The sequence below is a fragment of the Pan troglodytes genome, chromosome 6 (genome assembly GCF_028858775.2).
Source record: "Pan troglodytes isolate AG18354 chromosome 6, NHGRI_mPanTro3-v2.0_pri, whole genome shotgun sequence".
NCBI classification, from domain to species: domain Eukaryota; kingdom Metazoa; phylum Chordata; class Mammalia; order Primates; family Hominidae; genus Pan; species Pan troglodytes.
Window position 1 is genome coordinate 710,388 of NC_072404.2, and position 144,179 is coordinate 854,566.

Genomic DNA, 144,179 nt, shown 5'->3' on the forward strand with positions numbered 1-144,179 from the left:
ATGGAAATACCAACACCGTTATCTGTATAAACATGGAAATATCTACACCGTTATCTCTAAAAACATGAAAATATTTACACCACCATCTATATAAACATGGAAATATTTACAAGGAAATATAAACAAGGAAATACCTACAGCGCTATCTCTATAAACATGGAAATATCAACACCACAATCTCTACAAACATGGAAATATCTACACCGCCATCTATACAATCATGAAAATATCTACACCGCCATCTCCATAAACATGGAACTACCTACACCGCCATCTGTATAAACATGGAAATATCTACACCACTATCTGTATAAAGATAGAAATATCTACACCGCTATCTCTATAAACATGGAAATATCTACACAGCCATCATTATAAACATGGAAATATCTACACTGCTATCTCTATAAACATGGAAATACCTACACCGATATCTGTATAAACATGGAAATATCTACATCGCTATCTGTATAAACAGGGAAATATCTCCACTGCTATCTGTATAAACATGGAAATATCTACACCGCTATCTGTATAAACATGGAAATATCTACACCGCTATCTGTATAAACATGGAAATATCTACACCGCTATCTGTATAAACATGGAAATATCTACAATGCTATCTGTGTAAACATGGAAATATCTACACAGCTATCTGTGTAAACTTGGAAATATCTACAAAGTTATCTGTGTAAAAATGGAAATATCTACACGGCAATCTATGCAAAGAGGGAAATATCTACACCGCTATCTCTGAAAACATGGAAATATCTACACCGCTATCTGTATAAACATGGAAATATCTACACCGCTATCTTTATAAACAAGGAAATATCTACACCGCCATCTGTAGAAACATGGAAATATCTACACCGCCATCTGTATAAATATGGAAATACCTACACCGCTATCTGTAGAAATATGGAAATATCTACAGCGCTATCTCTATAAACATGGAAATAACAACACAGCTTTCTCTATAAACATGGAAATATCTACACCACAATCTCTATAAACATGGAATTATCTACACCGCCATCTCTATAAACATGAAAATATCTACACCGCCATCTTCAGAAACATTGCTGTATCTACACCGCCATCTGTATAAACATGGAAATATCTGCACCACTATCTGTATAAAAATGGAAAAATCTTCACTGCCATCTGTATAAAGATGGAAATATCCACACCGCTATCTCTATAAACATGAAAATAGTTACACCACCATCTCTATAAGCATGGAAATATTTACACCGTTATCTCTATAAACATATCCACACTGACATATGTATAAACATGGAAATAACTTCACAGTCATCTGTATAAACATGGAAATATCTACACTACCATGTGCATAAACATGGAAATATCTACACGGAAAGCTGCATAAACATGGAAATATCTAGACAGTCATCTCTATAAACATGGAAATATCTATACCGCTATCTGTATAAAGATGGAAATATCTACACCACTATCTGTAAAACGTGGAAATATCTACACCGCTCTCTGTATAAACCTGGAAATATCTACACCGATATCTGTATATACAAGGAAATATCTACACCGCCATCTGTATAAACATGGAAATACCTACACCGCTATCTGTAGAAATATGCAAATATCCACACCGTTATCTCTATAAACATGAAAATACTTTCACCACCATCTCTTTAAGCATGGAATATTTACAACGTTATCTCTATAAACATAGAAATAACTACACAGCCATCCCTATAAACATGGAAATATCTACACCGCCATCTGCATAAACATGGAAATATCTACAGAGACCTCTGTATAAACATGGAAATATCTACACTGCCATTTGTATAAACTTGGAAATATCTACACTGACATCTGTAGAAAGATGGAAATGTCTACAAAGTGATCTGTATAAAGATGGGAATTTCAACAACGCTACCTGTATAAACATGGAAATATCTACACCGCTATCTGTATCAACATGGAAATAACTACACCGCAATCTGTATAAACATGGAAATATCTACAATGCTATCTCTGTAAACATGGAAATATCTACACAGCTATCTGTGTAAACTTGGAAATATCTACACCGCAATCTGTGTAAATTTGGCAATAATTACACCGCAATCTGTGCAAAGATGGAAATATCTACACCGCTATCTCTGTAAACATGGAAATATCTACACCGCTATCTGTATAAACATGGAAATATCTACACTGCCATCTGTACACACATGGAAATATCTCCACAGCCATCTGTATAAACATGGAAATATCTACAACGCTATCTCTATAAACATGGAAATTTCTACACCGCTATCTGTATAAACATGGAAATATCTACATCGCTGTCTGTATAAACAGGGAAATATCTCCACAGCTATCTGTATAAACATGGAAATATCTACACGGAAAGCTGCATAAACATGGAAATATCTAGACAGTCATCTCTATAAACATGGAAATATCTATACCGCTATCTGTATAAACATGGAAATACCCACACCGCTATCTGTATAAACATGGAAATAGCTACACCGCTATCTGTATAAACATGGAAATGTCTGCACCGCTATCTTTATAAACATGGAAATATCTGCAACTCTATCTGTGTAAACATAGAAATATGTACACGGCTATTGGTGTAAACATGGAAATAACTGCACCGCTATCTGTATAAAGATGGAAATATCTACACCACTATCTATAAAACGTGGAAATATCTACACCGCTCTCTGTATAAACCTGGAAATATCAACACCGATATCTGTATAAACAAGGAAATATCTACACCGCCATCTGTATAAACATGGAAATGCCTACACCGCTATCTGTATAAATTTGGAAATATCCACACCGCTATCTCTATAAACATGGAAATACCTACACCGATTTCTCTATAAACATGGAAATATCTACACTGCAATCTCTATACACATGGAAATATCTACACCGCCATCTCTATAAACATGAAAATATCTACACCTCCATCTTCAGAAACATGGATGTATCTACACCGCCATCTGTATAAACATGGAAATATCTACACCACTATCTGTATAAACATGGAAATATCTTCACTGCCATCTGTATAAACATGGAAATATCTACACCGCCATCTGTATAAAGATGGAAATATCTACACCGCAATTTGTATAAATATGTAAATACCTACACCGCTAACTCTATAGACATGTAAATATCTACACCGCTTTCTGTATAAACATGGAAATAACTACACTGCCATCTGTATAAAGATGGAAATATCTACACCGTGAGCTGTATAAACATGGAAATATCTACACCGCTATCTGTATAAACATGGAAATACCAACTCCGTTATCTGTATAAACATGGAAATATCTACACCGTTATCTCTATAAACATGAAATTACTTACACCACCATCTCTATAAGCATGGAAATATTTACACCGTTATCTCTGTAAACATAGAAATGACTACACCGCTATCCCTATAAACTTGGAAATATCTACACCGCCATCTGCATAAACATGGAAATATCTACCGAGTCTTCTGTATAAACATGGAAATATCTACAGTGCCATCTGTATAAACTTGGAAATATCTACACTGACATCTGTAGAAAGATGGAAATGTCTACAAAGCGATCTGTATAAACATGGGAATTTCTACACTGCTACCTGTATAAACATGGAAATATCTACACCGCTATCTGTATCAACATGGAAATAACTACACCGCAATCTGTATAAACATGGAAATATCTAGAATGCTATCTCTGTAAACATGGAAATATCTACACAGCTATCTGTGTAAATTTGGAAATATCTACACCGCAATCTGTGTAAATTTGGCAATAATTACACCGCAATCTGTGCAAAGATGGAAATATCAACACCGCTATCTCTGTAAACATGGAAATATCTACACCGCTATCTGTATAAACATGGAAATATCTACACTGCCCTCTGTACACACATGGAAATATCTCCACAGCCATCTGTATAAACATGGAAATATCTACACCGCTATCTCTATAAACATTGAAATATCTACACCGCTATCTGTATAATCATGGAAATATCTACATCACTATCTGTATAAACAGGGAAATATCTCCACCGCTATCTGTATAAACATGGAAATATCTACATGGAAAGCTGCATAAACATGGAAATATCTAGACAGTCATCTCTATAAACATGGAAATATCTATACCGCTATCTGTATAAACATGGAAATACCCACACCGCTATCTGTATAAATATGGAAATAGCCACACCGCTATCTGTATAAACATGGTAATGTCTGCACCGCTATCTTTATAAACATGGAAATACCTGCAACTCTATCTGTGTAAACATAGAAATATCTACACGGCTATTTGTGTAACATGGAAATATCTACACCGCTACCTGTATAAAAATGGAAATATCTACACCGCTATCTTTAAAAACTTGGAAATATCTACACCGCTATCTGTATAAACATGGAAATATCTACACCGCCATCTTTAAAAACATGGAAATATCTACACACTCATCTGTATAAACATGGAAATATCTACACCATCATCTGTATAAACATGGACATATCTACACTGCCAGGAGCTCAAGAGCAGCCTGGGCAATACAGCAAGGCCTCATCTCTACAAAAAAATTAGAAATATTAGCTGGCCATGGTCGTGTGCACCTGTAGTCCCAGCTTCTTGGGAGGCTTAGGTGGGAGGATCCACGGAGCCCAGGATTTTAAGGCTGCAGTGAGCTTGGATAACGACTGCACTCCAACCTCGATGACAGAACAACAACCTCTTTCAAAAAAGAAAAAAGAAAAAAAAACCTAAAAACTAAAAACTTTATGTAGTTTGCTAGTAACTAAACAGCAAATTAATTGTAACATGCTTACATATCAACGATGTCTTTCTTCTTTGATCATAAACCTGCTCACTAAGAAGCTGCTGAAGTCCATGGTAGTGACAGGTACATGTCTACATCCTTGTCCTGACCTGCATCTTCTTTGATTGTCCCCATCTGTGTCTCCGACTGGCACTGCTGAACCGTCTTGCTACCTGATCAATGTTGTACTGAACCGGACTGCTAACTGATCAATGTTGTCAAGCTCACTGCACAAAGCTGTTCTTACAAGGTAGATTTCTACCTGGAATAGCCATACTTACACTGTTTATATTCCTTACTCCTGACCCATCCAACGCAGCACAAGTTCTATTTATTGCCATAGAAACATAGGTCATTTGGAAACACCTCCTTCATTTCTATGGAATGTTCAAACATTTCTGACATTTTGGACTCTGTTCTAGCCTCTTGTTAAATATATCCAGAAAAGAGACAAAGCTTTATGGGGGGGCTGTATGCACACATATGCTATAGAATAAGCTATCTAAATGCTTAGAAATTCTTTCCATCTGTCACCGCACCTTAATAGGTACACAGAAATTAAGTATGTGTATATCTGTCTGTATAGATACGTATAAATATATATCCCCAAAACAAAAACTCATTCTCTTACTTATACATAGGTAGAATATAGGTGAATATACATATACATTTATAGGTAGAACAAAGAAACCCTCAGACTCTTTAGGGCCATGTGTTTTCTCTGAGTAATTGTCACAATTAATTAAAATACATGTGTATGCCTTTTTAGATAAATTTCATCAGACCAGTTTCTGTCTGGTTGGAAAATAATAACTGCCTATTTGCTAAGTGCCCCTGCCCCCATACTATGTTCCAGTGAACTAAAGACCTCTGGCAATCATATATTTACAACTCAGCAAGATTAAACAATTTATTGTTATTTATGACATCCAAGCTGTATCTTCTGTATTATATTCCACATTAGCATCTATCACCTTACATTTGGGAGATCCTGTCCAAAAAATGATTATGCCTCCTAACCAAACATTCAGCAGGGCTGCAGGAACAGGCCCCCTGAACAAACATCCTGCCAAAGTACTTTAAAGCACCGTGAGCTGCCACAGCTGTGCATTTTCAGATGACTCAGCAGATTAGCGTGGAGTCTCTTAGCCTCTGCTTGGTCTGTTCCTTTCAGTGATCTCTCACATGGCCCAGTCCATTCGGTTTGAAAATCCTCATGAAATGAGCAGATTATGATCTGGCTTCAGCAGAGGGCCATGGGGTGGGCATGGAGGGGAGAGGGTTTGCTCTTAACACAGCCTGAGCCTCAGAAAGGTTTCAGATGGAAAAGCATGGCACTGACTCAGCTCATGCTTAACAGGAAATAATGCACAGACCACACCAAAAAAGCCCTTTATGTTGTGTGAAAGTCTATGCCGGAGCAGCTGCTGCCACCTCATGTACTGTGATAGAGTGTGCATGTGTGTGTTTGTGTGTGCATGAGTGTGAGTATGCACACAAATGTGTGCTGGGAGGGGGAGGAGATCACACCTTCCACAGTCGCCACCTCAGCCTTAGCTAGCAGCGTGGAGAATTGCCAAAAGTCAACAGGAAGCTGCACCAAAGCAACTGTGATCACCACATCAGCAGGCGCTTTCTGGTTAGTAAAGCTACTGGGACTGAAAAACACACACAATCTCGTCCTTCTTTTATTTTAATCAGAGCAAAATATTTTTATAATAACTGTGTTCTATGAATAAATAATTCATAATGCTGTAACCCATTATCACATTCAATCCTCCCAACAACCCTAGAAGATATGTAGACAAGTATTATTACTTTCCCTATTTTTATAAATGAGGAAATAAACCCCAGGAGGCTAGGCGACTTCCCCACGGTCATAGAAGTTGCAAACAGTAGTATCATGATTCAAATCCAAAGCTTCTCCTTTTGTCTTTATCATTTTAATTTTGAAGGTAATGCATATGCATGTATGATCTTTTAAATCCAGAGATGTATATGGAATAGATAGGAAAAGGGACTCTCCTTCCCCATTATACACCCCCTCCACCCAAGCTATATACACTGTTGACTAGAGTATGTCCTTTCAATCCTATTTTCTATGCCTACATTATATACAGAAAAGCAGGATTACGTTACACACAATATTCCAGTCATTGCTGTTTTTCACCAACAAGCTATCATTCACATCTTTTTCATACTACATATAAATTTATATCCTTTATTTTAGTGGTGTATATTGTGCAGTTGTGTCATAAATTATGTACCTGTTCTCTGTTGAACATATAGATTTTTTCTGAGTTTTTCCTTAGCAAAATGCTGCAGTGAGTACCCTTGTACACAGATGTTTGTACATTTGTTCTAGAAAAATCTACAGTAAAGATTCTTAGATTAAGAGATTCCCAGGTTATTAGAAAACTACTCTATTAATTTAGATAGATACTTCCAAATTGCCTGACCAAAAAGTTATGTCAATTTAACTTCTATGAACAGTATACAAACATGACAATTTTCCATCACCTACACCAACTCTGGGTAATTTCATCTTTTTTACAAGTTGATGGATTGTTTTAATTTATATTTCTCTGGTTATTAATAAGGTTGGCCACCTGTTCATGTCTTATTATTGATGATATTTGTATTGAATTGTTTGAATTTTCTTGATTTCAAAAAACGTTTTACATGTCATAGATATTAAATATTTGTTGTAAAACTCTCCTTCCAGTATTGTGTATGTGTTTGGTCAAGTAGAATAAACTCTCGTCCTCTGATTTCAGATTCCTTTCTCTTTCCATTAGAAATCCCTAAATGTAAAACTACATATTGATAGCTAAAAACCAGGATGTTTACTAGAGAAAAAGAATACAAAGGCAATAATTAAATATTATATTTATACAAAATACCTACTAGTACAAACTTAAAAAGAGAAAGTAAAAGTCAAATGCTTCTACGACTTCAGACTAAGAAAAAGAACTTTTGAGGTTGAATGTTCCTGAAATTTTTCTTTTCATACAACTACGGACATGACTTCAAAAGTTGATGTGACTAAAAAATGTAAGATATGAAAGATATTTGAAGACTCAGAGAAGGTGGATTTTCATTTTAACAAGTCACATATATATTCTAGATATCCTCTTATTCGTAACTAAGAGAGTCAAATCAGATGAAAGAATCTAAAAATTTCCCTTTGACTGTGTTAAGTAGAAGTAGTAGAGGCATATTGGCCAAATCTTGAGTGTTTGCAAATTGACTCTTAAGGCTATAGGCTGGCACAGGTCATTGAAGCCCTAGCTTTTTATCTTTAATTTTAAAATCCCCAAACAATTTATACTAATTTTTCTTGTCCATTATTTCCAAATAATCTTGTTTAAAGGTTATTACAGTGCTTGCTCATGTTACTGTTGTCTAACAGAAGGGTATCCGGGGCCTTAAAACTGAGAGGGTTAGGATTAATGATTCCAATACCTATGCTTGGACATCTCCAAAAGTGGGTTCCAACTTCTTGTCCTCAAGTCTGTATAGAAACTAGCAAACTTCCAGAGTTCACAAAAGGCTCAAAGAGAACAGATGTTTTATAGAAAATTCTTAGAGCAAGTTTCACGCATAATGTTGCTGATGCGTGTCTGCCTTTTCAATAAACATCACTATGCTTTATCACAAGATTTAATAAAGCAGCTTAGTTAAAAATGCCATCTGGGTCTCTGGACACATTAAACAAAGCTTAAAATAACCACCCCAGCAACTGGGAGGACCCAGCTGTTCTCATAATCTGTCCCACTCCTTTTACTTCCCCATAAAAAGAGTGAATGAAGACCACAGACTAAAAGCATCCAGAAGGAACTGACACAAACAGGGAGATAGATGGAGCCAAGGGCTCCTGTAAGTTTGCTATTGCTCACATAATAGATTTGCTGATTCCACAACCTGCGGATGGTGATTAAGAACGGGAAGCAGAAAGAGGGAAGAGAGAATCATAGAAGGGCTCATTCAAGTTTTCTAATGTATCACAAACCTGTCCTCCCTAATGTCTGGATCATAGCAGCCCATTCCATTCACCTATTCTCTAGTGAACTCCAATAGAAAATACAAAGCCATCACCACCCAGTTCTTTCTCCCTTCTAGAGATGAGATATTAGCCACCCAATCCCAGATTCTCAGATCCATTCCAGGAAAGAAGCCCTAGGTATTGAAGCACAGCTTTCCCTCCCTCCCTTCTTTCTTCCACCCCAAGATTTGTTCCCCAGATAGTTCTAGTAAATGCAAAACCAAGTATATTCTCATTCTTTAGAGCAACCAGCTTTTCATGGCCAACTGGAATCAAACACAACCTGCACAAACATCTATCTGGAGGACACTCCCAAGGCTCCTACTGAGCCAGCCTTCTGCATACCACTGCATTTCAGCTTCCTACTTCACAAGACACTGAGACATTCTTGAATTCTGCAAGGTGCACGGTGTGTTAATATCTTGGCTGCTCATCATGTGGCCAATAAAGGGCATGACTAGTCAACAAATAAATTTTCTCTTGGCTAAAACTTGCAACAAAACTGTAAGCTGTTTACCAAGGGGCCCACTACAGGTTATATTCAATATATACAGTCAAATCCTAACTATCTGAGATATATTCAGTTGACCATACACCTTTATATTTCAGTAAAAGGTCTTCACATTTCCCAGTGCTATCGATGTTACAAAGTGCTTTCATATGCAGTGCTTCATCTGATTTCCAGGATAATTAAATGATCCTGTCATACCTGATTTTTAGATGAGGAAACAAGTGGTTTCTGGGTATTTCAAGAGGCTAACGCATCTGCCCTCCAACTTGTATGTGAAAACCAAAAACAAAATTCCAAGGCCCTTCAACCATCTGAATGGACTTTGACTCTTTTGGTCAATATATGGCAGAGCTAGGAAAAGAAGGTGAGTCTTCCAGCTGCTGATACAGGGTTTTTTCTGCCATACTCCATTACCTCCAAGGCTAAAGTCAAAAGAGGGTGTGGTTATCACATGAAAAAATCTGGTTTGGATTTCCCAAATGTGTATGTAGTATTTGGGGATTTACCTTAATTTAACCTACAGTTCTTTTGGGTTGTAACAGTCTGACTCCATTTTTGAAAACAAAACAAAATCGATTTTAAATGCTGAATTATAGATCTTTGCTGTCCAGTATGGTAGCTACTAACCACTTATGGTTATTTGCATTTCTATTTTAATTAATTAAAATTCAGTAAAATGCAAAATTCAGTTCTTCAGTTGCTCTAGCCACATTTCAAGTGTTACAGTAGTCACATATGGCTAGTGGCTGGGACAATGCAGATTATAGAACAGTTCCATCATCAAAGAAACTTCTATTGAACAGTGCTATTATATAATGTCATCTCCAGAGAAAGAAGACTTTAGAAAAAGTCAGAAACGGCCGGGTGCAGTGGCTCACACGTGTAATCCCAGCACTTTGGGAGGCCAAGGCAGGCAGATCCCTTGAGGTCAGGAGTTCAAGACCAGCCTGGCCAACATGGTGAAACCCCGTCTCTAGTAAAAATACAAAAAATTAGCTAGGCGTGGTGGTGCATGCCTGTAACCACAGCTACTCAGGAGGCTGAGTTGGGAGAATCACTGCAACCCAGGAGACAGAAGTTGTAGTGAGCCAAGATTGTGCCACTGCACTCTAGCCTGGGTGACAGAGCAAGACTCCATCTCAAAAAAAAGAAAAAAAAGAAAAAGAAAAAGAAAAAGTCAGAAACATCTTGAGGCAGGCATAGTGCTGTCATCTGTCCAATATTGAAGATGATTTAAGAATAAGAAGAGAACAAAGAAGAGAAAAGGAAGTTGCCTTAAGTGTACCTACCCAGAAAAGGACAAGGGCATTCCTGTAGTCATTGTGTTGTATTTTAGCTCTTAAACTTTTTAAGAGATTAGAATAATTTGACACATAGAAGATCTAAACCACTGAAGAGGCTCTGAAGCAGATAAAAGTAGAAAGAAAATAAAAAACTAATTAGTTACAAACTAAGCTTAACCACAATTCGTTTAAACGATACTATTTACTCTTCACATGATTGGTTTTTCTTTTGCTTTATAGTATGACATAGTTTATATCTTTAAAGGGGAATTAAAATATTTCTGGGAATTTTTAAAAGTAAGTTCACACAGCCACATAAAAACTACAGAAACAGATAAAACCTATCTTCTCATTTATTCCCTAATCCATTCAAATTAAATCTAAAAATCCAAGCAGCCACAGTGATATTCAAAAAAGCAAAAGTGAGACAAAACAAAATTCATTTGTCACCTGTGGAGGTAGTTAGCTCACCTAATCTTCACTCCAAACACCAGTAATTTTTAAAAGACAGAAATAAACATATGTTCTGCCTTCCCGGAAGGAACTATGTTTCAGGGTAGCCAAATAACCCAGTTGTGAAGAAAATGGTCTGCTTATAGAAAAATGCCAGCTAAAACATGTAGATAGAATTAGAGAATTAGAAATTCACCATTTTGAAACCGCTAATGAAATAATCAACTCAAGCAAGGATCATTAATAAATGCTAAAACAATCAAGTAACTATTGATACAGAATATAACTGAATATACACATGGTACAAAGTTCACGTCACAGACTACTGGCTTGACCCAAGGGGGAATATAGCAGAGGAGATAGGCAGTGATCACCCTAACCTTGCGATCATCTCACCATCACTAATGATGGGATGTGAATACACATTATTGCCTATGAAATAGTCTTTAAAAAAAGAAGTTGAACCTGAATCTAACTAAACCTTGCAATGGGCTGAACGTGTATGTCTTCCCAAAATTAATATGTTGACATCCTAACCCCAAAGGTGCTGGTATTAAAAGGTGGGGCCTTTAGGGGGTCATTAGATCATAAGGACAGAGGCTTCATGATTGGAATTAGTGCCCTTATAAAAGAGGCCCCAGAGAGCTAGCTAGTCTCTCCCACTATGTGAGGGCCCAGCAAGAAGGCCAATCTATGAACCAGAAAGTTGGTCCTAACCAGATATCAAAACCACATGCTCCTTGATTTTAAACTTGCTAGCCTCTAGGACTGTGAGAAATAAATTTCTGTTCTTTATAAGTCATCCAGTTTTTGGTATTTTGTTATAGCAGGCCTAAAAGCCTTTAGAACTAACTTCCAGTTAACCAGGAAAAAACAGAGTGAAAAGTTAAATGACACCATAAAAAGCAACCAGAAAATTCCAGAAGGGGAAATATTCTACAGGACAACTGACTAGTTTTTCAACAAGTCAATTTCACTAAATAAATACATAAACAAAGAGTATGGGTATTTTCCAGGTTAAAAAAGTCTTGAGCTAAATAATCAAATGCAATGTGTGTCCCTTGATTAGAAGAAACTAATTTGAACAAACCAGCCACAAAAGATATTTCAGGGAGACCAAGCTGGAAGGATCACTTGAGGCCAGGAGTTTGAGACCAGCCTGGGCAACGTAGTAAGACCTCCATCTCTACAAAGCAATAAATTAGCTGGGCATGGTGGTGTGCACCTCTAGTCCTAGCTACTCAGGAAGCTGAGGCAGGAAGATCACTTGAGCCCAGGAGTTTGAGGCTGCAATGAGCTATGATTGTTTCACTGCACTTCAGGCTGTGTGAAAGAGCAAGACTTTGTCTCAAAAAATAAAAGGACATTTCATAATAATTGAGGAAATCTGAATGTGGACTGGGTAATAAATGATATAAAAAAGCCATTTTTTATTTTGTTTGAAAAGATGATTTTGTAACTATACAGGAAAATGTTCTTATTTTTTTAGAAATCTGTACTAAAGAATTTAGGGGTAAAATATCATTTTCTTTAATATACTTTCAAACACAAGCAAAAAATAGTCATCACACAAATATAGCAAAATGTTTACAATCTATGTTCTATGCTTGCCTGTGAGTGCCATTAATCTCATCTCTCTGCTTTTCTGAAAGTTTGAAAATTTCAAAGTTTTATAATAAATTTTTTTACATCCCATAATTTTATAATATTTTTTTTAAAGTTTGAAGCAAATCAACAACTATAGCTTCAAAAATATCCTGACCCACAATAAACATTGAACAGGGTATATTTCTCCCATTTCCTAAAAAAGTTGGCCCAGGAAGGAGTATGAGAGCTGCCATAGCTCTCCCAAGGCTCATTATTCTCCATCACTCCATGGGAAATCCCAAAATAAATTTATAAAAAAGTTGTTTAAATTTATAATGTTTTTGATTCTATAATAATTTTATAATAAAATAATTGTAAAATGTTTTTGATTTTATAATTTATAAAAATTTGTATACATGTTTATGTTTGAAATGTCTATTTCAAACTTTATGAGATATTAAAATATAAGTAATATAGTTCATCATTTTAGAAATGCCATGCTTTTCTTCTCCAGCAATTACATAATCAAAGAGTAACTGTAGTTTTTCCTAGAACATTGCTTTGTAGGCTGGGCATGGTGGTTCATGACACTTTAGGAGGCCAAGGCAGGCAGATCTCTTGAGATCAGGAGTTTGAGACTAGACTGGGCAACAGAGAAACCCTATGAGTAGTAAAAACACAAAAATCAGCTGTGCGTAGTGGCGTGCACCTATAGCCCCAGCTACTCAGGAGGCTGAGGTGGGAGGATCACCTGAATCTGGAGAGGTCAAGGCTACAGTGAGCCAAGACTGTACCATTGCACTCCAGCCTGGGCAACAAAGTGAGACCCTGTGTCAAAAAAAAAATGAAATTTAATTGAAAAAAAGAAAATTGCTTTGTAAAATTAATTTTTCAATCAAAACCAAGATTTTTCAGATATAGAGAATGTAGCCCACTGGTCAGATTTGTCAGTTCAAAGAGAATAAATTCTAGTTTCCTATTTTTCTAGCCTGCTTATGATTATCCAATAGGATATCAAAAAAGACCAAAGCCTTTGGGATCCATGTTCAGTATTCCTGAGTCTAACTCAGGATGCCAAATCAGGAGACAAGCACATTCTCATCAATTTTCAATCATTCGAGACCAATTTTGCTTATAATTATCCAGTTCTTTTAAACCACCTTTCTCCTGAAGCCAGCCTTATGGCTATTCACTTCACTTTAGCGTAAGCCCCTAAGAAGGTGAACAAAATGAGGAAACGATTGGTTAAAGTTGGCATTTGAAATTCTGAAACATGTCCACCATTCCCTTCACCCATGCCCGCCCCTCTTAGAAGTAGTACTTTCAGATTATTTAAGAGTCGATGCTTCTATGTGGATTTTGTCATCTGTCCTTTATAACAGCTAGTAGGTTTAATTTGACTCTATTTTCAGCATATATTGACCTATGCTAATTATCTGTTAAAATAAATTCCACTCTTAGAGTTAATAAAGTGTGTGTGTCATGGAAGACCCATTGAAGTAAGAAGCTGAGGAGCCCTTATGGTAAAGTGGGACAAGAAATAATAAGACATAATAATTTTCCCATGCAAATCAACAACCGTAGCTTCAAAAATATCTTGACCCACAACAAGTATTGGACAGGCCATGTTTCTCTCACTCCCTAAAAAATTGGCTCGGGAAGGAGTATGAGAGCTCCCATAGCTCTCCCAAGGCTCATCATTCTCCATCACTCCACAGGAACAGCCTGTCAGAGAAGAGTGAAAGACCATTTGTCAACCTCTCTTCAACTCCCTGATTCTAGCCAAACTTCATCAATCTCAAGTGAGGAGCCAGAGAGAAATCAAACCCCATATATCCAGCATCATTGTCTACTGGAGTCAAAAATCACAATTCCACTACCCACCCCAACACCATTGGCCCTGTTTCTCCCAATTGCTTTTTATTGTGTTTTTAAAAAAATCCTCTTTCCCCATCCCTGCAACACCGAGAAGGAGGAATTATAGTAGATAAATATGAAGCATGGAGATCCTTTAAAAATGTTTTTAATAATAAATGAGAAAATGAAAAGGAGAGGGTTGGGAAGGAAGGAGGGAATTCAAATGCCAGGGAATTGTGCAGTTTCGCTTTTAAAGATGTTAACACTCATTTATACATCTGCAAGACACTCCCCTTAAAGACAAGTTCTATGAGTGTGGGTCTGGTTGCATGAATAAGGATAAAATTACTTTTTTAGACGATGTTTCCCACATATCATTCAGAGACCCCTGAAGTTAGATATCCCTCTTGTAGATGTCCTTGAGATGCTGCTGGATCTGGGAAAGAGGAAACTCGGATACGGGTCTATGCCAAAAGGTGCTTCTAGTTATAGGACAGAGAGGAAAGGGGCAGAGGGAGAAAAACCCGAAGTCTGAGAATCTGGATTGCAGAAGACTACCGAGGTCGTGGGAGAAGGGAGAGAAAACAAGGATGAAAAGCGAAAGGGGAAGAGGCATGAAATGTTGTCAAATGTCAAAAGGCATTTGGAGAGAAGTTGGGAATTGCATTAAGAAAACCACTGCAAATCTCGTTTCAGACCATTTAGAGATATGCCCCCTGGGAACTGCGAGCTCAGGCTGTTTAGCATCAAACAAATGGATCCACTCCATCCCTACCCTAATTAAATAAATCATTCAGTAATTCCACTGGGTTAAAGAACCAAAATATTAAAAACCTTCAGGGCCTACTCTTGCCAAATATGTCAGGGATCGTGTGTGTGTGTGTGTGTGTGTGTGTGTGTGTGTTCTGAGACACCACTACTGTTAAATAGGCAGAGCTAAGACTTAGGGGACTGGCAGATTATTGCAAAAAGGGCACGGGGCAGAGGGACTATGTTGTGAACCTGGGAAAGAAGTTTGTGTGGGGACTGTGGGCAGTGAACGCGTTGGGAACAATATGGAAAACTGGGAGCTGCCTTGGAATCTACAGGGCCGGGTAAGAGAATGTCCGAAAGAAAAATGAGCAGGTGCGGGATGTGTGCAGAGTCAGAGAAGAGTCCAGGGCGCCCGGAGTGGCTCCAGGAACGACGGACACCCCTCAAGGCTTTTGGGGGCGGTGGGTACTAATAGAACCCAGTGTCCGGGGTGCGCCGGGGAGGCTGCAAGCACGGTGGGAGTGGGGCGCTGGAGGGTGAGGACGTGGGAGTGAGGAAGCAAAGCCTGGGCCGGGCAGGGGCCTCCCAGCTGGGCCTGGAGGCAGCAGGGGGACAAGGACTAGGAGAGGGCATGGCAGCAGCGCGGCGGGAAGCGAGGGGCATCTGGACACTCACCCCGTTGGCCGCGGCCATCTGCCCCACGATCTCGATGGCCGTCCTGCTAAAGTACCTGCCGTCGCTGCCCACCACCGTGGTGCAGCCCCGACGGTCGCGCAGGTCAATGGACTATAGCACGCTCTGGATGAATTTGGGCAGGTAGTTGCGCTGGCCCTCGAAGAGGGCGGTAGGTGGCCGCAGAACCCCGCCGCCGGCCCGCCGCGAGTCCTCGTAGGGCACGGTGGGCACTGTCAGCACCGGGATGGGGCTCCCCTCCGTGGTGCCTCCTGGCCGGTCCTGCTGTGGCTCCCGGGGCCGGAGGGAATCTGCAGCCTGCCGGGGGCCTCCACCAGCCTGGCCGCGTGCCGGGACTCCGCCTCGTGCCCGGGCCCCCTCTCCGGCAGGTCAGCACCCTGCGCCCTACGCCCGCCCGCCTGGGGACCGCCCGCCCCTCCTCTCCACGCGGCCGCTCGCTGACTCCCTCGGCGGAGATTGCTTCTGCCTTCCTGTAAAGTTTTCTCCCGCCCACCTTCTCCGCTGCCAGACCGCCCGAGGTGTCCTCAGTTTCTCCCCAAGTTGGACTCACTTTCGGGGTGTCCCAAAAGCCTGATTCCAGGGCCTGTTAGCCCGACCCCGGTGACGCCTGCACCCACGCCTGGCCCCAGCCTTCACGCGCGATCGCCGCCCTCCGGGGCACACCCTCCGCCAGAAAACAGCCGGCGGGCGGCGACACTTTGGGCAGAGTCCGGGTTCCTCTCCGGCGCCAGGCCCGTCTCCCTGTCTCCCTGGGAGTGCGCAGCCTACACGCACCAGTTTCTCTTTAGAACAAGCATGGAGAGGGATTTTGGAGGGGGCTGAAACCTTTTGCCATCAGCGAACAGCCTCAGCCAAAAATAACCCTGGAAAGGCGAGCTAAGAATGGTTATCTCCTGCCAGCGCTGAAATCAGAGGCTTGGTGCTGCGTGTGGGGTGTGTGTGTGTGTGTATGTGTGTGTGTACCCTCCCACCCCGACCATTTGTTGAAGGGAATCACCACTGTCAGACTTCAATCCAACAGGACCCACTCGAGCCATCCACACTTTCCCCAGCCTCCTCCAAAACAGCACACTTTCCGGTATGGACAATTCTTTTTTTTTTTTTTTTTCACTTGTTTGTTTGTTTTGGTGGTTGCAACAGCAGCAACACAGACGACACATATTTCCCTTTTCTTCTCGCCCTTCTCACCCTCCCTACCCAGCTCCTGCCTTAGAAACAGGTTTGGACTACACTGTATCTGTCCACACTGCCTGAACTCTTCCCTGAATTAATCGTTTTCAATAGGAGGGGGCTAAATCCCTTATTAATGCCCTACCAGGAGTGAATGAATAAAGCCAAGTTAAAGGGGAAGTGGGTACCACATACTGTGCTAGGTTCCTTTGCATGTATCCTTTCATTCTGCTGGAGCTAAAGATGTTCTGCCTCCTCTCCATAAAACGCACCCAAACTCCAAAACCAGGAAATTCTCCATAGAAAATAGGAGTGAAGAGAGAAAAGACTAACAGGATAAACCCCAAAGCAGGAAGAAAGTTTTGTCTCCCATTTCGCTCAAGGAATTTTTGGACCCACCAAGGCTACTGTCCTGAAAGATCCTGCTGCTTCTCCTTCCCCAAATATTGTCCACTTCCTGAGAGTAAGGCTGACTTGCCACAGGCTTATAAAGTGTTTGGTCACAGTAAGACAACTGTGAGTAATAACACACATTGTATACTCTTTTGCAATTGATAAAAGGCTTTGCATCTGTTTTTTCTTTGGAGGCTGAAGAAAAGAAGAATGGTATTCACGCAGTTCCCATTTTACAGATGAAAACAAGAGGACTTTTTCTGTGAAGTCAGGAAAGTGGTTACAGTGGTACTTTCCGCCTGTCCAAATTATGTATTGCCCCTCCCCTTTCTATTAATAACATTGAACTGTGATGGGAGAACCACTGAAGCTGTCAGTTGAAACCTGCTGGGACTTTTTAGCCATTCTCTTCAACATAAAGAATGGGTGTTTTTGGAGGGGGTGAGAGGAATGGGGAAATGTTGTCAAAGAGTACAATGTTTTAGTTGAGACAGGAAGAATACATTTTGTTGAGATCTACAGCACAGCATGGTGACTGTAGTTAACAATGAAGTATTGTGTATTTCAAAATTGCTAAGACAATAAATTTCAAATGTTCTCACCACAAAAAAGATAGGTTTTGAAGTGATGAATCTATTAATTCTCTGGATTTAATTATTCCACAATGTATACATATATCATAACTTCACATTATACCTCCGTAAATACATACAATTTTAATTTGTCAATTAACATTTTTTAAAAGAATAGTGTGGCCAGTTGGGGAGGTAGTTTTTTTTTTTTTTTTCCTCTAGTCTCTACTCAGTCTCCAAGATCCCATTCCCCATAAAGTTCCTGTCACCCAGGTGGAGTGCAGTGGCACAATCATGGCTCACTGCACCCTCTCCCTCTTGGGCTCAAGCGATCCTCCCGCCTACAGGTACATGCCACCACGCCCAGCTAATTTTTGTAGTTTTTGTAGACATGGGGTTTCACCATGTTGCCTAGGCTGGTCTCGAACTCCTCAGCTCAATCAATCTGCCCACTTTAGCCTCCCATAGTGCTGGGATTCCAGGTGGGAGCCACCAAGCCCAACCCATAAAGTTCCTAACTTTTTCTCTCCCTGGGAGTGCACAGCCTACACACACCAGTTTCTCTTTAGAACATACTTAAGAGTCTTGGCTTAGCATCCAACAGACAGAACTTTAACACTTCTACGGATCTGTGCACCTGTCTATGGTGTGGGGTTTTTAAGATCTCTTTCTAATGACACTTTATTTTGCAAAGCAGGACAGTTTCATTCCCAGAAGAGCAGGTATGGTAAATCCTTTGTTCCAGTAACGAAGACAATGATCCAAACCCTAAGCCTCAGAGAAGCCCAGAAACCCTCCAGGCCTCCATTTCTCTGCTCCTAGCACCTGCCTCTCTCTTGACATCAACATCATTCTCCCCTCTCACAGCCCAGCTCCTTCCACAGACCCAGGGATTAGGCACCAGCACCTCAGACTAGATTTTAGAGAATTACCATTCAAGAGGCAATCCTCTTCCCTTGGTTCCAATTTCAAGGTTCTCAAAGACTTGAACAGGGCTAGTTTGAGGCAATGTGCCCCATCGCATAGCCAGAAAGAACCTTACAGTGAAAAGGAAAACAATTCTTCCAAAGTAAGGGGGTGCTGATCCCAGAGGGAGGACAGATGGGCAACCAAACAGTAACCGGGCCACCACATGCTTCACACTCACTGATCAAGGATTTCTAAAACCACTTTTCTTTTCTCTGAATTTACATAGGACTTTGTATCACTCATAAAGGAATGTCTTATAGGCTAATAACACCTTTCTATTCATGCTTATACTTAACATTTAGGCTAGGATAATTTCCTAACCTCAGTGTCCTCACTATAAGATGGGAATTATTATAATCCCTACTTCATAAATTGTTGGGAGGATTAAAATACTTAGTAAAGTGCCTGACTAATAGAAAGGCATTCAATAAATGTTAGCTATTCATGGTGTCATCATCATTATATTTACCATTATTACTAATCTCCTGTATTGCAAGAATTACAGTTTATATTTTTGTAGACCATCACTGTAGCTAAAGGGTCTTTGGGCCATAGGTGATATTCCATAAAGGTTGGTTAAATTGATCTGTGGTTTTTGACTCTGGAAACTCAGAACTCCCTCAAAATGTACAAAACAGATTTACCTGCTAAATAAATCTCTTCAAAGCTGACCCCAGGTTTAATTGAATTAATTCCAATGAATTTGTCACAATGATGGAGAAAGGAAACTTAGAGGGCCCCACAGTTGTTTGCTGGTAAAATGAGAAGTTTGGATTAGATCAATGTTTCCCAAAATATTTTCCTCAGAATGTTAGTGCCCCTCGAATCCTGCACAAAGCAAGAGTTTCATGACCAAGTAGCTTTTAAAACTCCTGTACACTCTACTCCCATTCTTCACAATGCACACTTTCATATTAAAAGTTCTGAGAGGTCCTCAACAGAAGACATCACTTAACTTTTTTTTTTTTTTAAGACAGATTCTCACTCTGTCACCCAGGCTGGAGTACAGTGGCCACCACTCCTGGCCTAAAATTTTTTTAACCTGGTGCTTCCCAATCTAAACTCACAGGGACCAGTTTTCTTAATGAAAGAGAATCAGACTAGCTTGTAACCATAGCTGGTGACACTCCCCTGCCCCATTCCTTGTATGTCCTCAGTGGACTAGGTCAGGAATAAATAAATTTTCCTGATTCTCAAGGGCTGGTCACTCCTTTGCACTGAGCTCAAAGCTTCTCTGTAGCATGGGTCACAATGAATGGTAGCCCTGATAGCCTAGAGTAGCCTTTCAGCCTTCTCTGAGCCTCTAAAGACTGAGGATGCTTTGTATGAAATGGAGCAACTGATATACCCTTGCTTCCCCTGGGGACTCTCTTGCTCTCAAAAAGGAATCAGCCATCATCTCCATCTAGAGAATATACTATCTGACTCAGCTTGACCAGCCTGTCCCAAAATGAGAATCTGGGTAAAATAAGCATTGAAACACTTCATTCCTTGTAGATTCACAAAACATATTAGCATATTAAAGACTATGAAGTTCTGCAGGGAAAAAAAAACCTATTTAACTTTAATCCAACATTGCCAAGTTTTATTTGACCATGGAAGATTTTTCCAAAACACTTACAAACAGATCAAGGACATTAATCTTTCATGAAACACTAGATCCCCAGGGTCCTCTCCAGCTACATCATTCTGTGATTTTCTTTTTTATTTATGATGCATTAAAAGATTAATCTCTATCAGACTTCCATTTAGAAATTCACCAGAATGTGCAAAGGCAGCAGGTAAAATTGCTGAAGGGTATTATAAAAATACCCTCCAGTGATTTTTGAAACTTAAACTGAAATATTTATATAACTATATATTTCAGTTTGTATATTATATATATATGTATATACACACATATATATGTGTGTATATATATTGGTGTATGTATATCTATATCTATGTATATATGGCATTATATCCATTTTACAGATGCAGAAACTGAGCTTTAGAGGGGGTGAGCAATTGGTCCAAAGCCACACAGCACACAGGTAGTCATTGATAAAAGTAAAAACAAGAGTTGAAGCCTGAGGTGTAAGGACACAGAGACAAGTACACAAATGTTTACAAGTTACACATATGACACGTGCCTTTAACATGAATTTCTTGAACATTCATTTAGAGGCCTTACAATGAAGACATCAGAGTGGCAGCAAGTTCTGTTGGAATCAGGGGAGCGTGTTCTTCTATAATCCCCTGGCTAACAGGAAAGCACACTGATTTGGCCCATGGTAGTTATACACTCCCATTGAGTCAGGGGCCACTTCTACGCACACAGGAGGTGCTAAAAATATGCTGTTGACTCATTGCCTCTAAGAGCAGAAGAAATGCCAAAAGTATAGGACAAGAGGCAGAAAAGCACACGGAAAAATGTCGTAGGGCAGTCCTCTGAGGAAGTGTTAGATCCCTTTGAAATCTGTCCAAACACTTTCTTGTGCTGGGGAAAGTCAATTACATATTTCAAGCAACCCCACATATCATACGAGTATCTTGTACGTGTTTGTGTACTCGTGTCTGTGAACTTACATCTCAGACTTCAACTTCTCGCTCCCCACCCTTATCAATGACTGCCTGCATGGCCTTGGGCAAGTTGCTTTCCCTCTTCAAAGCTCAGTTTCTGCATCTATAAAATGGACATAATGCTACCTACCTCATGGGGTTAGTGATCACATTTAAGGAGCTAATATGTGGAAATTGCTTACACAGTACCTATCACATAATAAGGGTTTAATAAGTGTTTGATGTAATTGTTTTGATTATTACTACTATTACTAAAATAATAATTACTACAATAATAATGATTCTTATTCTCTATATTAGTATTATCTTTGAAAATGGGCATGGATTATGTCTATGTAACACTTTTGGCACAATATCTAGCATTATATCACACACAAATTAGAGAATTCATGTTATTAAGGATGAAAAAATATTTTTACTGACCCTTCAATTCTTCGTAAGTAACTGCAAAAGAAGCCATTATCCCAACACATGAAATAAAAAAGAAAATTCAGTTCCTCTGGAGTTTGTTTTTGGAGGTAGCCACAGGATACCTAATTTTTTTTTCTTTCCAGAGAGACCGAGGGGCTCACTAGGTTGACCAGGCTGGTCTTGAACTCCTGGTCTCAAGCCATCCTCCCACCTCAGCCTCCCAAAGTGCTGGGATTACATGCATGAGCCACCACATCCAGCCTACCTAAAATATTGAATGCTGTTAATAAATCTCCTGAGGCCAGCATAAGAAGGTGATGGGCAAAACTAATGCAGGTATGTTTTTCTGGCTTTTTCATGTATTGGGCCAAACTTTGAAAAGCACTTACTATTAATGGCTAACTTGCAAAATTTGTGATTTATTAAAAGCAGATTTTAATTGTTTTACCTAAAAATAATAGGCCTCTGATCTGCCAAAGATGAAGATTTAATTTCTAGGTGTTCCCCACAATACCTAGAAACATCAGTGGAATCGATTATTAAACACTTTAGAACTATTCTCATCAAAGTTCTTTAATATATAATACAGCAAAAGAAAAGTTTCTTTTCTAAAGGCTTCTCTATACTTTTTTTAATAGTTGAATTTCATTTCTGAAGGCTCCTAAAAAGAATAGAATTTAGATCTTTATTAAAGAGGAAATATATTTTCCATGTTTAATTTAAATGACATTCCATCAGTCATTTGCAATTTTAGCCTACACAGAATTTTTTTTTTTTGGTAGTTTTTATGTTTGGCTTTAGGAGGGGATTCCCAATAATCTCTATATAAATATTTCTCATCTCTATATAAATATTTTAACATTTCAATGTAAATTAGTTTTTTAAAACTATTTTATCCATAAAAATAATGAATTTGCATGGCTGAGGGTGAAATAATATGTTACCAGGACCCCTCAGTTTTGGGGGTTGTGAGTAGATCCCATCTTCATGTTCCTCCAGCCCAGCCCAAGCCTGGCTCAGGGCCTCCTCCCCCATTTGCCAGGAACCACCATCCCCAGGGATTCTATGTGCCCTGCCTGACCAGTGTTCTCCATCAGAGTTTACCAATCTTTTGTTCATTCCCTCAGAGCACAGCTAAGCAAGAGTACACTAATTTGAAAATTAACTCAAGCAAATAGAGGAACAATATCCCCAACACATTGCATTTTAACATAGGGTTTCCTGGACACACTGTTTCAACCCAAGAGTTGGGCTAATAGTAGGAGTTCCATCTGCTAAAATACGGCTGTCAGCTTCAGAGGGAAATTCATGAACGTCTTCGTAGTTTGTTTTTACGTTTCACTTGGCACTGTTTCTAAAATTTCCTCTGAAGCCAAAAAATAAGTTATTTCCCAGCACACTGGGCACTTTTCATTTATCATTGGATTGATTTTTGTAACTTGCAGTAGGAGCTGAAATCGACCAGGGGGTTCTTATCCAACAGACAGCAGCAAAACTCTTTGTGTATCTGCGTTCCTTTCAACAAGCGTGACTTCCTCAATGGCATCATTCGTCAGCATAACACAGAGCTCAGCAATAACGTTTCTTCACTAACCCTACCAGGTATCCAACATAGGATGTTACTTCCTTTCACTGTTTTCCGACTCCTGGCAGATATTAATCATTGGGATTTGGGAACAAGGCAATAGAATTTCTGAGAATGCTTGGGAATTCCCAAATTCATATGATTTTCATAACACTTCACTTACAAGTTTTTGAAAAATAATAAATGACTATAATAACAAGCAAATAGTCGTTTTTTTCTGTAACAGGATTATATGAAAAGTTTTAGTAGTCTTCTGTTTTAAAGAGATATGATAATAAATGATGATTTCTTATTATTAGGAGCCAACATATTGTAACAAGATTATAAAATCCAATAGCATTAATAGAGAAAACATTAAAAAGAAATGAATGTTATCACAAAATAAATGCTAAAGAAAAGTCCTTTAAAGATTGAAAGGTAACACCACAAATACTTAATGCTTTAATCGTTGTTTACATGAAATTGTTATACAAGGCATCAATCATCCCCTCCAATACCATTTAAATAACATAACATTCTGATCTCCTGGAAGATGAATAGCACTAGAAAGAAGCAACTGTCAAAATTGCCGATTTAAGGGTATATTTTGTTTCTAAAACTTGGCATTTCTTAGAAAACCTCTCATAGGATTTGTAAAACATATACTATGCCTAGGAACACATTAATATTTATTTGCAGAAATGGTTCACTGTTAGCAGTGGACAAGGCCATGAACACACACTTGTAACACAGCAACAGATACAAGAAAGTCTGACTGAGGCTCCTTTACTGCTCCTGTCCTGTTCACCTTAACTTTCATCTCCACATGTCAGTGCTTCCTCATCTTGCTTGACTTGAAGTCAGTGCATTTCTTCAAGCCAGTAAGTTCTCTATACTGACTATTAAGCTGTAATTTTCACAGGAAAATTAGAATGTTCCTTCCCATTTTCCTAATTTCTCAACTGATTTTTCTGAGAATTCAGAATCCATAAATATTGAAATGCCAGGAGAGAATTTCCAAATGGAAATGCTGTTCCCTTCGTCCATTTTCAGAAGAAACCGTAGGATAGTGTTATCCTTCTCTTCTCCAATTTTTTTTTCCCTGCAAACTTATGGTTATCACCTCTTTAAGTGAGTAGCTCACAATTTTGCCTCCCCTGCAAATGGTCCCAAAACAGTGAAGTGGGTCCTCTTTAGCTGTGTCTTTAGTACATAATCCTGCATTTCTGACCATATGCAGGGAGTGTGACCCAGGGAAGGATCCCTGACTCAATGGGATTTCTCTTGCTGTCTCTAGAATTTGAACACCGGAACCCAGACGTACAGAGGCTGGGAGCCATCGTGGTGTGCTATATTGATGACGGCAGCAGTGGGTGGTGTGGGGGCAGTTAATTGACAGCTACCTGTTGCTGACATCCCAGGAACTGCCTGAACCTCCTCTTTCCCAGTCATAAGATATCTAAGATTCTGCAGTATTCTTCATTAAATCCTAGCATGGTTTAAGCTAGCCAGAATTAGGTTCTGTTGCTTTCAATCAACAGAACCTTAGCTAATACATTGTTATTTCCTGGTCTTTGTTCCTTTAATTTTCCAGGAAAAGAAGGGAAAATGGCTTACTTGTTTTAAAAAGAGACAAGGGACAACATACCATTTATGCAAAATTTAGAAGCACTCAAAGGAAACTCTGGAAAGTTCCTGAGACATATATATGTAGGATCAGCATAAAACTTGAACAGTGTATCTAGATCATGGTTGCCATGGTTGCCTTGACACAATGAACATCTGTATCAAGATCATATTTTCTTGGTGGGACAGAGAGAAGCACAAGGCGGGACTCACATTTACAGTAATCCTTGTTTTCCAGGGACCATACAACCCAGTTTGTCCAGAGCTGTTCATCTTAAGTTTGTTATCCCACCATAATTATAAATAGAACCTCCTTTTTCTCTCAAGAATATCCCACTTTGGATGATAATTTCTGTGACTACCCATTAAGAATATTTAATAACTATAGAAAACTGCTTCTCTATATTTTTTGTATGTTTGAAACATTTTATAACAGAAATATCTTTAAAGTTATCACCTACACAGAATATAGCTGCCAAATGCTCCTACTCTGCTATTCTAACCATGAATCCCTCTGGGGCCCCTTCCTCCTACGGCGCTTGTAAGGATGAAATGAAATAAGCTCTATGAAGTGCCCAACAGTGACCAACACTGAATAAAATACAGCCACCATAGGAGGCCTTCCCTTATGTTCACCAAACTCCTGATAAGTTATTCGGTGATGTTTTAATCTTAATATTTTATGTAGATTATACATTCATCTGATTCAAAATGCAAAAGGTACAAAAGCGTATACAGTTAAAAGTTTCCCAACCCACTACCATTTATCTCCCTGGAGGCAACTGTTTCCAGATTTTTGAATATCCTTAAAGAATATCATATGTATGGAAAAGAAAGATTATATATTTATATGCATCTGTGTATGCATTTTCCTATGAGAGGCTCACAAAGTCTCCTTGAAGAGATATCATTATTACAAATACCCCTCAATTTACAATGGGTTTATATTCCAATAAACTTATGAAAATATTGTAAGCTGAAAATGCATTTAATACACTTAACCTACTAAACATCATAGCTTAGCTCGGCCTACCTTAAACACTCACATTAACCTACAGTTAGGCAAAATCATCTAACAGAAAGCCCATTTTATAATAAAGTGGGCTTTGAATATCTCATGTAATATAATGAATACTGTACTAAAAGTGGAAAACAGAATGGTTGTATGAGTACTCAAAGTACAGCTTCTGCTGAATGTGTATTGCTTTCAAACTATCTTCAAGTTGAAAAATCATAAGTCAAAATATTCTAAGTCAGGGATTGTTTGTACTTCTACTTTACATGATGAAATTGAGCCTTGAAAAGATTAAGTGACTCGCCCAAGGTCACACTGGCAGTTAAATAGTGAAACTTGGATCCAAATTGTTCAGTCACTACATGTATTGTCTTGAAATTTGAAAAAGAGGAAGAGGAATTAAACTACTAAATTGAAGGACTATTTTAGGCATAGAAGAAGCAGATGCCTTCATGTCCAAGTGATTGTGAAAAGCCCACTTGCCCCAAAATATGTCTCCTGGTCATATGAAATTCCACCATTTCAGATTTTTACCTGGGGATTTAGAGTAATCTGCTGTTTTCCTAGAGCTCCCCTAAAATAGAAATAGAAAATTTTGGAAGGCTAAATATATGCTAACATTGGAAAACTCATTTTCTCCCCTTCGTAAGGCAAGGTACTGAAGGAGGGGGCCCTACGGGCCGTGCAGGGACATCCTGGAGGCATGGGGAGAAGAAACTGAAAGGCAAGTTTGTATGGAACAAAGAATACCGATCTCAGGATTCTCCCTTGAACCTGCCCTAACTTTGTTCAAATAGACTTAGCCACTGACCTGCTGTCAAAAGACCACAGCCAATCTGACTTGTTTTCAATATAATGATGAATATTGATTTGGTCCCTTCATCCAACATTCTCAGCTGGATCTTTTTTGACCAAGGATATACATTACTAGGTGAGTACAGGCAGTTAATTCTTCCACACGGGACTTCGGAGTTTCTGAGTTAACCAGAATCACCCACCTTAACATCTGCCAGTTTATACCCCAAGTCCTGACCAGTGCCCCCTACCTGCTATGCCTCATGTTTTCAATAGAGCATAAAATCAGAAATGAAAGATGAAACATCATAGCCAATATCACAGAAATACAAAGGATCCTAAGAAACTGCTAGCTATAATTACACACTAACTAATTGGATCATCTAGAAGAAATGGATAAATTCCCAGACACATAAAACCTACCAAGATTGACTCATGAAGAAATTTAAAAATCTGAACAGACTAATAGCAAGCAAGGAGGTTGAATCCGTGAGAAAATGTCTCCGATCAATGAAAAACCCAAAACCAGATGGCTTCCCAGATAAATTCTACCAAATATTTTAAGAAGAACTAATACCAGTCCTTCTCAAACTCTTCCAAAAAGCTGAAGTGGAGGGAATACTTCCAAACTCATCTTACAGGGCCAGCATTACCCTGATTCCAAAGCCAGACAAGAACACTACAAGAAAGGAAAATGACAGGCCAATATCCTTGATCTACATAGATGCAAAAATCGTCAACAAAATCCTAGCAAACCAAATTCAATAGCACATTGAAAGAATCATTCACCATGATCATGTCATGGTTCAACATAAGCAAATCAATACATATAATATACCATATTAGAAAAATAAAGGATAGAAACTATATGGCCATCACAATAGATATAGAAAAAGTTTTTGACAAAATTCGAAACCCTTTCATGGTGAAAAAAAAAACACCCAACAGATCACGTACTGAGGGACTGTATCCCAACAAAATAAAGGCCATATATGACAAACCCATAGCTAACACCATGATCAATGGTGAAAAGTTGAAACTTTTCCTCTACCATCAGGAACAAGACAAGGATGCCCACAGACACCACTTCTCAGGGTAATTAGGCAAAAGAAAGAAATAAAAGGCATCCTAATAGGAAAGGAAGAAGTGAAACTGTCTCTACTGACGGCATGATCTTGTTATATATAGAAAACCCTACAAACTTCACTAAAAAAAGGTTAGAACTCAACACAAAGAAGGGAACAATAGACACTGGGGGACTCCAAAGGTGGGAGGGAAGGATGGTGGGAGCAAGGGTTGAAAAACTACCTATCGATTACTATGCTCACTGCTTGGGTGGTGGGATCATTAGAAGCCCAAACCTCAGCACCATGCAATATACCTGTTTAAGAAACCTGTACATCTACCCTCCTGACTCTAAAATGAAACATACAATATTTAAAAAACAAAAACAAATAAATAAAATTTGAAAACTGTTAGAACTGAACTGATAGGTGAAATCAGTAAAGTTGTAGGATACAAAATCAACAGATAGAGCCTTGAACACAGCAACATCCAGCTGTCTGACACGAAAGTCTCAGGGGCAATAAAACCTCTATATGAACTCAGAAACAATGAGCTAAGTTGTGTTTATGTCTGAAAGGATGTTAAGAACTTCATTCATGTTACATCAGAGCCAACAGAAAGAACCAACAGGAAACCTGTACCCAACAAACAGAAATGACAAGATGAAGGGAAAGCAGAGGTAAGGGCTTACCTTAGAAAGGGCAAGTGATTAGCTCAATATGCAATACAATGTTTGCTCCTGAGCCAAAAATTTGTACAATAATTTGGACATTACTTGCACAACCAGAAAAAAAAGCCACTCATTAGGAAAATGTGTTTCTGTAGAAGTCTTAGGACTCAGCTATCTATAATAACATGAAAAGACAATATTTTCATCCAAAATGAGTATTTTTGTTTGTCTTGGCTTGTTATTCTAACGTCAACAGCCTCTAAATAAACTGTTGAAGTACATGATATAACCACCTCTTTCTCCATCTTTCCCATTGCTCCCATAGGGTTTCAGTTGTGCAATTTCACCATTAGCAAAGCTTTTTGCTGAAATCTGGCTTTTCAAAGGGAGAGTATCCAGAAACAGAAGATGCTGATCTGGGAGGCTCTTCCTAATAGAACTGCTGCTTCAGTTTAACTTGAAAAAGCCCACACCCAGTTCCTAATGACAAACATCTGAACACCGGGTCTTCCACTGAGCAAGACCATGCTATGCCTCCTGCTCGCTCTGTTCTATAAGCAACCCACAGATTGCTCCCTGTGAAGAGGAGCCTGCAAGGGGAGCAGCATTCCACCAGACCCTGATTTAGCAAGATATTTCCATATCATTCCCACAACCAGCTGGAAGTCCTCCACTGCTCTTGTGTAAAAATCTAACTCATCTCACTGAATTTCCTGATTTAAAAGTCTAATTCATTTCACCAAAAGTGTGACAGAAGGAAACCAAGTACACCATCTCTCTCTTACCAAACCAAAGCTATTGCATGTGCATTCTGGGGGGAAAACATGGTCCAAATATGTTATGGAGGGGGTGCCAGCCCAGTGTCATCCTCTTACTATTGCCATAGGATCTTGGCTGATGGCATCAGAGGAAAAACAAGTTTATCGATTACTTTCAACCATTAAGCTCACTCCTCCATGAAAAATATGTCACAAGTCCAATGTCTCTTATTAAAATAAGCACTGCAAAATATAAAGGAGTCACAGTTTTAAAATGGGACACACGTTCTCTAAGCGGTGAACCACGTTACAGGTGCACTGTTTACAATGTATAAAGTCCCCTGGAGCCAGGGTTAGGAAGCGCATCTGTTCTTTGATGTTCTGGGATGAAGGAGAAAGGAAAATGTGCTGCCAGAAGTGAGTGGGAAGGAGCCCATGAGATAAAGGAAGTAAATCCATTTGCTGATTGCAATAATAATGGTAATACACGAAGCTATACATACATACATACATACATACATACATACATACATACATACATGCAAACTTTCACATTTTTTTAAAAAAAGAACTTAAGGCTTCAACTCATGTAATCAGCCCTTATGAACTCTCCTGATTAGCTGCAAGGAAAATCTTCCTTTCTCCTCTTTCTTGCACAATCCTGGGCTCCCTTTTAACTTTTTTTTTTTTTTAACTTATAAACGAACAGCTCATATTCTGAAGTTTGTAGTCCCCTCCCGCCCCCTCTCTCTCTATACGGCTCATTTACATTGGCAGCTGTCGTGCTGCTGGGCATCCTCAAACCCACAAGTTTCCCTTTAATGTTTGAGCAGACAAACATGATCATGCACTAGGCATCACTGTGCCACTCAAAATGCTTTTTTGTTTTTTTTTATTGCATCTGAGAGAAATCTCAAGGTTGCAAACCTTGAGTCAGAATTGTCTCCATGTGTCTCAGTGGGAAGAGTATCGTGTGAAGGAACAAGTTGATTCTACTAATCAAAAGGAATTTTTTTTGATATCAGGTCATCCTCCGAATGAATTTATATTACCGAGTGGAGGGTCACATGAAGAAAATGGTCAAACAGCACCACCTAGAGCAAGAGCTGAGAAGTGCAGCGGAGCCGGGCTGTGTCAGGAAAGAAAAGCAAGCTGGGGCCTGGCTCAGCGCTCTCCCCTCTGCTCCTGTCTGCATGGAAAGATTAGGATGACAGTGGCAGGAAGCCTGTGCACCTAGTATGCATCACTTGAAGGGAACACACAGATTCCAGTAAACAGTTGGAAGGAAATGTTAATACCAGGCTCTGCTAAACAATATCAAATGAGTCCTAGATGAGGCAAGCGACTTTCATCAAAGTTTCCTGATACCTGAAAAGACAGCCCAGGGGATGCTGCGCTACATGTGGTGTATGTAAATTAAGCGGGTTTTTTTCCCCTTTGTAATCAAGGCTCATACACAAACAAAATCACACTTTAGAAACGGCCTATTTCAACTTGTAACTAGCTTGCTTTCAGGGGCTCCAGGTCAAAATGAAATAGAGCACAAAGACGCTTTCTCCTTAGGGATCATACACAAATTCACTCTGTCCGTTTCTTTCCCACATGGAGCAACAAAGCCATCAGACATCTCCATCCACACATCGGGTCCTTCCTGATTAAAGTGAGATAAATCACAGCCCTCTCTCTCCAGATGGCAGGCGACAAGAGGGGGATGCTTGCCTCAAGAAGTCCTCCCCATCCCTCTGCATTCATGCAAGCCCGAGCGGAGAGATGCAAGAAATTACGGATGCATTTTAATTCCCCAGACCCTGCAATTAAAAATGGAAATTTTTTGGCCACGCCTGTTGGCTCATGCCTGTAATCCCAGCACTTTCAGAGGCCGAGGTCGGCAGATCACCTGGGGTCAGGAGTTCGAGACCAGCCTGGCCAACATGGTGAAACCCTGTCTCTACTAAAAATACAAAAATTAGCTAGGAATGGTGGTGGGCGCCTGTAGTCCCAGCTACTCGGGAGGATGAGGCAGGAGAATCACTTGAACCCGGGAGGCAAAGTTTGCAGTGAGCCAAGATCGCACCACTGCACTCCACTCTGGGTGACAAAGCAAGACTTCATCTCAAAAAATGTTTTTAAAAAATGGAAGTGTTGTTCTTTCATTTGTAAATGTGTTTTGGTAAAAGAGGGGCAGTTTAAGCAACCGTTTCTATTGTCTACATTGTTAAAATTCATCCGACATGGACTCTTGACTCTGTTTTGCCTGGGCAGACCCAATTCAAGCATTTACAACAGCTATAACCTCCTCAAATCAAAAAGAGGAATCAGCATTATTGCTAAGTTCAAATAAGGTCTTGTTTTATTTCATTTTTATTTTTGAATGCAGCCATTCCTCCATGTGCTGTCATCAGGTAAGATTGTCAGTCCTGATTAGGTAAAGGTATTATTACAAAATGCAATTCTTAAAAATTCAGTGTCTAACTACACTTTTAATAAGCCTTTCCCCCTCCCCTATGTATTCTCCCTTAGACACCCCTTCTCAAATTTAAAATCACAGAAACTAAAATATGATGCCTAAAGAGAGCCTAGCGACTGCCCAGTCCTCTAATTTGATGAGTGGGAGTACTGAAGCCCAGAGGAGGTCAAGTAATTTGTTCCCAATGTCTTAGATAAGAAGAAAATGACCAGCTGGGAAATCCCACTCATGTCAAGGCAGAGGCACAGGGCCACAGACTGTGGTTGAATTGTGCCACACTCCTACATCCTTCTTTAGGAATCACAGAACATTCCTGTGTTGAGTCGGAGTCACTGACTTCGTTTTCAGGCTGATTGAGTTCTGTCCTTACAGGCTGCGACAAGAAGTTTTGGTATTATGCTACACCAAGACCATTTATCTAGTTCAAGAAATGCACAGTCCTTAGAGCCCAGCAACTTTCCCCATGTCCAGTAAATGTAGCTTCTCCATTAGAAGCTGTCAGAATGGAGCCTTCTGGCTCATCTTGATTTTGATTTGTGCAAGAATGAATGGTTGTGCTAAGACAGCTTTTCTAGCTGATAGAGAGCGAAACTTTTTTCTCATAATCTATAAAAAAATTAAATTAGAACTTTTTTCTCATAATCTGTGAAAAAATATTAAATTAAATCTGGCTCGTCTTGATTTTGATTTGTGCAAGAATGAATGGTTGTGCTAAGACAGCTTTCCTAGCTGATAGTGAGCAAAACTTTTTTCTCATAATCTATAAAAAAATATTAAATTAGAAGCATAGAGTTTATTTCATGACTATTATCTTCCTGCAATTTTCTTGTGGGCATAAATGATTTGTTTTTATCCTGCCTGCCCCCCAATCCCTTTTCCAAGAGACTAAAAGAGTATCTAGTGCAAAGTGGAGACTCAAATATTTTTTAATAAACAGTGATCCCAGCCACCCAGTGCATGTTGCCAAATGCCAACCCCATAAATAATCAAACACATCATCTCATTCAGCCAATCAAAATCAAGTGCTACCTATTTTTTTAAGTTTTCATAGCCCTTGGGCATCTGCTTTCTCAGCATTTCCCAAACTTGAGTCATTCTCATCCTGCCTTCCTAATTTTGATCTGTCAATTACCTCTACTATTATTTATTTCATATATTTTTAAATAGACCCACTTTTGAAACTTAAATACACGCCTTTTAAAAGGAAGCTTTCTTACTCCTATACATCAAAAGCCATTATTACTTGTTCTAAGTACTCATAACAAGATGGTCACAACTATTAAAATTTACTAATGTGCATCCACATACTCTCTAAATTCATGGAGCATCTGCACACACTTTAAGAAACAATTCTGCATTACTCACTCAATTTTCTTGACATCCTTCTGAGGCAGGACAAACCTTGGGCCCAAAGAATTGAGGTAGGAGTCCAACCAAGTTGCCAGCCACATAAAGGCAAACCTTGGCTCGGAAGTCAGGACTACCAGCCCCTAGGTTATGGTTCATGCTCTTTCCTCTGCTCTCCAGAACCTCCTATCTCCAAGTGTAGTTAGCAGCCCAGATGCAGCAGCATCCTCTAGAGACTTGTTAAAAATGCAGAAGCTCAGGCTCCACCCCAGGCCTATGCAGACTGAATCTGCATTTTAACAAGGTCCAGGTAATTCACGTGCACATTAAGTTTGAAAAGGCCTGGTCTAGATCAGCGGTTCTCTAACTTAGCAGCACATTAGAACCATCTGTAGAGACTTTAAAAATACCAGTGCCTGGGCTTCACCTCCCAGAGAATCTGACTTAAGTGTCTGGGGTTTGCCCTGAGTCTAGGTATTTTTAAAAACTCCTCAGCTTATACAAAGCTGGCAGGGCCGGGCACAGTGGCTCATGCCTATAATCCCAGCAGTTCGTGAGGCCAAAGTGGGCAGATTGCTTGAGTCCAGGAGTCTGAGATTAGCCTGGGCTAAAACCCCATCCCTACAAAAAAAAAAAAAAATACAAAAAGTAGTTGGGCATGGTGGTGGCACATACCTGTAGTCCCGGCTACTCAGGAGGCTGAGTCCTCACTTCAACCCAGGAGGTCACGGTCTGGTCAACAGAGCAAGACCCTGTATCAAAACAAACAAACAAGCAAACAAAAAATGCTAGCAGCTTACCAGCTAGGGAGGCCTGTAGAGCCAAGTTTTCCAAATGGGGCTTCATTAGTTGTTCCAGAACTTTAGCTGCATCAAAACCACCTGGATGGCTTGTTCAGCTACAGAGGGTCTGGCCATGCCCCTAGAGTTTCCAGCTGAGGGTCTGGAATGAGGCCCGATGATTTGCATTTCTAACAATCTCCAGGTGATGCTGATGCTGTGGGTCCAGGGACCACATTTTGAGAATCTATGCTAAATGAATCGGAGAAGACCAAAGCTCAAACTTATTCCAAGAACTTTTCAAGGCCCACCTGCAAGTTGTAGTGGAAGTAAGCATCTAAGGGTGCAAAAAAGTTTCACTGTAGACTAAGGCCTTTTACCTGAGCTCTCAAATGTTCACATTTCTCTTATCAACCTAAATAACAAACAGAGAGAGGCTCTCCACAAGAAAAAGATATTCGTTTGGAAACAGAGCCTTGCAATAGAAACAGGCAAGCCAGAGTAAACTATATGCATATTCACGGAGGTAAAGGAAGACAAAAGAAACAATGAGGAAGATTATATGATCATTTGGAAATGATTATCCTTGGCTACAAAGATCAATAACAAAGGTGATGCCAGGCCCAGGTTGGACAGGCAGTTGTTGGGCAAATATCCTTCAGAAGCATTGTTGTGTGCAAAGTTGCAATGGGCTTTGTGCAAGATTGTGTTTTTTGCAGTCTTCTGTGATAAGTTTTTGTTATCAGGCATACAAGCCCAAGAATCCTTTATTGCATGGCCTTCCCTGGCTCTATTTGTCAGGGTTTTGGTTAGGGGAGGGGTATTTTTAACACTCTCAATGTAAAAAATGCCATAAGGTAGGTACCCCAGTTGCTTGTTTCGTCTTCATAAAATAACTTTTCCACCGGAACAAAGTCTACACATAAATTGTAAAAATACCCTGGCATGCAGTCCCTGGAAAAGTCTGGAGTCATTCTCGGGGTTCCCACCCAGGTGGGCAAGCGTAGCCACCACAGATAAACACAAAGTAGGGGTCCCCGCTGGGGTTCAGCGGCAGGCAGTGGCCCTGGTTCTGATATTGGCTGAAAACACAGCTCCTCTTTGTCACCCTCAGGACATTTCAGCTATTTCCTAGATAATAATCTCACTTCACCCTGCACAAAACAGGCACATGATCATGTCACTCTGACCTGGTTTGAGTCCAAGGAGAATTTTGTTTTTAAAATAATTTAGGTTAGTAGTTAAAATATGAACTTTGGGCCAGGAGTGTTGGCCCATGCCTATAATCCCAGCACTTCATGAGGCCAAAGTGGGCAGATTGCTTGAGTCCAGGAGTTTGAGACTAGCCTGGGCTAAAACCACATCCCTACAAAAAAAAAATACAAAAAGTAGTTGGGCATGGTGGTGGCACATACCTGTAGTCCCGGCTACTCAGGAGGCTGAGTCCTCGCTTGAACCCAGGAGGTCACGGTCTGGTCAACAGAGCAAGACCCTGTATCAAAACAAAGAAACAAACAAACAAAAAATGCTAGCAGCTTACCAGCTAGGGAGGCCTGTAGAGGCAAGTTTTCCAAATGGGGCTACATTAGTTGTTCCAAAACTTTAGCTGCATCAAAACCACCTGGATGGCTTGTTCAGCTACAGAGGGTCTGGCCATGCCCCTAGAGTTTCCAGCTGAGGGTCTGGAATGAGGCCCGATGACTTGCATTTCTAACAATCTCCAGGTGATGCTGATGCTGTGGGTCCAGGGACCACATTTTGAGAATCTATGCTAAATGAATCGGAGAAGACCAAAGCTCAAACTTATTCCAAGAACTTTTCAAGGCCCACCTGCAAGTTGTAGTGGAAGTAAGCATCTAAGGGTGCAAAAAAGTTTCACTGTAGACTAAGGCCTTTTACCTGAGCTCTCAAATGTTCACATTTCTCTTATCAACCTAAATAACAAACAGAGAGAGGCTCTCCACAAGAAAAAGATATTCGTTTGGAAACAGAGCCTTGCAATAGAAACAGGCAAGCCAGAGTAAACTATATGCATATTCACGGAGGTAAAGGAAGACAAAAGAAAAAATGAGGAAGATTATATGATCATTTGGAAATGACTATCATTGGCTACAAAGATCAATAACAAAGGTGATGCCAGGCACAGGTTGGACAGGCAGTTGTTGGGCAAATATCCTTCAAAAGCATTGTTGTGTGCAAAGTTGCAATGGGCTTTGTGCAAGATTGTGTTTTTTGCAGTCTTCTGTGATAAGTTTTTGTTATCAGGCATACAAGCCCAAGAATCCTTTATTGCATGGCCTTTCCTGACTCAATAAGTCAGGGTTTTGGTTAGGATAGGGGTATTTTAAACACTCTCAATGTAAAAAATGACATAAGGTAGGTACCCCAATGACTTGTTTGGTCTTCATAAAATAGCTTTTCATAAAATCTCTGTAAACGTGGAAATATCTACACCGCTATCTCTGTAAATGTGTAAACATTTACAACGCTATCTGTATAAACATGGAACTATTTACACCGCCGTCTCTATAAACATGGAAATATCTACACCGCTATCTCTATAAACATGGAACTATTTACACCGCCGTCTCTATAAACATGGAAATATCTACACCGCTATCTCTATAAACATGGAAATATCTACACCGCTATCTCTATAAACATGGAAATAACTACACCGCTATCTGTATAAACATGGAAATATCTACACCGCTATCTGTATAAACCTGGAAATATCTGCTCTGCTATCTCTATAAATATTGAATTACCTACAACGCTGTCTCTATAAACATGGAAATGCCTACACCGCTATCTTTATAAACATGGAAATATCTACATGGCTATCTCTATAAACATGGAAATATCTACATCGCCAACTGTATAAACATGGAAATACCTACACAGTCATCTGTATAAACATGGAAACGTCTACACCACTATCTGTATAAACATGGAAATATCTACACTGCCATCTGTATAAACATGGAAATATCTTCACCGCTATCTGTATAAACATGGAAATATCTACACAGCTATCTGTATAAACATAGAAATAGCGACACCGCTATCTGTATAAACATGGAAATAGCTACACCGCCATCTGTAAAAACATGAAGATATCTACACAGTCATCTGTATAAACATGGAAATATCTACACCTCCATCTTTATAAACATGGAAATATCTACACTGCCATCTGTATACACATGGAAATATCTACACAGCCATCTGTATAAACATGGAAATATATACACCGCTATCTATATAAACATGGAAATATCTACACCGCTAACTGTATAAACATGGAAATATCTCCACCGCTATCTGTATAAACATGGAAATATCTACACCGCTATGTGTATTAACATGGGAATATCTTCATCGCTATCTGAATGAACATGGAAATATCCCCAGCGCTATCTCTATAAACATGGAAATATCTACACAGCTATCTTTGTAAACATGGAAATATCTACACCGCTACCTGTATAAACATGGTAATACCAACAACACTATCTGTGTAAACATGTGAATATCTTCACAGTTATCTGTGTAAACATGGAAATATGTACACCTCTATCGGTGTAAAGATGGAAATATCTTCACCGCTGTATGCGCAAATATGGAAATATCTACACCGCTATCTCTGTAAACATGGAAATATCTACACCGCTATCTGTATAAGCATGGAAATATCTACACTGCTCTCTGTATAAACATGGAAATACCTAAACCGCTACATGCATAAACATGGAATTATCTACATCGCTATCTCTAAAAACATAGAAATATCTTAAACGCCATCTCTATAAACATGGAAATATCTACATCACCATCAGCATAAACATCGAAATAACTACACCGCCATCTGTATAAACGTGGAAATATCTACACCGCCGTCTCTATAAACATAGAAACATCTACACTGTCATCTGTAGAAAGATGGAAATATCTGCACCGAGATCTTCATAAACATGGAAATATCTACACCTCTACCTGTATAAACATGGAAATATCTACACCACTATCTGAAGAAACATGGAAATATCTACACTGCCATCTGTATAACCATGGAAATATCTGCACTGCCATCTGTATAAACATGGAAATACCTACACAGTCATCTGTATAAACATGGAAAAATCTACACCACTATCTGTATACACATGGAAACGTCTACACCGCCATCGGTATAAACATGGAAATATCTACACAGCCATCTGTATAAACATGGAAATATTTACTCAGCCATCTCTATAAACATGGAAATATCGACACAGCTATCTGTATAAACATCGAAATAGCCACACCGCTATCTGCATAAACATGGAAATATCTACACTGCCATCTGTATACACATGGAAATATCTACACAACCATCTGTATAAACATGGAAATATCTACACCGCTATCTCCATAAACATGGAAATACCCACACCGCTAGCTGTATAAACATGGAAATATCTACATGGATATCTCTATAAACATGGAAATATCTACACCGCCATCTGTATAAACAAGGAAATAACTACACAGTCTATTACATAAACATGGAAATATCTACACCACTATCTGTATATACCTGGAAATATCTACAATGCCGTCTGTATAAACATGGAAATATCTACACAGCTGTCTCCATAAACATGGAAATATCTACACTGCTATCTGTATAAACATGGAAATATCTGCACTTCCATCTGTATAAACATGGAAATATCTACACTGCAATCTGTATAGACATGGAAATATCTACACAGATATCTGTATAAGCATGGAAAAATCTACACCGCTATTTCTATAAACATGTAATTAGCTACACTGCAATCTGTATAAACATGGAAATATCTACACCGTTCTCTGTATAAACATGGAAATATCTACACCGCTATCTGTATAAACATGGAAATATCTACACCGCTATCTTTATAAACATGGAAATATCTACACAGCTATCGGTATAAACATGGACATATCTACAACAATATCTGTGTAAACATGGAAATATCTACACAGTCATCTGTATAAACATGGAAATATCTACACCACCATCACTATAACTATGGAAATATCTACACTGCCATCGGTATACACATGGAAATATCTACACAGCCATCTGTATAAACATAGAAATATCTACACCGCAATCTCTATAAACATGGAAATATCTACACCGCAATCTCTATAAACATGAAAATATCTATAACACCATCTCCAGAAACATGGAACTATCTACACCGCCATCTGTATAAACATGGAAATATCAATACCACTATCTGTATAAACATGGAAATATCTACACTGCCATGTGTATAAAGATGGAAGTATCTACACCGCGAGCTGTATAAACATGGAAATATCTACACCGCTAACTGTATAAACATGGAAACAACAACACCGCTAACTGTATGAACATGGAAATATCTACACCGCTATCTGTATAAACATGGAAATATCTACACTGTTATCTCTATAAACATGGATATATTTACACTGCCATCTGTATAAACATGCAAATATCTACACAGTCACCTGTGAAAGCATGGAAATATCTACACCACCATCTCTATACAGATGGAAATATCTACACTTCCATCTGCATACACATGGAAATATCTACACAGCCATCTGTAAAAACATGGAAATATCTACACTGCTATCTCTATAAACATGGAAATACCTACAGCGCTATCCCTATAAACATGGAAATATCTGCACCTCAATCTCTATAAACATGGAAATATCTACACCACCATGTCTATAAACATGAAAATATCTACACCGCCATCTCCAGAAACATGGAACTATCTACACCGCCATCTGTATAAACATGGAAATATTGACACCACTATCTGTATATACATGGAAATATCTACACTGCCATGTGTATAAAGATGGAAATATCTACAACACAAGGTGTGTAAACAAGGAAATATCTACACCGCTATCTGTATAAACATGGAAATACCAACACCGTTATCTGTATAAACATTGAAATATCTACACCGCTATATGTATAAAGATGGAAATATCTACAACGCTATGTGTGTAAACATGGAAATATCTACACAGCTATCTGTGTAAACTTGGAAATATCTACACAGCTATCTGTTCAAAGATGGAAATATCTACACCGCTATCTCTGTAAACATGGAAATATCTACACCTCTATCTGTATAAACATGGAAATATCTACACCGCTGTCTGTATAAACATGGAAATACCAACACCGTTATCTGTATAAACATGGAAATATCTACACCGCTATCTGCATAAATACGGAAATAACTTCACCACTATCTCTATAAACATGGAAATACCTACACCGCCATCTTTATACACATGGAAATATCTACACAGCTATCTCTATAAACATAGAAATATCTACATGGCCATCTCTATAAACATGGAAATATCTACACCGCCATCAGCATAAACATGGAAATAACTACACCGCCATCTATATAAAGATGGAAATATCTACACCGCGAGCTGTATAAACTTGGAAATATCTACACCGTTATCTGTATAAACATGGAAATATCAACACCGCTATCTGTATAAACATGGGAATATCTACAATGCTATCTGTGTAAACATGGAAATACCAACACAGCTATCCGTGTAAACCCGGAAATATCTACACAGCTATCTGTGTAAAGATGGAAATATCCTCACCGCAATCTGTGGAAAGATGGAAATATCTACAGCGCTATCTGCATAAACATATATATATCCACACCACTATCTATATAACATGGAAATATCTACACCGCAATCTGTATAAACGTGGAAGTATCTACACTGCTATCTGTATAAATATGGAAATACCTACACCACTATGTGTATAAACATGGAATTATCTAAACCGCTATCTCTATAAACATAGAAATATGTAAAACGCCATCTCTATAAACATGGAAATATCTACACCGCCATCAGCATAAACATGGAAATAACTACACCGCCATCTGTATAAACATGAAAATATCTTCACCACCAACTCTATAAACATAGAAACATCTACACTGTCATCTGTAGAAAGATGGAAATATCTACACAGAGATCTGCATAAACATGGAAATATCTACACCTCTGCCTGTTTAAACTTGGAAATATCTACACCACTATCTGTATAAACATGGAAATATCTACACTGCCATCTGTATAAACATGGAAATATCTGCACAGCTGTCTCCATAAACATGGAAAAATTTACACTGCTATCTGCATAAATATGGAAATATCTGCACTGCCATCTGTATAAACATGGAAATATCTACACTGCCATCTGTATACACATGGAAATACCTACATAGCTATCTGTATAAGCATGGAAATATCTACACCGCTATCTCTATAAACACGGAATTAGCTACACCGCAATCTGTATAAACATGGAAATTTCTACACCTTTCTCTGAATAAACATGGAAATATCTACACCGCTATCTGTATAAACACGGAAATATCTACACCGCTATCTTTATAAACATGGAAATATCTTCACCGATTTCTGGATGAACATGGAAATACCTACAACAATATCTGCGTAAACATGGAAATATCTACACAGCTATCTGTGTAGACATGGAAATATGTACAACGCTATCTGTGTATAGATGCATATATGTACACCCCAATCTGTGCAAATATCAAAATATCTACACCGCTATCTCTGTAAACATGGAAATATCTACCCCATTATCTGCATAAACATGGAAATATCTACACCGCTATCTGTATAAACATGGATATATCTACACCACGATCTGTATAAACATGGAAATGTCTACACCGCTATCTGTATAAAAATGGAAATATCTACACCGCTACCTGTATAAATATGGAAATATCTACATCGCTATCTGTATAAACACGGAAATATCTACACCGATATCTGCATAAACATGAAAATATCTACACCGCTGTCTGTATAAAGATGGAAATATCTCCATCGCTGTCTGTATAAACATGGAAATATCTCCATCGCTATCTCTATAAACATGGAAATATGTACACCGCTATCTTCATAAACATGGAAATATTTACACCTCTGTCTGTATAAACATGGAAATATCTACAACAATATCTGTGTAAACATGGAAATATATACACAGCTATCTGTGTAAACATGGAAATATTCACAGCGCTGCCTGTGAAAAGATGGAAATATCTACACCACAATCTGTGCAAATATGGAAAAATGTACAACGCTATCTCTGTAAACATGGAAATATCCACACTGCTTTATGTATAAACGTGGAAATATCTACACCGCTATCTGTATAAACATGGAAACATCTACACCCCTATCTCTATAAACATGGAAATGTTTACAACGCTATCTGTATAAACATGGAAATATCTACATGGCTATCTCTATAAACATGGAAATATCTGTACCGTCATCTGTATAAACATGGAAATACCTACACAGTCATCTGTATAAACATGGAAATATCTACACCACTATCTGTATAAACATGGAAATATCTACACAGCATCTGTATAAACATGCAAATAGCCACACCGCTATGTGTATAAATGTGGAAATATCTACACCGCCATCTGAATAAACATGGAAATTCATACACCGCTATCTTTATAAATATGGAAATATCTACACCGCTATCTCTATAAACATGGAAATATCTACACAGCTATCTGTATAAAAATGGAAAGATCTACATCGCTATCTGTATAAACATGGAGGTATCTGCACCGATATCTGTATAAACATGGAAATATCTACACCGCAACCTGAATAATCATGGAGCTATCTACACCACTATCTGCATAAACATGGAAATATCTACACCGCAATCTGTATAAACATGGAAATATCTCCATCGCTATCTGTATAAACATGGAAATACCTACACCGCTATCTCTATAAACATGGAAATATCTACACCGCCATCTCTATAAACATGAAAATATCTACACCACCATCTCCATAAACATGGAACTATCTACACCACCATTTGTGTAAACATGGAAATAACGACACCGATATCTGTATTCACATGGAAATATCTACACTGCCATCTGTATAACGATGGAAATATCTACATCGTGAGCTGAATAAACATGGAAATGTCTACAACGCTATCTCTATAAACATGGATATACCAACACCGCTATCTGTATAAACATGGAAATATCAACTCCGCTATCTGTATAAACATGGAAATACCAACACAGCTACATGTATAAACATGGAAATATCGACACCGCTATCTGTATGAACATGGAAATATCTACACCACTATACTCATAAACATGGAAATACCTACAACGCCATCTCTATAAACATGGAATTTTCTACACTACTATGTCTATAAACATAGAAATATCTACAACGCCATCTCTACAAACATGGAAATATCTACAACGCTATCTGTATAAACGTGGAAATATCTACAACGCTATCTGTATAAACTTGGAAATACCTACACCACGATCTAAATAAACATGGAAATATCTACACCACTATCTGTATAAACATGGAAATATCTACACCGATATCTCTATAAACATGGAAATGTCTACACCGCTATCTGGATAAACTTGGAAATACCTAAACCGCTCTCTCAATAAACGTGGAGATATCTACAATGCTATCTGTGTAAACATGGAAATATATAAACCACTATCTCTATAAACATGGAAACATATACAAGGCTATCTGTGTAAACATGGAAATATCTACAACGCTATCTGTATAAACATGGAAATACCTACACCGCTATCTGTATAAACATGGAAATATCTACAAAACCATCTGTATAAACTTGGAAATATCTACATCGTTATCTCTATAAACATAGAAATATCTATACCGCTATCTCCATAAACATGGAAATACCTACACCACTATCTCTATAAACATGGAAATATCTACACCGCCATCTCTATAAACATGAAAATATCTACACTGCCATCTCCATAATCATGGAACTATCTACACCACCATCTGTATATACATGGAAATATCTACACCACCATCAGTATAAACAAGGAAATACCTACACCGTGAGCTGTAGAAACATGGAAATATCTGCACTGCTATCTCTATAAACATGAAAATACCTACACCGACGTCTGTATAAAAATGGAAATACATACACAGTCATCTGTATAAACATGGAAATATCTACACTGCCAAGTGTATAAACACGCAATATCAACACTGCTTCTGTAAAAACATGGAAATATCTACACTGCTATCTTTATAAATATGGAAATATGTACAGCACTCTCTTTATAAAGATAGAAATATCTACATCGCTATCTGTATAAACCTGGAAACATCTACACAGCTATTTGTATAAATATGGAAATATTTACAACGCTATCTCTATAAACATGGAAATATCTACACCGCTATCTCTACAAACATGGAAATATCTACACCGCTATCTGAATAAACATGCAAATTTCTACACCACTCTCTGTATAAATATGTAAATATCTACACCGCTATCTCTATAAACATGGAAATATCTACACTGCTATCTTTATAAACATGTAAATATCTACACCGCTATCTCAATAAACGTGGAAATATCTACACTGCCGTCTGTATAAACAAGGAAATACCCACACAGCCATCCCTATAAACATGGAAATATCTACACCGCTATCTCTATAAACATGGAAATACCCACACCGCTATCTGTATGAACATGGAAATATCTACGTCGCTATTTCTATAAACATGGAAATATCTACACCGCCAATTCTCTAAACCTGAAAATATCTGCACTGCCATCTCCAAAAACATGGAACTAACTACACAGCCATCTGAGTAAACAAGGAAATATCTTCACTGCCATCTGTATAAACATGGAAATATCTACAAAGCATTCTGTATAAACATGGAAATATCTACACCGCTATCTGTGTAAAATGGAAATATCTAAACCGCAATCTGTGCAAAGATGGAAATATTTACACCGATATCTCTGTAAACATGGAAATATCTACACAGCTATCTATATAAATATGGAAATATTTACACTGCTATCTCTATAAACATGGAAATATCTACACCTCTCTCTCTATAAATATGGAAAATCTACAATAGTATCTCTGTAAACATGTAAGTATCTACACAGCTATCTGTGTAAACTTGGAAATATCTACACCGCTGTCTGTGTAAAGATGGAAATATCTACACTGACATCTGTGCAAAGATGGAAATATCTACACCGCTATCTCTGTAAACATGGAAATATCTACACCGCTTTCTGTATAAACATGGAAATATCTACACCGCTATCTCTAAAACCATGGAAATATCTACACCACCATCTGTATAAACATGGAAATATCTACAACGAGATCTGTATAAATATGGAAATATCTAAACCGTTATTTCTATAAATATGGAAAAATCTACACCACTATCTCTATAAACATGGAAATATCTACACCACCATCTCTATAAACATGGAAATATATACACTGCCATCTGTATACATATGGAAATATCTACACAGCCATCTCTATAAGCATGGAAATAGCTACACTGCTATCTCTATAAACCTGGGAATACCTACAGAGCTATCTCTATAAACATGGAAATATCTACACCACCATCTCTATAAACAAGAAAATATCTGCACCGCCATCTCCATAATCATGGAAATAACTACACCACCATCTGTATAAAGGTGGAAATATCTACACCGCTTTCTGTATAAACATGGAAACATCTACACGGCCATCTGTATAAAGATGGAAATATCTATACCGCGAGCTGTATAAACATGGAAATATCTAAAACGCTATCTGTATAAAAATAGAAATACCAACTCCGCTATCTGTAAAACGGGGCAATATCTACACCGCTGTCTGTATAAACATAGAAATATCTACACTACTATCTCTATAAACATGGAAATACCTACAGCGCCATCTCTATAAAAATGGAAATATCTCCACCGCTATCTGTATAAACATGGAAACATCTCCACCGCTATGTGTATAAACATGGAAGTGTCTACACCGCTATCTGTATAAACATGGAAATAACTACAACGCTATCTGTGTAAACATGGAAATATCTACACAGCTATCTGTGTAAACATGGAAATATCAACTCCGCTATCTATATAAACATGGAAATACCTACACCGCTGTCAGTGTAAAGATGGAAACATCTACACCACGATCTGTATAAACATTGATATATCTACACCGCTATCTGTATAAACATGGAAACATCTACACCGCTATCTGTATAAACATGGAAATATCTCCACCGCTATCTGTATAAATATGGAAATATCTACACTGCTATCTCTATAAACATGGAAATGTCTACACCGCTATCTGTAGAAACATGGAAATAACTACATGGCTATTTCTATAAATATGGAAATAACTAAACCGCCTTCTGTATAAACATGGAAATACGTACACAGTCATCTGTATAAACAGAAATATCCACACCACTATCTGTATAAAGACGGAAATATCTACACTGCCATCTGTATAAACATGGAAATATCTACACAGCCATCTCTATAAAAATGGAAATATCTACATCGCTATCTGTATAAACATGGAAATAGCTAAACCGCTATCTGTATAAACATGGAAATATCTACACCGCCATCTGTAAAAATATGGAAATATCTACACAGTCATCTGTAGAAACATGGAAATATCTACACCGCCATCTGTACAAACATGGAAATATCTCCACCGCTATCTGTATAACCATGGAAATATCTACACCGCTATCTGTATAAACATGGAAATATCTACACTGCTATCTGCATAGATATGGAAATATCTACACCGCCATCTGTATAAACATGGAAATATCTACACCGCTATCTGTATAAACATGGAAATATCTACACCGCTATCTGTAAAAACATGGAAATATCTACACTGCCATCTGTATAAACATGGAAATAGCCACACCGTTATGTTTTATAAACATGGAAATATCTACACCACCATCTGCATAAACGTGGAAATATCTACACGGCTATCTGTATAAATATGGAAATATCTACACCGCTACCTCTATAAACATGGAAATATCTACACAGCTATCTGTATAAAGATGGATATATCTACAGCGCTGTCTCTATAAACATGGAAATATCTACACCGCCATCTGTATAAACATGGAAACATGTACACAGTCATCTGTATAAACATGGAAATAACTACAACGCTGTCTTTATCAACATGGAAATATATACACCGCTATCCGTACAAACATGGAAATATCTACACCGCTATCTGTGTAAATATGGAAATATCCACACCGCTATCCCTATAAACATGGAAATGTCTACACCGCTATCTGTATAAACATGGAAATATCTACATGGCTATCTCTATAAACATGGAAATATCAACACCGCTATCTGCATAAACACGGAAATACCTACACCGCTATCTGCATAAACATGGAAATATCTACATCGTTATCTGTACAAACATGGCAATATCTCCACCGCTATCTCTATGAACATGGAAATATCTCCACCGCTATCTCAATAAACTTGGAAATATCTGCACTGCTATCTTTATAAACATGGAAATATCTACTCCACTATCTGTATAAACATGGATATACCTACACTGCCATCTGAATAAACATGGTAATAGCCACACCGCTATCTGTAAAAACATGGAAATATCTACACCACCATCTGAATAAACATACAAATGTCTACACCGCTATCTTTATAAATATGGAAATATCTTCACCGCTATCTCTGTAAACATGGAAATATCTACACCGCTACCTGTATAAACATGGAAATGTCTACACCGCTATCTCTATAAACATGGAAATATCTACACTGCCATCTGTATACACATGGAAATTTCTACACAGCCATCAGTATAAAGAAGAAAACATCTACACCGCTATCCCTATAAACATGGAAATGTCTACACCGCTATCTGTATAAACATGGAAATATCTACATGGCTATCTCTATAAACATGGAAATATCAACACCGATATCTGCATAAACACGGAAATATCTACACCACTATCTCTATAAACATGGAAATATCTACACCGCTATCTGCATATACTTGAAAATATCTACACCACCGTCTCTATAAACATTGAAATATCTCCACCGCTCTCTGTATAAACATGGAAATATCTACACCGCTATCTGTATAAACATGGAAATATCTACACCGCTATCTGTATAAACATGGAAATATCAACACCGCTATCTGTATAAACATGCAAATATCTACAGGGCTATCTGTATAAACATGGAAATATCTCCACCGCAATCTGTATAAAGATGGAAATATATACACTGCTATCTTTATAAACATGGAAATATCCACACCGCAATCTCTATAAAATATCTACACAGCTTTCTGTGTAAACATGGAAATATGTTCACCGCAATCTGTGTGAGGATGGAAATATCTACACCGCAATCTGTGCAAATATGGAAATATCTACACCTCTATCTCTGTAAACATGGAAATATCTACACCACTATCTGTATAAACATGGAAATATCTACTCCGCTATCTGTATAAATATGGAAATATCTACACCGCTATCTCTATAAACATGGAAATGTCTACACCGCCTTCTGTATAAACATGAAAATATCTACAATGCCATCTGTATAAACACGGAAATAACTACACCGCTATCTCTATAAACATGCAAATATGTACACTGCCATCTGTATATACATGGAAATAGCTACACAGTCATCTGTATAAACATGGAAACATCTACACCACTATCTGTATAAACGTGGAAATATCTCCACTGCCATCTGTAAACATGGAAATATCTACACAGCCTTCTCTATAAACATGGAAATATCTACAATGCTACCTCTATAAACATGGAAATAGCCACACCGCTATCTGCATAAACATGGAAATATCTACACTGCCATCTGTATACACATGGAAATATCTACACAGTCATCTGTATAAAGATGGAAATATCTACACCGTTATCTGTATAAACATGGAAATATCTACACCGCTATCTGTATAAAGGTGGAAATATCTACACCGCAATCTGTGGAAATATGGAAATATCTACACATCTATCTCTGTAAATATGGAAATATCTACTCCGCTATCTATATAAGCATGGAAAAATCTACACCGCTGTCTGTATAAACGTGGAAATATCTACATCATGATCTGTATAAACATGGATATATCTACACCGCTATCTGTATAAAAACGGAAACATCTACACCGCTATCTTTATAAAAATGAAAATATCTACACCGCTATCTGTATAAATATGGAAATATATACACCGCTATCTGTATAAACATGGAAATGTCTACACCGCTATCTGTATAAACATGGAAATATCTACATGGCTTTTTCTATAAATGTGGAAATATCTACACCGCCATCTGTATAAACATGGAAGTAGCTTCAGAGTCATCTGTATAAACATAGAAATATCCACACCACTATCTGTATAAACACGGAAATATCTACACTGCCATCTGTATAAACATTGAAATATATACAGAGCCATCTCTATAAACATAGAAACACCTACATTGCTATCTGAATAAACATGGAAATAGCTAAACCGCTATCTGTATAAACATGGAAATATCTACACCGCCATCTGTAAAAATATGGAAATATCTACACAGTCATTTGTAGAAACATGGAAATATCTACACCGCCATCTGTATACACATGGGAATATCTCCAACGCTATCTGTATAAACATGGAAATATCTACACCGCTATCTGTATAAACATGGAAATATCTACACCGCTATTTGTATAGACATGGCAATAACTACACCGCAATGTGTACAAACATGGAAATATCTACACTGCTATCTGTATACACATGGAAATATCTACACCGCTATCTGTATAAACATGGAAATATCTACAATGCCATCTGTATAAACATGGAAATATCCACACGGCTATCTGTATAAATATGGAAATAACTACACCGCCATCTGAATAAACATGGAAATATCTACACGGCTATCTGTATAAATATGGAAATATCTACACCGCAACCTCTATAAACATGGAAATATCTACACAGCCATCTGCATAAACATGGATATATCTACACCGCTATCTCTATAAACATGGAAATGTGTACACCGCCATCTGTGTAAACATGGAAATATGTACACAGTCATCTGTATAAACATGGAAATAACTACACCGCTATCTGTATAAACATGGAAATACCTACACCGCTATCCGTATAAACATGGAAATATCTACAACGCTATCTGTATATATATGGAAATATCCACACCGCTATCCCTATAAACATGGAAATGTCTACACCGCTATCTGTGTAAACATGGAAATATCTACACCGCCATCTGAATAAACATACAAATATCTACACCACTATCTCTATAAATATGGAAGTATCTACACCGCTATCTCTGTAAACACGGAAATAACTACACCGCTACCTGTATAAACATGGAAATATCTACACCACTATCTCTATGAACATGGAAATATCTACACCGCTATCTGCATATACTTGAAAATATCTACACCACAATATAAACATTGAAATATCTCCACCGCTATCTATATAAACATGGAAATATCTACACAGCTCTCTGTATACACATGGAAATATCTACACCACTATCTGTATAAACATGGAAATATCTACACCGCTATATGTATAAACATGCAAATATCTACAACGCTATCTGTATAAACATGGAAATGTCTCCACTGCTATCTGTATAAATATGGAAATATCTACACTGCTATCTTTATAAACATGGAAATATCTACACCGCAATCTCTATAAACATGGAAATACCTACAACACTATCTGTGTAAAAAAGGAAATATCTACCCAGCTGTCTGTGTAAACATGGAAATATGTACACCGCAATCTGTGTGAGGATGAAAATATCTACACCGCAATCTGTGCAAATATGGAAATATCTACACCTCTATCTCTGTAAACATGGATAAATCTACACCACAATCTGTATAAATATGGAAATATCTACACCACTATCTCTATAAACATGGAAATATCTACTCCGCTATCTGTATAAATATGGAAATATGTACTCCACGATCTCTGTAAACATGAAAATATTTACATCGCCATCTCCATAAACATGGAACAATCTACACCGCTATCTGTATAAACATGGAAATATCAACACAGCTATCTGTATAAACATGGAAATATCAAAACTGATATCTGTATAAACATGGAAATATCTAAACCGCTATTTGTATAAACATGGAAATATCTACACTGGCATCTCTATAAGGATGGAAATATCTACACCGCGAGCTGTATAAACATGGAAATATCTACAACGCTAGTTGTATAAACATGGAAATACCAACACCGCTATCTGTATAAACATGGAAATATCTATACTGTTATCTGTATAAACATGGAAATATCTACACACCTATCACTATAAACATGGAAATACCTACACCGCCATCTCTATACACATAGAAATATCTACACTGTGATCTCTATAAACATAGAAATATCTACACCGCCATCTCTATAAACATGGAAATATCTACACCGCCATCTGTATGAACATGGAAATATCTACACCACTATCTGTATAAACATGGAAATATCTACACTGTCATCTGTATAAACATGGAAATATTTACACTGCCATCTGTGGAAAGATGGAAATATCTACAACACGATCTGTATAAATATGAAAATATCTACACCGCTATCTGTGTAAAGATGGAAATATCTACACCGCAATCAGTGCAAAGATGGAAATATCTACACCGATATCTCTGTAAACATGGAAATACCAACACCGTTATCTGTATAAACATGGAAATATCTACACCGCTATCTGTATAAATATGGAAATATCTACACCGCCATTTCTGTAAACATACAAATATGTACACAGTCATATATATAGACATGGAAATGCCTACAGAGCCATCGGTATAAACATGTATGTATCTACACAGCTATCTCTATAAACATGGAAATATCTATACCGTGATCTGTATAAACATGGAAATATCTACACCGCCATCTGCATGTCCATGGAAATATCTACACCGCTATCTGTATAAACATGGAAATAACTACACCGCTATTTGTATAAACATGGAAATAACTACATCACTATTTGTATAAACAAGGAAATATCTACACCGTGATCTGTATATACATGGAAATATCTACAACGCTATTTGTATAAACAAGGAAATATCTACACCGCTATCTGTATAAGCATGTTAATAACTACACCGCTATTTGTATAAACAAGGAAATATCTACACCGTGATCTGTATAAACATGGAAATAACTACACCGCTATTTGTATAAACAAGGAAATATCTACACCGCCTTCTGATTAAACATGGAAATATATACACAGACTTCTGTTTATACATGGAAATATCTACAACGCTATCTGTATAAACATGCTTATAACTACACCGCTATCTGTATAATTGTGGAAACATTTGCACCGCTATCCCTATAAACATGGTAATATCAACAACGCGATCTGTATAAACATGGAAATATCTACACCATGATCTGTATAAACATGGAAATATCTACACCGCGATCTGTATAAACATGGAAATACCTACACCGTGATCTGTATAAACATGGAAATATCTACACCGCCATCTCTATAAACATGGAAATATCTTCACCCCTATCAGTTAAAACATTTAAATATCCACACCGCTATCTCTATAAATATGGAAAAATCAACACCGCTATCTCTATGAACATGGAAATATCTACACCGCCATCTCTATAAACATGGAAATATCTACACCGCGATCAGTATATACGTGGAAATATCTACACCGCTATGTGTAAACATGGAAATATCTACACCGCCATCTACATATCCATGGAAATATCTGCGCCACCATCTGTATAAACATGGAAATATCTACACGGTCATCTGTGTATAGATGGAAATATCAACACCGCCATCTGTACAAACATGGAAATATCTACACCGCTATCTCTATAAACATGGAAATATCTACACCGAGGTCTGTATAAACATGGAAATATCTACACCGCTATCTGTATAAACATGGAAATATCTACACTGCTATCTCTATAAACATGGAAATATCTACAAATCCATCTGTATAAACATGGAAATACCTACACAGTCATGTGTAGGAACATGGAAATATCTACAATGCCATCTGTATAAACTTAGAAATATATACACAGCCCTCTGTATAAATATGGAAATATCTGCATAGGCATCTGTATAAACGTGGAAATATCTGCACCGCTATCTGCATAAACTTGGAAATACCTACACCGCTGTCTCTATAAACATGGAAATATGTACACCGCTATGTGTATAAACACGGAAATATCTCCACTGCTGTCTGTATAAACATGGAAATATCTACAGCGCCATCTCTATAGACATTGAAATATTTACACTGCCATCTGTAAAAACATGGAAATATCTACACAGTCATCTGAATAAACATGAAAATATCTACACCACACTCTGTATAAACATCGAAATACCTAGAATACCATCTGTATACACATGGAAATATCTACAAAGACATCTGTATAAATATGGAAATATCTACACCTCCAGCTGTATAAACATGTAAATATCTACACTGCCATCTGTAGAAAGATGAAAATATCTACACCGCTATCTCTATAAATATGGAAATATCTACACCGCCATCTCTATAAACATGAAAATATCTACACTGCCATCTCCATAAAGATGGAAATATCTATTCCGCCATGCGTATAAACACGGAAATATCTACACCACCATTTGTGTAAACAGGGAAATATCTACACCGCTATCTGTATAAACATGGAAATATCTACACCGCCATCTGCATGTCCATGGAAATATCTACGCCACCATCTGTATAAACATGGAAGTATCTACACCGCTATCTCTATAAACATGGAAATATCTGCACTGCCATCTGTAAAAAGATGGAAATGCCTATACAGTCATCTGTATAAACATGGAAATATCTAGAATGCCGTCTGTATACACATGGAAATATCTACACAGCCATCTGTATAAACATGTAAATATCTACACTGCAATCTGTATAAACATGGAAATATCTACACCGCCATCTGTAAACATGAAAATACCTACACTGCCATCTCTATAAACATGGAAATATCTACACTGCCATCTGTAAACATGAAAATATCTACACTGCCATCTCCATAAACATGGAACTAACTACTCCACCATCTGTATAAACATGGAAACATCTACTCCGCCATCTGTGTGAGTAAGGAAATATCTACAATGCCATCTGTATAAAGATATAAATATCTGCACCGCAAGCTGTATAAACATGGAAATATCTACATCGCTATCTGCATAAACGTGGAAACACCAACACTGCTATCGGTATAAACATGGAAATATCTACAACGCCATCGATATAAACATGGAAATATCTACAAAGCTGTGTCCATAAACATAGAAATACCTACACCGCTATCTCTATAAACATGGAAATATCTACACCGTGATCTGTATAAACATGGAAATACCTACAACGCCATCTGTACAAACATGGAAATATCTACACTGCTATCTCTATAAACATGGAAATATCTACACTGCGGTCTGTATAAACATGGAAATATCTACACTGGTATCTGTATAAACATGGAAATATCTTCACCAAGATCTGTATAAACATGGAAATATATACACCGCTATCTGCATAAACATGGAAATATCTGCATTGCTATCTCTATAAACATGGAAATATCTACAAAGCCATCTGTATAAACATGGAAATACCTACACAGTCATGTGTAGGAACATGGAAATATCTACACTGCCATCTGTATAAACTTAGAAATATATACACAGCCCTCTGTATAAATATGGAAATATCTGCATAGGCATCTGTATGAACATGGAAATATCTGCACCGCTATCTGTATAAACTTGGAAATACCTACACCGCTGTCTCTATAAACATGGAAATATGTACACCGCTATGTGTATAAACACGGAAATATCTCCATTGCTGTCTGTATAAACATGGAAATATCTACAGCGCCGTCTCTGTAAACATTGAAATATCTACACTGCCATCTGTAAAAACATGGAAATATCTACACAGTCATCTGAATAAACATGAAAATATCTACACCACACTCTGTATAAACATCAAAATACCTACAATACCATCTGTATACACATGGAAATATCTACAAAGACATCTGTATAAATATGGAAATATCTACACCTCCAGCTGTATAAACATGGAAATATCTACACTTCCATCTGTAGAAAGATGAGAATATCTACACCGCTATCTCTATAAATATGGAAATATCTACACCGCCATCTCTATAAACATGAAAATATCTACACTGCCATCTCCATAAAGATGGAAGTATCTACTCCGCCATGTGTATAAACACGGAAATATCTACACCACCATTTGTGTAAACAGGGAAATATCTACACTGCTATCTGTATAAACATGGAAATATCTACAACGCCATCTATATAAACATGGAAATATCTACAAAGCTGTGTCCATAAACATAGAAATACCTACACCGCTATCTCTATAAACATGGAAATATCTACACCGCTATCTGTAAAATCACGGAAATATCTACACCGCTATCTGTATAAGCATGGAAATATCTACACCGTGATCTGTATAAACATGGTAATATCTACACCGCGATCTGTGTAAACATGGAAATATCTACACCGATATCTGTAAAAACATGGAAATATCTACAGCGCTATCTGTATAAACATGGAAATATCTATACCGCGATATGTAAAAACATGGAAATAGCTACACCGCGATCTGTATAAACATGGAAATATCTACACCGCTATCTGTATAAACATGGAAATATCTACACAGCTATCTCTATAAACATGGAAATATCTACACCACCATCTGTATAAACATGGAAATACCTACAAAGTCATCTGTATAAACATGGCAATATCTACACAGCCATCTTTATAAACATGGAAATATCTACATATCCATCTGTATATACATGGAAATATCTACACATCCATCTGTATATACATGGAAATATCTACACCGCTATCTGTATAAACATGGAAATAACTACACCGCTATTTGAATAAACAAGGAAATATCTACACCGTGATCTGTATAAACATGGAAATTTCTACACAGCCATCTCTATAAACACGGAAATATCTACACCCCTATCTGTATAAACATGGAAATATCCACAACGCTACCTCTATAAACATGGAAAAATCAACACCGCTATCTCTATGAACATGGAAATATCTACACCGCCATCTCTATAAACATGGAAATATCTACACCACGATCAGTATAAACATGGAAATATCTACACCGCTATCTGTATAAACATGGAAATATCTCCACTGCTATCTCTATAAACATCGGAATACCTACACCGCCATCTGCATAAACATGGAAATACTTACAAAGTTATCTGTATAATCATGGAAATATCTACACCGCCATTTGTATAAACATGGAAATATCCACACAGCCATGTGTATATACATGGAAATACCTACACTGCTATCTATATAAACATGGAAATAACTACACCGCTATCTGTATAAACATGGAAATATCTACACCGCCATCTACATATCCATGGAAATATCTGCGCCGCCATCTGTATAAACATGGAAATATGTACACGGTCATCTGTGTATAGATGGAAATATCAACACCGCCATCTGTACAAACATGGAAATATCCGCACCGCAATCTGTATAAACATGGAAATATCTACTCCACAGTCTGTATAAACTGCAAATATCTAACCGCTATCTGTATAAACAAGGAAATATCTACACCACTATCTCTATAAACATGGAAATATGTACACCGTGATCTGTATAAACATGGAAATATTTTCACCGCTATCTGTATAAACATGGAAATATCTACACAGTTATCTGTATAAACATGGAAATATGTACACCGTGATCTGTATAAACATGGAAATATTTACACCGCTATCTGTATAAACATGGAAATATCTACACCATTATCTGTATAAACATGGAAATACCTACAACGCCATCTGTAGAAACATGGAAATATCTACACCACCATCTGTATAAACAAGGAAATATCTGCAATGCCATCTGTATACCCATGGAAATACCTACACGGCAATCTTTGTATAGATGGAAACATTAACTCCGCCATCTGTACAGACATGGAAATATCTACACCGCTATCTGTATAAACATGGAAATATCTACACTGCGGTCTGTATAAACATGGAAATATCTACACCGGTATCTGTATAAACGGGAAATATCTACACCACAATCTGTATAAAACATGGAAATATTTACACTGCCCTCTGTATAAACATGGAAATATCCACAAAGCCCTCTGTATAAATATGGAAATATCTGCATAGGCATCTGTATAAACACGGAAATATCCACACCGCTATCTCTATAAACATGGAAATACCTACAACGCTGTCTCTATAAACATGGAAATATGTACACCGCTATGTGTATAAACATGGTAATATCTCCACTGCTGTCTGTATAAATAAGAAATATCTCCACCTTTATCTGTATAAACATGGAAATATCTACAGCGCCATCTCTATAAACATTGAAATATCTACACTGCAATCTGTAAAAACATGGAAATATCTACACAGTCATCCGAATAAACATGGAAATATCTACACCACCATCTGTATAAACATGGAAATACCAACAATACCATCTGTATACACATGGAAATATCTACACAGACATCTGCATAAATATGGAAATATCTACACTGCCATCTGTATAAACATGGAAATATCTACACTGCGATCAGTATAAACATGGAAATATCTACACCGCTATCTGTATAAACATGGGAATATCTCCACTGCTACCTCTATAAACATCGAAATATCTACACCGCCACCTGTATAAACATGGAAATACTTGCAAAGTTATCTGTATAAACATGGAAATATCTACACCGCCATCTGTATAAACATGGAAATATCTACAAAGCCATGTGTATATACATGGAAATATCTACACCGCTATCTATATAAACATGGAAATAACTACACCGCTATCTGCATAAAGTTGGAAATATCTGCACCGCCATCTACATGTCCTTGGAAATATCTGCGCCGCCATCTGTATAAACATGGAAATATCTACACGGTCATCTGTGTATAGATGGAAATATCAACACCGCCATCTGTACAAACATGGAAATATCTGCACCGCAATCTGTATAAACATGGAAATATATAAACCGTGGTCTGTATAAACATGGAAATATCTAAACCGCTATCTGTATAAACATGGAAATATGTACACCACTATCTCTATAAACATGGAAATATCTACACCGTGATCTGTATAAACATGGAAATATTTACACTGCTATCTGTATGAACATGGAAACTTCTACACCGTTATCTGTATAAATATGGAAATATCTACACCGCTATCTCTATAAACTTGGAAATATCTACACCGCCATCTGTATAAACATGGAAATACCTATACAGTCATCTGTGTATACATGGAAATATCTATACCACCATCTGTATAAACATGGAGATATCTACAATGCCATCTGTATACACATGGAAACACCTACACGGCAATCTGTGTATAGATGGAAACATCAACACCGCCATCTGTACAAACATGGAAATATCTACACTGCTATCTCTATGAACAGGGAAATATCTACACTGCGGTCTGTATAAACATGGAAATATCTACACCGATATCTGTATAAACATGGAAATATCTACACCACGATCTGTATAAACATGGAAATATATACACCGCTATCTGTATAAACATGGAAATATTTGCCCCGCTATCTCTATAAACATGGAAATATCTACAAAGCCATCTGTATAAACATGGAAATACCTACACAGTCATGTGTAGGAACATGGAAATATCTACACTGCCATCTGTATAAACATAGAAATATCTGCACAGCCATCTGTAAAAATATGGAAATATCTGCATAGGCATCTGTATAAACATGGAAATAACTGCACAGCTATCTGTATAAACATGGAAATACCTACACCGCTGTCTCTATAAACATGGAAATATGTACACCGATATGTGTATAAAAACGGAAATATCTCCACTGCTGTCTGTATAAACATGGTAATATCTCCACCGTTATCTGTATAAACATGGAAATATCTACACGGCCATCTGTGTATAGATGGAAATATCAACACCGCCATCTGTACAAACATGGAAATATCTACACTGCTATCTCTATAAACAAGGAAATATCTGCACTGCCATCTGTAAAAACATGGAAATACCTATTCAGTCATCTGTATAAGCATGGAAATATCTTCAATGCAATCTGTATACACGTGGAAATATCTACACAGCCATCTGTATAAACATGTAAATATCTACACTGCTATCTCTATAAACATGGAAATATCTACACCGCCATCTCTATAAACATGAAAATATCTACACTGCCATCTCTATAAACATGGAACTAACTACTCCGCCATCTGTATAAACATGGAAACATATACACCGCCATCTGTGTGAATAAGGACATATCTACAAAGCCATCTGTATAAAGATATATATATATCGGCACCGCAAGCTGTATAAACATGGAAATATCTACATCGCTATCTGTATAAACGTGGAAATACCAACACTGCTATCAGTATAAACATGGAAATACCTACAACGCCATCTATATGAACATGGAAATATCTACACCGCTATGTCTATAAACATGGAAATACCTAAACCGCTATCTCTATAAACATGGAAATATCTACACCGCTATCTGTATAAACATGGAAATATCTACACCGCTATCTGAATAAACATGGAAATATCTACACCGCGATCAGTATAAACATGGAAATATCTACACCGCGATCTGTATAAACATGGAAATATCTTCACCACTATCTGTATAAACATGGAAATATCTACACCGCTATCTGTATAAACATGGTAATATCTACACCACCATCTATATAAACATGAAAATATCTACACAACCATCTGTATAAACATGGAAATATCTACAATGCCATCTGTAGAAAGATGGAAATATCTTCACCGCAATCTGTGTAAACATGGAAATATCTACACCGATATCTGTAAAAACATGGAAATATCTACACCGCTATCTGTATAAACATGGAAATATCTACACCGCGATCTGTATAAACATGGAAATATCTACACCGCGATCTGTATAAACATGGAATTATCTACACAGGTATCTCTATAAACATGGAAATATCTACACCGCCATCTGTATAAACATGGAAATACCTACAAAGTGATCTGTATAAACATGTAAAAATCTTCACAGCCATCTGTATAAACATGGAAATATCTACACAGCCATCTGTATATACATGGAAATATCTACACCGCTATCTGAATAAACATGGAAATAACTACACAGCTATTTGTATAAACTAGGAAATAACTACACCGTGATCTGTATAAACATGGAAATATCCACACTGCTATTTGTATAAAAAAGGAAATATCTACACAGCTATCTGTAAAAGCATGGAAATAACTACACCGCTATTTGTGTAAACAAGGAAATAACTACACCGTTATCTGTATAAACATGGAAATAACTACACCGCTATTTGTATAAACAAGGAAATATCTACACCGCCATCTGTTTAAACATGGAAATATATACACAGACATCTGTTTCTACATGGAAATATCTACAATGCCATCTCTATACACTTGGAAATATCTACACCCCTATCTGTATAAACATGGAAAAATCCACACCGCTATCTCTGTAAACTTGGAAAAATCAACACCGCTATCTATATGAACATGGAAATATCTACACCGTCATCTCTATAAACATGGAAATATCTACACGGTGATCAGTATAAACGTGGAAATATCTTCACCGCTATCTGTATAAACATGGAAATATCTCCACTGCTATCTCTATAAACATCGAAATATCTTCACCGCCATCTGTATAAACATGGAAATACTTACAAGGTTATCGGTATGAACATGGAAATATCTACAACGCCATCTGTATAAACGTGGAAATATCTACACAGCCATGTGTATATACATGGAAATATCTACACCGCTATCTATATAAACATTGAAATAACTACACCGCTATCTGTATAAACATGGAAATATCTACACCACCATCTACATATCCATGGAAATATCTGCGCCTCCATCTGTATAAACATGTAAATATCTACACGGTCATCTGTGTATAGATGGAAATATCAACAACGCCATCTGTACAAACACGGAAATATCCGCACCGATATCTGTATAAACATGGAAATATCTACACCGCGGTCTGTATAAACATGGAAATATTTACACCGCAATCTGAATAAACATGGAAATATCTACACCGCTATCTGTATAAATATGAAATACCTAAACCGCTATCTCTATAAAAATGGAAATATCTACACTGCTATCTGTATAAACATTGAAATATCCTCACTGCTATCTCTATGAACATGGATATATCTACACCACTCTCTCTATAAACATGGAAATATATACACCGCCATGTCTATAAACATGGAAATATCTTCACCGCCATCTGTATAAACATGGAAATATATACACAGACATCTGTTTATACATGGAAATATCTACACCGCTATCTGTACAAAAATGCTAATAACTACACCGCTATCTGTATAAATGTGGAAATATTTGCACCGCTATCCCTATAAACATGGTAATAATAACACCACGATCTGTATAAACATGGAAATTTCTACACCATGATCTGTATAAACATGGAAACATCTACACCGTGATCTGTATAAACATGGAAATATCTACACCGCCATCTCTATAAACATGGAAATATCTACACCCCTATCTGTATAAACATGGAAATATATACACCGCTATCTGCATAAACATGGAAATATCTGCACCGCTATCTCTATAGACATGGACATATCTACAAAGCCATCTGTATAAACATGGAAATACCTACACAGTCATGTGTAGGAACATGGAAATATCTACAATGCATTCTGTATAAACATGGAAATATCTACAAAGCCATCTGTACAAACATGGCAATATTTACACAGCCATCTGTATATACATGGAAATATCTACACCGGTATCTGTATAAACATGGAAATAACTACACCGCTATTTGTATGAACAAGGAAATATCTACACCGTGATCTGTATAAACATGGAAATATTTACACCGCTATCTGTATGAACATGGAAATTTCTACACCATTATCTGTATAAATATGGAAATATTTACACCGCTATCTCTATAAACATGGATATATGTACACCGCCATCTGTATAAACATGGAAATACCTATACAGTCATCTGTGTAAACATGGAAATATCTACACCACCATCTGTATAAACATGGAAATATCTACAGTGTCATCTGTATACACATGGAAATACCTACACGGCAATCTGTGTATAGATGGAAACTACAACACCGCCATCTGTACAAACTTGGAAATATCTACACTGCTATCTCTATAAACTTGGAAATATCTACACTGCGGTCTGTATAAACATGGAAATATCTTCACCGGTATCTGTATAAACATGGAAATATCTACACCACGATCTGTATAAACATGGAAATATATACACTGCTATCTGCATAAACATGGAAATATCTGCACCGCTATCTCTATAGACATGGACATATCTACAAAGCCATCTGTATAAACATGGAAATACCTACACAGTCATGGGTAGGAACATGGAAATATCTACACTGCATTCTGTATAAACATAGAAATATCTACACAGCCCTCTGTATAAATATGCAGATATCTGCATAGGCATCTGTATAAACATGGAAATATTTACACCGCAATCTGAATAAACATGGAAATATCTACACCGCTATCTGTATAAATATGAAATACCTAAACCGCTATCTCTATAAAAATGGAAATATCTACACTGCTATCTGTATAAACATGGAAATATCCTCACTGCTATCTCTATGAACATGGATATATCTACACCGCTCTCTCTATAAACATGGAAATATATACACCGCCATGTCTATAAACATGGAAATATCTTCACCACCATCTGTATAAACATGGAAATATATACACAGACATCTGTTTATACATGGAAATATCTACACCGCTATCTGTACAAAAATGCTAATAACTACACCGCTATCTGTATAAATGTGGAAATATTTGCACCGCTATCCCTATAAACATGGTAATAATAACACCACGATCTGTATAAACATGGAAATTTCTACACCATGGTCTGTATAAACATGGAAACATCTACACCGTGATCTGTATAAACATGGAAATATCTACACCGCCATCTCTATAAACATGGAAATATCTACACCCCTATCTGTATAAACATGGAAATATCCACACCGCTATCTCCTTAAAAATGGAAAAAACAACACCGCTATCTCTATGAACATGGAAATATCTACACCGCCATCTCTATAAACATGGAAATATCTACACCGTGATCAGTATAAACATGGAAATATCTACACTGCTATCTGTATAAACATGGAAATATCTCCACTGCTATATCTATAAACATCGAAATATCTTCACCGCCATCTGTATAAACATGGAAATACTTAAAATTTATCTGTACAAACCTGGAAATATCTACACGGCCATCTGTATAAACATGGAAATATCTACACAGCCATGGGTATATACATGGAAATATCTACACCGCTATCTATATAAACATGGAAATAACTACACCGATTTCTGCATAAACATGGAAATATTTACACCGCCATCTAAATATCCACAGAAATATCTGCGACACCATCTGTATAAACATGGAAATATCTATACCGTCATCTGTGTATAGATGGAAATATCAACACCGCCATCTGTACAAACATGGAAATATCTGCAACGCTATCTGTATAAACATGGAAATATTTACACCCCGGTCTGTATAAACATGGAAATAACTACAACGCTATCTGTGTAAACATGGAAATATCTACACCGCTATCTCTATAAACGTGGAAATATCTACACCGTGATCTGTATAAATATGGAAATATTTACACGGCTATCTGTATAAACATGGAAATATCTACACCGTTATCTGTGTAAATATGGAAATATCTACAACGCTATCTCTAAAAACATGGAAATATCTACACAGCCATCTGTATAAACATGGAAATTTCTACACTGCTATCTCTATAAACACGGAAATAACTACAATGCCATCTGTAAAAACATGGAAATACATATACACTCATCAGTATAAACATGGAAATATGTACACCACCATCTGTATAAACATGGAAATATCAACAATGCCATCTGTATACACATGGAAATACCTACACGGCAATCTGTGTATAGATGGAAACATCAACACCGCCATCGGTACAAACATGGAAATATCTACACCGCTATCTCTATAAACATGGAAATATCTACACTGCGGTCTGTATAAACATGGAAATATCTACACCGGTATCTGTATGAACATGGAAATATCTACACCACGATCTGTATAAACATGGAAATGTTTAAACCGCTATCTGTTTAAACATGGAAATATCTGCACCGCTATCTCTATAAACATGGAAATATCTACAAAGCCATCTGTGTAAACATGGAAATACCTACACAGTCAAGTGTAGGAACATGGAAATATCTACACTGCCATCTGTATAAACATAGAAATATCTACACAGCCCTCTGTATAAATATGGAGATATCTGCCTAGGCTTCTGTATAAACATGGAAATACCTACACCGCAATCTGAATAAACATGGAAATATCTACACCGCTATCTGTATAAATATGAAATATCTAAACTGCTATTTCTATAAAAATGGAAATATCTACACTGGTATCTGTATAAACATGGAAATATCTTCACTGCTATCTCTATGAATTTGGATATATCTACACCGCTATCTCTATAAACATGGAAATATCTACACCGCTATCTGTATAAACATGGAAATATATACACTACGATCTGTATAAACATGGATATATCTACACCGCTATCTGTATAAACATGGAAACATCTACACCGCTATCTGTATAAACATGGAAGTATCAACACCGCTATCTGTATAAATATGGAAATATTTACACCGCTATCTCTATAAACATGGACATGTCTACACCGCTGTCTGTATAAACATGGAAATATCTTCATGGCTATCTCTCTAAACATGGAAATATCTACACCGCCATGTGTATAAACATGGAAATAACTACACATTCATCTGTATAAACATGGAAATATCTACCCCACTATCTGTATAAACATGGAAATATCTACACTGCAATCTGTATAAACATGGAAATAACTACACAGCCATCTTTATAAACATGGAAATATCTACATCGCTATCTGCATAAACATGGAAATATCCACACCGCTTTCTGCGTAACATGGAAATATTTACACCGCCATCTGTAAAAAACATGGAAATATCTACACAGCCGTGTGTATATACATGGAAATAGCTACACTGCTAACTATATAAACATGGAAATAACTACACCGCTATCTGTATAAACATGGAAATATCTGCACCGCCATCTACATATCCATAGAAATATCTATGCCGCGATCTGTATAAACATGGTAATATCTACACGGTCATCTGTGTATAGATGGAAATATCAACACCGCCATCTGTACAAACATGGAAATATCTGCACCGCTATCTGTAAAAACATGGAAATATCTTCACCGCGGTCTGTATAAACATGGAAATATCTACACCGCTATCTCTATAAACATGGAAATATCTACAAAGCCATCTGTATAAACATGGAAATACCTACACAGTCATGTGTAGGAACATTGAAATATCTACACTGCGATCTTTATAAACGTGGAAATATCTACACAGCCCTCTGTATAAATATGGAAATATCTGCATAGGCATCTGTATAAACATGGAAATATCTACCACGCGATCTCTATAAACATGGAAATATCTACACCGCTATCTGTATAAACATGGAAATATCTACAACGCTATCTGTGTAAACATGGAAATACCTACACAGCTATCTGTGTAAACTTGGAAATATCTACAAAGGTATCTGTGTAAAAATGGAAATATCTACATGGCATTCTGTGCAAAGAGGGAAATATCTACACCGCTATCTCTGAAAACATGGAAATATCTACACCGCTATCTGTATAAACATGGAAATATCTACACCGCTATCTGTATAAACATGGAAGTATCAACACCACTATCTGTATAACTATGGAAATATTTACACCGCTATCTCTATTAACATTGACATGTCTACACCGCTGTCTGTATAAACATGGAAATATCTTCATGGCTATCGCTCTAAACATGGAAATATCTACACCGCCATGTGTATAAACATGGAAATAACTACACATTCATCTGTATAAACATGGAAATATCTACCCCACTATCTGTATAAACATGGAAATATCTACCCTGCAATCTGTATAAACATGGAAATAACTACACAGCCATCTTTATAAACATGGAAATATCTGCATCGCTATCTGCATAAACATGGAAATATCCACACCGCTTTCTGCATAACATGGAAATATTTACACCACCATCTGTAAAAAACATGGAAATATCTACACAGCCATGTGTATATACATGGAAATAGCTACACCGCTATCTATATAAATATGGAAATAACTACACCGCTATCTGTATAAACATGGAAATATCTGCACCGCCATCTACATATCCATAGAAATATCTATGCCGCGATCTGTATAAACATGGTAATATCTACACGGTCATCTGTGTATAGATGGAAATATCAACACCGCTATCTGTACAAACATGGAAATATCTGCACCGCTATCTGTAAAAACATGGAAATATCTTCACCGCGGTCTGTATAAACATGGAAATATCTACACCGCTATCTCTATAAACATGGAAATATCTACAAAGCCATCTGTATAAACATGGAAATACCTACACAGTCATGTGTAGGAACATTGAAATATCTACACTGCCATCTTTATAAACGTGGAAATATCTACACAGCCCTCTGTATAAATATGGAAATATCTGCATAGGCATCTGTATAAACATGGAAATATCTACCACGCGATCTCTATAAACATGGAAATATCTACACCGCTATCTGTATAAACATGGAAATATCTACAACGCTATCTGTGTAAACATGGAAATACCTACACAGCTATCTGTGTAAACTTGGAAATATCTACAAAGGTATCTGTGTAAAAATGGAAATATCTACATGGCATTCTGTGCAAAGAGGGAAATATCTACACCGCTATCTCTGAAAACATGGAAATATCTACACCGCTATCTGTATAAACATGGAAATATCTACACCGCTATCTGTATAAACAAGGAAATATCTACACGGCCATATGTAGAAACATGGAAATATCTACACCGCCATCTGTATAAACATGGAAATAACTACACCGCTATGTGTAGAAATATGGAAATATCTACACCGCTATGTCTATAAACATGGAAATACCAACACCGCTTTCTCTATAAACATGGAAATAACTACATCGCAATCTCAATAAACATGGAATTATCTACACCGCCATCTCTATAAACATGAAAATATCTTCACCGCCATGTTCAGAAACATGGCTGTATCTACACTGCCATCTGTATAAACATGGAAATATCTACACCTCTATCTGTATTAACACGGAAAAATCTTCACTGCCATCTGTATAAAGATGGAAATATCTGCACTGCGAGTTGTATAAGCATGGAAATATCTACACCGCTATCTCTATAAACATGGAAGTACCTACAATGCCATCTCTATAAAGATGGAAATATCTACACCGCTATCTGTATAAACATGGAAATATCTACACCGCTATCTGTATAAACCTGGAAAGATCTACACAGCTATCTGTTTAAATATGGAAATATCTACAACGCTGTCTCTCTAAACATGGAAATGTCTACACCGCTATCTGTATAAAGATGGGAATATCTACATCGTTATCTCTATAAACATGAAAATATCTACACTGACATATGTATAAATATGGAAATAACTTCACAGTCATCTGTATAAACATGGAAATATCTACACCACCATGTGTATAAACATGGAAATATCTACACGGAAAGGTGTATAAACATGGAAATATCTAGACAGTCATCTCTATAAACATGGAAATATCTATACCGCTATCTGTATAAACATGGAAATACCCACACCGCTATCTGTATAAACATGGAAATAGCCACACCGCTATCTGTATAAACATGAAAATGTCTGCACCGCTATCTTTATAAACATGGAAATATCTGCAACTGTATCTGTGTAAACATAGAAATATCTAGACGGCTATTTGTGTAAACATGGAAATATCTGCACCGCTATCTGTATAAAGATGGAAATATCTACACCACTATCTGTAAAACATGGAAATATCTACACCGCTCTCTGTATAAACCTGGAAATATCTACACGGATATCTGAAAAAACAAGGAAATATCTACACTGCCATCTGTATAAACATGGAAATACCTACACCGCTATCTGTATAAATATGCAAATATCCACACCGCTATCTCTATAAACATGGAAATACATACACCGATTTCTCTATAAACATGGAAATATCTACACTGCAATCTCTATATACATGGAAATATCTACACTGCCATCTCTATAAACATGAAAATATCTAGACCGCCATCTTCAGAAGCATGGATATATCTACACCGCTATTTTTATAAACATGGAAATATCTACACCACTATCTGTATAGACATGGAAATATCTCCACTGCCATCTGTATAAACATGGAAATATCTCCACCGCTATCTGTATAAACATGGAAATATCTACACCACAAACTCTATAAACATGGAAATATGTACACCGCCATCTCTATAAACATGAAAATATCTACACCGCCATCTCCATAAACATGGAACTATCTACACCGCCATCTGTGTAAACATGGAAATATCTACACTTCCGTCTGTATAAAGATGGAAATATCTGCATCCTGTGCTGTATAAACATGGAAATATCTGCACTGCTATCTGTACAAACAGGGAAATACCAACACCACTATCTGTATAAACGTTGAAATATCTACACCACAATCTGTATAAACATGGAAATATTTACAAGTCTCTCTGTATAAACATGGAAATAAATACACCGCTATCTGAATAAACATGGAAATATCTATACCGCCCTCTGAATAAACATGGAAATATCTACAATGCTATCTCTATCAATATGGAAATATATACACCGCTATCTCTATAAACATGGAAATATCTATGCCGCCATCTGTATAAACATGGAAATATCTACACAGTCATCTGAATAAACATGGAAATATCTGCACCACCATCTCTATAAACATGGAAATATCTAGACTGCCATCTGTATAAACATGGAAATATGTACACAGCCATCTGCATAAACATGGAAATAACTACACCGCTATCTCTTTACAGATGGAAATAATTACAGAGCTATCTCTATAAACATGTAAATATCTACACCGCCATCTCTATAATCCTGGAAATATCTACACTGACATATTTATAAACATGAAAATATCTACACCGCCATCTCCATAAACATGGAACTAACTACACCAATATCTGTGTAAAAATGGAAATATCTAAACCGCTATCTGTACAAACATGGACATAACTACACTGCCATCTGTATAAAGATGGAAATAACTACACCGCGAGCAGTATAAACATGGAAATATCTACACCGCTATCTGTATAAACATGGAAATACCAACACTGCTATCTGTATAAACATGGAAATATCTAAACCACTATCTGTATTAGCATGGAAATATCCACACCGCTATCTCTATAAACATGGAAATGTCTACACGGCTATCTGTATAAACATGGAAATATCTACATGGCTATCTGAATGAACTTGGAAATAACTACACGGCCTTCTGTATGTACATGGAAATACCTACACAGTCATCTGTATAAACATGGAAACATGTACACAGTCATCTGTATAAACATGGAAATAACTACACCGCTGTCTGTATAAACATGTAAATATATACACCGCTATCCGTATAAACATGGAAATATCTACACCGATATCTGTATAAATATGGAAATAGCCACATCGCTATCCCTATAAACATGGAAATGTCTACACCACTATCTGTATAAACATGCTAATATCTACATCGTTATCTGTACAAACATGGAAATATCTCCACCGCTATCTCTATGAACATGGAAATATCTCCACCGCTATCTCAATAAACTTGGAAATATCTGTACTGCTATCTTTATAAACATGGAAATATCTACTCCACTATGTGTATAAACTTGGATATAGCTACACTGCCATCTGAGTAAACCTGGTAATAGCCACACCGCTATTTCTATAAGCATGGAAATATCTACAACACCATCTGAATAAACATACAAATATCTACACCGCTATCTTTATAAATATGGAAATATCTTCACTGCTATCTCTGTAAACGTGGAAATATCTACATCGCTACCTGTATAAACATGGACATGTGTACACCGCTATCTCTATAAACATGGAATTATCTACACAGCTACCTGCATAAACTTCTAAATATCTACACCACCATCTCTAGAAACATGGAAATATCTCCACCGCTATCTGTATAAACATGGAAATATCTCCACCACTCTTTGTATAAACATAGAAATATCTACACCGCTATCTGTATAAACATGGAAATATCTACACCGCTATCTGTATAAACATGGAAATATCTACACTGCTATCTGTATACATGTGCAAATATCTGCAGCGCTATCTGTATAAAAATGAAAATATCTCCACCGCTATCGGTATAAACATGGAAATATCTACACTGCTATCTTTATAAACATGGAAATATCTACACCGCAATCACTATAAACAGGGAAATATCTTCACCGTGATCTGTATAAACTTGGAAATATTTACACCGCTCTCTGTATAAACATGGAAATATCTACACCGCTATCTGTATAAATATGGAAATATCTACACCGCTATCTCTATAAACATGGAAATGTGTACCCCGCGTTCTGTATAAACATGAAAATATCTTCACTGCCATCTGTATAAACAGGGAAATAACTACACCGCTATCTCTATAAACATGGAAATATCTACACCGCCATCTCTGTAAACATGGAAATATCTACACCACGATCAGTATAAACATGGAAATATCTACACCGCTATCTGTATAAACATGGAAATAGCTCCACTGCTGTCTCTATAAATATCTAAATATCTACACCGCCATCTGTATAAACATGGAAATACTTACAAATTTATCTGTATAAACATGGAAATATCTACATCGCCATCTGTATAAACAAGGAAATATCTACACAGCCATGTGTATATACATGGAAATAGCTACACCGCTATCTATATAAACATGGAAATAAATACACCGCTATCTGTATAAACATGGAAATATCTACACCGCCATCTACATATCCATGGAAATATCTGCGCTGCCATCGTTATAAACATGGAAATATCTACACGGCAATGTGTGTATAGATGGAAACATCAACACCGCCATCTGTACAAACATGGAAATACCTACACCGCTATCTGTATAAACATGGAAATATCTACACTGTGTTGTGTATAAACATGGAAATTTCTACACCGGTAAATGTATAAACATGGAAATATCTACACCACGATCTGTATAAACATGGAAAAATTTACACCGCTATCTGTATAAACATGGAAATATCTACACCGCTATCTCTATAAACATGGAAAAATCTACACTGCCATCTGTATAAACATGGAAATATCTACACAGCCCTCTGTATAAACATGGAAATATCTGCATAGGCATCTATATAAACATGGAAATATCTGCACCGCTATCTGTATAAACATGGAAATACCTACACCGCTGTCTCTATAAACATGGAAATATTAACACCGCTATTTGTATAAACATGGAAATATCTCCAGTGCTGTCTGTATAAACATGGAAATATCTCCACCGTTATCTGTATAAACATGGAAATATCTACAGCGACATCTCTATAAACATTGAAATATCTACACTGCCATCTGTAAAAACATGGCAATATCTACAAAGTCATCTGAATAAACATGGAAATATCTACAACATCATCTGTATAAACATGGAAATACCTACAATACCATCTGTATACACATGGAAATATCTACACAGACATCTGGATAAAGATGGAAATAACTACACCGCCATCAGTATAAATATGGAAATATCTACACTGCCATCTGTAGAAAGATGGAAATATCTACACCGCTATCTCTATAAATATGGAAATATCTACACCACCATCTCTATCAACATGTAAATATCTACACTGCCATCTCCATAAAGATGGAAGTGTCTACTCTGCCATGTGTATAAACACGGAAATATCTACACCACCATCTGTGTAAACATGGAAATATCTACACCGCTATCTGTAAAAACATGGAAATATCTACACCGCCATCTGCATATCCATGGAAATATCTACGCCGCCATCTGTATAAACATGGAAATATCTACACGGCCATCTGTGTATTGATGGAAATATCAACACCGCCATATGTACAAACATGGAAATATCTACAACGCTATCTCTATAAGCATGGAAATATCTACACCGCCATCTCTATAAACATGAAAATATCTGCACTGACATCTGTAAAAACATGGTAATACCTATACATTCATCTGTATAAACATGGAAATATCTACAATACCGTCTGCATACACATGAAAATATCTACACAGCCATCTGTAAAAACATGTAAATATCTACACTGCTATCTCTGTAAACATGGAAATATCTACACCGCCATCTCTATAAACATGAAAATATCTACACTGCCATCTCCATAAACACGGAACTATCTACTCCGCCATCTGTATAAACATGGAAACATCTACACCGCCATCTGTGTGAATAAGGAAATATCTACAATGCCATCTGTATAAAGATATAAATATCTGCACCGCGAGCTGTATACACATGGAAATATCTACATCACTATCTGTATAAACGTGGAAATACCAACAGCGCTATCGGTATAAACATGGAAATATCTACAACCCCATCTATATAAACATGGAAATACCTACCCTGCTATCTCTATAAACATGGAAACATCCACACCGCCATCTGCATATCCATGGAAATATCTACAACGCCATCTGTATAAAGATGGAAATATCTACACGGCAATCTGTGTACAGATGGAAATATCAACACCACCATCTGTACAAACATGGAAATATCTACACCGCTATCTGTATAAACAGAAATATCTACACTGCTATCTCAATAAACATGGAAATAACTACTCCGCTATCTCTATAAACTTGGAAATATCTACACCGCTATCTCCATCAGCATGGAAATATACACACCGCCACCTCTTTAAACATGGAGGTATCTACAACGCCATGTACATAAACAAGAAAATATCTACACTGCCATCTATATAAACATGCAAATATCTACACCGCCATCTCTATAAACATGGAAATATCTACACTGCCATTTGTAGAAAGATGGAAATATCTACACCGCCATCTGTATAAATATGAAATATCTAAACCGCTGTCTCTATAAAAGTGGAAATATCCACACAGCTATCTGTATAAACATGGAAATACCCTCACTGCTATCTCTATGAACATGGATATATCTACACCGCTATCTCTATAAACATGGAAATATCTACACCGCCATCTCTATAAACATGGAAATATCTACACCGCCATCTGTATAAACTTGGAAATATCTACACTGCTATCTGTATAAACATGGAAATATCTACACCGCGATCTGTATAAACAAGGAAATATCTACACCGCCATCTGTATATACTTGGAAATACATACAAAGTCATCTGTATAAACATGGAAATATCTACACAGCCATCTGTATAAACATGGAAATATCTACACAGCCTTCTGTATATACATGGAAATATCTACACCGCAACCTGTATAAACATGGAAATATCTACACCAATATTTGTATAAACAAGGAAATATCTACACCGCCATCTGTTTAAACATGGAAGTATATACACAGACATCTGTTTATACATGGAAATATCTACACCACTATCTGTATAAACATGCTAATATCTACACCGCTATCTGTATAAATGTGGAAATATTTGCACTGACATCCTAATAAACCTGGTAATATCAACACCGCGATCTGTATAAACATGGATACATCTACACCATGATCTGTATAAACATGGAAATATCTACACCGTCATCTGTATAAACATGGAAATATCTACACCATGATCTGTATAAACATGGAAATATCTACACCGCCATCTCTATAAACATGGAAATATCTACACTGCGGTCTGTATAAACATGTAAATATCTACACCGGTATCTGTATAAACATGGAAATACCTACACCACGATCTGTATACACATGGAAATACTTACACCGCTATCTGTATAAACATGGAAATATCTGCAACGCTATCTCTATAAACATGGAAATATCTACAAAGCCATCTGTCTAAACCTGGAAATACCTACACAGTCATGTGTATAAACATGGAAATATCTACATCACAATCTGTATAAACATGGAAATATCTGCACCGCTATCTGTATAAATATGAAATATCTAAAACGCTATCTCTATAAAAATGGAAATATCTACACTGCTATCTGTATAAACATGGAAATGTCCTCACTGCTATCTCCTATAACATGGATATATCTACACCGCTATCTGTATAAACATGGAAATATTAACATTGCCATCTACATATCCATAGAAATATCTTTGCCGCCATCTGTGTAAACATGGAAATATCTACACGGTCATCTGTGCATAGATGGAAATATCAACACCGCCATCTGTACAAACATGGAAATATCTGCAACACTATCTGTATAAACATGGAAATATTTTCACCGCGGTCTGTATAAACATGGAAATATCTACACTTATATCTGTATAAACATGGAAATATTTACACCGCGGTCTGTATAAACATGGAAATATCTACACTTATATCTGTATAAACATGGAAATATCTACACCGCTATCTGTATAAACATGGAAATATCTACACCGCTATCTCTATAAACATGGAAATATCTACACCGTGTTCTGTATAAACATGGAAATATTTACACCGCTATCTCAATAAACTTGGAAATATCTACACCACCATCTGTATAAACATGGAAATACCTATACAGTCATCTGTGTAAACATGAAAAATCTACACCACCATCTGTATAAACAAGGAAATATCTACAATGCCATCTGTATACACATGGAAATACCTACATGGCAATCTGTGTATAGATGGAAACATCAACACCGCCATCTGTACAAACATGGAAATATCTACACTGCTATATCTATAAACATGGAAATATCTACACAACGATATCTATAAACATGGAAGTATATACACCGCTATCTGTATAAACCTGGAAATATCTGCACCGCTATCTCTATAAACATGGAAATATCTTCAAAGCCATCTGTATAAACATGGAAATACCTACACAGTCATGTGTAGGAACATGGAAATATCTACACTGCCATCTGTATAAAGATATTAATATCTACACAGCCCTCGGTATAAATATGGAAATATCTGCATAGGCATCTGTATAAACATGGAAATACCTGCACCGCTATCTGTATAAACATGGAAATACCTACACCGCTGTCTCTATAAACATGGAAATATATACACCGCTATGTGTATAAACATGGAAATATCTCCACTGCTGTCTGTATAAACACGGAAATATCACCATCGTTATCTGTATAAACTTGGAAATATCTAAAGCCCCATCTCTATAAACATTGAAATATCTACACTGCCATCTGTAAAAACATGGAAATATCTACACAGTCATCTGAATAAACATGGAAATATCTACACCGCCATCTGTATAAACATGGAAATATCTACACCACTATCTGTATAAATATGAAATATCTAAACCACTATCTCTATAAAAATGGGAATATCTACACATCAATCTGTATAAACATAGAAATATCCTCACTGTTATCTCTATGAACATGGATATATCTACACAGCTATCTCTATAATCATGGAAATATCTACACCTCCATCTGTATAAACATGGAAATACCTACAAATTCATCTGTATAAACATGGAAATATCTACACAGCCATCTGTATAAACATGGAAATATCAACACCGATATCTGTAAGAACATGGAAATATCTACACCGCTATCTGTATAAACATGGAAATATCTACACCGTGATCTGTATAAACATGGAAATATCTACACAGCTATCTCCATAAACATGGAAATATCTACACCGCCATCTGTATAAACATGGAAATACCTACAAAGTCATCTGTATGAACATGGAAATATCTACACAGCCATATGTATAAACATGGAAATATCTACACAGCCATCTGTATATACATGGAAATATCTACACCGCTATCTGTATAAACATGGAAATAACTACACCGCTATTTGTATAAACAAGGAAATATCTACACGGTGATCTGTATAAACATGGAAATATCTGCATTGCCATCTCTACAAACACGGAAATATCTACACCCCTATCTGTATAAACATAGAAATATCCAGAGCGCTATCTCTAAAAACATGGAAAAATCAACACCGCTATCTCTATGAACATGGAAATATCTACACCGCCATCTCTATAAACATGGAAATATCCACACCACGGTCAGTATAAACTTGGAAATATCTACACCGATATCTGTATAAACATGGAAATATCTCCACTGCTATCTCTGTAAACATCGAAATATCTACACCGCCATCTGTATAAACATATAAATGCTTACAAAGTTATCTGTATAAACATGGAAATATCTACACCGCCATTTGTATAAACATGGAAATATCTCCACAGCCATGTGTACATACATGGAAATATCTACACCGCTATCTATATAAACATGGAAATAACTACACCGCTATCTGTATAAACATGGAAATATCTACACCGCCATCTACATATCCATGGAAATATCTGCGCCGCCATCTGTATAAACATGGAAATATCTACACGGTCATCTGTGTATAGATGGAAATATCAACACTGCCATCTGTACAAACATGGAAATATCTGCACCGCTATCTGTATAAACATGGAAATATCTACACCACGGTCTGTATAAACATGGAAATATCTACACCGTTTTCTGTATAAACATGGAAATATCTACACCACTATCTGTATAAACATGGAAATAACTACAATGCTATCTGCATAAACATGGAATTTCCTGCACCACTATTTTATAAACATGGAAATATCTACATGGTTATCTCTATAAACATGGAAATATCTACACCGCCACCTGTATAAACATGGAAATACCTACACAGTCATCTGTATAAACATGGAAAAATCTACACCACTATCTGTATAAACATGGAAATATCTACACTGCCATCTGTATAAACATGGAAATATCTACACAGCCATCTCTATAAACATGGAAATATCTACACAGCTATCTGTATAAACATGGAAATAGCCACACCGCTATCTGTATAAATATGGAAATACCTACACCGCCATCGGTAAAAACATGGAAATATCTACACAGTCTTCTGTAAAAACATGGAAATATCTACATCTCCATGTGTATAAACATGGAAATATCTTCACCGCCATCTGTATACACATGGAAATATCTACAAAGCCATCTTTATAAACATGGAAATATCTACACCGCTATCTGTATAAACATGGAAATATCTACACCGCTATCAGTAAAAATATGGAAATATCTACACCGCTATCGCTATAAACATGGAAATATCTACACCGCTGGCAGTATAAACATGGAAATATCTACATGGCTATCGCTATAAACATGGAAATATCTACACAGCTATCTCTATAAACATGGAAATATCTACACCGCCATCTGTATAAACATGGAAATACCTACAAAGTCATCTGTATAAACATGGAAATATCTACAAAGCCTTCTGTATAAACTTGGAAATATCTACACAGCCATCTGTATATACATGGAAATAACTACACCGCTATCTTTATAAACATGGAAAAAACTACACCGCTATTTGTATAAACGAGGAAATATCTACACCGTGATCTGTATAAACATGGTAATATTTACACCGCTATCTATATAAACATGGAAATTTCTACACCGTTATCTGTATAAATATGGAAATATCTTCACCGCTATCTCAACAAACATGGAAATATCTACACCGCCATCTGTATAAACATGGAAATACCTGTACAGTCATCTGTGTAAACATGGAAATATCTACACCACCATCTGTATAAACATGGAAATATCTGCAATGCCATCTGTATACACATGGAAATACCTACACGGCAATCTGTGTATAGATGGAAACATCAACACCGCCATCTGTACAAACTTGGAAATATCTACACTGCTATCTCTATAAACATGGAAATAACTACACTGCGGTGTGTATAAACATGGAAATATCTACACCGGTATCTGTATAACCATGGAAATAACTACACCACGATCTGTATAAACATGGAAATATATACACCGCTATCTCTATAATCATGGAAATATCTGCACCGCTATCTCTATAGACATGGAAATAGCTACAAAGCCATCTGTATAAACATGGAAATAACTACACAGTCATGTGTAGGAACATGGAAATATCTACACTGCCATCTGTATAAACATAGAAATATCTACACAGCCCTCTGTATAAATAAGGAGATATCTGCATAGGCATCTGTATAAACATGGAAATATCTGCACCGCTATCTGTATAAACATGGAAATACCTACACCTCTGTCTCTATAAACATGCAAATATGCACACCGCTATGTGAATAAACATGGAAATATCTCCACTGCTGTCTGTATAAACATGGAAATATCTCCACCGTTGTCCGTATAAACATGGAAATATCTACAGCGCCATCACTATAAACATTGAAATATCTACACTGCCATCTGTAAAAACATGGAAATATCTACACAGTCATCTGAATAAACATGGAAATATCTACACCACCATCTGTATAAACATGGAAATAACTACAGTACCATCTGTATACACATGGAAATATCTACACAGACATCTGTATAAATATCGAAATATCTACGCCGCCATCTGTATAAACATGGAAATATCTACACTGCCATCTGTAGAAAGATGGAATTATCTACACCGCTATCTCTATAAATATGGAAATATCTACACCGCCATCTGTATAAACATGAAAATATCTACACTGCTATCTCCATAAAGATGGAAGTATCTACTCCCCCATGTGTATAAACACGGAAATATCTACACCACCATCTGTGTAAACATGGAAATATCTACACTGCTATCTGTATAAACATGGAAATATCTACACCGCCATCTGCATGTCCCTGGAAATATCTACACCGCCATCTGTATAAACATAGAAATATCCACACGGCCATCTGTTTATAGATGGAAATATCAACACCGCCATCTGTACAAACATGGAAATATCTACACCGCTATCTCTATAAACATGGAAATATCTGCACTGCCATCTGTAAAAACATGGAAATGCCTATACAGTCATCTGTATAAACATGGAAATATCTACAATGCCATCTGTATACACATGGAAATATCTACACAGCCATCTGTATAAACATGTAAATATCTACACTGCTATCTCTATAAACACGGAAATCTCTACACCGCCATCTCTCTAAACATGAAAATATCTACACTGCCATCTCCATAAACATGGAACTAACTACTAAGCAATCTCTATAAACATGGAAACATCTACACCGCCATCTGTGTGAATAAGGAAATATCTACAATGCCCTCTGTATAGAGATATAAATATCTGCACCGCGAGCTGTATAAACATGGAAATATCTACATCGCTATCAGTATAAACGTGGAAATACCAACACTGCTATCGGTATAAGCATGGAAATATCTACAACGCCATCTATATAAACATGGAAATATCTACACCGCTGTGTCTATAAACATGGAAATACCTACACCGCTATCTCAATTAACATGGAAATATCTACACCGCTATATATATAAACATGGAAATATCTACATCGCTATCTGTATAAACATGGAAATATCTACACCGCGATCTGTATAAACATGGAAATATCTACACCGCCATCTGTATAAACATGGAAATACCTATACAGTCATCTGTGTAAACATGGAAATATCTACACCACCATCTGTATAAACATGGAAATATCTGCAATGCCATCTGTATACACATGGAAATACCTACACGGCAATCTGTGTATAGATGGAAACATCAACACCGCCATCTGTACAAACTTGGAAATATCTACACTGCTATCTCTATAAACATGGAAATAACTACACTGCGGTGTGTATAAACATGGAAATATCTACACCGGTATCTGTATAACCATGGAAATAACTACACCACGATCTGTATAAACATGGAAATATATACACCGCTATCTCTATAATCATGGAAATATCTGCACCGCTATCTCTATAGACATGGAAATAGCTACAAAGCCATCTGTATAAACATGGAAATAACTACACAGTCATGTGTAGGAACATGGAAATATCTACACTGCCATCTGTATAAACATAGAAATATCTACACAGCCCTCTGTATAAATAAGGAGATATCTGCATAGGCATCTGTATAAACATGGAAATATCTGCACCGCTATCTGTATAAACATGGAAATACCTACACCGCTGTCTCTATAAACATGCAAATATGCACACCGCTATGTGAATAAACATGGAAATATCTCCACTGCTGTCTGTATAAACATGGAAATATCTCCACCGTTGTCCGTATAAACATGGAAATGTCTACAGCGCCATCACTATAAACATTGAAATATCTACACTGCCATCTGTAAAAACATGGAAATATCTACACAGTCATCTGAATAAACATGGAAATATCTACACCACCATCTGTATAAACATGGAAATAACTACAGTACCATCTGTATACACATGGAAATATCTACACAGACATCTGTATAAATATCGAAATATCTACGCCGCCATCTGTATAAACATGGAAATATCTACACTGCCATCTGTAGAAAGATGGAATTATCTACACCGCTATCTCTATAAATATGGAAATATCTACACCGCCATCTGTATAAACATGAAAATATCTACACTGCTATCTCCATAAAGATGGAAGTATCTACTCCCCCATGTGTATAAACACGGAAATATCTACACCACCATCTGTGTAAACATGGAAATATCTACACTGCTATCTGTATAAACATGGAAATATCTACACCGCCATCTGCATGTCCCTGGAAATATCTACACCGCCATCTGTATAAACATAGAAATATCCACACGGCCATCTGTTTATAGATGGAAATATCAACACCGCCATCTGTACAAACATGGAAATATCTACACCGCTATCTCTATAAACATGGAAATATCTGCACTGCCATCTGTAAAAACATGGAAATGCCTATACAGTCATCTGTATAAACATGGAAATATCTACAATGCCATCTGTATACACATGGAAATATCTACACAGCCATCTGTATAAACATGTAAATATCTACACTGCTATCTCTATAAACACGGAAATCTCTACACCGCCATCTCTCTAAACATGAAAATATCTACACTGCCATCTCCATAAACATGGAACTAACTACTAAGCAATCTCTATAAACATGGAAACATCTACACCGCCATCTGTGTGAATAAGGAAATATCTACAATGCCCTCTGTATAGAGATATAAATATCTGCACCGCGAGCTGTATAAACATGGAAATATCTACATCGCTATCAGTATAAACGTGGAAATACCAACACTGCTATCGGTATAAGCATGGAAATATCTACAACGCCATCTATATAAACATGGAAATATCTACACCGCTGTGTCTATAAACATGGAAATACCTACACCGCTATCTCAATTAACATGGAAATATCTACACCGCTATATGTATAAACATGGAAATATCTACATCGCTATCTGTATAAACATGGAAATATCTACACCGCGATCTGTATAAACATGGAAATATCTACACCGCTATCTGTATAAACATGGCAATATCTACACCGCGATCTGTATAAACATGGAAATATCTACACCGCGATCGGTATAAACATGGAAATATCTTCAACACGATCTGTATAAACATGGAAATATCTACACCGCAATCTGTATAAACATGGTAATATCTACACCACCATCTATATAAACATGGAAATATCTACACCGCCATCTGTATATACATTGAAATATCTACAATGCCATCTGTACAAAGATGGAAATATCTACACCGCAATCTGTGTAAACATGGAAATATCTACATTGATATCTGTAAAAACATGGAAATATCTACACCGCTATCTGTATAAACATGGAAATATCTACACCGCGAATTGTATAAACATGGAAATATCTACAGCGCCATCTCTAAAAACATTGAAATATCTAAACTGCCATCTGTAAAAACATGGAAATATCTACACAGTCATCTGAATAAACATGGAAATATCTACACCACCATCTGTATAAACATGGAAATACCTACAATACCATCTGTATACACATGGAAATATCTACACAGACATGTGTATAAATATGGAAATATCTACACCGCCATCTGTATAAACATGGAATTATCTACACTGCCATCTGCAGAAAGATGGAAATATCTACACCGCTATCTCTATACATATGGAAATATCTACACCGCCATCTCTATAAAGATGAAATTATCTACACTGCCATCTCCATAAAGATGGAAGTATCTACTCCGCCATGTGTATAAACACGGAAATATCTACACCACCATCTGTGTAAACATGGAAATATCTACACCGTTATCTGTACAAACATGGAAATATCTACACCGCCGTCTGTATAAACATGGAAATATCTACACGGCCATCTGTGTATAGATGGAAATATCAACACCGCCGTCTGTACAAACATGGAAATATCTACAACGCTATCTCTATAAACATGGATATATCTGCACTGCCATCTGTAAAAACATGGAAATACCTATACAGTCATCTTTATAAACATGGAAATATCTACAATGGCATCTGTATACACATGGAAATATCTACACAGCCATCTGGATAAACATGTAAATATCTACACTGCTATCTCTACAAACATGGAAATATCTACACCGCCATCTCTCTAAACATGAAAATATCTACACTGCCATCTCCATAAACATGGAACTAACTACTCTGCCATCTCTATAAACATGGAAACATCTACACCTAGATCTGGGTGAATAAGGAATTATCTACAATGCCATCTGTATAAACATATAAATATCTGCACCGCGATCTGCATAAACATGGAAATATCTTCACGATCTGTATAAATATGGAAATATCTACACCGCTATCTGTATAAACATGGTAATATCTACACCACCATCTATATAAACATGGAAATATCTACACCGCCATCTGTATAAACATGGAAATATCTACAATGCCATCTGTACAAAGATGGAAATATCTACACCGCAATCTGTGTAAACATGGAAATATCTACACTGATATCTGTAAAAACATGGAAATATCTACACCGCTATCTGTATAAACATGGAAATAACTACACCGCGATCTGTATAAACATGGAAATATCTCCAAGGCGATCTGTGTAGACATGGACATATTTACACCGCCATCTACATATCCATGGAAATATCTGCGCCGCCATCTGTATAAACATGGAAATATCTACAGGGTCATCTGTGTATAGATGGAAATATCAACACCGCCATCTGTACAAACATGGAAATATCTGCACCACTATCTGTATAAACATGGAAATATCTACACCGCGGTCTGTATAAACATGGAAATATCTAAACCGCTATCTGTATAAACATGGAAATATCTACACAGCTATCTCTATAAACATGGAAATATCTACAACGTGATCTGTATAAACATGGAAATATTTACACCGCTATCTGTATAAACATGGAAATATCTACACCGCCATCTGTATAAACATGGAAATATCTACAATGCCATTTGCAGAAAGATGGAAATATCTACACCGCAATCTGTGTAAACATGGAAATATCTACACCAATATCTGTAAAAACATGGAAATATCTACACCGCTATCTGCATAAACATGTAAATATCTACACCGCGATCCGTATAAACATGGAAATATCTACAGCACCATCTCTATAAACATTGAAATATCTACACTGCCATCTGTAAAAACATGGAAATATCTACACAGACATCTGAATAAACATGGAAATATCTACACCACCATCTGTATAAACATGGAAATAACTACAATATCATCTGTATACACATGGAAATATCTACACAGACATCTGTATGAATATGGAAATGTCTACACCGCCATCTGTATAAACATGGAAATAACTACACTGTAATCTGTAGAAAGATGGAAATATCTACACCGCTATCTCTATAAATATGGAAATAAATACACCGCCATCTCTATAAATATGGAAATAACTACACCGCCATCTCTATAAACATGAAAATATCTACACTGCCATCTCCATAAAGATGGAAGTATCTACTCCGCCATGTGTATAAACACGGAAATATCTACACCACCATCTGTGAAAACATGGAAATATCTACACCGCTATCTATATAAACATGGAAATATCTACACCGCCATCTGCATGTCCATGGAAATATCTACGCTGCCATCTGCATAAACTTGGAAATATCTGCACGGCCATCTGTGTATAGATGGAAATAACACCGCCATCTGTACAAACATGGAAATATCTACACCGCTATCTCTATAAACATGGAAATATCTGCACTGCCATCTGTAAAAACATGGAAATACCTATAGAGTCATCTGTATAAACATGGAAATATGTACAATGCCATCTGTGTATACATGGAAATATCTACACAGCCACCTGTATAAACATGTAAATATCTACACTGCTATCTCTATAAACACGGAAATCTCTACACCGCCATCTCTCTAAACATGAAAATATCTACACTGCCATCTCCATAAACATGGAACTAACTACTCCGCAATCTCTATAAACATGGAAACATCTACACCGCCATCTGTGTGAATAAGGAAATATCTACAATGCCATCTGTATAGAGATATAAATATCTGCACCACGAGCTGTATAAGCATGGAAATATCTAAACCGCTATCTGTATAAACATGGAAATATCTACACAGCAATCTCTATAAACATGGAAATATCTACAACGTGATCTGTATAAACATGGAAATATTTACACCGCTATCTGTATAAACATGGAAATTTCTACACCGTTATCTGTAGAAATATGGAAATATCTACACCGCTATCTCTATAAACATGGAAATATCTACACTGCCATCTGTATAAACATGGAAATACCTATACAGTCATCTGTGTAAACATAGAAATATCTACACCACCATCTGTATAAACATGGAAATATCTACAATGCCATCAGTATACACATGGAAATACCTACACGGCAATCTGTGTATAGATGGAAACATCAACACCGCCATCTGTACAAACATGGAAATATCTACACTGCTATCTCTATAAACATAGAAATATCTACACTGCGGTCTGTATAAACATGGAAATATCTACACCGGTATCTGTATAAACATGGAAATATCTACACCACGATCTGTATAAACATGGAAATATATACACCGCTATCTGTATAAACATGGAAATATCTGCACCGGTATCTCTATAGACATGGAAATATCTACAAAGCCATCTGTATAAACATGGAAATACCTACAGAGTCATGTGTAGGAACATGGAAATATCTACACTGACATCTGTATAAACATAGAAATGTCTACACAGCCCTCTGTATAAATATGGAGATATCTGCATAGGCATCTTTATAAACATGGAAATATCTGCACCGCTATCTGTATAAACATGGAAATACCTACACCGCTGTCTCTATAAACATGGAAATATGTACACCGCTGTGTGTATAAACATGGAAATATCTCCACTGCTGTCAGTATAAACATGGAAATATCTCCACCGTTATCTGTATCAACATGGAAATATCAACAGCGCCATCTCTATAAACATTGAAATATCTACACTCCCATCTGTAAAAACATGGAAATATCTACACACTCATCTGAATAAACATGGAAATATCTACACCACCATCTGTATAAACATGGAAATACCTACAATACCGTCTGTATACACATGGAAATATCTACACAGATATCTGTATAAATATGGAAATAGCTACACCGCCATCTGTATAAACATGGAAATATCTACACTGCCATCTGTAGAAAGATGGAAATATCTACACCGCTATCTCTATAAATATGGAAATATCTACAACGCCATCTCTATAAATATGGAAATATCTACACCGTTATCTGTATAAACATGGAAATATCTACAATGCCATCTGTATACACATGGAAATACCTACACGGCAATCTGTGTATAGCTGGAAACATCAACATCGCCATCTGTACAAACATGGAAATATCTACACTGCTATCTCTATAAACATGGAAATATCTACACTGCGGTCTGTATAAACATGGAAATATCTACACTGCTATCTCTATAAACATGGAAATATCTACAATGCGGTCTGTATAAACATGGAAATATCTACACCGGTATCTGTATAAACATGGAAATATCTACACCACGATCTGTATAAACATGGAAATATATACACCGCTATCTGTATAAACATGGAAATATCTGCACTGCTATCTCTATAAACATGAAAATATCTACAAAGCCATCTGTATAAACATGGAAATACCTACACAGTCATATGTAGGAACATGGAAATATGTACACTGCCATCTGTATAAACATGGAAACACCTACAAAGTCATATGTAGGAACATGGAAAGCCATCTGTATAAACATGGAAATACCTACACAGTCATATGTAGGAACATGGAAATATCTACACTGCCATCTGTATAAACATGGAAACACCTACACAGTCATATGTAGGAACATGGAAATATCTACACTGCCATCTGTATAAACTTAGAAATATCTACACAGCCCTCTGTATAAATATGGAAATATCACCATAAGCATCTGTATAAACATGGAAATATCTACACCGCCATCTGTATGAACATGAAAATATCTACACCACGATCTCTATAAACATGGAAATATCTACACCGTGATCTGCATAAACATGGAAATATCTACACCGCTATCTGTATAAACATGGAAATATCTACACCACCATCTATATAAACCTGGAAATATCTACACCGCCATCTGTATAAACATGGAAATATCTACAATGCCATCTGTAGAAAGATGGAAATATCTACACCGCAATCTGTGTAAACATGGAAATATATACACCAATATCTGCAAATACATGGAAATATCTACACCGCAATCTGTATAAACATGGAAATATCTACACTGCGATCTGTATAAACATGGAAATATCTACAGCGCCATCTCTATAAACATTGAAATATCTACACTGCCATCTGTAAAAATATGGAAATATCTACACAGTCATCTGAATAAACATGGAAATATCTACACAACCATCTGTATAAACATGGAAATACCAACAATACCATGTGTATACACATGGAAATATCTACACAAACATCTGTATAAATATGGAAATATCTGCACCGCCAGCTGCATAACATGGAAATATCTACACTGCCATCTGTAGAAAGATGGCAATATCTACACCGCTATCTCTATAAATATGGAAATATCTACAGCGCCATCTCTATAAACATGAAAATATCTACACTGCCATCTCCATAAAGATGGAAGTATCTACTGCGCCATGTGTATAAACACGGAAATAACTACACCACCATCTGTGAAAACATGGAAATATCTACACCGCTATCTGTATAAACATGGAAATATCTACACCGCCATCTGCATGTCCATGGAAATATCTACGCCGCCATCTGTATAAACATGGAAATATCTACACGGCCATCTGTGTATAGATAGAAATATCAACAGCGTCATCAGTACAAACATGGAAATATCTACACCGCTATCTCTATAAACATGGAAATATCTGCACTGCCATCTGTAAAAACATGGAAATACCTATACAGTCATCTGCATGTCCATGGAAATATCGACGCCGCCATATGTATAAACATGGAAATATCTACACGACCATCTCTATAAACATGTAAATATCTACACTGCTACCTTTATAAACATGGAAATATCTACACCACCATCTCTATAAACATGAAAATATCTACACTGCCATCTCCACAAACATGGAACTAACTACTCCGCCATCTGTATAAACTTGGAAACATCTAAACCGCCATCAGTGTGAATAAGGAAATATCTACAATACCATCTGTATAAAGATATAAATATCTGCACCGCGAGCTGTATTAACATGGAAATATCTACATCGCTATCTGTATAAACGTGGAAATACCAACACTGCTATCGGTATAAACATGGAAATATCTACAACGCCATCTATATAAACATGGAAATGTCTACACCGCTATGTCTATAAACATGGAAATACCTACAGCGCTATCTCTATAAATATGGAAATACCTACACCGCTATCTGTATAAATATGGAAATAACTACACATCTATCTGTATAAGCATGGAAATATCTACAGCGCGATCTGTATAAACATGGAAATGTCTACACCGCGATCTCTATAAACAAGAAAAATACCTTCACCACGATCTGTATAAACATGGAAATATCTACACCGCTTTCTGTATAAACATGGATATATCTACAATGCCATCTGTATACCCATGGAAATAACTGCACGGCAATCTGTGTATAGCTGGAAACATCAACACTGCCATCTGTACAAACATGGAAATATCTACACCGCTATCTCTATAAACATGGAAATATCTGCACTGCCATCTGTAAAAACATGGAAATACCTATATAGTCATCTGTATAAACATGGAAATACCTACAATGCCATCTGTATACACATGGAAATATCTACACAGCCATCTGTATAAACATGTAAATATCTACACTGCTATCTCTATAAACATGGAAATATCTACACCGCCATCTCCATAAACATGAAAATATCTACACCGCCATCTCCATAAACGTGGAACTAACTACTCCGCCATCTGTATAAACATGAAAATATCTACACCGCCATCTGTATAAACATGGAAATATCTACACTGCCATCTGTAGAAAGATGGAAATATCTACACCGCTATCTCTATAAATATGGAAATATCTACAACGCCATCTCTATAAATATGGAAATATCTACACCGATATCTGTATAAACATGGAAATATCTACAATGCCATCTGTATACACATGGAAATACCTACACGGCAATCTGTGCATAGCTGGAAACATCAACACCGCCATCTGTACAAACATGGAAATATCTACACTGCTATCTCTATAAACATGGAAATATCTACACTGCGGTCTGTATAAACATGGAAATATCTACACTGCTATCTCTATAAACATGGAAATATCTACAATGCGGTCTGTATAAACAAGGAAATATCTACACCGGTATCTGTATAAACATGGAAATATCAACACCACGATCTGTATAAACATGGAAATATATACACCGCTATCTGTATAAACATGGAAATATCTGCACTGCTATCTCTATAAACATGGAAATATCTACAAAGCCATCTGTATAAACATTGAAATACCTACACAGTCATATGTAGGAACATGGAAATATCTACACTGCCATCTGTATAAACATGGAAACACCTACACAGTCATATGTTGGAACATGGAAATGTCTACACTGCCCTCTGTATAAACTTAGAAATATCTACACAGCCCTCTGTATAAATATGGAAATATCTGCATAAGCATCTATATAAACATGGAAATATCTACACCGCTATGTCTATAAACATGGAAACACCTACACCGATATCTCAATAAACATGGAAATATATACACCGCTATCTGTATAAACATGGAAATATCTACACCGCTATCTGTATAAACATGGAAATATCTACACCGCGATCTGCATAAACATGAAAATATCTTCACCACGATCTGTATAAACATGGAAATATCTACACCGCTATCTGTATCAACATGGTAATATCTACACCGCCATCTATATAAACATGGAAATATCTACACCGCCATCTGTATAAATATGGTAATATATACAATGCCATCTGTAGAAAGATGGAAATATCTACACCGCAATCTGTGTAAACATGGAAATATCTACACTGATATCTGTAAAAACATGGAAATATGTACACCACTATGTGTATAAACATGGAAATATCTACACCGCGATGTGTATAAACATGGAAATATCTACACTGTGATCTGTATAAACATGGAAATATCTACAACGATATCTGTATAAACATGGAAATATCTACACAGCTATCTCTATAAACATGGAAATATCTAAACCGCCATCTGTATAAACATGGAAATACCTACAAAGTCATCTGTATAAACATGGAAATATCTACACTGCCATCGGTAGAAAGATGGAAATATCTACTCCGCTATCTTTATAAATATGGAAATATCTACAGCGCCATCTCTATGAAGATGAAAATATCTACACTGCCATCTCCATAAAGATGGAAGTATCTACTCCGCCATGTGTGTGAACACGGAAATATCTACACCACCATCTTTGAAAACATGGAAATATCTACACCGCTATCTGTATAAACATGGAAATATCTACACCGCTATCTGTATAAACATGGAAATATCTACACCTCCATCTATATAAAAATGGAAATATCTACACCGCCATCTGTATGAACATGAAAATATCTACAATGCCATCTGTAGAAAGATGGAAATATCTACAGCGCAATCTGTGTAAACATGGAAATATCTACACCGATATCTGTAAAAACATGGAAATATCTACACCGCTATCTGTATAAAAATGGAAATATCTACACCGCGATCTGTATAAACATGGAAATATCTACAGCGCCACCTCTATAAACATTGAAGTATCTACACTGCTATCTGTAAAAACTTGGAAATATCTACACAGTCATCTGAATAAACATGGAAATATCTACACCACCATCTGTATAAACATGGAAATACCTACAATACCATCTGTATACACATAGAAATATCTACACAGACATCCGTATAAATATGGAAATATCTACACCGCCATCTGTATAAACATGGAATTATCTAAACTACCATCTGTAGAAAGATGGAAATATCTACACCGCTATCTCTATATATATGGAAATATCTACACCGCCATCTCTATGAACATGAAATTATCTACACTGCCATCACCATAAAGATGGAAGTATCTACTCCGACATGTGTATAAACACGGAAATATCTACACCACCATCTGTGTAAACATGGAAATATCTACACCGCTATCTGTATAAACATGGAAATATCTACACCGCCATCTGCATGTCCATGGAAATATCTACGCCGCCGTCTGTATAAACATGGAAACATCTACACGGCCATCTGTGTACACATGGAAATATCAACACCGCCATCTGTACAAACATGGAAATATCTACACCGCTATCTCTATAAACTTGGAAATATCTGCACTGCCATCTGGGAAAACATGGAAATACCTATACAGTCATCTGTATAAACATGGAAATGTCTACAATGCCATCTGTCTACATATGGAAATATCTACACAGCCATCTGTATAAACATGTAAATATCTACACTGCTACCTCTATAAACATGGAAATATCTACACCGCCATCTCTATAAACATGAAAATATCTACACTGCCATCTCCATAAACATGGAACTAACTACTCCGCCATCTGTATAAACATGGAAACATCTACACCGCCATCTGTGTGAATAAGGAAATATCTACAATGCCATCTGTATAAAGATATAAATACCTGCACCGCGAGCTGTATAAACATGGAAATATCTACATCGCTGTCTGTATAAACGTGGAAATACAAACACCGCTATCGGTATAAACATGGAAATATCTACAACGTCATCTATATAAATATGGAAATATCTACACCGCTATGTCTATAAACATGGAAATAGCTACACCGCCATCTCTATAAACATGGAAATACCTACACCGCTATCTGTATAAACATGGAAATATCTACACCGCTATCTGTGTAAACATGGAAATATGCACACCACTATCTCTATAAACATGGAAAAATCAACACCGCTATCTCTAAGAACATGGAAATATCTACACCGCCATCTCTATAAACATGGAAATATCTACACCACGATCAGTATAAACATGGAAATATCTACACCGCTATCTGTATAAACATGGAAATATCTCCACTGCTATCTCTATAAACATCGAAGTATCTACACCGCCATCTGTATAAACATGGAAATACTTACAAAGTTATCTGTATAAACATGGAAATATCTACACCGCCATCTCTATAAACATGGAAATATCTACACAGCCATGTGTATATACATGGAAATATCTACACCGCCATCTGTATAAACATGGAAATAACTATAGAGTCTTCTGTGTAAACATGGAAATATCTACACCACCTTCTGTATAAATATGGAAATATCTACAATGCCATCTGTATACACATGGAAATACCTACACGGCAATCTGTGTATAGCTGGAAACATCAACACCGCCATCTGTACAAACATGGAAATATCTACACTATTATCTCTATAAACATGGAAATATCTACACTGCGGTCTGTATAAACATGGAAATATCTACACCGGTACACTTCTATCCCTATAAACATGGTAACATCAACAATGCGATCTGTATAAACATGGAAACATCTACACCGTGATCTGTTTAACCAAGGAAATATCTACAACGCCATCTCTATAAACATGGAAATATCTACACCCCTATCTGTATAAACATGGAAATATCCACACCGCTATCTCTATAAACATGGAAAAATCAACACCGCTATCTCTATGAACATGGAAATATCTACACTGCCATCTCTATAAACATGGAAATATCTACACTGCGATCAGTATAAACATGGAAATATCTACACCGCTGTCTGTATAAACATGGAAATATCTCCACTGCTATCTCTATAAACATCGAAATATCTACACCGTCATCTGTATAAACATGGAAATACTTACAAAGTTATCTGTATAAACATGGAAATATCTACACCGCCATCTGTATAAACATGGAAATATCTACACAGACATGTGTATATACATGGAAATATCTACGCCGCTATCTATATAAACATGGAAATAACTTCACCGCTTTCTGTATAAACATGGAAATATTTACACCGCCATCTACATATCCATAGAAATATCTGCGCCGCCATCTGTATAAACATGGAAATATCTACACGGTCATCTGTGTATAGATGGAAATATCAACACCGCCAACTGTACAAACATGGAAATATCTGCAACGCTATCTGTATAAACATGGAAATATTTACACCGTGGTCTGTATGAACATGGAAATATCTGCATCGCTATCTGTATAAACATGGCAATATCTACACCGCTATCTCTATAAACATGGAAGTATCTACACCGTGATCGGTATAAACATGGAAATATTTACATGGCTATCTGTATAAACATGGAAATATCTACACCGTTATCTGTATAAATATGGAAATATCTACACCGCTATCTCTATCAACATGGAAATATCTACACCGCCATCTGTATAAACATGGAAATATCTACACTGCTATCTCTATAAACATGTTAATATCTACAATGCCATCTGTAAAAACATGGAAATACCTATAGAGTCATCTGTATAAACATGGAAATATCTACACCACCATCTGTATAAATATGGAAATATCTACAATGCCATCTGTATACACATGGAAATACCTACACGGCAATCTGTGTATAGATGGAAACATCAACACCGCCATCTGTACAAACATGGAAATATCTACACCGCTATCTCTATAAACATGGAAATATCTACACTGCGGTCTGTATAAACATGGAAATATCTACACCGGTATCTGTATAAACATGGATATATCTACACCACGATCTGTATAAACATGGAAATATCTACACCGCGATCTGTATAAACATGGAAAAATCTACACCGCTATCTGTATAAACATGGAAATATCTACACCGCTATCTATAAACATGGAAATATCTACACTGCCATCTGTATAAACATGGAAATACCTACAAAGTCATCTGTATAAACATGGAAATACCTACACAGCCATCTCAATAAACATGGGAATATCTACACAGCCATCTGTATATACATTGAAATATCTACACCGCTATCTTTATAAACATTGAAATAACTACACCGCTATTTGTATAAACAAGGAAATATCTACACGGTGATCTGTATAAACATGGAAATGTCTACACTGCCATCTCCATAAACACGGAAATATCTACACCCCTATCGGTATAAACATGGAAATATCCACACCGCTATCTCTATAAACATGGAAAAATCAACACCGCTATCTCTATGAACATGGAAATATCTACACCGCCACCTCTATAAACATGGAAATATCTACACCGCGATCAGTATAAACATGGAAATATCTACACTGCTATCTGTATAAACATGGAAATATCTCCACTGCTATCTCTATAAACATCGAAATATCTACACCGCCATCTGTATAAACATTGAAATACTTTCAAAGTTATGTGTATATACATGGAAATATCTACACCGCTATCTATATAAACATTGAAATAACTACACCGCTATCTGTATAAACATGGAAATATCTACACCACCATCTACATATCCATGGAAATATCTGTGCCGCCATCTGTATAAACATGGAAATATCTACACGGTCATCTGTGTATAGATGGAAATATCAACACCGCCATATGTACAAACATGGATATATCTGCACCGCAATCTGTATAAACATGGAATTATCTACACGGCGGTCTGTATAAACATGGAAATATCTAAACCGCTATCTGTATAAACATGGAAATATCTACACCGCTATCTCTATAAACATGGAAATATCTACACCATGATCTGTATAAACATGGAAATATTTACACCGCTATCTATATAAACATGTAAATATCCACATCTTTGTCTGTATGAACATGGAAATACCTACAACGCCATCTGCAGAAACATGGAAATATCTACACCACCATCTGTATAAACATGGAAATATCTACAATGCCATCTGTATACACATGGAAATACCTACACGGCAATCTGTGTATAGATGGAAACATCAGCACCGCCATCTATACAGACATGGAAATATCTACACCGCTATCTGTATAAACATGGAAATATCTACACTGCGGTCTCTATAAACATGGAAATATCTACAGCGCTATCTGTATAAACATGGAAATATCTAAACCACAATCTGTATAAAACAAGGAAATATTTACACCGGTATCTGTATAAACAGGGAAATATCTACACCGCTATCTCTATAAACAAGGAAATACCTGCAAAGCCATCTGTATAAACATGGAAATAACTACACAGTCATGTGTAGGAACATGGAAATATCTACACTGCCATCTGTATAAACATGGAAATATCTACACCGCCCTCTGTATAAATATGGAAATATCTGCATAGGCATCTGTATAAACATGGAAATATACGCACCGCTATCTTTGTAAACATGGAAATACCTTCACTGCTGTCTCTATAAACATTGAAATATGTACACCGCTATGTGTATAAACATGGTAATATCTCCACTACTGTCTGTATAAACATGGAAATATCTCCACCTTTATCTGTATAAACATGGAAATATCTACAGCGCCATCTCTATAAACATTGAAATATCTACACTGCCATCTGTAAAAACATGGAAATATCTACACAGTCATCCGAATAAACATGGAAATATCTACACCATCATCTGTATAAACATGGAAATACCTACAATACCATCTGTATACACATGGAAATATCTACACAGACATCTGTATAAATATGGAAATATCTACACCGCCATCTGTATAAACATGGAAATATCTACACCGCGATCAGTATAAACATGGAAATATCTACACCGCTATCTGTATAAACATGGAAATATCTCCACTGCTATGTCTATAAACATCGAAATATCTGCACCGCCATGTGTATAAACATGGAAATACTTACAAATTTTTCTGTATAAACATGGAAATTTCTACACCGCCATCTCTATAAACATGGAAATATCTACACAGCCATGTGTGTATACATGGAAATATCTACACCGCTATCTATATAAACATGGCAATAACTACACCGCTATCTGTATAAACATGGAAATATGTACACCGCAATCTACATATCCATAGAAATATCTGTGCCGCCATCTGTATAAACATGGAAATATCTACACGGTCATCTGTGTATAGATGGAAATATCAACAACGCCATCTGTACAAACATGGAAATATCTGCACCGCTATCTGTATAAACCTCGAAATATCTACACCACGGTCTGTATAAACATGGAAATATCTACACCGCTATCTGTATAAACATGGAAATATTTACACCGCTATCTGTATAAACAAGGAAATATCTACACCGTGATCTGTATAAACATGGAAATATCTTCACCGCCATCTCTATAAACATGGAAATATCTACACCCCTATCTGTATTAACATGGAAATATGCACTCCGCTATCTCTTTAAACATGGAAAAATCAACACCGCTATCTCTATGAACATGGAAATATCTACACCGCCATCTTTATAAACATGGAAATATCTACACCACGATCAGTATAAACATGGAAATATCTACACCGCTATCTGTATAAACATGGATATATCTGCATCGCTATTTCTATAAACATGGAAATATCTACAAAGCCATCTGAATAAACATGGAAATACCTACACAGTCATGTGTATAAACATGGAAATATCTACACCGCTATCTGTATAAATATGAAATATCTTAACCGCTATCTCTATAAAAATGGAAATATCTACACTGCTATCTGTATAAACATGGAAATATCCTCACTGCTATCTATATGAACATGGATATATCTACACAGCTGTCTCTATAAACATGGAAATATCTACACTGCCATCTCTGTAAACTTGGAAATATCTACACCGCCATCTGTATAAACATGGAAATATCTACAGCACTATCTGTATAAACATAGAAATATCTACACCTCTATCTGTGTAAACATGGAAATGTCTATATCGCGATCTCTATAAACGTGGAAATATCTAAACCGCTATCTGTATAAACGTGGAAATATCTTCACCGGTATCTCTATAAACATGGAAATATCTACATCATGATCTGTAAAAACATGGAAATCACTACACCGCTATCTGTATAAACATGGAAATATCTACACAGTTATCTGTATATATTCGGAAATATCTACACCGCTATCTCTATAAACATGGAAATATCTACACCGCCATCTGTATAAACACGGAAATATCTACACTGCTATCTCTATAAACATGGAAATATCAACAATGCCATCTGTAAAAACATGGAAATACCTACAAAGTCATCTGTATAAACATGGAAATATCTACACAGCCATCTTTATAAACATGGAAATATCTACACAGCCATCTGTATATACATGGAAATATCTACACCGCTATCTCTATAAACATGGAAATATCTGCACTGCCATCTGTAAAAACATGGAAATACCTATACAGTCATCTGTATAAACATGGAAATATCTACAATGCCATCTGTATACACATGGAAATATCTACACAGCCATCTGTATAAACATGTAAATATATACACTGCTATCTCTATAAACATGGAAATAACTACACCGCCATCTCTATAAACATGAAAATATCTACACTACCATCTCCATAAACATGGAACTAACTACTCCGCCATCTGTATAAACATGGAAACATCTACACTGCCATCTGTGTGAATAAGGAATTATCTACAATGCCACCTGTATAAAGATATAAATATCTGCACCGCGAGCTGTATAAACATGGAAATATCTACACCGATATCTGTATAAACGTGGAAATATCTACAACGTGATCTGTATAAACATGGAAATATCTACACCGCGATCTGTATAAACATGGAAATATCTACACCGCTATCTGTATAAACATGGAAATAACTACACCACCATCTATATAAACATGGAAGTATCAACACCGCCATCTGTATAAACATGGAAATACCTACAATGCCATCTGTAGAAAGATGGAAATATCTACGCCGCAATCTGTGTAAACATGGAAATATCTACACCAATATCTGTAAAAACATGGAAATATCTACGCCGCAATCTGTATAAACATTTAAATATCTACACCACGATCTGTATAAACATGGAAATATCTACAGCGCCATCTCTATAAACATTGAAATATCTACAGTGCGTTGTGTAAAAACATGGAAATATCTACACAGTCATCTGAATAAACATGGAAATATCTACACCACCATCTGTATAAACATGGAAATACCTACAATACCATCTGAATACACTTGGAAATATCTACACAGACATCTGTATAAATATGGAAATAACTACACCGCCATTTGTATAAACATGGAAATGTCTACACTGCCATCTGTAGAAAGATGGAAATATCTACACCGCTATCTCTATAAATATGGAAATATTTACACCGCCATCTCTATAAACATGAAAATATCTACACTGCCATCTCCAAAAAGATGGAAGTATCTACTCCGCCATGTGTAAAAACACGGAAATATCTACACCACCATCTGTGAAAACATGGAATTATCTACACTGCTATCTGTATAATCATGGAAATATCTACACTGCTATCTGTATAAACATGGTAATATCTACACCACCATCTATATAAACATGGAAATAACTACACCGCCATCTGTATGAACATGAAAATATCTACAATGCCATCTGTAGAAAGATGGAAATATCTACACCGCAATCTCTGTAAACATGGAAATATCTACACCGATATCTGTAAAAACATTGAAATATCTTCACTGCGGTCTGTATAAACATGGAAATATCTACACCGCGATCTGTATAAACATGGAAATATCTACACCGTTATCTGTAAAGACATGGAAATATCTACACCACCATCTATATAAACAAGGAAATACTACACCGCCATCTGTATAAACATGGATATATCTACACCACGATCTGTATAAACATGGAAATATCTAAACCGCGATCTGTATAAACCTGGAAATATCTACACCGCTATCTGTATAAACATGGAAATATCTACACCGCTATCTATAAACCTGGAAATACCTACACCGCCATCTGTATAAACATGGAAATACCTACAAATTCATCTGTATAAACATGGAAATACCTACACAGCCATCTGTATAAACATGGGAATATCTACACAGCCATCTGTATATACATGGAAATATCTACACCGCTATCTTTATAAACATTGAAATAACTACACCGCTATTTGTATAAAAAGGAAATATCTGCACGGTGATCTGTATAAACATGGAAATGTCTACACTGCCATCTCTATAAACACGGAAATATCTACAACCCTATCTGTATAAACATGGAAATAACCACAAAGCTATCTCTATAAACATGGAAAAATCATCACCGCTATCTCTATGAACATGGAAATATCTACACCGCCATCACTATAAACATGGAAATATCTACACCACGATCAGTATAAACATGGAAATATCTGCACCGCTATCTGCATAAACATGGAAATATCTCCACTGCTATCTCTATAAACATCGAAATATCTACACCGCCATCTGTATAAACGTGGAAATACTTACAAAGTTATCTGTATAAACATGGAAATATCTACACTGCCATCTGTATAAACATGGAAATATCTACACAACCATGTGTATATACATGGAAATATCTACACCGCTATCTATATAAACATTGAAATAACTACACCGCTATCTGTATAAACATGGAAATATCTACACCACCATCTACATATCCATGGAAATATCTGCGCCGCCATCTGTATAAACATGGAAATATCTACACGGTCATCTGTGTATAGATGGAAATATCAACACCGCCATATGTACAAACATGGAAATATCTGCACCGCAATCTGTATAAACATGGAAATATCTACACGGCGGTCTGTATAAACATGGAAATATCTAAACCGCTATCTGTATAAACATGGAAATATCTACACCGCTATCTCTATAAACATGGAAATATCTACACCGTGATCTGTATAAACATGGAAATATTTACACCGCTATCTGTATAAACATGGATATATCTACATCGTTGTCTGTATAAACATGGAAATATCTTCAATGCCATCTGCAGAAACATGGAAATATCTACACCACCATCTGTATAAACATGGAAATATCTACAATGCCTTCTGTATACACATGGAAATACCTACACGGCAATCTGTGTATAGATGGAAACATCAACACCTCCATCTGTACAGACATGGAAATATCTACAACGCTATCTGTATAAACATGGAAATATCTAAACTGCGGTCTGTATAAACATGGAAATATCTACACTGGTATCTGTATAAACAAGGAAATATCTACACCACGATCTGTATAAAGCATGGAAATATTTACACCGCTATCTGTATTAACATTGAAATATCTACACCGCTATCTCTATAAACAAGGAAATACCTGCAAAGCCATCTGTATAAACATGGAAATAACTACACAGTCATGTGTAGGAACATGGAAATATCTACACTGCCATCTGTATAAACATGGAAAGATCTACACAGCCCTCCGTATAAATATAGAAATATCTGCATAGGCTTCTGTATAAACATGGAAATAACCGCACCGCTATCTGTATAAACATGGAAATACCTACACCGCTGTCTCTATAAACATGGAAATATGTACACCGCTATGTGTATAAACGTGGTAATATCTCCACTGCTGTCTGTATAAACATGGAAATATCTCCACCTTTATCTGTATAAACTTGGAAATATCTACAGCGCCATCTCTATAAACATTGAAATATCTACACTGCCATCTGTAAAAACATGGAAATATCTACACAGTCATCCGAATAAACATGGAAATATCTACACCACCATCTGTATAAACATGGAAATACCTACAATCCCATCTGTATACACATGGAAATATCTACACAGACATCTGTATAAATATGGAAATATCTACACCGCCATCTGTATAAACATGGAAAATCTACACCGCGATCAGTATAGACATGGAAATATCTACATGGCTATCTGTATAAACATGGAAATATCTCCACTGCTATCTCTATAAACATCGAAATATCTACACCACCATCTGTATAAACATGGAAATACTTACAAAGTTATCTGTATAAACATGGAAATATCTACACCTCCATCTGTATAAACATGGAAATATCTACACAGCCATGTGTATATACATGGAAATATCTACACTGCTATCTATATAAACACGGAAATAACTACACCGCTATCTGTATAAACATGGAAATATCTACACCGCCATCTGTTTAAACATGGACATATATACACAGACATCTGTTTATACATGGAAATATCTACATCGGTATCTGTATAAACATGCTAATAACTACAGTGCTATCTGTATAAATGTGGAAATATTTGCACCGCCATCCCTATAAACATGGTAACATCAACAACGCGATCTGTATAAACATGGAAATATCTACACCATGATCTGTATAAACATGGAAACATCTACACCGTGATCTGTATAAACATGGAAATATCTACACCGCCATCTCTATAAACATGGAAATATCTACACCCCTATCTGTATAAACATGGAAATATCAACACAGCTATCTCTATAAACATGAAAATAACTACACCGCCATCTGTAAAAACATGGAAATATCTACACAGACATCTGTATATACATGGAAATATCTACACCGCTATCTGTATAAACATGGAAATATCTACACCGCTATTTGTATAAACAAGGAAATATCTACACCACCATCTGTTTAAACATGGAAATGTATACACAGACATCTGTTTATACATGGAAATATCTACACCGCTGTCTGTATAAACATGCTAATAACTACACCGCTAACTGTATAAATGTGGAAATTTTTGCACCGCTATCCGTATAAACATGGTAATATCAACACCGCGATCTGTATAAACATGGAAATGTCTACACCATGATCTGTAAACATGGAAACATCTACACCGTGATTTGTATAAAAATGGAAATATCTACACCGTGATCTGTATAAACATGGAAATATCTACACCGTGATCTGTATAAACATGGAAATATCTACACCGCCATCTCTATAAACATGGAAATATCTATACCATGATCTGTATAAACATGGAAATATCTACAGCGCGATCTGTATAAACATGGTAATATTAACACCGCGATCTGTATAAACATGGAAATATCTACACCATGATCTGCATAAACATGGAAATATCCACACAGCTATCTCTATAAACATGGAAAAATCAACACCGCTATCTCTATGAACAAGGAAATATCTACACCGCCATCTCTATAAACATGGAAATATCTACACCGCTATCTATATAAACCTGGAAATAACTACACCGCTATTTGTATAAACATGGAAATATCCCCACTGCTATCTCTATGAACATCGAAATATCTACACCGACATCTGTATAAACATGGAAATACTTACAAAGTTATCTGTATAAACATGTAAATATCTACACCGCCATCTGTATAAACATGGAAATATCTACACAGCCATGTGTACATACATGGAAATATCTACACCGCTCTCTATATAAACATGGAAATAACTACACCGTTATCTGTATATACATGGAAATATCTACACCGCCATCTACATATCCATAGAAATATCTGCGCCGCCATCTGTATAAACATAGAAATATCTAAACGGTCATCTGTGTATAGATGGATATATCAACACCGCCATCTGTACAAACATGGAAATATCTACACCGCCAGCTGTATAAACATGTAAATACCTATACAGTCATATGTGTAAACATGGAAATATCTACACCACCATCTGTATAAACATGGAAATATCTACAACGCCATCTGTATACACATGGAAATACCTACACGGCAATCTGTGTATAGATGGAAACATCAATACCGCCATCTGTACAAACATGGAATTATCTTCACTGCTATCTCTGTAAACATGGAAATATCTACACGGCGGTCTGTATAAACATGGAAATATATACACCGCTATCTGTATAAACATGGAAATATCTGCACCGCTATCTCTATAAACGTGGAAATATCTACAAAGCCATCTGCATAAACATGGAAATACCTACACAGTCATGTGGAGGAACATGGAAATATCTACACTGCCATCTGTAAAAACATAGAAATATCTACACAGCCCTCTCTATAAATATGGAAATATCTGCATTGGCATCTGAATAAATATGGAAATATCTACACCACCATCTGTATAAACATGGAAATAGCTACAATACCATCTCTATACACATGGTAATATCTACACAGACATCTGTATAAATATGGAAATATCTACACTGCCACCTGTAGAAAGATGGAAATATCTACACCGCTATCTCTATAAATATGGAAATATCTACACTGCCATCTCTGTAAACATGAAAATACCTACACTGCCATCTCCATAAAGATGGAAGTAACTACTCCACCATGTGTATAAACACGGAAATATCTACAGCACAATCTGTTTAAACATGGAAATATCAACAACGCTATCTGTATAAACATGGAAATAACTACACCGCCATCTGCATGTCCATGGAAATAACTACGCCGCCATCTGTATAAACATGGAAATATCTACAAGGCCATCTGTGTATAGATGGAAATATCAACACCACAATCTATACAAACATGGAAATATCTAAACAGCTATCTCTATAAACATGGAAATATCAGCACTGCCATCTGTAAAAACACGGAAATACCTATACAGTCATCTGTATAAACATGGAAATATCTACAATGCCATCTGTATACACATGGAAATATCTACACAGCCATCTGTGTAAACATGTAAATATCTACACTGCTATCTCTATAAACATGGAAATATCTACACGGCCATCTCTATAAACATGAAAATATCTACACGGCCATCTACATAAACATGGAACTAACTACTCCGCCATCTGTATAAACATGAAAACATCTACACCGCCATCTGTGTGAATAAGGAAATATCTACAATGCCATCTGTATAAAGATATAAATATCTGCAACGCGAGTTGTATAAACATGGAAATATCTACATCGCTATCTGTATAAACGTGGAAATACCAACACCGCTATCGGTATAAACATGGAAATATCTACAACGCCATCTATATAAACATGGAAATATCTACACCGCTATGTCTATAAACATGGAAATACCTACACCGCTATCACTATAAACATGGAAATATCTACACCGCTATCTGTATAAACATGGAAATATCTACACCGCTGTCTGTATAGACATGGAAATATCTACACCGCGATCTGTATAAACATTGAAATATCTACACCGCGATCTGTATAAACATGGAAATATCTTCACCACGATCTGTGTAAACATGGAAATATCTACACCGCTACCTGTATAAACATGGTAATATCTACACCACCATCTATATAAACATGGAAATATCAACACCGCCATCTGTATAAACATGGAAATATCTACAATGCCATCTGTAGAAAGATGTAAATATCTACACCAAAATCTGTGTAAACATGGAAATATCTACACCGATATCTGTAAAAACATTTAAATATCTACACTGCTATCTGTATAAACATGGAAATATCTACACCGCGATCTGTATAAACATGGAAATATCTACAGCGCCTTCACTATAAGCATTGAAATATCTACACTGCCATCTGTAAAAACATGGAAATATCTACAGAGTCATCTGAATAAACATGGAAATATCTACACCACCATCTGTATAAACGTGGAAATACCTACAATACCATCTGTATACACATGGAAATATCTACACAGGCATCTGTATAAATATGGAAATATCTACACCGCCGTCTGTGTAAACATGGAAATAACTACACTGCCATCTGTAGAAAGATGGAAATATCTACATCGCTATCTCTATAAATATGGAAATATCTACACCGCCATCTCTATAAACATGAAAATATCTACACTGCCATCTCCATAAAGATGGAAGTATCTACACCGCCATGTGTATAAACACGGAAATATCTACACCACCATCTGTGTAAACATGGAAGTATCTACACCGCTATCTGTATAAACATGGAAATATCTTCACCACGCTCTGTATAAACATGGAAATATCTACACCGCTATCTGTATAAACATGGTAATATCTACACAGCCATGTGTATATACATGGAAATATCTACACCGCCATCTGTATAAATATGGAAATAACTACAATGCCATCTGTAGAAAGATGGAAATATCTACACCGCAATCTGTGTAAACATGGAAATACCTACACCGATATCCGTAAAAACATGGAAATATCTACACCGCTATCTGTATAAACATGGAAATAACTACACTGCGATCTGTATAAACATGGAAATATCTACACCGCGATCTGTATAAACATGGAAATATCTACACCGCTATCTGTATAAACATGGAAATATCTACACAGCTATCTCTATAAACATGGAAATATCTACACCGCCATCTGTATAAACATGGATATACCGACAAAGTCATCTGTATAAACATGGAAATATCTGCAAAGCCATCTGTATAAACATGGAAATATCTACACAGCCATCTGTATATACGTGGAAATACCTACACTGCTATCTGTATAAACATGGAAATAACTACACCGCTATTTGTATAAATAAGGAAATATCTAAACCGTGATCTGTATAAACATGGAAATACCTTCACCGACATCTCTATAAACATGGAAATATCTGCACACCTATCTGTATAAACATGGAAATATCCACACCGCTATCTCTATAAACATGGAAAAATCAACACCGCTATCTCTATGAACATGGAAATATCTACACCGCCATCTCTATAAACATGGAAATATCTACACCACGATCAGTATAAACATGGAAATATCTACACCGTTCTCTGTATAAACTTGGAAATATCTCCAATGCTATCTCTGTAAACATCGAAATATCTACACCACCATCTGTGTAAACATGGAAATACTTACAAAGTTATCTGTATAAACATGGAAATATCTACACCGCCATCTGTATAAACATGGAAATATCTACAACGCCATCTACATAAACATGGAAATATCTACACCGCTATGTCTATAAACATGGAAATACCTACACCGCTATCTCTATAAACATGGAAATATCTACACCGCTATCTGTATAAACATGGAAATATCTACACCGCTATCTGTATAAACATGGAAATATCTACACCGCGATCTGTATAAACATGGAAATATCTTCACCACGATCTGTATAAACATGGAAATATCTACACCGCTATCTGTATAAACATGGTAATAGCTACACAGCCATCTGTATAAACATGGTAATATCTACACCGCTATCTGTATAAACATGGAAATATCTACAATGCCATCTGTAGAAAGATGGAAATTTGTACACCGCAATCTGTGTAAACATGGAAATATCTACACAGATTTCTGTAAAAACATGGGAATATCTACACCGCTAACTGTATAAACTTGGAAATATCTACACCGCGATCTGTATAAACATGGAAATATCTACACCGTGATCTGCATAAACATGGAAATATCTACACCGCTATCTGTATAAACATGGAAATAACTACACCGCTATTTGTATAAACAACGAAATATCTACACCGTGATATGTATAAACATGGAAATATCTTCACGGCCATCTCTATAAACATCGAAATATCTACACCGCCATCTGTATAAACATGGAAATACTTACAAATTATCTCTATAAACATGGAAATATCTACACCGTCATGTGTATAAACATGGAAATATCTACACAGCCATGTGTGTATACATGGAAATATCTCCACCGCTCTCTATATAAATATGGAAATAACTACACCGCTATCTGTATAAACATGGAAATAACTACACCGCCATCTACATATCCATGGAAATATCAGCGCCGCCATCTGTATAAACATGGAAATATCTACACGGTCATCTGTTTATAGATGGAAATATCAACATAGCCATCTGTACAAACATGGAAATATCTGCACCGCTATCTGTATAAACATGGAAATATCTACACCGCGGTCTGTATAAACATGGAAATATCTACACCGCTATCTGTATAAACATGGAAATACCTACACCGCTATATCTATAAACATGGAAATATCTACACCGTGATCTGTATAAACATGGAAATAGCTATACAGTCATCTGTGTAAACATGGAAATATCTACACCACCATCTGTATAAACATGGAAATATCTACAATGCCATCTGTATACACATGGAAATACCTACACGGCAATCTGTGTATAGATGGAAACATCAACACCGCCATCTGTACAAACATGGAAATATCTACACTGCTATCTCTATAAACATGGAAACATCTACACTGTGGTCTGTATAAACATGGAAATATAAACACCGGTATCTGTATAAACATGGAAATATTTACACCACTATCTGTATAAACATGGAAATATATACACCGCTATCTGTATAAACATGGAAATATCAACAGCGCTATGTGTATAAACATGGAAATATCTACACCGCCATCTGCATGTCCATGGAAATATCTACGCCGCCATCTGTATAAACATGGAAATATCTACAGGGCCATCTGTGTATAGATGGAAATATCAACACCGCCATCTGTACACACATGGAAATATCTACACCGCTATCTCTATAAACATGGAAATATCTCCACTGCCATCTGTAAAAACATGGAAATACCTATACAGTCACCTGTATAAACATGGAAATATCTACAATGCCGTCTGTATACACATGGAAATATCTACACAGCCAACTGTATAAACATGTAAATATCTACACTGCCATCTCCATAAACATGGAACTAACTACTCCGCCATCTGTATAAACATGGAAACATCTACACCGCCATCTGTGTGAATAAGGAATTATGTACAACGCCATCTGTATAAAGATATAAATATCTGCACCGCGAGCTGTATAAACATGGAAATATCTACATCGCTATCTGTATAAACGTGGAAATACCAACACCGCTATCGGTATAAACTTGGAAATATCTACAACGCCATCTATATAAACCTGGAAATATCTAAACCGCTATGTCTATAAACATGGAAATACCTACACCGCAATCTCTATAAACATGGAAATATCTACACCGCTATCTGTATAAACGTGGAAATATCTTCACCGCTATCTGTATAAACATGGAAATATCTAGACCGCGAACTGTATACACATTGAAATATCTACACAGCGATCTGTATAAACATGGAAATATCTTCACCACGATCTGTATAAACATGGAAATATCTACACCGCTATCTGTATAAACATGGAAATATCTACAATGCCATCTGTAGAAAGATGTAAATATCTACAACGCAATGTGTGTAAACATGGAAATATCTACTCCGATATCTGTAAAAACATGGAAATATCTACACCGCTATCTGTATAAACATGGAAATATCTACACCGCGATCTGTATAAACATGGAAATACCTACAATACCATCTGTATACACATGGAAATATCTACACAGACATCTGTATAAATATGCAAATATCTACACCGCCGTCTGTGTAAACATGGAAATATCTACACTGCCATCTGTAGAAAGATGGAAATATCTACACCGCTATCTCTATAAATATGGAAATATCTACACTGCCAGCTCCATAAAGATGGAAGTATCTACACCGCTATCTGTATAAACATGGAAATATCTTCACCACGATCTTTATAAACATGGAAATATCTACACCGCTATCTGTATAAACATGGTAATATCTACACAGCCATCTGTATAAACATGGAAATATCTACACAGCCATCTTTATAAACTGGAAATATCTACAATGCCATCTGTAGAAAGATGGAAATATCTACACCGCAATCTGTGTAAACATGGAAATATCTACACCGATATCTTTAAAAACATGGAAATATCTACACCGCTATCTGTATAAACATGGAAATAACTACACCGCGATCGGTATAAACATGGATATATCTACACCGCTATCTGTATAAACATGGAAATATCTACACAGCTATCTCTATAAACATGGAAATATCTACACCGCCATCTGTATAAACATGGAAATACCTACAAAGTCATCTGTATAAACATGGAAATATCTACAAAGCCATCTGTATAAACATGGAAATATCTACACAGCCATCTGTATATACATGGAAATATCTACACCGCTATCTGTATAAACATGGAAATAACTACACCGCTATTTGTATAAATAAGGAAATATCTACATCGTGATCTGTATAAACATGGAAATATCTTCACCGCCATCTCTATAAACATGGAAATATCTGCAACGCTATCTGTATAAACATGGAAATATCCACACCGCTGTCTCTATAAACATGGAAAAATGAACACCGCTATCTCTATGAACATGGAAATATCTACACCGCCATCTCTATAAACATGGAAATATCTACACCACGATCAGTATAAACATGGAAATATCTACACCGCTATCTGTATAAACATGGAAATATCTCCACTGCTATGTCTATAAACATTGAAATATCTACACCGCCATCTGTATAAACATGGAAATACTTACAAAGTTATCTGTATAAACATGGAAATATCTACACTGCCATCTGTATAAACATGGAAATATCTACACAGCTATGTGTATATACATGGAAATATCTACACCGCTATCTATATAAACATGGAAATAACAACCCCGCTATCTGTATTAACATGGAAATATCTACACCGCCATTTATATATCCATGGAAATATCTGTGCTGCCATCTGTATAAACATGGAAATATCTACACGGTCATCTGTGCATAGATGGAAATATCAACACCGCCATTTGTACAAACATGGAAGTATCTGCACCGCTATCTGTATAAACATGGAAATATCTACACCGCGGTCTGTATAAACATGGAAAGATCTACACTGCTATCTGTATAAACATGGAAATATCTACACCGCTATCTCTATAAACATGGAAATATCTGCACCGTGATCTGTATAAATATGGAAATATCTTCACCGCTATCTCTATAAACATGGAAATATCTACACCGCCATCTGTATAAACATGGAAATACCTATACAGTCATCTGTGTAAACATGGAAATATCTACACCACCATCTGTATAAACATGGAAATATCTACAATGCCATCTCTATACACATGGAAATACCTGCACGGCAATCTGTGTATAGATGGAAACTTCAACACCGCCATCTGTACAAACATGGAAATATCTACACTGCTATGTCTATAAACATGGAAATATCTACACTGCGGTCTGTATAAACATGGAAATATCTACACCGGTATCTGTATAAACATGGAATTATCTACACCGCGATCTGTATAAACATGGAAATATATACACCGCTATCTGTATAAACATGGAAATATCTGCACTGCTATCTCTATAAACATGGAAATATCTTCAAAACCATCTGTATAAACATGGAATTACCTACACAGTCATGTGTAGGAACATGGAAATATCTACACTGCCATCTGTATAAACTTAGAAATATCTACACAGCCCTCTGTATAAATATGTGGATATCTGCATAGGCATCTGTATAAACATGGAAAAATCTGCACCGCTATCTGTATAAACATGGAAATACCTACACCGCTGTCTCTATAAACCTGGGAATATGTACACCGCTATGTGTATAAACATGGATATATCTCCACTGCTGTCTGTATAAACATGGAAATATCTCCACCGTTATCTGTATAAACATGGAAATATCTACAGCGCCATCTCTATAAACATTGAAATATCTACACTGCCATCTGTAAAAACATGGAAATATCTACACCGCTATGTCTATAAACATGGAAATACCTACACCGCTATCTCTATAAACATGGAAATATCTACACCGCTATCTGTATAAACATGGAAATATCTACACCGTTATCTCTATAAACAAGGAAATATCTACACCACGATCTGTATAAACTTGGAAATATCTACACCGCGATCTGTATAAACATAGAAATATATTCAACACGATCTGTATAAACATGGAAATATCTACACCGCTATCTGTATAAACATGGTAATATCTACACCATCATCTATATAAACATGGAAATATCTACACCGCCATCTGTATAAATATGAAAATATATACAATGCCATCTGTAGAAAGATGGAAATATCTATACCGCAATCTGTGTAAACATGGAAATATCTACACCGATATCTGTAAAAACATGGAAATATATACACCGCTATCTGTATAAACATGGAAATATCTACACCGCGATCTGTATAAACATGGAAATATGTACACCGCGATCTGTATAAACATGGAAATATCTACTCCGCTATCTGTATAAACATGGAAATATCTACACCGCGGTCTGTATAAACATGGAAATATCTACACTGCCATCTGTGGAAAGACGGAAATATCTACACCGCTATCTCTATAAATATGGAAATATCTACACCGCCAACTCTATAAACATGAAAATATCTACACTGCCATCTCCATAAAGATGGAAGTATTTACTCCGCCATGTGTATAAACACGGAAATATCTACACCACCATCTGTGTAAACATGGAAATATCTACACCGCCATCTGTATAAACATGGAAATATCTACACGGCCATCTGTGTATAGATGGAAATATCAACACCGCCATCTGTACAAACATGGAAATATCTACACCGCTATCTCTATAAACATGGAAATATCTGCACTGCCATCAGTAAAAACATGGAAATACCTATACAGTCATCTGTATAGACATGGAAATATCTACAATGACATCTGTATACACATGGAAATATCTACACAGCCATCTGTATAAACATGTAAATATCTACACTGCTATCTCTATAAACATGGAAATATCTACACCGCCATCTCTATAAACATGAAATTATCTACACTGCCATCTCCATAAGCATGGAACTAACTTCTCCGCCATCTGTATGAACATGGAAACATCTACACCGCCATCTGTGTGAATAAGGAAATATCTACAATGCCATCTGTATAAAGATATAAATATCTGCACCGCGAGCTGTATAAACATGGAAATATCTACATCGCTATCTGTATAAACGTGGAAATACCAACACCGCTAACGGTATAAACATGGAAATATCTACAACGCCATCTATATAAACATGGAAATATCTACACCGCTATGTCTATAAACATGGAAATATCTACACCGCTATCTGTATAAACATGGAAATATCTACACCGCTATCTGTATAAACATGGAAATATCTACACCGCTATCTCTATAAACATGGAAATATCTACACCGCTATCTGTATAAACATGGAAATATCTACACCGCTATCTGTATAAACATGGAAATATCTACACAACGATCTGTATAAACAAGTAAATATCTACACCGCGATCTGTATAAACATGGAAACATATTCACCACGATCTGTATAAACATGGAAGTATCTACACCGCTATCTGTATAAACATGGTAATATCTTCACCACCATCTATACAAACATGGAAATATCTACACCGCCATCTGTATAAACATGAAAATATCTACAATGCCATCTGTAGAAAGATGGAAATATCTACACCGCAATCTGTGTAAACATGGATATATCTACACCGATATCTGTAAAAACATGGAAATATCTACACCGCTATCTGTTTAAACATGGAAATATCTACTCCGCGATCTGTATAAAGATGGTAATATGTACACCGAGATCTGTATAAACATGGAAATATCTATACCGCTATCTGTATAAACATGGAAATATCTACACAGCTATCTCTATAAACATGGAAATATCTACACCGCCATCTGTATAAACATGGAAATACTTACAAAGTCATCTGTATAAACATGGAAATATCTACAAAGCCATCTGTATAAACATGGAAATATCTACAAAGCCATCTGTATAAACATGGAAATAACTACACAGCCATCTGTATATACATGGAAATATCTACACCGCTATCTGTGTAAACATGGAAATAACTACACCGCTATTTGTATAAACAAGGAAATATCTACACCGTGATCTGTATAAACATGGAAATACCTTCACCGCCATCTCTATAAACATGGAAATATCTACAACCCTATCTGTATAAACATGGAAATATCCACACCGCTATCCCTATAAACATGGAAAAATGAACACCGCTATCTCTATGAACATGTAAATATCTACACCGCCATCTCTATAAACATGGAAATATCTACACCACGATCAGTATAAACATGGAAATATCTACAGCGCTATTTGTATAAACATGGAAATATCTCCACTGCTATCTCTATAAACATCGAAATATCTACACCGCCATCTGTATAAACATGGAAATACTTACAAAGTTATCTGTATAGACATGGAAATATCTACACCGCCATCTGTATAAACATCGAAATATCTACACAGCCATGTGTACATACATGGAAATACCTACACCGCTCTCTATATAAACATGGAAATAAGCACAGCGCTATCTGTATATACATGGAAATATCTACACCACCATTTACATATCCATAGAAATATCTGCGCCGCCATCTGTATAAACATGGAAATATCTACACGGTCATCTGTGTATAGATGGAAATATCAACACCGCCATCTGTACAAACATGGAAATATCTACACGCTATCTCTATAAACATGGAAATATCTACACCGCGATCTGTATAAACATAGAAATATCTACACAGCTATCTGTATAAACATGGAAATATCTACACAGCTATCTCTGTAAACATGGAAATATGTACACTGCCATCTGTATAAACATGGAAATACCTACAAAGTCATCTGTATAAACATGGAAACATCTACACAGCCATCTGTATAAACTTGGAAATATCTACACAGCCATCTGTATATACATGGAAATATCTACAACGCTATCTGTATAAATATGGAAATATCTACACTGCTATTTGTATAAACAAGGAAATATCTACACCGCTATCTGCATAAGCATGGAAATATTCACACCGCTATTTGTATAAACAAGGAAATATCCACACCGTGATCTGTATAAACATTGAAATAACTACACCGGTATTTGTATAAACTAGGAAATATCTACACCACCATCTGTTTAAACACGAAAATATATACACAGACATATGTTTATACATGGAAATATCTACACCGCTATCTGTATAAACATGCTAATAACTACACCGCTATCTGTATAAATGTGGAAATATTTGCACCGCTATCCCTATAAACATGGTAATATCAACACAGCGATATGTATAAACATGGAAATATCTACACCATGATCTGTATAAACATGGAAATAACTACACCGCGATCTCTATAAACATGGAAATATCTACAACGTGATCTATATAAACATGGAAATATCTACACCACCATCTGTGTAAACATGGAAATATCTACACCGCCATCTGTATAAACATGGAAATATCTACACGGCCATCTGTGTATAGATGGAAATATCAACACCGCCATCTGTACAAACATGGAAATATCTACACCGCTATCTCTATAAACATGGAAATATCTGCACTGCCATCAGTAAAAACATGGAAATACCTATACAGTCATCTGTATAGACATGGAAATATCTACAATGACATCTGTATACACATGGAAATATCTACACAGCCATCTGTATAAACATGTAAATATCTACACTGCTATCTCTATAAACATGGAAATATCTACACCGCCATCTCTATAAACATGAAATTATCTACACTGCCATCTCCATAAGCATGGAACTAACTTCTCCGCCATCTGTATGAACATGGAAACATCTACACCGCCATCTGTGTGAATAAGGAAATATCTACAATGCCATCTGTATAAAGATATAAATATCTGCACCGCGAGCTGTATAAACATGGAAATATCTACATCGCTATCTGTATAAACGTGGAAATACCAACACCGCTAACGGTATAAACATGGAAATATCTACAACGCCATCTATATAAACATGGAAATATCTACACCGCTATGTCTATAAACATGGAAATATCTACACTGCTATCTGTATAAACATGGAAATATCTACACCGCTATCTGTATAAACATGGAAATATCTACACCGCTATCTCTATAAACATGGAAATATCTACACCGCTATCTGTATAAACATGGAAATATCTACACCGCTATCTGTATAAACATGGAAATATCTACACAACGATCTGTATAAACAAGTAAATATCTACACCGCGATCTGTATAAACATGGAAACATATTCACCACGATCTGTATAAACATGGAAGTATCTACACCGCTATCTGTATAAATATGGTAATATCTTCACCACCATCTATACAAACATGGAAATATCTACACCGCCATCTGTATAAACATGAAAATATCTACAATGCCATCTGTAGAAAGATGGAAATATCTACACCGCAATCTGTGTAAACATGGATATATCTACACCGATATCTGTAAAAACATGGAAATATCTACACCGCTATCTGTTTAAACATGGAAATATCTACTCCGCGATCTGTATAAAGATGGTAATATGTACACCGCGATCTGTATAAACATGGAAATATCTATACCGCTATCTGTATAAACATGGAAATATCTACACAGCTATCTCTATAAACATGGAAATATCTACACCGCCATCTGTATAAACATGGAAATACTTACAAAGTCATCTGTATAAACATGGAAATATCTACAAAGCCATCTGTATAAACATGGAAATATCTACAAAGCCATCTGTATAAACATGGAAATATCTACACAGCCATCTGTATATACATGGAAATATCTACACCGCTATCTGTGTAAACATGGAAATAACTACACCGCTATTTGTATAAACAAGGAAATATCTACACCGTGATCTGTATAAACATGGAAATACCTTCACCGCCATCTCTATAAACGTGGAAATATCTACAACCCTATCTGTATAAACATGGAAATATCCACACCGCTATCCCTATAAACATGGAAAAATGAACACCGCTATCTCTATGAACATGGAAATATCTACACCGCCATCTCTATAAACATGGAAATATCTACACCACGATCAGTATAAACATGGAAATATCTACAGCGCTATGTGTATAAACATGGAAATATCTCCACTGCTATCTCTATAAACATCGAAATATCTACACTGCCATCTGTATAAACATGGAAATACTTACAAAGTTATCTGTATAGACATGGAAATATCTACACCGCCATCTGTATAAACATCGAAATATCTACACAGCCATGTGTACATACATGGAAATACCTACACCGCTCTCTATATAAACATGGAAATAAGCACAGCGCTATCTGTATATACATGGAAATATCTACACCACCATTTACATATCCATAGAAATATCTGCGCCGCCATCTGTATAAACATGGAAATATCTACACGGTCATCTCTGTATAGATGGAAATATCAACACCGCCATCTGTACAAACATGGAAATATCTACACGCTATCTCTATAAACATGGAAATATCTACACCACGATCTGTATAAACATAGAAATATCTACACCGCTATCTGTATAAACATGGAAATATCTACACAGCTATCTCTGTAAACATGGAAATATGTACACTGCCATCTGTATAAACATGGAAATACCTACAAAGTCATCTGTATAAACATGGAAACATCTACACAGCCATCTGTATAAACTTGGAAATATCTACGCAGCCATCTGTATATACATGGAAATATCTACAACGCTATCTGTATAAATATGGAAATATCTACACTGCTATTTGTATAAACAAGGAAATATCTACACCGCTATCTGCATAAGCATGGAAATATTCACACCGCTATTTGTATAAACAAGGAAATATCCACACCGTGATCTGTATAAACATTGAAATAACTACACCGGTATTTGTATAAACTAGGAAATATCTACACCACCATCTGTTTAAACACGGAAATATATACACAGACATATGTTTATACATGGAAATATCTACACCGCTATCTGTATAAACATGCTAATAACTACACCGCTATCTGTATAAATGTGGAAATATTTGCACCGCTATCCCTATAAACATGGTAATATCAACACAGCGATATGTATAAACATGGAAATATCTACACCATGATCTGTATAAACATGGAAATAACTACACCGCGATCTCTATAAACATGGAAATATCTACAACGTGATCTATATAAACATGGAAATATCTACACCACCATCTGTGTAAACATGGAAATATCTACACCGCCATCTGTATAAACATGGAAATATCTACACGGCCATCTGTGTATAGATGGAAATATCAACACCGCCATCTGTACAAACATGGAAATATCTACACCGCTATCTCTATAAACATGGAAATATCTGCACTGCCATCAGTAAAAACATGGAAATACCTATACAGTCATCTGTATAGACATGGAAATATCTACAATGACATCTGTATACACATGGAAATATCTACACAGCCATCTGTATAAACATGTAAATATCTACACTGCTATCTCTATAAACATGGAAATATCTACACCGCCATCTCTATAAACATGAAATTATCTACACTGCCATCTCCATAAGCATGGAACTAACTTCTCCGCCATCTGTATGAACATGGAAACATCTACACCGCCATCTGTGTGAATAAGGAAATATCTACAATGCCATCTGTATAAAGATATAAATATCTGCACCGCGAGCTGTATAAACATGGAAATATCTACATCGCTATCTGTATAAACGTGGAAATACCAACACCGCTAACGGTATAAACATGGAAATATCTACAACGCCATCTATATAAACATGGAAATATCTACACCGCTATGTCTATAAACATGGAAATATCTGCACCGCTATCTGTATAAACATGGAAATATCTACACCGCTATCTGTATAAACATGGAAATATCTACACCGCTATCTCTATAAACATGGAAATATCTACACCGCTATCTGTATAAACATGGAAATATCTACACCGCTATCTGTATAAACATGGAAATATCTACACAACGATCTGTATAAACAAGTAAATATCTACACCGCGATCTGTATAAACATGGAAACATATTCACCACGATCTGTATAAACATGGAAGTATCTACACCGCTATCTGTATAAATATGGTAATATCTTCACCACCATCTATACAAACATGGAAATATCTACACCGCCATCTGTATAAACATGAAAATATCTACAATGCCATCTGTAGAAAGATGGAAATATCTACACCGCAATCTGTGTAAACATGGATATATCTACACCGATATCTGTAAAAACATGGAAATATCTACACCGCTATCTGTCTAAACATGGAAATATCTACTCCGCGATCTGTATAAAGATGGTAATAGGTACACCGCGATCTGTATAAACATGGAAATATCTATACCGCTATCTGTATAAACATGGAAATATCTACACAGCTATCTCTATAAACATGGAAATATCTACACCGCCATCTGTATAAACATGGAAATACTTACAAAGTCATCTGTATAAACATGGAAATATCTACAAAGCCATCTGTATAAACATGGAAATATCTACAAAGCCATCTGTATAAACATGGAAATATCTACACAGCCATCTGTATATACATGGAAATATCTACACCGCTATCTGTGTAAACATGGAAATAACTACACCGCTATTTGTATAAACAAGGAAATATCTACACCGTGATCTGTATAAACATGGAAATACCTTCACCGCCATCTCTATAAACGTGGAAATATCTACAACCCTATCTGTATAAACATGGAAATATCCACACCGCTATCCCTATAAACATGGAAAAATGAACACCGCTATCTCTATGAACATGGAAATATCTACACCGCCATCTCTATAAACATGGAAATATCTACACCACGATCAGTATAAACATGGAAATATCTACAGCGCTATGTGTATAAACATGGAAATATCTCCACTGCTATCTCTATAAACATCGAAATATCTACACCGCCATCTGTATAAACATGGAAATACTTACAAAGTTATCTGTATAGACATGGAAATATCTACACCGCCATCTGTATAAACATCGAAATATCTACACAGCCATGTGTACATACATGGAAATAACTACACCGCTCTCTATATAAACATGGAAATAAGCACAGCGCTATCTGTATATACATGGAAATATCTACACCACCATTTACATATCCATAGAAATATCTGCGCCGCCATCTGTATAAACATGGAAATATCTACACGGTCATCTCTGTATAGATGGAAATATCAACACCGCCATCTGTACAAACATGGAAATATCTACACGCTATCTCTATAAACATGGAAATATCTACACCACGATCTGTATAAACATAGAAATATCTACACCGCTATCTGTATAAACATGGAAATATCTACACAGCTATCTCTGTAAACATGGAAATATGTACACTGCCATCTGTATAAACATGGAAATACCTACAAAGTCATCTGTATAAACATGGAAACATCTACACAGCCATCTGTATAAACTTGGAAATATCTACACAGCCATCTGTATATACATGGAAATATCTACAACGCTATCTGTATAAATATGGAAATATCTACACTGCTATTTGTATAAACAAGGAAATATCTACACCGCTATCTGCATAAGCATGGAAATATTCACACCGCTATTTGTATAAACAAGGAAATATCCACACCGTGATCTGTATAAACATTGAAATAACTACACCGGTATTTGTATAAACTAGGAAATATCTACACCACCATCTGTTTAAACACGGAAATATATACACAGACATATGTTTATACATGGAAATATCTACACCGCTATCTGTATAAACATGCTAATAACTACACCGCTATCTGTATAAATGTGGAAATATTTGCACCGCTATCCCTATAAACATGGTAATATCAACACAGCGATATGTATAAACATGGAAATATCTACACCATGATCTGTATAAACATGGAAATAACTACACCGCGATCTCTATAAACATGGAAATATCTACAACGTGATCTATATAAACATGGAAATATCTACACCACCATCTGTGTAAACATGGAAATATCTACACCGCCATCTGTATAAACATGGAAATATCTACACGGCCATCTGTGTATAGATGGAAATATCAACACCGCCATCTGTACAAACATGGAAATATCTACACCGCTATCTCTATAAACATGGAAATATCTGCACTGCCATCAGTAAAAACATGGAAATACCTATACAGTCATCTGTATAGACATGGAAATATCTACAATGACATCTGTATACACATGGAAATATCTACACAGCCATCTGTATAAACATGTAAATATCTACACTGCTATCTCTATAAACATGGAAATATCTACACCGCCATCTCTATAAACATGAAATTATCTACACTGCCATCTCCATAAGCATGGAACTAACTTCTCCGCCATCTGTATGAACATGGAAACATCTACACCGCCATCTGTGTGAATAAGGAAATATCTACAATGCCATCTGTATAAAGATATAAATATCTGCACCGCGAGCTGTATAAACATGGAAATATCTACATCGCTATCTGTATAAACGTGGAAATACCAACACCGCTAACGGTATAAACATGGAAATATCTACAACGCCATCTATATAAACATGGAAATATCTACACCGCTATGTCTATAAACATGGAAATATCTACACCGCTATCTGTATAAACATGGAAATATCTACACCGCTATCTGTATAAACATGGAAATATCTACACCGCTATCTCTATAAACATGGAAATATCTACACCGCTATCTGTATAAACATGGAAATATCTACACCGCTATCTGTATAAACATGGAAATATCTACACAACGATCTGTATAAACAAGTAAATATCTACACCGCGATCTGTATAAACATGGAAACATATTCACCACGATCTGTATAAACATGGAAGTATCTACACCGCTATCTGTATAAATATGGTAATATCTTCACCACCATCTATACAAACATGGAAATATCTACACCGCCATCTGTATAAACATGAAAATATCTACAATGCCATCTGTAGAAAGATGGAAATATCTACACCGCAATCTGTGTAAACATGGATATATCTACACCGATATCTGTAAAAACATGGAAATATCTACACCGCTATCTGTTTAAACATGGAAATATCTACTCCGCGATCTGTATAAAGATGGTAATAGGTACACCGCGATCTGTATAAACATGGAAATATCTATACCGCTATCTGTATAAACATGGAAATATCTACACAGCTATCTCTATAAACATGGAAATATCTACACCGCCATCTGTATAAACATGGAAATACTTACAAAGTCATCTGTATAAACATGGAAATATCTACAAAGCCATCTGTATAAACATGGAAATATCTACAAAGCCATCTGTATAAACATGGAAATATCTACACAGCCATCTGTATATACATGGAAATATCTACACCGCTATCTGTGTAAACATGGAAATAACTACACCGCTATTTGTATAAACAAGGAAATATCTACACCGTGATCTGTATAAACATGGAAATACCTTCACCGCCATCTCTATAAACGTGGAAATATCTACAACCCTATCTGTATAAACATGGAAATATCCACACCGCTATCCCTATAAACATGGAAAAATGAACACCGCTATCTCTATGAACATGGAAATATCTACACCGCCATCTCTATAAACATGGAAATATCTACACCACGATCAGTATAAACATGGAAATATCTACAGCGCTATGTGTATAAACATGGAAATATCTCCACTGCTATCTCTATAAACATCGAAATATCTACACCGCCATCTGTATAAACATGGAAATACTTACAAAGTTATCTGTATAGACATGGAAATATCTACACCGCCATCTGTATAAACATCGAAATATCTACACAGCCATGTGTACATACATGGAAATACCTACACCGCTCTCTATATAAACATGGAAATAAGCACAGCGCTATCTGTATATACATGGAAATATCTACACCACCATTTACATATCCATAGAAATATCTGCGCCGCCATCTGTATAAACATGGAAATATCTACACGGTCATCTCTGTATAGATGGAAATATCAACACCGCCATCTGTACAAACATGGAAATATCTACACGCTATCTCTATAAACATGGAAATATCTACACCACGATCTGTATAAACATAGAAATATCTACACCGCTATCTGTATAAACATGGAAATATCTACACAGCTATCTCTGTAAACATGGAAATATGTACACTGCCATCTGTATAAACATGGAAATACCTACAAAGTCATCTGTATAAACATGGAAACATCTACACAGCCATCTGTATAAACTTGGAAATATCTACACAGCCATCTGTATATACATGGAAATATCTACAACGCTATCTGTATAAATATGGAAATATCTACACTGCTATTTGTATAAACAAGGAAATATCTACACCGCTATCTGCATAAGCATGGAAATATTCACACCGCTATTTGTATAAACAAGGAAATATCCACATCGTGATCTGTATAAACATTGAAATAACTACACCGGTATTTGTATAAACTAGGAAATATCTACACCACCATCTGTTTAAACACGGAAATATATACACAGACATATGTTTATACATGGAAATATCTACACCGCTATCTGTATAAACATGCTAATAACTACACCGCTATCTGTATAAATGTGGAAATATTTGCACCGCTATCCCTATAAACATGGTAATATCAACACAGCGATATGTATAAACATGGAAATATCTACACCATGATCTGTATAAACATGGAAATAACTACACCGCGATCTCTATAAACATGGAAATATCTACAACGTGATCTATATAAACATGGAAATATCTACACCACCATCTGTGTAAACATGGAAATATCTACACCGCCATCTGTATAAACATGGAAATATCTACACGGCCATCTGTGTATAGATGGAAATATCAACACCGCCATCTGTACAAACATGGAAATATCTACACCGCTATCTCTATAAACATGGAAATACCTGCACTGCCATCAGTAAAAACATGGAAATACCTATACAGTCATCTGTATAGACATGGAAATATCTACAATGACATCTGTATACACATGGAAATATCTACACAGCCATCTGTATAAACATGTAAATATCTACACTGCTATCTCTATAAACATGGAAATATCTACACCGCCATCTCTATAAACATGAAATTATCTACACTGCCATCTCCATAAGCATGGAACTAACTTCTCCGCCATCTGTATGAACATGGAAACATCTACACCGCCATCTGTGTGAATAAGGAAATATCTACAATGCCATCTGTATAAAGATATAAATATCTGCACCGCGAGCTGTATAAACATGGAAATATCTACATCGCTATCTGTATAAACGTGGAAATACCAACACCGCTAACGGTATAAACATGGAAATATCTACAACGCCATCTATATAAACATGGAAATATCTACACCGCTATGTCTATAAACATGGAAATATCTACACCGCTATCTGTATAAACATGGAAATATCTACACCGCTATCTGTATAAACATGGAAATATCTACACCGCTATCTCTATAAACATGGAAATATCTACACCGCTATCTGTATAAACATGGAAATATCTACACCGCTATCTGTATAAACATGGAAATATCTACACAACGATCTGTATAAACAAGTAAATATCTACACCGCGATCTGTATAAACATGGAAACATATTCACCACGATCTGTATAAACATGGAAGTATCTACACCGCTATCTGTATAAACATGGTAATATCTTCACCACCATCTATACAAACATGGAAATATCTACACCGCCATCTGTATAAACATGAAAATATCTACAATGCCATCTGTAGAAAGATGGAAATATCTACACCGCAATCTGTGTAAACATGGATATATCTACACCGATATCTGTAAAAACATGGAAATATCTACACCGCTATCTGTTTAAACATGGAAATATCTACTCCGCGATCTGTATAAAGATGGTAATATGTACACCGCGATCTGTATAAACATGGAAATATCTATACCGCTATCTGTATAAACATGGAAATATCTACACAGCTATCTCTATAAACATGGAAATATCTACACCGCCATCTGTATAAACATGGAAATACTTACAAAGTCATCTGTATAAACATGGAAATATCTACAAAGCCATCTGTATAAACATGGAAATATCTACAAAGCCATCTGTATAAACATGGAAATATCTACACAGCCATCTGTATATACATGGAAATATCTACACCGCTATCTGTATAAACATGGAAATAACTACACCGCTATTTGTATAAACAAGGAAATATCTACACCGTGATCTGTATAAACATGGAAATACCTTCACCTCCATCTCTATAAACATGGAAATATCTACAACCCTATCTGTATAAACATGGAAATATCCACACCGCTATCCCTATAAACATGGAAAAATGAACACCGCTATCTCTATGAACATGGAAATATCTACACCGCCATCTCTATAACCATGGAAATATCTACACCACGATCAGTATAAACATGGAAATATCTACAGCGCTATGTGTATAAACATGGAAATATCTCCACTGCTATCTCTATAAACATCGAAATATCTACACCGCCATCTGTATAAACATGGAAATACTTACAAAGTTATCTGTATAGACATGGAAATATCTACACCGCCATCTGTATAAACATCGAAATATCTACACAGCCATGTGTACATACATGGAAATACCTACACCGCTCTCTATATAAACATGGAAATAAGCACAGCGCTATCTGTATATACATGGAAATATCTACACCACCATTTACATATCCATAGAAATATCTGCGCCGCCATCTGTATAAACATGGAAATATCTACACGGTCATCTGTGTATAGATGGAAATATCAACACCGCCATCTGTACAAACATGGAAATATCTACACGCTATCTCTATAAACATGGAAATATCTACACCGCGATCTGTATAAACATAGAAATATCTACACCGCTATCTGTATAAACATGGAAATATCTACACAGCTATCTCTGTAAACATGGAAATATGTACACTGCCATCTGTATAAACATGGAAATACCAACAAAGTCATCTGTATAAACATGGAAACATCTACACAGCCATCTGTATAAACTTGGAAATATCTACACAGCCATCTGTATATACATGGAAATATCTACAACGCTATCTGTATAAATATGGAAATATCTACACTGCTATTTGTATAAACAAGGAAATATCTACACCGCTATCTGCATAAGCATGGAAATATTCACACCGCTATTTGTATAAACAAGGAAATATCCACACCGTGATCTGTATAAACATTGAAATAACTACACCGGTATTTGTATAAACTAGGAAATATCTACACCGCCATCTGTTTAAACACGAAAATATATAAACAGACATATGTTTATACATGGAAATATCGACACCGCTATCTGTATAAACATGCTAATAACTACACCGCTATCTGTATAAATGTGGAAATATTTGCACCGCTATCCCTATAAACATGGTAATATCAACACAGCGATATGTATAAACATGGAAATATCTACACCATGATATGTATAAACATGGAAATAACTACACCGCGATCTCTATAAACATGGAAATATCTACAACGTGATCTATATAACCATGGAAATATCTACACCACCGTCTCTATAAACATGGAAATATCTACACCCCTATCTGTATAAACATTGAAATATACACACAGCTATCTGTATAAACATGGAAAAATCAACACCGCTATCTCTATGAACATGGAAATATCTACACCGCTTTCTGTATAAACATGGAAATATCTCAACTGCTATCTCAAAAAACATAGAAGTATCTACACCGCCATCTGTATAAACATGGAAATACTTACAAGGTTATCTGTATAAACAATGAAATATCTACACCGCCATCTGTATAAACATGGAAATATCTACACAGCCATGTGTATATACATGAAAATATCTACACCGCTATCTATATAAACATTGAAATAACTACACCGCTATCTGTATAAACATGGAAATATCTCCACTGCTATCTCTATAAACACGGAAATATCTACACCCCTATCTGTATAAACATGGAAATATCCACACCGCTATCTCTATAAACATGGAAAAACCAACACCGCTATCTCTATCAACATGGAATTATCTACACCGCCATCTCTATAAGCATGGAAATATCTGCACCGCTATCTGTATAAACATGGAAATATCTCCACCGCTATCTCTATAAACATTGAAATATCTACACCTCCATCTGTATAAACATGGAAATACTTACAAAGTTATCTGTATAAACATGGAAATATCTACACCGCCATCTGTATAAACATGGAAATATCTACACAGCCATGTGTATATAAATGGAAACATCTACACTGCTATCTATATAAACATGGAAATAACTACACCGCTATCTGTATAAACATGGAAATATCTTCACCGCCATCTACATATCCATGGAAATATCTGCGCTGCCATCTGTATAAACATGGAAATATCTGCAATGCCATTTGTAGAAAGATGGAAATATCTACACCGCAAACTTTGTAAACATGGAAATATCTACACCGATATCTGTAAAAACATGGAAATATCTACACCGCTATCTGTATAAACATGGATATATCTACACAGCAATCTCTATAAAGATGGAAATATCTACACAGCCATCTGTATAAACCTGGAAATATCTTCACAGCCTTCTGTATATAAATGGAAATATCTACACCGCTATGGAAATATCTAGAGGGCTATCTCTATAAATATGGAAATATCCACACCGCCATCTCTATAAACATGAAAATATCTACACTGAAATCTCCATTAAGATGAAAGTATCTACTCCACCATGTGTACAAACACGGAAATATCTACACCACCATCTGTGAAAACATGGAAAAATCTACACCGCTATCTGTATAAGCATGGAAATATCTACACCGCCATCTGCATGTCCATGGAAATATATACGCCGCCATCTGTATAAACATAGAAATATCTACAAGGCCATCTGCGTATAGATGGAAATATCACCAACGCCATCTGTACAAACATGGAAATATCTACACCGCTATCTCTATAAACAAGGAAATACCTGCAAAGACATCTGTATAAACAGGGAAATAACTACACAGTCATGTGTAGGACCATGGAAATATCTGCACCGCCATCTGTATAAACATGGAAATATCTACAATGCCATCTGTAGAAAGATGGAAATATGTACCCCGCAATCTGTGTAAACATGGAAATATCTTCACCAATATCTGTAAAAACATGGAAATATCTACACCGCTATCTGTATAAACATGGAAATATCTACACCGCGATCTGTATAAACGTGGAAATATCTACAGTGCCATCTCTAAAAACATTGAAATATCTTCATTGCCATCTGTAAAAACATGGAAATATCTACACAGTCATCTCAATAAACGTGGAAATATCTACACCACCATCTGTATAAACATGGAAATACCTAAAATACCATCTGTATACACATGGAAATATCTACACAGACATCTGTATAAATATGGAAATATCTACACCGCCATCTGTATAAACATGGAAATATCTACACTGCCATCTGTAGAAAGATGGAAATATCTAGACCGCTATCTCTATAAATATGGAAATATCTACACCGCCAACTCTATAAACATGAAAATATCTACACTGCCATCTCCATAAAGAAGGAAGTATCTACTCCAGCATGTGTACATACACGGAAATATCTACACCACCATCTGTGAAAACATGGAAATATCTACACCGCTATCTGTATAAACATGGAAATATCTACACCGCCATCTGCATGTCTATGGTAATATCTACGCCTCCATCTGTATAAACATGGAAATATCTACACGGCCATCTGCATATAGATGGAAATATCAACACCGCCATCTGTACAAACATGGAAATATCTACACTGCTATCTCTATGAACATGGAAGTATCTGCACTGCCATCTGTAAAAACATGGAAATACGTATACACTCATCTGTATAAACATGGAAATATCTACAATGCCATCTGTATACACATGGAAATATCTACACAGCCATCTGTATAAACATGTAAATATCTACACTGCTATCTCTTTAAACATGGAAATATCTACACCGCCATCTCTATAAACATGAAAATATCTACACTGCCATCTCCATAAACATGGAACTAACTTCTCTGCCATCTGTATAAACATGGAAATATCTACACCGCCATCTGTGTGAATAAGGAAATATCTACAATGCCATCTGTATAAAGATATAAATATCTGCACCGTGAGCTGTATAAACATGGAAATATCTACATCGCTATCTGTATAAACGTGGAAATACCAACACCGCTATCGGTAGAAACATGGAAATATCTACAACGCCATCTATATAAATATGGAACTATCTACACCGCTATGTCTATAAACATGGAAATACCTAAACCGCTATCTCTATAAACATGGAAATATCTACACCGCTATCTCTATAAACATGGAAATATCTACACCGCTATCTGTATAAACATGGAAATATCAACACCGCGATCTGTATAAACATGGAAATATCTACACCGCGATCTGTATAAACATGGAAATATCTTCACCACGATCTGTATAAACATGGAAATATCTACACCGCTATCTGTATAAACATGGTAATATCTACACCACCATCTATATAAACATGGAAATATCTACACCGCCATCGGTATAAACATGGAAATATCTACAATGCCATCTGTAGACAGATGGAAATATCTACACTGCAATCTGTGTAAACATGGAAATGTATAAACCGATATTTGTAAAAACATGGAAATTTCTACACCGCTATCTGTATAAACATGGAAATATCTACACCGCGATCTTTATAAACATGGAAATATCTACACCGCGATCTGTATAAACATGGAAATATCTACACCGCTATCTGTATAAACATGGAAATATCTACACAGCTATCACTATAAACATGGAAATATCTACACCGCGATCTGTATAAACATGAAAATACCTACAAAGTCATCTGTATAAACATGGAAATATCTACACAGCTATCTGTATAAACATGGAAATATCTACACAGCCATCTGCAAATTCATGGAAATATCTACACCGCTATCTGTATAAACATGGAAACAACTACACCGCTATTTGTATAAACAAGGAAATGTCTACACCGTGATCTGTATAAACATGGAAATATCTACACCGCCATCTCTATAAACACGGAAATATCTACACCCCTATCTGTATAAACATGGAAATATCCACACCGCTATCTCTATAAACATGGAAAAACCAACACCGCTATCTCTATCAACATGGAATTATCTACACCGCCATCTCTATAAGCATGGAAATATCTGCACCGCTATCTGTATAAACATGGAAATATCTCCACCGCTATCTCTATAAACATTGAAATATCTACACCTCCATCAGTATAAACATGGAAATACTTACAAAGTTATCTGTATAAACATGGAAATATCTACACCGCCATCTGTATAAACATGGAAATATCTACACAGCCATGTGTATATAAATGGAAACATCTACACTGATATCTATATAAACATGGAAATAACTACACCGCTATCTGTATAAACATGGAAATATCTTCACCAACATCTACATATCCATGGAAATATCTGCGCTGCCATCTGTATAAACATGGAAATATCTGCAATGCCATCTATATAAACATGGAAATATCTACACCGCTATGTCTATAAACATGGAAATACCTACACCGCTATTTCTATAAACATGGAAATATCTACACCGCTATCGGTATAAACATGGAAATATCTACACCGATATCTGTATAAACATGGAAATATCTACACCACTATCTGTATAAACATGGAAATATCTACACCGTGATCTGTATAAACATGGAAATATCTACACTGCGATCTGTATAAACATGGAAATATCTTCACCACGATCTGTATAAACATGGAAATACCTACACCGCTATGTGTATAAACATGGTAACATTTACACCACCATCTATATAAACATGGAAATACCTGCACCGCCATCTGTATAAACATGGAAATATCTACAATGCCATCTGTAGAAAGATGGAAATATCTACCCCGCAATCTGTGTAAACATGGAAATATCTACACCGATATCTGTAAAAACAAGGAAATATCTACACTGTGATGTGTATAAACATGGAAATATCTACACCGCTATCTGTATAAACTTGGAAATATCTACACAGCTATCTCTATAAAGATGGAAATATCTACACCACCATCTGTATAAACATGGAAATTCCTACAAAGTCATCTGTAAAAACATGGAAATATCTACACAGCCATCTGTATAAACATGGAAATATCTACACAGCCATCTGTATATACATGGAAATATCTACACCGCTATCTGTATAAACATGTAAATAACTACACCGGTATTTGTATAAACAAGGAAATATCTACACCGCGATCTGTATAAACATGGAAATATCTTCACAGCCATCTCTATAAACATGGAAATATCTACACCCCTATCTGTATAAACATGGAAATATCCACAACGCTATCTCTATAAACATGGAAAAATCAACACCGCTATCTCTATGAACATGGAAATATCTACACCGCCATCTCTATAATCATGGAAATATCTACACCACGATCAGTATAAACATGGAAATATTTAAACCGCTATCTGTATAAACATGGAAACTTCTACACCATTATCTGTATAAATATGGAAATATCTACACCGCTATCTCCATAAACTTGGAAATATCTACACCGCCATCTGTATAAACATGGAAATACCTATACAGTCATCTTTGTAAACATGGAAATATCTACACCACCATCTGTATAAACATGGTAATATCTACACAGCCATGTGTATATACATGGAAATATCTACACCGCCATCTGTATAAATATGGAAATAACTACAATGCCATCTGTAGAAAGATGGAAATATCTACACCGCAATCTGTGTAAACATGGAAATACCTACACGGCAATCTGTGTATAGATGGAAACATCAACACCGCCATCTGTACAAACATGGAAATATATACACTGCTATCTGTATAAACATGGAAATATCTACACTGCCATCACTATAAACTTGGAAATATCTTCACTGCCATCTGTATAAACATGGGAATATATAAACAGCCACCTGTATCCACATGCAAATACCTACACCGCTATCTGTATAATCTTGGAATTAAATACACCACTATCTGTATAAACATGGAAATATTTACACCGCTATCACCATAAACATGGAAATATGAACACCGCTATCTGTATACACATGAAAATAACTACACCGCTATTTCTATAAACATGGAAATACCTACACTGCAATCTGTATAAACATGGAAATATCTACACCGCTATCTGTATAAACTTGGAAATAACTACAACGCTATCTGTATAAACATGGAATTACATACACCACTATCCCCATAAACAAGGAAATATCTACAAGGCTATCTGCGTAAACATTGAAATATCTACACCGGTATATGTAAAACATGGAAATATCTACACCGCTATCTCTATATACATGGAAATATCTACACCGCCATCTTCATAAACATGGAAATATCTACACCGCCATCTCCATAAACATGGAAATATCTATACCGTCATCTGTATAAAAATGGAAATATCCACACCGCTATCTGTGTAAACATTGATATATCTACACCGCTATCTGTATAAACATGGAAATATCAACAGCGCCATCTGTATAAACATGGAAATATCTACACCGCTATCTGTATAAACATGGAAATATATACCCCGCTATCTGTATCAACATAGAAATATCTACACTGCCATCTCCATAAACATGGAAATAACCACACCAACATCTCAACAAATATGGAAATATCTACACCGCCATGTCTATAAACATGGAAATATCTATGCCGCCATCTGTATATACACGGAAATATCTACACCGCCAGTTCTATAAACATGGAAATATCAACACAGCCATCTGTATAAACATGGAAATGTCCACAGAGTCATCTGTAAAAACATGGAAATATCTACACAGACATCTCTATAAACATGGAAATATCTACAGCGCTATCTGTACAAACATGGAAATATCTACACCGCTATCTGTATAAACAAGGAAAGATCTACAACGCCATCTCTATAAACACGGAAATATCTACACCGCCATCTGCATAAACACGGAAATATTTGCACTGATATCTGCTTAAATATGGTAATATCTATACCGATATCTGCATAAACATGGAAATATCTACACCGCTATCTCTATAAACATGGAAATAACTACACCACCTTCTGAATAAACATGGAAATATCTACACAGTCATCTGTATACACATGGAAATATCTATACCACCATCTGTGTAAGCCTGGAAATATCTATACTGCCATCGGTATACACATGGAAATATCTCCACAGCCATCTGTATAAACATGGAAATACCTACACCGCTATCTCTATAAACATGGAAATACCGACATGGCTATCTCTATAGACATGGAAATATCTACACCGCAATCTCTATAAACATGGAAATGTCTACACCGCCATCTGTATAAACATGGAAATACCTACATCGTCATCTGTATTAACATGGAAATATATACACCGCTATATGTATAAATATGCAAATATCTACACCCCTGTATCTGTGAACATGCAAATATCTACACCACTATCTCTATAAACATGCAAATATCTACACCACTATCTCTATAAACATGGAGATATCCACACTGCCCTCTGTATACACATGGAAATTTATACACAGCCATCTGTAGAAACATGGAAATATCTACACCGCTATCTCTATAAGCATGGAAATATCTGCACCGCCATCTCTCTAAACATGAAAATATCAACACCACCATCTCCATAAACATGGAACTATGTACACCGCCATCTGTATAAACATGGAAATATCTACACCGCTATCTGTATAAACATGGAAATATCTGCACTGCCATCTCTATAAAGATGGAAATATCTACACCGCGAACTGTATAAACATGGAAATACCTACAGGGCTATCTGTTTAAACATGGAAATACCAACACCGCTATCTCTAAAAACATGGATACATCTACAATGCTATCTGTATATACATGGAGATATCTACAACACTATGTCTATAAACATGGAAGTACCTACATCGCCATCTTTATACACGTGGAAATATCTACACCGCTATCTCTATAAACATAGATATATCTACACCGCCATCTCCATAAACATGGAAATATCCACACCGACATCTGCATAAACATGGAAATAACTACACCGCTATCTGTATTAACATCGAACCATCTACACCGCCATCTGTATATACATGGAAATATCTACACTGCCGTCTGTGGAAAGATGGAAATATCTAAACCGCGATCTCAGTAAACATGGAAATATCTTCACCGCTACCTGTATGAACATGGAAATATCTACACGGCTATCTGTATAAACATGGAAATATCTACAACGTGATCAGTATAAAGAAGGAAATATCTACACCGCTATCTGTATAAACATGGAAATATCTACACCACGTTCAGTATAAACAAGGAAATATCTAGACCGCTATATGTATAAACATGGAAATATCTACACCACTATCTGTATAAAAATGGAAATATCTACCCCACTATGTGTATAAATATGGAAATATGTACACCGCTATCTCTATAAACTTTGAAATGTCTACACTGTTATTGTATAAACATGGAAATGTCTACACCGCTGTCTCTATAAACATGGAAATATCAACACCCCCATCTGTATAAACATGGAAATACCTACACAGTCATCTGTATAAACATAGAAATACCTGCACCGCCATCTGTATAAACATGCAAATATGTACCCTGCCTTCTGTATAAACATGGAAATATCTACACAGCAATCTCTATAAACATGGAAATATCTACACCGCTATCTGTAAAAACATGGAAATATCCACAACGCTATCTGTATAAACATGGAAATATCTACACCTCCATCTGTATAAACATGGAAATATCTACACCGCCATCTGTATACACGTGGAAATATCTACACCACCATCTCTATAAACATGGAAATATCTATATTGCCGTCTGTATACACATGGAAACATTTCCACAGCAATCTGTATAAACATGGAAATACCTACATCGCTATCTCTATAATCATGGAAATACCGACACGGCTATCTGTATAAACATGGAAATATCTCCACCGCTATCTGTATGAACATGGAAATATCTACACAGCTATCTTTATAAACATGGAAATATCTACACCGCTATCGGTATAAATATGGAAATATCTACAACGCTATCTGTGTAAACATGGAAGTATCTACACAGCTATCTGTGTAAACATGGAAATATCTACACCACTATCTCTATAAACATGGAAATATCTACACTGCCATCTGTATAAGCATGGAAATATCTACACTGCCATCTGTATAAAGATGGAAATATCTACACCACTCTCTGTATAAGCATGCAAATATCTACACGGCCATCTGTATGAACATGGAAATATCTACACCAGTATCTATATAAACCTGGAAATACCTACACCGCCATCTCAATAAACATGGAATTATCTACACGGCTATCTCTATAAACATAAAAATATCTATATCACCATCTCCATAAACATGGGAATATCTACAGCGCCATCTTCTTAAACATGGAAATATCTACACTGCCATCTGTATAAACGTGGAAATATCTACACTGCCATCTGTAGAAAGTTGGAAATGTCAACACCGTGATCTGTATAAACATGGAAATATCTACACCTCTACCTTTATAAACACGGAAATATCTACACCGCTATTTGTATATACATGGAAATATCTACACCATGATCAGTATAAACATGGAAATATCTACACCGCTTTTTGTATAAACATGGAAACATCTACACGGCGATCTGTATAAACATGGAAATAACTACACCGCTTTCTCTATAAATATGGAAATATCTACACCGCTATCTCTATAAACAAGGAAATGTCTACACAGCTATCTGTATAAACATGGAAATATCTACAGGGGAATCTCTATAAACATGGAAATATCTCCACCAATATCTGTATAAACATGGAAACACCTACACCGGTATCGGTATAAACATGGAAATATCTACACCACTATCTGTATACACATGGAAATATCTACACTACTATCTGTAGAAACAAGCAAATAACTAAACCGCCATCAGTATATACTTGGAAATATCTACACCGCCATCTGTATAAACATGAAAATATCTACACCACTATCAGTATGAATATGGAAATATCTCCACCGCTATCTGTATAAACATTAAAACGTCTACACTGCCATCTCTATGAAGATGGAAATATCTACACTGCGAGCTGTATAAACAAGGAAATCTCTACACCGTTATCTGTAAAAACATGGAAAAACCAACACCGCTATGTGTATAAACATGGAAATATCTACACCGCTCTCTGTATAAAGAAGGAAATATCTACAATACTGTCTCTATAAACATGGAAATACCTACACTGCCATCTCTATACACATGGAAATATCTACACCGCTATCTCCATCAACATGGAAATATACACACCGCCATCTCTTTAAACATGGAGGTATCTACAACGCCATCTACATAAACAAGAAAATATCTACACTGCCATCTATATAAACATGGAAATATCTACACCGCCATCTCTATAAACATGGAAATATCTACACTGCCATTTGTAGAAAGATGGAAATATCTACACCGCCATCTGTATAAACGTGGAAATATCTACACCGCTATCTGTATAAACATGGAAATATCTACACCGCAATCTGTATAAACATGGAAATATCTACACCGCTCTCTGTATAAAGAAGGAAATATCTACAATACTGTCTCTATAAACATGGAAATACCTACACTGCCATCTCTATACACATGGAAATATCTACACCGCTATCTCTATAAACATGGAGATATCTACAACGCTATGTGTGTAAACATGGAAATATCTACAGAGCTATCTGTGTAACCACGGAAATATCTACACCGCTATCTGTGTAAAGATGTAAATATCTACAACGCAGTCTGGGGAAGGATGGAAATATCTTCACTGCTATCATTGTAAACATGGAAATATCTACACCGCCATCTGTATAAACATGGAAATATCTTCACCGCTGTCTGTATAAACATGGAAATATCCACACCACCATCTGTATAAACATGGAAATACCTACACCACCATCTGTGAAAACATGGAAATATCTACACAGTCAGCTGTATAAACATGGAAATATCTACACCATCATCGTTAGAAACATGGAAATATCTACACTGCCATCTGTATAAACATTGAAATATCTAAAACGCCATCTGTATAAACACGGAAATACCTACACGGCCATCTATATAAACATGGAAATTTATACACCGCTATCACAATAAACATGGAAATATCAACACCGCTATCTGTATAAACATAGAAATAACTACACCGCCAAATATATAAAGATGGAAATATCTACAACGCCTTCTGTATAAACATGGAAATATCTACACTGCCATCCGTATAAACATGGATATATCTACACCGCCGTCCGTATAAACATGGAAATATCTACACTGCGATCTGTATAGACATGGAAATATCTACACCGCCATCACTATAAACATAGAAATATCTACACCGCCATGTGTATAAACATGGAAATATATACAGGACAATCTGTATAAACTTGGAAATATCTACAGCGCCATCTGTATAAACATGGAAATATCTACATCGCCATCTGTATAAACATGGAAAAATCTATACCGCCATCTGTATAAACTTGGAAATATCGACACTGCCATCTGTACAAAGATGGTATTATCTACACCGCCATCTGTATAAACATGCAAATATCTACACCACCATCCGCATAAACCTGGAAATATCTACAGCGCTATCTGAATAAACGTGAAAATCTCTACACCGCCATCTGTATAAACATGGAAATATCTACACCGCCATCTGAATAAACATGGAAATATCTACACATTCATCTGTATAAACATGAAAAAAACTACACCACCATCGTTATAAACATGGAAATATCTACACTGCCATCTGTATAAACATGGAAATATCTACAAAGCCATCTGTATAAACATGGACAAACCTACACCGCAATCTGTATAAATATGGAAATACCTACACCGCTATCTGTATAAACATGAAAATTTCTACCCCGCTCCCTGTAAAAACATGGAAATATCTACACCACTGTCTGTATAAATATGGAAACAGCTACACCGCTATCTCTATAAACATGGAAATATCTACACTGCTATCTCTATAATCATGGAAATATCTACACCACTATATGTATAAACATGTAAATATCTACACTGAAATCCGATAAACATGGAAATATCTGCACCGCCATCTGTATAAACATGGAACTATCTACAGCACCATCTGTATAAACATGGAAATATCTACAGCGCCATCTGTATAAACATGGAAATATCTACACCGCCATCTGTATAAACATGGAAATATCTACACAGTAATCTGTATAAACATTGAAATCTCTACACCGCTACCGGTATAAGTATGCAAATACCTACACCACGGTCTATATACACATGGAAATATCGATACCGCCATCTGTATAACCATGGAAATATCTACACCGCCATCTGTATAAACTTGGAAATATCTACACTGCCATATGTTCAAAGATGGTATTATCTACACCGCCATCTTTATAAACATGTAAATATCTACACCACGATCTCTATACCCATGGAAATATCTACACCGCCATCTGTATAACATGGAAATATCTACACAGTCATCTGTACAAACATTGAAGAAACTACACCATCATCAATATAAACATGGAAATATCTACAATGCCATCTGTATAAACATGGATATATCTAGACAGCAATCTGTATAAACATGCAAATATCTACACCGCAATCTGTATAAACATGGAAATATGTACACTGCTATCTGGATAAACATGGAAATATCTACACCGCTATCCCTACAAAGATGGAAATATCAACAGTGCTATCTGTATAAGCATGGAAATAACTACACCGCTATCTGTATAAACATGGAAATATCTACACCGCCATCTGTATAAATATGGAAATACCTACACCGCCATCTGTATAAACATGGAAATATCTACACCGCCTTCTGCATAAACATGCAAATACCTACACCGCCATGTGTATGAACATAGAAATATCTACACCGCCATCTGTATAAACACAAAAATATCTACACCGCCATCTGTATAAACACAGAAGTATCTATACCGCCATCTGTATAAACATGGAAATATCCACACAGTCATCTGTATAAACATGGAAATATCTACACCGCCATCTTTATAAACTTGGAAGTATCTACACTGACATCTGTGCAAAGATGGAATTACCTACACCGCCATCTGTATAAACAAGCTAATATCTACACCGCCATCTGTATAAACATGGAAATAACTACACCGATATCTGAACAAACATGGAAACATCTACACCACCATCTGTAAATACATGGAAGTATCTACACCGCCATCTGTATAAACATGGAAATATCTACAAAGTCATCTGTATAAACATGGAAATATCTACACAAACATCGTTATAAACATGGAAATATCTACACCGCCATCTGTATTAACATGCAAATATCTACACAGCCATCTGTATAAACATGGATATACCTACAACGCAACCCGTATAAACATGGAAATACCTACATCGCTATCTTTATAAACATGGAAAAATCTTCACCGCTATCTCTACAAAGATGGAAATATCAACACTGCTATCAATATAAACATGGAAATAACTACACCGCTATCTGTATAAACATGGAAATATCTACACTGCCATCTGTATAAACATGGAAATATCTACACTACCATCACTATAAACATGGAAATATCTACACCGCCATCTGTATAAACATGTAAATATCTTCACCGCCATCTGTATAAACATGGAAATATCTACACCGCCATCTGTATAAACATGGAAATAACTACACCGCCATCTGTATAAAAATGGAAATATCTCCACCGCCATCTGTATAAAAGTGGAAATATCTACACACTCATCTGTATAAACATGGAAATATCTACATCACCATCATTAGAAACATGGAAATACCTACCCTGCCATCTGTATAAACATGGAAATGTCTATACAGCCATCTGTATAAACATGGAAATATCTACACCGCCATCTGTATAAACTTGGAAATATCTACACCGCCATCTGTATAAACACGGAAATATCTACACCGCGATCTATATAAACATGAAAATATCTACCCCGCTACGTGTAAAAACATGGAAATATCTACACCACTATCTGTATAAATATAGAAACATCTACACCGCAATCTCTATAAACATGGAAATATCTACACCGCTGTCTCTATAAACATGGAAATATCTACACCGGTATCTCTATAAACATAGAAACATCTACACTGCCATCTGAGAAAACATGGAAATATCTACACAGTCATCTGTATAAACATGGAAATGTCTACACCATCTCTATAAACATGGAAATATCTACACTGCCATCTGTATACACATGGAAATATATACACAGCCATCTGTATAAACATGGAAATACCTGCACCGCTATCTCTATAAACATGGAACTACCTACACCATTATCTCTATAAACATGGAAATATCTACATCGCCATCTGTATAAACATGGAAATATCTACACCGCAATCTGTATAAACATGGAAATATCCACACCGTGATCTGTATAAACATGGAAATATCTACACCACCATCCATATAAACATGGAAATATCTAAACCGTCATTTCCATAAACATGGAACTATCTACATCGCCATCTGTATAATCATGGAAATATCTACACCGCTAACTGAATAAACATGGAAATATCTACAATGCCGTCTGTATAAAGATGGAAATATCTACACCGCGAGCTGTATAAACATGCAAATATCTACACCGCTATCTGTATAAATATGGACATACCAACACTGCTATCTATAAACATGGAAATATCTACACCGCTATGTGTATAAACATGGAAATATCTACACCGCTGTCTCTATAAACATGGAAATACTTACACCGCCATCTGCATAAACATGGAAATATCTACACTACCATCTGTATAAACAAGGAAATATCTACACGGCCATCTGTTTAAATAGCGAAATATCTACATCGCTATCTTTATACACATGGAAATACCTACACCGCTATCTGTATAAACTTGGAGATATCTACACCGCTATCTCTATATACATGGAAATATCTACACTGCCATCTGTAAAAACATGGAAATATCTTCACAGTCATCTGTATAAACATGGACATATCTACACCACCATCTGTATAAACATGGAAATATCTATACTGCCATCTGTATAAACGTGGAAACATCTACACAGCCATCTCTATAAACATGGAAATATCTAAACCGCTATCTGTATAAACATGGAAATAGCCACACCACTATCTGTATAAACATGGAAGTATATTCACTGCAATCTGTATAAACATGGAAATATCTACACCGCTATCTCTATAAACATGGAAATGTTTGCACCGCTATCCATATAAACAGGGAAATATCTACATGGCTATCTCTATATACATGGAAATATCTGTACCGCCGTCTGTATAAACATGGAAATACCTAAACAGTCAACTGTATAAATATGGAAATATCTACCCCACTATCTGTATAAACATGGAAATATCTACACTGCATCTGCATAAGCATAGAAATCCCTACACAGCCGTATCCATAAACAACGAAATATTTTCACCGCTACCTGTATAAACATCGAAATAGCCACACCGCAACCTGTAAAAACATGGGAATCTCCACACCGCCATCTGAATAAACATGCAAATACCTATACCACTATCTTTATAAACATGGAAATATCTACACCGCCATCTCTGTAAAAATGAATATATCTACACCGTCATTTCCATAAACATGGAACTATCTACATCGCCATCTGTATAAACATGTAAATATCTACACCGCTATCTGAATAAACATGGAAATATCAACAATGTCATCTGTATAAAGATGGAAATATCTACACCGCGAGCTGTATAAACATGGAAATATCAACACCGCTATCTGTATAAACATGGAAATACCAACACCGCTATCTGTAAACATGGAAATATCTACACCGCTATGTGTATAAACATGGAAATATCCACACCGCTATCTCTATAAACATGGAAATAATTACACGGCCATCTCTATAAACATGGAAATATCTACACCGCTATTTCTATAAACATAGAAATATCTTCACTACCATTTCTATAAACATGGAACTATCTACACCGCCATCTGCATAAACATGGAAATATCTACACCGTGATCTGTATAAACATGCAAATATCTACACCGCCATCTCTATAAATAGGGAAATATCTACACCGCCATCTTTATACACTTGGAAATAACTACACCAATATCTGTATAAACATGGAGATATCTACAACGCTATCTCTATATACATGGAAATATCTACACCGCCATCTGTATAAACATGGAAATATCTTCACCGATAATTGTATGAATATGGAAATATCTACACCGCTATCGCTATAAACATGGAAATTTCTACACCGCTACCTGTATAAACATGGAAATATCTACACCGCTATCACTATAAGCATGAAAATAGCTACAACGCAATCTGTATAATCATGGAAATATCTACACACTCATCTGTATAAGCATGGAAATATCTACAACACCATCTTTATAAACAAGGAAATATCTACACTGCCATCTGTATACACATGGAAATATCTACACAGCTATCCATATAAACATGGAAATATCTACATCGCTATCTGTATAAACATGGATATATCTCCACCGCTATCTGTATAAACACGGAAATATCTACACCTCTATCTTTATAAATTTGGAAATATCCACACCGCGACCTCTATAAACATGGAAATGTCTATACCGCTATCTCTATAAACATGGAAATACCTACACCGCTATCTGTATCAACATGGAAATATCTACAGCGCTATCTGTAAAAACATTTAAATATCTACACTGCTATCTGCATTAACTTGGAAATATGTACACCGCAATCTCTGTAAACATGGAAATATGTACACTGCCATCTGTATAAACATGGAAATATCTACACCGCTATCTGTATAAACATGGAAATATCTCCATCGCTATCTGTATAAAGATGGAAATATCTCCACCGCTATCTGTATAAACTTGGAAACATCTACACCGCTTTCTGAATAAACATGGAAATATCTACACTGCTATCTGTATAAACATGCAAATATATACAACGCTCTCTTCGTAAAGATGGAAATATCTACACCACTGTCTGTGTAAACATTGAAATATCTACACCACTATCTGTTTAAAGATGGAAATATTTACTGCACAATCTGTGCAACGATGGAAATATCTACACCGCTATCTGTGTAAAAATGGAAATATCTACACCGCAATCTGTGCAAAGATGGATATATCTACACCGCCATCTCTGTGAACATGAAAATATCTAAACCGTCATTTCCAAAAACATGGAACTATCAACATCGCCATCTATATAAACATGGAAATATCTACACCGCTATCTGAATAAACATGGAAATATCTACAATGTCATCTGTATAAAGATGGAAATATCTACACCGCGAGCTGTATAAACATGGAAATATCTACACCGCAATCTGTATGAACATGGACATACCAACACCGCTATCTGTAAACATGGAAATACCTACACCGCTATGTGTATAAACATGGAAATCTCTACACCGCTATCTGTATAAACATGGAAATAGCCACACCACTATCTGTATAAATATGGAAATGAATTCACTGCTATCTGTATAAACATGGAAATTTCTACACCGCTATCTCTATAAACATGGAAATGTTTACACCGCTATCCATATAAACTGGGAAATATCTACATGGCTATCTCTATATTCATGGAAATATCTGTACTGCCCTCTGTATAAACATGGAAATACCTACACAGTCATCTGTATAAATATGGAAATATCTACAAAACTATCTGTAGAAACATGGAAATATCTACAATGCTTCTGCATAAGCATGGAAATACCTACACAGCCATCTCCATAAACGTGGAAATATTTACACCGCTATCTGTATAAACATGGAAATAGCCACACCGCTACCTGTATAAACATGGAAATATCTACACCGCCATCTGAATAAACATGGAAATACCTACACCGCTATCTCTATAAACATGGAATTATCTACTCCGCCATCTCTGTAAAAATGAAAATATCTACACCGTCATTTCCATAAACATGGAACTATCTACATCGCCATCTGTATAAACATGGAAATATCTACACCGCTATATGAATAAACATGGAAATATCTACAACGTCATCTGTATAAAGATGGAAATATCTACACCGTGAGCTGTATAAACATGGAAATATCTACACCGCTATCTGTATAAACATGGAAATAACAACACCGCTCTCTGTAAACATGGAAATATCTACACCGCTATGTGTTTAAAC